Source organism: Lagopus muta, chromosome 3 (assembly GCF_023343835.1).
Source record: "Lagopus muta isolate bLagMut1 chromosome 3, bLagMut1 primary, whole genome shotgun sequence".
NCBI classification, from domain to species: domain Eukaryota; kingdom Metazoa; phylum Chordata; class Aves; order Galliformes; family Phasianidae; genus Lagopus; species Lagopus muta.
The window spans coordinates 34,325,651-34,469,829 of NC_064435.1; the positions used below are offsets into that span (position 1 = coordinate 34,325,651).

General features: G+C 39.7%; 3 protein-coding genes across 11 annotated transcripts; 2 read left to right on the forward strand and 1 right to left on the reverse strand.

The window, feature by feature from the left end:
• Window positions 1-1,367: 1,367 nt before the first annotated feature.
• On the forward strand, window positions 1,368-75,173 carry PDE7A (phosphodiesterase 7A). Of its 7 annotated transcripts, none has more exons than XM_048938760.1 (13): window positions 1,368-1,580; window positions 39,898-39,958; window positions 46,679-46,762; window positions 60,920-61,071; window positions 62,783-62,846; window positions 65,126-65,221; window positions 68,193-68,293; window positions 69,468-69,599; window positions 69,887-69,978; window positions 70,590-70,734; window positions 71,538-71,634; window positions 72,536-72,616; window positions 74,209-75,173. In XM_048938760.1, exons 1-13 carry the CDS (start codon window positions 1,443-1,445, stop codon window positions 74,418-74,420), a joined length of 1,455 nt encoding a protein of 484 aa, XP_048794717.1. In that variant the 5' UTR covers window positions 1,368-1,442; the 3' UTR covers window positions 74,421-75,173. The 7 variants fall into 7 exon arrangements, with proteins under 7 accessions (XP_048794717.1, XP_048794720.1, XP_048794719.1 ...); XM_048938759.1 differs by lacking the exon at window positions 1,368-1,580 and adding an exon at window positions 33,363-33,438; XM_048938765.1 differs by lacking the exon at window positions 1,368-1,580 and adding an exon at window positions 39,337-39,694.
• A 2,880-nt stretch (window positions 75,174-78,053) lies between these two features.
• Window positions 78,054-100,084, reverse strand: MTFR1 (mitochondrial fission regulator 1). 3 transcript variants are annotated; one of them, XM_048938771.1, is made up of 8 exons: window positions 99,932-100,084; window positions 95,226-95,368; window positions 91,795-91,893; window positions 85,999-86,117; window positions 83,405-83,640; window positions 81,465-81,717; window positions 81,123-81,291; window positions 78,054-79,637 (listed from the first exon to the last, which is right to left on the reverse strand). In XM_048938771.1, exons 2-8 carry the CDS (start codon window positions 95,289-95,291, stop codon window positions 79,578-79,580), a joined length of 1,002 nt encoding a protein of 333 aa, XP_048794728.1. In that variant the 5' UTR covers window positions 95,292-95,368; window positions 99,932-100,084; the 3' UTR covers window positions 78,054-79,577. The 3 variants fall into 3 exon arrangements, with proteins under 3 accessions (XP_048794728.1, XP_048794727.1, XP_048794729.1); XM_048938770.1 differs by having other exon boundaries at window positions 99,883-100,084; XM_048938772.1 differs by having other exon boundaries at window positions 100,051-100,070.
• Window positions 100,085-100,837: 753 nt separating this feature from the next.
• On the forward strand, window positions 100,838-132,471 carry ARMC1 (armadillo repeat containing 1). The gene is made up of 7 exons (XM_048938776.1): window positions 100,838-100,995; window positions 103,121-103,322; window positions 107,304-107,395; window positions 126,122-126,311; window positions 129,461-129,577; window positions 129,666-129,740; window positions 130,327-132,471. The coding sequence occupies exons 2-7, from the start codon at window positions 103,149-103,151 to the stop codon at window positions 130,516-130,518; spliced, it is 840 nt and encodes a 279-aa protein (XP_048794733.1). The 5' UTR covers window positions 100,838-100,995; window positions 103,121-103,148; the 3' UTR covers window positions 130,519-132,471.
• The last annotated feature ends 11,708 nt before the right edge of the window (window positions 132,472-144,179 follow it).

Consider the following 144,179-nt stretch of genomic DNA (forward strand, 5'->3'; position numbering starts at 1 on the left):
AGCACAGAAGAGCTCCCTTAGCTATCACACTATATATAGGATTATTTTTTTTTTTTTGACAGAAAAATAAAGGGATGAAAGGATGAAAAGAAGCAATCACGGAGAGAAACAAAGGGAGAATTCTTCCTAAAAATGGAACAAAATAGTTCTGTCCCACTGAGCGTGATGCACATCACTGTGGTCCATACGACCTCTTGCGTTATTCCATCTCCAATTCCCGGGCTGACGTGATTTGCCAATAACCTGTTTTTTTTCTCAGAAATTATGTCATCCCAGCCCTCACCTGTACGCCTAGAAGCTGCATGCAAGCGTTCAGACGCAAATACAAACTCCTCCGTCAACTGCTTTTTATAGGGAATTAATTTCAAATGGAGCTGCCTCCCCCGCTTCTTTTCGAGGCGCCCAGGTCAGGGCTAACAGCCGCCCCTCAGCGCCACCCCGCCACTCCTCGTCCCGCCGCTCTCTGGGCCCGGCCCCTCACGCCTCGCTCAGCACAGGCCGGCCCGGCACGTGCTCCAGGAGCGCGGGCCCGCCTCCTTCTGCCGCCGGGGCGCGGGGAGCGCCGCGAGGCGGGGCGGGGCAAACCGGCACGGTCCCATGGCGCCCGCCTCGGCATCGCCGCCGGCTCCGTCCACCGAAGGCGCGAAACGGGGCGCGCATGCGCCGAAGCGCTGTGCGCGGGGCCCGTTGGCGCCGCCGAGCCACCCTGTGCCGCTGCTGCTGTTGCCGCGCACGGGCGGGCGGGAGTGGGGCGCGCGGGGAGGGACGTGATGACGCGCTGCGTGTCGCCAGCCGTGCGACCCACGCAGCGTCCGCCGGGCGCGTGCCTCCTCCCGGGCCAGCGCGTTCGGGGCTGCTCCGGGCGGGGGCGGGCGGGGCGAAGGCTCAGTCCTCCTCCCTCCTTCTTCTCCTCCTCCTCCTCCATCTCCCTCTCCTCCTCCTCCTCGGGTCCCCTCGCCGAGGGCCCGGCCCCTTCCCTCCGCGGAGCGGGGCCGTGCGGCGGCGCCTCCTCCCGCTGCCGGCCGCGCCGGACAATAGGGGCGAGCGCGGCGCCCGTCTTCCCCGGCCTCGCTTACATGCGCGGCGCCGGGCGCCGGGGCTGACAGCGGTACCCACCGAGGCCGAAGGAGCGGCCGCCGGCCCCGGGCCGGGACTCGCCACCTCGGGCGCCGCAGCGCCGTCCCGCTCTTCCGCCCCCCCCTCCTGCCCCCCCCTCGCTGCCGGCGGCTGCTCCTGCCGGGCTTTGGCGGCGGCGGACAAAGGCGCGGGGCCCGGCGCGGCCCGGCCCGGCCCCCCGGGGGGTGCGCGGGCGGTGAGGAGGCGCCGGGCCCCCGCGGGCGCTCTCCCTCCCGCCGCCCCGCTGCGGCGAGCCCCGCGCGGGCAGGTGCGGCGGCGGGCGAGGCCGCTGCCCTGCGGCGGGTCGGCGTCCCGAGACCTCTTCAATGGAAGTATGCTGCCAGCTGCCGGTGCTGCCCCTCGACAGGCCGGTGCCGCAGCACGTCCTCAGCCGCCGAGGGGCCATCAGCTTCAGCTCCAGCTCCGCGCTCTTCGGCTGCCCAAACCCCCGGCAGCTCTCGCAGGTAGGTGCTGGGTGCCGGGACGGAGGGCCGGGGGCTGCGGGCGGGATGGGCTCCCATGGGGCCCGGGCTACTCGCGGCCCCGCCGGCGGAGAATGCGACATTTTGCGTGTGCCCGCCGAGCCGGCCTCGCGGCGTCGGCTGCGGTGCGGGCGGTGACCTGCCGGGGTTATCCCCGGCGGCGATCGGTCGTCTGCTTCGCCTTCGGCTCCTAAGCCGGGGCTGCTTCCTAGCGTCCGGCTCGGGCCCTTCAAAGACGGGCCGAGTTTTCGATGGTGCGGCCAAAAGCTGAAGTGACTTTACTGAAATAACAAACGTGCACTGCGGCGTTCTGTTTGGGATGCTGAGCTGTGCCTCCATCCAACTACGAGGACTTGGCAATCCGTCTCGAAGGAGACAAAGCTCCATGGCTTCGCATTGCCATGGTGTTGTTCCCTGCCCACATTACATCAGTCGCAAGATGAACTCCGTGGTATCTTGTTTCATCCGATCGTGATGGGAACGTTACAGAAACGTGCATGTGGGGACAACAGGGAGGTTTTCCTTGAGGGTACTGTCCTGAATTTTTGGGATGTGTGCTGGTGTGGCTGTGGCCTCCCAGCAAACGGTAACAGGGTTACATTCTGGTATAAGCCTCTGGAGAACGTGTGGAATTGCAGAGGAAAGCGTGTGTGTTGATGGAAGGCTGCTTTTGGCTCCTAAGGGTTTCTTGGAAGGTCTCTTCTGGGACTCTACGATGTCCTTACAGAAGATGCAGTCTTTGCTCTTCGTGCTTGTAATGGTCATTTCTTTCTCTTCACGTTTGTTGGTGTTTTGTTTAGGTATCGTCCTGTTTCGTGACTTACTGTGCTACACATGCATAAGTAGAGCATAGAGAGCTGTTGGGCTTGACATTGTTCCTCCTTGGGCAGCAGTGAAGCTCTTTGTGTTAGCATCAGGGGTGTGAGCGTTTGGGAAGGAAGAATGAGCAAGTATCATATTAATTATCAGGAATTTGAATATATAGTAACACCTTATTAGTAAGGAGATGAAGATAAACATTCATTGACCATCCCTCCACCAAGTATGAGTGTAATACTTAACTGATGAAAACTGTTTTTATGACAAATCAGTTTTCACGTGGCAACTGGGTTAGAATATTTTCCGTTTGCAGTCCTTCACCAGAGTTTTATTCGATGGTGGTGAGTTTCCTATCTGCGCAAATCTTCCTGAAGGTCGGATCTAACCAAGCACGTGTCCTGTGCTAGTGAGAGAAGGGTCTCTTAGAAGAATTGGTGGTCCTCTGGAAGTCCCAATGGGCAAAGTGGTCAAAATGACACATTGTATTTGTTCCTTTTCTGTTCAGTCTCCAGTGCATGTGAGGGATCAATTATGTGCAAGCCTAACTAATCAAATGGGATAGTGGCATTAAGGTGTATTTTTTTCCCATCTTTTGAGCTTCTTGATGTATTCCTTTCTTCTTGACCAATGTGCTGCAGGTATAATTGGGTGAGTTACAGGGAGGGGTGGTTGTGTAACATGTCAAAAAGTGAAAACCATGCGTATGCTTGACCAAGTAGTATTTTCTTTGGGTAAGTCAGGTAAATAAGTCTATGCATACATAAAAGGGAGCTAGGGTATTTAAGGGAGGAACTCTCTGCAAATACTATCTGGCTGATTATAGAACAACTATTTTTTGTTGTCTTTGGACTACCCTTTTCTCCCACTTTGGACTCGTTTACAGATAATAGGATATGAATCTCTGTCAAACCTGCTATTGTTGAAGGCAGGCATAAATGATGGGCCAGAGTGTTAATGGTTCTGTGCAACTTCTGAACTTCACCTTGCAAGTCTCCTGGAAGACTCCTGGTATTCCAGTTCCATTTTGTTTCAAGAAGTGTGAATCTGGTCTGTTGCTTTCATTCTTCTGTTCGGGCTGGACTTGAGCAATAGGAGTACAAGTGAAGATGTGTACTAGCGTGCTTAAGAGATAGAATCGTATGGGTTGGAAACGACCTCTGATGATGATCTGGTCTAACTCCCCTGCTAGAGGAGGCTCCCTACAGTAGGTTACACAGAAAACCAGTGTGTGCAACCAGACCATTATCTTATGGTTTAATATGCATTTGTTAGGTTTTTGTCAAAAAGTCAGGTCTTGAGAAGTGAATTCTTCCTTAAAATGTGAAATTGCGTAGGCTTAAGACATTATAGGCTTAGCTTTTTGACAAGGAAGCATTCATATGGGAAATGGTGGTAAGACAAATGCATATAATGTTAGGTGTAGATTTTAATCATGACAATGTGAAGCCTGCAAATATTTATCTCATTTAATTTAAGTTCGATTTAATATTTTAAGTTTCACTGAGTGCGTTCCAATAGGGCTGTGCATGTTGGGTTGTTGTTGTTTTTTTTGTTTAGTTTTTTTTTTTTACAGTGTGGATAAAGCACTGCTGCAGATGACCTCAGGAGTTGTGGTCTACTCTCATCAGCTCCAGGAAAGATGAATTGTACTCAGAGTATTATTAGTAGATGTTTGTCTAATCTGTTTGTCTAATGTTTTTTAAGATAGAGTCTTACGAGATGTGGTGAGCTGACATAACTCATTACGACTGAAGGTTGAAGTCCTGACATTGGGCACATATTATTACTGCTTCCTTTATGCCATCTCTGATGCTTGTCAGGTGATCCTGATTCAGTTCACCGAAGGAACAGGCAGCCTGGTCAGAAAGGCTGGGTGGTGACCTGCCATCTCCAGGAATACCATAGGCTTAGTCATGATCGTCACAACTGATTTAAAGAAAAAGGATGGTACCATGAGGCTTTTGAAACCGTATCCATAAAAGCCTCAAATAATAGGAATTATGCAATTTTACCAGACAATTTAACTGTTGTTAACAGTGCTTAACTGTTCTGTCATTTAAGAGGTCTTTCGTAATACTGAGTTTAGATCTTCCTTGTGGCAATTTAAACCCGTTTCTGTCCCAAGTAAATGTAGGAAAAAAAACTTATTTCACTTAGCAGTTTTCTTTAGTGAATGAATTATTTCATTGTACTCTTCTTTTCTCTAAGTTCAAAGTACTAATAATGAAAAGAGTAAAAGTGGCATCTATTACCTGGAGGTTATTTGTGATAATTGCTGTTCCAGTCCAGTCAAATGAAGAACTGCTCTTGTGTGGTTTTATACAGCCTTTTTTTTTTTTTTTTCCAAAGTTTTAAATGCTGGTGTCATAAGCTGGTTTTAAGGGCACCTGAATTGGTGATTATTGAAATGATGAGGTATTTCACACTGGTGAGATTAAATTGGGGTTCACTGCAAGGTCAGGTGGATGTTAAGTAGTACCTTGGATCACGCCTCAGGGGTGTTTGTTCCCACTGTTACAAAAGGATGTTTTTAAAATTAAAGGTGAGCTTTCAGACGGTAATTTTGGATTTTTTACCTCATGTCATTTTTAACTTCTGTTATTAATATTAGTTAAAAAGTTGCTAAAAACCGTGGCAGTGCTTATTTAGCGTGAAATGTTTGTCTGATTTTTGTTCTTTAATGAATGAGGGTTTATAATGAAAACCACTTTAGAAACACAGCTGTGAGCACTTTTTGATGACATGCCCAGCATTGCACTCCACACGCACACAAAAAGCGAACCAACAAAAAAACTTGAATTGAGAGGTCAGCACATGTTTGCATGGCATAAAAAGCAGTCTCAGAAACATGTCATAAGTGAGTAAGAGAAAACTTTGGCCTAGCCTGTCATTCTTGCCTCCTTTTTATCCTTCTGCCTTGTTACTGGTTCCATGCTGGCTTCAGTGCCTCCAAAAATCACATCAGTGGAGGTTGTTAGTGGAGTCTGAATAGAAGTAATGATCCAGTTTTTGCCTTTCTGCCCATAAGGGTTGGAACAAAAGAGATGTAAGGATGAAATTCCATTAAGAGGGAAAGGGGCAAGTAGTAAAAGATTCCAATGGAATGTCAGAAATGTAGGCAGTAAGCTGTTACCTGAAGTGTTGGGTATTGTTGTTCACCGGGTCATTCGTAACTTACTGTCTGCTCTCTAATAACCATCTCATTATTGCATCTTAATTTCATGCATTTAAGCAGCATAGCATTGTGCTCTGTGTCTCTGCATGCTACATGCATCTGAATAATAGACTGCAGGTCATGCATGTGGGATCCTAAGTTTGATTTAAAGAGGACACAGCTGGAAAGAAAGGCAGAAAGAGCAGCTGGAGGTGCCTGGCCCTGGGCGGCTCTTCAGTGAGAGGTCCATGTTTCCTCTGAGAAATGTGCTTCCCAGCAGCAACCAAATGCCTTGGACAGCTTTTGCTAACATTGCTGATGTTTGTCCATTACACCAGATGTGAAATCCAACTACGTTTCCTGCTGCATATAGCATTAGAAAACATGGGTGTGTTTTTACGGTCTGGACATAGGCATTGGTTGGTCTTCAATCCCACGGTCACACCTTTCTGTGTTGAGAAGTGTTGGCGTGACCTATTTTTCCCTCGGAGCTGCTCGTTTCTGCATTTTCCCTTTGGTCGTGTCAACTTCTTTTTTTTGATCAGGTTATTTTTCAGCCCTTGCTGATTCATAGTGTAGCTTCACAAATGATCGTTCGTGCCTGTTAGTAATGAGGAAGCAGTATGTCACAGTGCTAGACCAGGAGTAATGAGCAGTGGGGAGACAGAAGGAATGCCTTATGTTGGGCCTGCTATTGAATGTGGAACTTACCCCAAGCTCCTTTCTTTACGCGTTCTCTGTTTTTCATAACTTTTCTTTTATTTGGTTCCAATCCTCCTCATCAGTGTTTTGCAGCCTCTTGCTCTTTTATTAGCTTTCCCCTACCATTTCCTGTATCTCTGCTGCATGAATAATTAACAAGTGAAAATAATGAAATAATTTTCATGGTGTGATTCCTAGCCTCTGGAATTAATTCTGTGTGTTGTTGCAATGCTTGCCATTCCCTTCATCTTGTATTTATTGTGTCTGGTTGCTGAGATTGCATCTATTCATATGAGAGGCAGAGACTGACTCCGGCTCTGCACAGCATGGACAAGTTCAGATTGGGGGTTTTGTGCACAGAAGTAATTTTATGTGGCAGTTCATTTTTAAAATGCTTTCTGAGTTTTATGACCAATTAATTTTTTCATACATTGGAATGTAAAGCAGCCTTGGTACCTTCATTCTGCAAAAGGTCATGGCAGCTTATTTCATAGCCCTTAATTGCCATGGAAGATCTAAGCAGAGTAATAGTTTTAAATCCTCATTAATTAGTTTGTCTTGGATTGCCACAAGTCAATTCTGTGTTACTTCTTTGTCTAGGTTGTGTAACATATACACAAAGTATACTTTGTGCATTGTATCAGTGTCAACTTTCTGGTGCTGTTTTTGAAAGGGAACTGGTTTGAAAAGAAAACCAGCCTGTGGTTAAAATTCATTTTTTGAAAACTTAAAACAATTTTGCAAGGGTTTAGCTTTACCTTGATTATTCATATACCAAATTATAAGGTAATGAGGTAGCAATGTAGTGCAAATATGGGTTGTTAGTCTTAAAAGTGCTTTGTTTGGGATGTTTGTTTCAGCAGCATTTCTTAAAAACCTGCATTTGCTAAGTCAGTCTCCTTCAGGTTACTGCAGAAAAGTTCCATCTTGGATTAATTTTGACTCAGCATGCTAATATACTCAATGGTGAGGTAAAATAAAACTTAAAAAATAAAATGAACGCAATTTTAAGACACTTGTGTTTTACTACAAGTGCTGTGGCATGTGGAAGGTGATGTTGGGGACATCTGGGATGGAATCCTTGTTTGTTCAGTTCATCTACTGTCTGCAAAGCCTGCGGGGGTGGAAGGGAACCCTGGTGGTAGTAAGAATGTGCTTTGTTGGAGCAGTACCCCATCATGCTGATGACCATTGGCTTATTGCTTGCTTGCGTTTCACTCATCACTCTGTATCTGCAAATTTCCACTTGTTTTCTGCTGAATTGTAGGTTTCCAAGTGTGCTTGGTCACTTTCTAGCATGGAGAATCTCTGATTCGTGACCATTTCTAGGTACTGTGAGGTTGTGGCTCCCATTTAAGAAACGCCTTCTGACTGGACTAAGTGTGTTGTATTTTCTTAAAAATTTACTGAATTTGCATGCAGATTGGTTTCACATTTCTGGAAAAAAAAAAAGATCTGAAGTCATTTAGTTCTCATTTGCTGTACAAATCTTTGTTAACACAGATCAATACTTTCTGCATGTGAATTTGGTTGTCTAAGATAAATTCATATGTACTGTGATATTACTTAAAGCATGTGGTTTGTTCTGTTCTTTAGATTTATCCTTTCCTTGTAAACGCAGGGTTCAGGATGGACCCAGTAAAAAAAAAAAAAAAAGTTTAATGGTAATTTTGAAAGTGATGCTAAGTAGTGCTTTTAGCATGAATAGTCCTTTGTGTGCACTCAAAACTAAATAAAACATTCAATTCTGTATTAATGGCTTCCACTGTTGAAAAAACAGTTGCGTACGAGCAAGCACAGGTGCTTTGTGTGTGTGCACATGCGTGTAGGGCCTTACATGTGTGTGTGTCTGGGACCTGGGGCTGAACCTAGACCTCTCTAATTCCTGTTAAATATGATGCACAAAATTCCTCAGTGGAACTTGGAAGTGGTTGAGTTTCATTAGATGTGAAGTTTTCCTTGATTTGCTCTGATTATGTCATTAACAAGTAACTGCTGTGTGAATAAGCAGCCAGTGTAATCCAGTGGGGCAGCCTGCCAAAGTATTTTATTATAAAAATGCAGTTCTAGAAACTTGGATTTAAAAGCTAGTTGGGGAATTGCTTATTTGTATGTTTATATCCTAGGTGTACTGTAAGAAATCTGTAGCCAAATGTTTTGTTTTCTTTCTGGTCTAGAATAACTTTTGTGGCTGTTATCTCACCTCTCCTGCCCTCCTCCCACCCACACTGAGATTTTTTTATTTCTGTTGCAGCAGCCTAACTCCTGTTTTCTTCCTGCTTTCCCCCTGCTTTGTACACCTGTGATCCAGCAATCTGATTTATTATCTTCCTAACCACACTCCCGCAATAATTATAATTAAACAGATTCCCAGAGTCAGCTTTTCATCGCAAGGCAGAGGGCAAATTCCTCTCTCTGCTTCTAACTGGAAATATGAGGTAGCCAAAATCTGCAGTAGGCCTGCCTGAACATCAAGAAGAGCGTGCTGGAATGAGAGTAATGAGAATAGCTCTGTGTCAGCACAAGAGTTGACTGTTTCTCCTGCTCCTTGCTGCCAGATGAGATACGTGGAGAGAAAGCAACTGTTTCCTCTAGGAGCAGTCTGTCTTCTTCCCCCTCATCTTCCCATAGCAAGCACAGCTGGAGGCTAATGACTAGTCAAATGGGGCATTTATTGCTTGTGAAAGACAAGTGCTGCCCATCAATTCTATCCCAAGGGTAGAAGAAACACAGGAAAAGATACAGGAGCTTATTTCAAGACTGTGAGGGGAAGAAATTATGATGGCTGGTGGCTTGGGACTTGGGTAGGTGGATCAGCCTTGGTATGGGGATGTTTTAAACATAGTTGCATGCAGTTTCCTTTGCATGTGGTTGTCTTCAGTTGTTTTGGAAACTGAGATGTTGTGTTGGGGTGCTGACGAGCAAGTGACTTCCTGACAGACACGCTCATAAATCTAGATCAGAGTAACAGAACATTCTTACAGAATGTAGTGTTTTAGTATTATAGTCCTATAGTAGAGTTTCTCTCCAGGGCCCACGTCTGTCATGGCAGGAGTAACAGTGGTCTGAGTTCATTCTTGCTTTATTTGTAGCTAATACGTTGATGTTGCAGTTGAAAGTGCACTGAGAAGCTTTCATGTTTAGTCACTCATAAATTAGTACTTCCGTTAAAAAAAAAAAGCCACCAGAAAAACCCACAACCCCAAGGACTTTTCAGCAGTGTAGCTAAGTTCTTGTGCCTTTTAATATGGAGGGGAAAGGAGTCCTGTTAGTAGTGCCCTGTCTTAGCTTCTCTTTTGAAGTAATAAAAGCATGCACCTAACTCTCAAAAAATCTGGAGTACTTATGTTTCCTTTGTTGTTACCTGTAGACTATTAGGCTGTAGATTCAGCAGCTGAATTAACTGAGCTCTTCCTTCTATTGGGGGGAGAAAAAATCATCCATCGTTTCTTTTGCAGCTGCAAACATGGTGTGAAACTGCTAAACAGAATATGTCATGGAAGCACATGTGGGGAGTTTCCTTTAGCATTCTTGCTTATAATGAAGATCTGTAGAAGGGCTTTATGGGGTTTCTTTTATTTCTCTTGTTTTGAAGTCAGACCTGTTTTCTTCAGTATGGTGATGGTAGGAACTTTATGTTTTTTCGCTGGACTTCAAATAATTAATCACCTTGTCATTTAAAGCAACGATGATGCAGTAGGCTGGTTAAAACATACAGTACTTAGCCTACAGATCTGTCAGAGGAAATGATCTAATTTTATCTATTGCCTGAATTAAAGGAAAAGGTAAGCTTGAGCTTTTTACCTTGAGAGTTGCATATCTAAAATACTTGCAAAAAACTGTCCCCCATTCATTTTGTCCCCCTTTCAAGGAGGGTCTTGTTATTCTCCTGAGTGTAGTCATCCTATTTATATCCTTGCCACAGAAAGTGAGATAATTTAACAAACCTACCATAAAAGAAGACAAAAGTAAACGTAGCATGTTGCAGGTACTAAATTCCTTAGGTTTTTCTTGCAGGGAATGTGTTGAAATTGTACTCAGCAATCTTGAGCTCTTTTAAAGAGGGGAAAAAAGGCTTCATCTCCTGAGGGGGGGCTGAATGGTCGAAGCTGTGGTTACCTTGGTGTTTTTCTTGTTCCTGTAATATTCTGGCATTGTTTTTGCCAGTGCCCTCCAGCTTAGGCTGAGGCGTGAAGGAATGTTGTGTGTCTGTCAACAGTTTACGGGCTGGTTCGGCCCGGTTCCATGACCAGTGGGGCGGAGGGATTAAGCAAAATCCACGTCTCCAAAAAAAAAGAGCAGGGGACCCCAAAATAACTAAAAACAGCAGCAGTGGTCTGAGGAGAAACAAACTAACTTACTAAATATAGTATTGGGATGCAAGATAACACACTGTAATACAATATAATCAGAATTGAAGCTAATAAATCAAATATAATGAGAGAGAATGTCCGAAAGGTGGATAGGCCTCACCACAACACTGAGGTGAGATGCGCAGTGCAGTTGAGCAGCAGGGAGATGAGAGGAGAGCCGATGAGGAGCCAATGAGAAAGAGCGCCTCAGGTGACCTTGCCAGGAGTTCTGTTTCCTCTCCGTGACCGCAAAGTCCCCTGGGGAACGCAGTTCTTCTTCTCTTCAGGGCAGGTACCCAGGACTTGAGCATTAACAATTAAACTCCCAGTGCCCCACATGATGTTATGATGTGGAAAACCAAAAATCATAAAACCATGACAGCGTCTTAATAAGAGGCCCTTGGTTGAAGTCTTCACCTACTGCTTTTCGATACAGTAGAATTCAAGTTAAATAATCCATGCACTACAATGCTAATCCATTTTCATGAGCTTTTTAGGAAGGATGATCCGAGAGAATTAGACAAAAAGTTATTATTCATGATTGGTTGAATAAGTAGGGAAGGCTATTATGACTAATGAAGTTTAAGACTTCTTTTCCTTTCTCTTGGATACTGTTGTATTAATAACAGCGTAGGAAAGAGGGCATGTTTTAAAGTAAGATACAACAAAAAACAGATTTTATTTAAACCAATTTGGGAGACAGGAGGTCAGTTTTTTCTCTTATCATGAACGTGGCAGAGGACCTGAGTGGGTGGGGGAGGGAGGAGATGGTGAGAAGTTAAAGAATACATCTTATGTGCATTTTTTCTTTAATGAAGTGAAGATGTTACGGAAAAAAATTTGTTTCTGATGCTCCTCAAGATAAGATATTAGAAGCCGAGTGTAGTAATTATTTATTTAATGCATTGTATAAAATGGAAGCAATTTCTTTAAGTCTGTGCTGTTTGATGCTCTCCAGTGCTGAGCATAGTGTTTGGTGATGAATGTTGATTAGAGCCATGGATATTTTTTTAACTGGTATTACTTTAAACAGATTCTCTCCATTTTCAGAAGATAGATTTATTTTATGTATTCAGTCTTAATTTCAGGGCTCTTTTTGTTGTTAATTTAAGCAGTATGGGTTGTAGTGTTGCTTCTAACTGCATATCCTTACTCCTTCTCTTGTGCTGACTCTTGCACTCCTCTGACCCTGCAGAGTAGTGGCTCACACAGCTAAAGCAGCAAAAACCCTTCCTTTTTTTTCTGTCTCTTTTGCTCTTTCTGCAGGATGTGAGGGAAGGAATGGAAACTGCAGTCAGAGGCAGCACTGACCCGAGTTGTCTGCACAGCACTGGAGGAATGTCCAGAGCAGCTGACACTGCGTGATTGTTTCAGTTTCTCCCCAAAGGAGTGGGTTGAATAAACGCCCTATTGTTATCCAAATCAACTAGTGCACTGTGTTGTGCTGTTTAGTGTTTTTGAAAAGACATCCTGCACCCTGTGGCTCTTATACATTAGTATTTGCATAACTTCCACATCTGTAATTTTATCTTTATAAGATGAGGCCACGTTTCTGTGCTTTTTGGGTATTGGATAGACTTGACTTGGTAATGAGAATGTTTTAAGAGGTAGGCTATCATTAACCTTTGAACAAATGCTTGACAGACTACATTAAGTCTAAAGAATGCATATTTTTTTCTTCTTTTTAACAGTAAAACACCCAATTTGGAAATTTGGATGATAGACTTGGCAAAATGGAGAAAAAAAAAAAGGGGGGGGGGGGTTCTTTTATGTATGAACACTGCATTTAGAAAAAATGTACAAATGAAGGGTTATTTTCTCATGAAACTGAAAGCTGCTTTCCTTTCTGCACCTTGCGCTGAAAAGTGGCTGTGGTTGTTACAGCTTATAAATGAAATGTGTCAGAACAGGAGAATCATTCTTTTGTCTTTGGAGAAGTGCTGAGAATACTTAAAAGGTTTGTGAGTGTCTGTCTGAATATATGTACATAAAAATGTGATAAGTAGATGATGGTATGGTGGGTGCTGCATAGATTCAGGAAGCGTAGAAAGCAGCACTCAGCCTGCCATTTGCTAAGTTGCCATCTTGCATCTGACAGGTCACAGGACAAAACTATATTGTAAAAATACCAATTTCTGGAAGATCTATTGCTTTCACTTTGCATTTCTGAACAATAAGCTTATTCTTACGAGATTGCTGGCCTTTATCATTTACAGTGAGGTTTTAGAAGTACTTGGTTGGAATGAAAAACAGATAAAGGCAAATTGATTTTATGCCATTTTAAGTTAATGCTTCAGGATGATGTCAGGTGTCTGTTTCATTTATCCTCTTTATTCTTTTTTGTTCCCCACCTTCTGCATTTGTGGCTGTTGTATATCTCTTTTAGAGTCTGCAGAGGTTGCCCTGCAGTGTGTCTTCGGCCAAGCACAGTCATACCATAACAGCTATTCCCCGTGTTACTGAGTTGCTAACCCGAACAAATTTGGGTTGACTCATTCCATGTGTGCACAGTTGTCCAGCCTTTGGTTTTTGCTGAATTTAGTGGAGTGTTCAGCATGCTGATGATGTTGATTGGCAGAATTATTTCAAATCCCAACCTGCAGTGAGTCAATCTGTTCGATGGAGGTATTTGTGAGTAGGTTGTTAGGGTCCCATCTTGCCCTAGGGGCAGTGCCTTCAGGGATGGCCTGTGCTGGCCTACCATGCACAGCACTAGGGGAATGTAGGTGTACAGGGGAATTTGGGAGCTGTCCATGCGCAGGAAATAAGTGCATTGTGGTAGAAGATGACGGAAGAAAAGGAGCTGCAGCAATCAACGTATTGAATCCATTGGAAGTGTTGCTGGCTGCAGGAGATTCCATGTGAGGGTCTTCCCTGAAGTTCCCTTTCTGATCTGTGAGATCAAAAGACTAGGGAAAGCTAAGGGCTGTATCCAGACTTGTGCCACCAGCCCTTTCTGGGGTTTGTCCTGCTTGTGAAAAGAAGGCAAGATAATTGATGTGAAGTGCTTGATGGCAGAACATAACATTGTTTTGAAAGCAGTACATTTTTGTTTAATGCACACATCGATCTCCATCTGTTTCATCTGTTGCATTTCCTACGTGCATTGCCTCTTTTGTGGCCTTGCTCTCATAATATCCCTCAGATGATGGCTCAGATACAGTCCCTCAGACCTTTTGTGAGGACTCGATTTCCTTTCACTCTGAAGGTGCTAATGGTAAATATTATGCTATGTTATTATTAAATATTATGTTATTATGTTATGGTAAATAAAGAAAATGGATGTATGGGAGGAATATGGAATGTTTATGATATTAATATGCAATAAAGTTTTGAGCAGATCTCTGCTCTCTGAATTCCACTGATTTCATTGCTTTAAGGAAAAAGGAGGAAGCAGCAACTCAAGGAGAGGAGAAGTTGTGGACTTAGAGGATTTCCCTGGACACCTGTACTACTTGTGTATGGTGTCCCCCAGTGGTGTATGCTTTCATCTGAGCTTCTTATGAGGAAGTGCTTTTTGCTGTGCCTGATTCTCTGCAGGGAAGTGTGTTGCAGGGCGTATGGCAGTGTGGACGCAACGCAAAGAGGTCTCCAGTGAAGGTGGGAGAAAAGGCACGGGTTAGCATTGAGACTCCTGCTTGGCTGCCTCATAAAAACCGTATAATGGCCCGCTGTGCTGCAGGACAGTTAGGCAGATCTTACTCTTCAATTGCAGTGCTCTTAGGTTCTGACAGTGCCATTTTAGGCCTCTCTTGGGGCCTCTGCTTTGGCTTTGAACTGTTTCATGTCCATTTGCTTAAAAGTGCTGTCTCACTGACCATATTTTAGGTGCTCCCAGTTTAGAGCTCAGATGCTGCTGCTTTGCCTCAGCTCCACTGGATCCCAGGGGAGCGCTGCTTGCATGCAAACAGGGGCTATAGGGGCTGTGTGTAAGTGGGCTGGGCATGTGTTCACCAGCAGGTTCAGAAGCCCTGTCCCTTGATTGCAGCCTGACTTGAGGTGGGCTCAGTTTACGTAACAACGTGTAAAGAGTTTATGCTCTGATCGTAAAAGGATTTTTTTAATCAAGGCTGCTAAGTTGCTTAGTAACTGAGGAAACGAGTTAATGGTCAGAGTTGAACTAATAAAGTTGAAGTAGAGTACTGGTGTTCTCCAGAGCTGGGGCTGTATGAGATGAAAGGAATAATAAATACATTCATAGGGTATGATGATTCATGCTGGGGGCCAGGGCCAAAAATACAAACTTACTGCTGCAGATAATACAATGGGTATTAGTGCTTAGAATTTTTGGTGTTGCTTCCACTTCTCATTCAATAGTACTAGTACTGCTGTACTAGCATGTGTATTTTAACTAAACTATTCATGCATTTATATGTGAGAAGTTGTGCTGTGAGATAAAGACTTCATTCATACAGTAACTTATTTATGCTACTCCTATTTCTCCAGCACCTAGTTAAGACTCCAAGAGTAGTCATGGAATATTTTGTTTACTAGGCATGTTTTTTATGGCAGAAAGCAACATGATGACATCCATCTCTTTGTACTGGAAAAAGAATCTGTGGTTGACAGACTTTTAAATGAAAAGCTTTCTTAGTATTCCATGGACATGAAAATGTTGTTGACCTGCTAGGTGAATTGCATTTATTGTTCCTTAAGATTCACCTACATTAATATGTTTCAAGTATTGGGTGATTCAGTTTGATTGCTTTTGATAGGTTTTCTGCTAAGAGGAGACTTTGGAACTGCCAAGCCTACTTGCTTTTAAATTTCACAAGCAGTGTTTAAATGAAGCTATGTAGTGAACAAAGCTGTCCCCAGCTGGGGACTGTGGTTTGTAGCTCATTCCAGAGTGCAAAGCCCAATAATCAGCTTACAGAGTGGAATTGATAGAAGTTTGCATCTCCTACTGTCTTATTTAAGAAGTGCTTTTTTTCCCATTCCCCTCACAAGTTTAATAACTGGAATTAACTTTCTCCTATTAAGCAACTACGAATTGTTTGGAAGCATGATCCGTGCTTTTTGATGTCAAATACGTGTGTAAAATCCTACAATAGGGTAAAGGAGGACAAAACTTCTTGAGTTTCTGAAACAAATGGGAAAGATAGTTAAAATGTATAGCAGTGCCTGTAATAAACAAAAACACCAAAACAAAAAACACAGAACAGATAGTGTGTGCATGTGGGATTTAATTGTGTGCATCTTTTCCATATATTTAAGGTAGGAGTTCCTTTGTAGAGGTCTTCAAAGAGACGCACACTTTAGTCTTGTCCCTTGACTATTTGTGAGGTACAAAGGGTGTCCCAAGTGCAAACTCCTGCTGCTTTCTGATGCCAAACTAGTCATTCTTTCTCTCTTTCACATGCATTTCTTGTTTAAGCATGAGCATGCATGCTTTAAAAGATATATCATGCATGGATGAACAAGGTTCAGAATTCTGAGGTTTTTTAGTTGACTACTTTAAATTGTCTTGCAGTCATCACAGATCAAATTATAGCAGAACTATGCCTTCCTGAAGATGATAAAGGAGTTTTAAGTGTGCTAAGAGCCACTCTTGAGGCCATGGGGGTGCAAATTAGTTCTAATTAGCCTATGATGGAATGTGTCATTGAGGTTTTTAAAACTTACTGTTCTATAAGGTAGGTATCCCAGCATGTTTCTCAAGATGTCTTACTGTGTTGAAATCCTCATGACACCACCTGGAGGGTTCTACTTTAAATTGCTTTGGCTTCATGATGTGTATCTCCAAAGCCAGCTGACAACTGAAAGTGTTAGAACATCTGCAGGAACCACATTACATAAACGTGCTGGCAACAATGCCAAGTCTTCCCACACATTCAGATAAAACTGGTACGGCTGTTCTATCTTCTTCATCAGCTTTGTCCAGCCATCAAGGTGATTTGTCTCTGGAAATGATGTCAGTTAGTAAAGAATGTGTGGTACCTCACATATTGGCAGGGAAATTGCCATTGTAAGAAGCTGAGAAGGAAGAGTGGAGGAGGTTGGTGCTGAGGTTCCCTTTTGGAAGATGGAGCCTACAGAATGTCGTCAGCATTGTGGCTCTTAATGCTAACTGGTTTCAAGGTATGAAAATTAAGTGCAAAATACAATGCTGTTCCTGTCTGAACTTCAAGGCTTTTTTCTTTTCTTTCTGCAAGTAAATGATGAGATGGGTAACAATAACTGCTTCAGTGTTGCCTAGGATATTGCCAGGGCTGTGCATTGAAAGCTTACAAAGCAGCGTTCCAGAAGTTTTATCTGTACTGACAAACGTAACCAACTCCACTTGCAACCTGAATATATTTTTGTTACTTGTTAAGTTCACATGAGCTCATTAAGATCTTTCCTTAAAAGTCAATTGTTATATAAGTATGCTGAATTTATTATATTTTTGCTGATAGTATTGACTTAGATAATTTGATTAAAAACGCTTTGTGCGTCACTGCATATGAAAATTATTTTTCGTTCAAGTACAGTAGGTGAAACATCGCAGTTACAGCTCCTGGAATTCATGTGCTTTTTTGTTCCCTGGTTTTTATTCATACTAGTGGAGGGCATTAAAGTTAAGACAAATTCTTTTTCGTTATTTTTATTAAGCTCCTCTGTTTTCATCTTTCATTTAAAGAGAACACGTTTTCAGTAACTCTTAAGGATCAAGGCCGAGTTCTTAGTATCTCTGTAACAGTTAACTTTGTCTGATGTTCTCCTGTTGATGGGGAAAAGGGAACTGAAACTTGTAGGTCTTTAAGATGTCATGAAATGGAGGGTGAGTATTAGATGTTCAACTTCTGTATGTTTTACAAAGTAAGTTTTTATCTTAGCCGTTAAGTTGTAGCATTTTGGCACGGGTTACTTCTGTACCTGAAAGGAATCCCTTGATAGAGGTTTCTAAGAGTCTTTGAGTATCTGCTTTTTCAGTGACAGCAGGGGAAGGAAAGGTCTTTGCTGTTAATGTCTTAGTCTGGTTATATATCTGCTCTACAGGATTGCGTTTCTTCTACAATAAACTTACTGTGTAGATTGCCCAGAGAGGTTGTGGATGCCCCGTCCTTGGAGATGTTCAAGGCCAAGTTGGATGGAGCCCTGAGCAGCCTGGTTTAGCATTAAATGTGGAGATTGGTGGCCCTGCATGTGACAGGGGGGTTGGAGATTCATGATCCTTGAGGTCCCTTCCAACCCTGGCCATCCTGTGATTCTGTGATTAATGATCGTGGCTCCATCGACTGCCATCGCAGTCTCTGCCATCTTTTGCCAGCACAGTACAGAGCCCAGTGTGTAGCCTTGATCCACAGTCATCACACAAATCCACTGTCTGGTGTTCTGATACCTTACAGAGACCTTTATTAGGGTATACAAATTAAGTTGCAGGATGTTGATGTTTTGGAGATATCAATTCTACAGAATCCATATGCCACTTAGGTGTATTAAAATTCTTGGCTGTTTGGAAGGTTTGAGGTATGAGTCCGTGTATTGTTTGACATCATACAGTGTTTCTAGTTAATCACTTTTCGCTTCTGATCTGATGATGCTTTTAGTGCTGGATCCTTCTTGATAGCTCACCTGTCAATCTTGACCATAGGCACAACAACCTTGTTTTTCTTACTAGAAGGCCAGATTCCAACCCTCCTCTGTGCCAATTTTTTCAGGAGAGTGCATCAAGATCAGGGATGGTAAGGGTTTATTAGTAGGATCTTTTTCAGTTCAAATGATACTACTGGTATGATGTTGATTTGATCTGATGGGATTTGACAACACCTGCAGTTTAAAAAAAGAAGTCTCTTACCTACTGATGATGCATGTACACACTGAGGAAATGAGTCATCTAGCATATATTTTCCTTGGTTTTCATTGGGGAAAGTGGATAGGAATCTGAGGAGCCTTCTGCACGTGTGTAGCAGGCTTTGACACGCACAGATTTAGTGCATGTGTGTAGGCTGTTCCCATATTCATAAGCTCCCTGAGTTTGTAACAGACTTTATCATAGAAAATGAGCTCAGTGCCCAGAACGTGCTGATTTTCTGTACGTGATACCAAGTTGCTCTCTGAAGGATTTCCAGATCTCTGGCAGCCCAGATTGATGAGTGTATGGAAATTGGATAGGTTAATTTTAAGAACTTTGTCCAAACTGGTGAAGTTAGCAGATGTGCTATTGCATATCCATGCCAAAATGGAAACAGGATGGGGAAAAATAGTCTGCCTGCTGCTTGTTGAGGGAAGCAAGAACATGCCTGCTTTCTCCTTTGGTTCCCTGTTAGCGTGAGCTGTGGAGCCTGGGTCTCTTCTGAATTAATCTGGTGTGGTGATGAGTGTCAGGGGCTTAGCTCCTCTCTGCAGTGAGTTAATGGTGGTGGCTGGGATTAGTAAAAAGCCAGTGGATGTCGTCTGCTGTTAGAGTTCATGGGCTGCATAAGCTTACAGCTTCGTGAACTCACTCCTTTGCTTTCGGATCCTGCAAATAATTTACTTTTCTGACTTGAGGAAGCTTGCTCATTTCATTTCAGGAGAAGCTCTTATGTCTTGCTCCAAGCCTGAGGCCGGTTTCCCCAGCCTCCCCATTTCACGTGCTTGGGTAATACACTATCTTACTGACAGATCTTCTGGGTAGTTTAGTGACCTGGATTTAAAAAAAAAAAAAAAAAAAAAAAAAGTTTCTCCACAGCATGAAAGCTAAAAGAGGAGAGAAGCTGAGCAGTGCTGCTGAATGGATCTTTGTGGTGCTTCAGCAATGCTTGTGTATATTTTTCAGAAATTTATAGGTTGGTTGTACATCTTCTAATGCAAGAAAAAAACCACGCAGTGAAACTTGTGAAAGGTGAACCTGAGCAAACTTAGTAACTGGAGGAAAAAAGGTGCAGTTCCTTGAGAATTGTCTCAATTTGTTCACTGAACCCCCTAAATCTTTCTATCTAAATTAAGAACAAATAAAAGTAAGTAGTTCTGATGTTTGTGGAATAGCGGAGTATCCTAAGTTGGAAGGGACCCACAAAGGTCTTGGAGTGAAACTCTTGGCTCCAAGTCATTTTTAGTGTTATTTGAAGTGCAGTGGAGGTGGTTTCAGTCCAGCTGTCCACTGGGTTCCTTACATTCCATCCTTTTACTTACTTTAAATGTTGTCAGCTCTACAAATTGCTACTCTTCCAATTCTAAAGAATTTCAGTGTTGCAGAAGAACAAACTATTAGACATTGGATGGAGGAAGATGTAAGAAGCCCATCAGGTAAACTTGTCAGAATATATTTTATACAAATATAGTAAAATGTCTAGGGGGAAAAAATAAGTATGTTGTATTATTTGGTTAGAGGAGAGGAGTGATGGAAGGCTGAGAGGTTTTGCAGCTGGATGGAGGTGAGGGAGACAGCTTGTGGCGAGGGGGCCTAGAACCACAAGAGTTGAGCTTTTTTGTAGTATTTCTTCCTCTTCCTCCAAGGTTTGTGTTATACTGAACCCTGTTTTGCAAAAGCAGGGAATAAAAGGGGGACGTAATAACGTGGATGTATTTGGGCACACTCCAGCCCTGTGTGTGGTACCCAGTGTGCATGTACCATATCAGATGGCACAGCAGCCTCAGTTAAGGTATTCTGAAATACTTAGGATAGTACTCCTCTACCAGTGACAAAGGCCATTACCTGATGATTTGAGTTTGTCAAATAAACTGCTCTATACCTGTGCATTTTAAACCAATTATTTTTATTAAACAAGGAAACTTAATTATAGTGATGTTTAGTCTCATTGTAATAATTACAAAGGTTCTTAGAGGGATCTCAAGAGCTGTGCTGTGCTCTTGTGGCTAACCTGTTCAAAGCTTTGCTCGATGTTACATTTTTTAGGGTCAAAGGCATTTCAGATCGAACTGTGCACTTGAAAACTTGCTCTCATCACTAAGGGCAGATTGCTTTACAGTTAACTCCCTGTCCGCGCCCAGCTCCTCTTACTGTATGCTGGGACTTAGGAAGCATCGGATGTTGAACTGGCCTGCCTTGAGGAAGCAACTTTGGACAATTTCTAAGCCTGAAAATTTTAAAGACTTTTGTTTATCTTTTGGGTTTATAGATAGTAGAAGCAGAAAATCCTCTGTTGTCTAGGGAAAAGTGTAAGTAGCTCAGGACAAGGGGGATAAGAACAAATTACTGTATGCAACTAATTTTGTTTGCGTGATACTGCTTTCTGTAAACAGCTGGTACTCACTGGTTTAAGCATGATTGCTTTCATTTGTGAATCTGTTTCCAAATACAATTAATGCAGAGTCTATCTCTAAACATTTATTGCTCATGAAACATTTTTGAATTGTTAATTTTGAGAGTGGATTTCGGTTTTGTGTTATTAGAATGTGATGATTGATGCATTTAGTTTGTTGAGGAAGTGTGGGATAGATGAGTGGACAGTAGGTGGGTTGAGAACTGGCTGACTGGCAGAGCACAGAGGGCCGTCGTTGGTTGTGCAGAGTCTGGCTGAAGACCTCTAACTAGCGGTACTGGGTCCGGTCTTGTTCAACATCTTCATCAGTGACCTTGATGAGGGGATGGTGGCCACCCTCAGCAAGTTTGCTGATGATACGAAGTTGGGAGGATTGGCTGACACGCCTGAAGGCTGTGCTGCCATTCAGCGAGACCTGGACAGGCTGGAGAGCTGGGCAGAAAGAAACCGGATGAGGTTCAACAAAAGCAAGTGTAGAGTCTTGCATCTGAGGAGGAATAATTGCATGCACCAGTACAGGCTGGGGGGTGACCTGCTGGAGAGGAGCTCTGCAGAGAGGGACCTGGGTGTCCTGGTGGACGACAGGTTGGCCATGAGCCAGCAGTGTGCCCTTGTGGCCAAAAAGGCCAATGGCTTACTGGGGTGCATTAAAAAGAGCGTGGCCAGCAGGTCGAGGGAGGTGATCCTCCCCTTCTACTGTGCCCTGGTGAGGCCTCATCTGGAGTACTGCATCCAGTTCTGGGCTCCCCAGTACAAAAAAGACAGGGATCTCTTGGAAAGAGTCCAGCGGAGGGCCACAAAGATGGTGAAGGGCCTGGAGCATCTCTCCTATGAAGAAAGGCTGAGTGAACTGGGTCTGTTCAGCCTTGAGAAAAGATGACTAAGAGGGGACCTGATCCAGGTCTATAAATATCTCAGGTGTTGGGGGGCAGAGTGGAGAGGCCAGACTGTTTTCAGTGGTGAGTGGAGACAGGACAAGGGGAAACGGCTGGAAACTGCAGGATAGGAAGTTCCGCACAAACATGCGCAAGAACTTCTTTACAGTGAGGTGACGGAGCACTGGAACAGGCTGCCCAGGGGGGTTGTGGAGTCTCCTCTGGAGATGTTCAAGACCTGCCTGGATGCCTACCTGTGCGACCTGCTGTAGGGAACCTGCTTTGGCAGGGGGTTGGACTCGATGATCTCAGGAGGTCCCTTCCAACCCCTACAAGTCTGTGATTCTGTATTTTAGAGCAGCTGACATGGCCTTTGAGATGAATCTAGTGTGCAACTTTGGTGGATCATGTGGGTAAGGGATGTTCTGACCTAATGAAATTTCCATAGTACTTTTTTCTAAAAACCGAAAAACACCCTGTGATTGAATGTTTTACTTCCCTTATTGATGTAATTTTGAAAAGAAGCGTTACATTTAGGGAATATGCATTTGGATTATTTTTGCAGTCTGTATAAACGTCCTTACATTGATGCATTGAGGAGTTTAAATTTTAACAGGATTAGGTTATAGGAAGAGTTGTGCTTCTAGGAGGGACGTAACGATTTACAAACTGGAGGAATACAATCCTAACAATCTTAAATAGGGTGCACAGAAGGTTTGAGGTCTGGACTGTGACCTTTGTGTTGGGATGGGGTTTTGAAATGAATACTTGTGAAATACTCTGATAATTTTGATGAGTGCTTTAGAGATGCCACTGAAAAAATTATAGTTCTGCCTTCACAGTGTGAGCACTTGGCAACAGTCTTCACATATTGCCATTTCAGACCTTTCACTTTTCTTTTTAAATAAATAATTATGACTTAATTATGGGAGCACTAACCTATGTGCTTATATTGACTTGAGGGCTCTGGGAAAAGCAGCATGTAATTTTACTCTTGGTCTATTTAAAAAAAAAAATGTATGTTGTAAGAGTTAAGCTACATCAGCATTCTCTTTTTTGGGAGGAGGAGACATAAAATTAACAATATCGTAACTGTGGGTTATAAACAGTTGACTGTGTTGGCTAATAATTTACTGCTATGAAAACTTTTCAGCGTGGGATATTTTTCAAAATACGTTTCACTTGTCTGGAAGATCACGTCTGACATTTTCTTGAAGAATAGGAATAATTTGCTAGAAATACTCATTTCTCTCAAAGTAGACTAAAAATTCAGTGTTGAAAAATAATTGATTTGTAGTTTTCAGGATATGGAAATTTTTTTGCAATTCACAATTTGGGAAGTGAGTGAAGGGCCAGGAACTGGGCTTTTCACTGGGGCTTTCCAGAAGTTCTCTGGCATGGGGTGCAGCAGGACATGAACCAGGCTGGTGAGTCAGCCACAGTGTGTGCACAGTACCTTTACTTTCTTGTTCTCCTACAGTATTATTTGATGGAATATGATGCAAAAAAGGGGTCAGTAGGATGAGAGTGAGTCACTTGATTGCGCATTTAAAATGTTTGTTAGAGGCATGAGGAAAAACTTGTAGCTTTGTTGAGGGAATAGGAAGGAAGATGCTGGGGGTAATTGTGATGGTGGTATACTGATTTACAGCATGAGAAACAAGGCTCTGCATAAAGCCAACAAAAGTGTGAAAGGACCACTCCGGGATCTTCAGCTAGGGGCTGGGTTTTTTCTGTTTTTTGTAGGTAAGCCTTTATGGGTAGGCTCAGAGCTCCTCGTCCTGTTCTCTTCAGGAGCAGTGACATACATACTCAGGAACTGTTTTAAAGAAAAGAATGGCTTTAGTGTTTCCTATTGTTCTCTTCTTCTGATATTTAATTCTATGTGCTCATCTGTATTTCCATAAGCCTTAAAATTTCCTCAGGAGGTGAGAAAGACGTGACTCTCAGTATAATTAAAGCCTGTCTTCCATCATCTGCAGAGCAGTAACTGACAGCAGATCCTCCTTTCTCTGGGAGAACAGTGCAAACACTTCTGTACGCCTCTTGATGAGCATCTCCCAGCTCTGACAGTGCTGAGCTGATGCTTCTCTCTGAGTTTGCAGTTAGGCAGCAGTCATGCGAGTTACTCCTCTCCTTTTCCCTCATTTTCCAAATGCTTTGTTTAATGTAGCTTATTTGTCTTGGCATTTTGCTTCTTTCCTTAGTCCTTCTATAATATTAGAGCAATACATTCATAAGGAAATCATGGTGATCCAATATACTACATTTTCCTCTTGCTGCTTAAGTCATGTAATATTTATAAAATTAATTGCGTCTTAGTTTGTGACACACAGCACAGGTTTCATACTGGAGATAATGCCATGGCAAGATGAGATGGCTTCTCACCCAAAATGGGATTGACTAATGAAACTGAGTCTGAAGACCAAAGCTGGGATCTGCCAATAAACTTACAAGCAATTTCTATACACCAGAAATTTTAGGAGCTTTCAAACGTGCTGAATTAATTAATTGTTGGCCAGAGTTCTTGGTTAAAATGACAGATTTTAACACTAGTTTCTGTGCAAAGAATGCTATAAGTGAACTAAACCCAAGATGTTAAATAGGGAAGTACCTAACCGTTGCCGTAATTAGGTGTCACTTCAAAGCCTGTACTAAGATTTTCCACTACAGCTTTTCAGCACTTCCACAAGTTCAGCGTGCCCTGTACAGATGCTTAATTTGTATGCTGGGCCCTGTGATAAGCTATTTCTGTCGATGAGATTCCAAAATTATAGGCACTGATGTCAATGCAGATGAGGTTAACCTAATTTGGTCAAGAGAGGGCTATGCCATGCAAAAATCTTCTCTACATGGGCGCATAAAGGCCGCTGCCAAGACTGACAGGTGTCCAGTGGGTGGCAAGGAGCTTCACAGATAAATATTCTTGTTAGTGCTGCTACAATTCTTGTTTCTGTAGGAAACAATGTCAGAATTGTACTGCTTTTATTTCCTTCCACTCCACTATCTTTCCAGAATTAACTACCTAGGTTGTGCCGAAAGTAATGCCTCCTATTTATTTCCATGGAAACTACAACAGATATAAAAAACAAAATAACGCTGTTTGATACAACAAATTCTCAGCTACAAAATGTGATTCTTTTCAGTGTAGTCACCACCGTCAGCTATGCATTTTCACTAGTGATGAACAAGAGCCTGTATGCTGCACTCTTAAAAATCTGTATCAGCAGAGGTGACCTGCTGTTACCACTGCTAAAACACACCACCCACTGACGCTGTGCTCACATCCACTGTTTGGTTTCCATCACCACTCAGCAAGAGTTGATATATGTCAGTGCCATTTTTCCTGTATGGAGGAATTCAGTTCCACACCTTTGCTCCATACGCATTTCCATGTCAGGCGCCATTTTGTCACACTTCTCTCTGCTGCCATCTGTCACACAGCAACAGAATGGAACAGAATATTGGTGAGAAGGTTCAGCCTCTACTGCCGTATCACCAACATCTGCTTCTGATATTGTGGGCCAACACAGTCAAGTAGGAGGCATTACTTTTGGAACAGCCTTTGTAACTGGAACTGAATTTTTGGAATGATACTCTTTTAAATCTTACTCTCTGATCTTTTATATACTGGATTCTTAAATTCAGCTTCCATTTCATATCGATGCCTGACAATGAACATATCTTTTTACCTTCAAAAATGGAGTATTAAAATCAGAATTGAAATCCCAGGAAAAAGATTATTTAATCTTTGCTATTTTTTAATAATGAGTGATCTTGGAATCTTATAAATATGATAAAATGTACATCCAGGTAGAATAAGAATTCTGTACAAGTATATCATATTTTAGAGAAGGCTGTACATGTATTAACTGTACTCCACAAACCTTTATCCAAGCTTTTTGCCTTTTTCCTGTCAGTGTACCAGCTGTGAAGTGCATCAAAATTTCATTACTATATTTATAGAGCACATTATAGAGCACTTTTCTTTGCGTGTCTGTTTCCATACCTCCTTAAGTTAATCTGGGATTGCATTCATGTGGCTTCTTTGGGCTAGTTTAGCTCTGAGCTTGTAATTCTGCTGTTACTTTGTCAGCTCTTTCTTTAATGATGTTTTTAAAACAAACAAAAAAATTCTCCGTATCCAAGAGAGAGCATTTTATGCTGACCTCTCTGTAAGAAAAGGCTGAAACTTTTCAGTGCCTCCAATCCAGTCTAAGACTGGCAGACCTAAGGCAAGGCACTGGTGAGAAGCTCTCTGTCAATGGTTCCTCTGTAGTGAGTGAGATGCTGAAATAAGCAGAGTAGAGTTTTGATGGAAAATCTTTGGATACATGTGTTGTTGGCACCCTCATACCAACAGAATATTATTTTAGTGCAGAGACTACTTGAAGAATGCGTAAATGCGTATAAAATGTGCCAATTGTATGAAAATTCCATTATTGAACTTTATTTAATGCATTTACTATGAGACATTTGTAACCTGTACGGGTCAGAGAAGGAGAATTTGAGAGTAGGTAAGATAGAGAAGTACAGATAGCTCAATAAAAGGTGGTCAGCTGGCAGTAGTGCAGCGTAGCCCAGAGAGTGAGGTGAGGTGTTGCAATGGCTGGTGTTGACCTGGCTTGGGGAAGGTTAGGGGTTTCAGCACCCAGTCTCATTAGAGCTGTTCTGAGTTTAACCAGTTCAGCTGCAATGGGTCTGCTTAACCAGTTCAGTTGAAATTGGTCAGCTTAGCCTGGGTGGCTGTAGGTTTAATTAGTTCTTGGGAAAACTCATGGAAAACTACAAGCATTTTGGATATGGTGCATCAGCAAGTTCCAAAATAAGTGTTTAGTGGGAAGAGTCTCCAGAAGAATTTTCTCCATAAGTAATTGTAGCACACCCTAACTGTATTTTTTCACAAGCTTAAAAAGTTACATTTTTGAAGTGAAAGAAGTTGAATGTAGTTGCCTAATGTAACTTTTATCTTTTTTTTTCTGTATTTCAGATAGCATCTGTCACTTCTTAGTTAAATGATTTGCTTTTTTAATGAAATGCTTGAGCATGGCCAGCGTGATCTCGCTTTGAATCTCTTTCATCTTTATAAATTCTGTGGTGACTATTTCAGTTAATTATTTTTTTTCATTCGTAATGCCATTATATTATTAAAATACTGTACTGATTTGTGGATTTGACAGCACACAGTAATAACTAGTTTCAGTGTTTGACCTGGGTAGTCGTTTTGGTATTTTAATGGAAATGATCAAAAACAAGGCTGGGCTAGTTTTACTGTGAAATAAATCATCTGAATATTTTGTTGCCAGCTCTCCTTAATGTATTAATCTGAAACTTTCAGCTTTCCCCCTTTAAACTTGATCTTTTTTGACAACATAATGTTTCTATATTTCTGTATCATTGCTAACAGGGCACCAGAAATGTTGATCTTATTTTATTTTTTTACCTTTTACATGTTTAGCATATTTTTGGGTCTTTACTGAATGTGTATATGCCTAAAGAAATGCTGAATTTTTATTTATTTATTTTTTTTTTTCCTGTTGGAACCTTATTTTTTTTTTTTTTTTTTTTTTTTAACAAATAGAATCTGAAAATGTTGCCTGAAATCCTTGAATAAGCATCTGGTTATGATAAATGGAAACTGGTACGTCTCAATAGATGCCAGTATTTTAATTTTCTGTTAACTTGTAATACTCACCATTAAGTGAAGCATGGATGGGGGCTGTTAGGAGCATTTCCTTTAGCACTGCTGGAAAAACAAATACTTGATGATAAGTACAAGGCAGGGGGATGCTTATAATGTTGAGGGAGGTGAGCCCACATAGTTACAGGAGCCTACCCACCAATTGGGATCCACATAGCAGCTATCTGGTATGGGAGACTACCCTTTGGTTGGGATCCACATACATGCTACGTGGCTTTCTTATTCAGTCTGTTCGTTTCTGAAAGAGGGAGAAGCCAGGAAGCAAGTCAAAGAGCAGAGTGCAGTGACTCACAGTGCTCTGCCCCCTTGGCTTTCTGCATCCACTTGTGGCACTGCTTGGCTCTGCTCCTTGCGTTCATGGCTCCACAAATGTGCTGTGGGGGCCCTGACTGCTTCCTGTGCTTCCTTGTTCCACAGCTTAAGTACTCAACTTAAATGGCAGACTTCTATGCTTTGTGTCTTCTGTAGATATTTTATGAAGGGTTATGGTAAGATGCAACTACTATGGTTGTGTTTTGTTTTTTTTTTCTTTCCTTATGTTCCTTTTCTAGTGTTGTGGTATGTTGACATTTTTTTGATGTTGTCCTTCTGTGAGATTACAACCTCAGTATCTTGAATTTAGGTTTCTAGTTAAATGTAAGACAGGCAGTACTACAGTCTTTCACCATTCGAAGGATGTGCTTTAGAAACAGAATGTAGCAGTTTTGTTACAGTATCTAAAACAGTTAGCTTTTTTGTCACGTGTTACTGTTCATCTGTTTTCACATACATAGCCAGGTTACTTGCACAACGTGAAGCATGTTAAAATTGAAATAACTCTGTTTGCTTCCCAGCAAGCACTCAATCTGTGTGAAGATGCATTTAATAGCGTACGTCAGTAACTCAGAGCAGCTAAAACTTGGCCTTTGGATGCCTTACCTTCAGAACGCAGTCTGTCTTCAGTGACTGGGTTGCAAGCTGAAGGCCCTGACAGCACTTGTCTTTTAATAACTGTTCTGTTTTTTTTTTTTTTTTCTTCACCTACATTATGGACAAAAGCATTCATCTTGTATTCTGAAAACAGCCTAATTTCTTGCTGTGCCATAGACCTTTTGTGAGTCAGCAGATGCCAGTGTCCACGAACGGGTGCAGGCAGATGCAAACGGATGTAGACCAGCCCTAGTTGAGTACAACTGTTCTAAGGTGTTTGTGTCCAAGGTAATAAGCCTGAGTTCTGCAGACAGTTGAAAAATATGTTTTTCTCAAATAGAACATGGAAAATGCTTAGGCGTAGACTGTCATCTTAATAACTTCTTAATTAACTTTTTTGTTGTTGTTCCTTTCAAGAGCACTTTGTAGAAGTGCGGTAGAACTTCTTGCCATCATCTCTTCTCTGGAGAGAAGCAGAAGCCTAAGTTTGGTGGATTTAAACAAAGCCCTTGCTTCCTTTGTGCAGCCCTCATGAAGGTTGTAGGAAGGAAGCAAGGCTTGGGAAAGCAAAAAACGGGGAAGTGCCCTAAATGAATCTTGAAACACAGCACGATTCTTCACTTGGCTGAGGATTTGATTCAACAGGAGTGGGAATTCAGAGTGGAAGTTTTGTGCATGAGGACTGAGCAATGCTAACACAGATGTGCAGTGCTTGCTGACATTTCTGCAGTAAATGAACTTCATTACTTAAACCATTGGAAATTTTTTTTGAGAGAGAATACACTGAGGTAGAGCATTTCATACCTAATAACACACTATGTATATTTTTCAAACTATTATTTAAACATACATTTAAATGTACATTAACCTGCTTTTTTGTTGTTGTTGTGGTGGCTGTGTGCCCTTTCGTATCTATCTTCTGACCCAAACCATCCCAAATCAAAGAGAAAAATCTGCTAAAGAATTTATACTCACAAAATCTTATAAGCAATTGAAGTTCTTTATGCTACATCATGTAAGTAGAGGTCACTGAAGCTTCAGTCAGACTTCAGACATACGCTTCTTTCTGCAGAGAATCTTCTGAAGTATCTTCTGTCATGAATGCTACATTAAAACAATCCTTTCCTTCCACCAAAACAAACAAAAACTCAGGTTATTCTAGTAATAGAGGTTACTTATTCAAAAAGGCAAATCTTCATCTTTATTTTGGGAAATGAAGGCTGGAATAGTTTGGAAAATCAGTTCCAACACTCTTCCCTTCTTTGCTTACACTTAAGTGCTGCTTTTTCTACTTTATTTTTTTATTTGAATGTCCCTTAAAATGCAATTGGAAGTAAGTAGCCTCAGAAAATTGGAGCCAGATTGAATGAGAATACCGTGCTATAGCATTTATGTTCCTTGGCTAAATATGTGTTTTTATAAGAATGAGGGTTGTATGATACAAAGTGGCCCAGAGACAGATGAACCAGTTTAGCTGCTTTGAATTTCCAATAGTACATTCTTCGTATTTCTAGAAATGGAAATGCACTACATTGGAGAAACAACTGAAAGAGTAATCACAGTTTGTGATATGAAAGAATAAGCTCTTAGTTTAAACCCTAACTTGTATTTCAGAAGAAGCATTTTAGGAATAACTTATTTCTAGATGTTTAGAAATTAAAAATGCATTCACTGATAAACTGAGATGCATGCAGCTTTGTCAAATCATTTTTCCATGTTACTCAGGGCCATCTTTGTTAACCTGTGCAAATGTGATGGTGAGCAAAAAAGATCAAAAACTAAAAACAGCCATCAAAAAAATGCAACATTGAACAGCCTGCTTACTTCAGCAAAGCTTTGTGTTTCCCTACCAAAATATATAATATCTGATACCCTTTTTGGAAATAATGTCTGAAGTGCACATAGAGTGATCCTGATAATATGTTAAGGTAGCTGATGAATGAGGAAATAAGAAGTTGGTGGATTCTGTTCATTCTCTGAGATTGGATCCTTTCTCTTCTTTCTCTTGCTCTTGCTGAAGTCTGTAGTGGAAGATGTCTGAAACTTAAAAACATTTGTAAAGAAAATTCAACCTTCTGGATCAATGGCTGCTGTTGGCTTTTGGAAGGCCAAGTTCTGGAGTTGTAAGCCTTGCTTTAAGATCAGCCAGCCTCTTGAGTTTGATTGCAGTGACTTGGGTACTAATGGCTGTTTATGTGTGGTAACAGGGGTGAATTTTGCTACTTTAATTTCTTGTGCTTGCTTACTGCTCACTAGCTGATAAGTGGCATTAATAATAAAAATATTTGGGATCATGTGCCTTCCTTTCAGCATTGCAAATTTATTAATTAAGAAGTTGAAATTAAGAACCTTAGGTCACATTTTAAGACATAAGCAGAAGTAGCATTTATAAAAATTGGCCATTGTCTGTGTATTACAAAATTCTCAAAGTCTTATTCTTAGTGTTCATAAAAATAACGGGATATTTTCCACCTATTTTCCTTGAGTGTGGTATTCAGTATTTAGCTTGGGCTGCAGCAGTAGCGACCTTTGTTGTAGGACTGCTTTTTCTTGGACTACCATCTTATACCATCTTACTGAAGGGTGCTAGAGAGAGACAGATCACAAATGTTAGATGGTGAGGTGAGGAGAAAAGTGAAGAAGAGATGGAGGCTACTTTAGACCTTGCATTATGTCTGATGACTTGATGAATGATAAGTATATTCTTTGCTGTTATTTACATGTTGTTAATGTTTTTGTGGTTAAGTTCCTTGACCAGTCCAGAACAAGTAATGGATCAGACAGGACTGTATGCTAGAAATCCAAGTGCAACAAGTCAATCTTCTGTACTTGTTTGCAAAGATGACTTTTGAAGGGCAGAGACCCCCACAGAGATTTAATTTCTGGGCCAGCTTACAAGTATGTGCTTGTGAAATCAGGTCAGTCTGGAAAGTAGGAGTGATTTGTGTCAGGCTTCAAAATTCTGCATTAAAAAATACGTGGAGGTGGAGATATGTGAAACCTTGCTGCATTTAGACAGGAGTATCATATCAGATCCAATAATGAAATCCTGTGAAATAATGAATAATGAACCCTATTCATTTATTGGGTTCATTTATTTCAACTGTGAGTTTCTTGTAGGTGTTGCTGGATTTATTTTATTTTGCTGAAAAGCATTTAAAGAAGCATCTGTAGATGTAGTAGTTACAGAGGTTTGGAAGATAATGAGTTATTCTTAATTCATTAAAAATAATGGGACAAATGAGTACTTACAAACATACAATTAAAATTGTGATCCTGTACTTTAGTTCTCGGGATAAAAGAGCCTTGGAGATTCCCAGATATGGAAGAAATAGGATCTTGGCAAATCATGATGGCCTATCAGTCGAGAGCTAGAAGCTTGTGGTAGAAGCTTGTCCTATATTACAGCTATTTCAGAATGAAACCAAACTGACAACTTGGGCAAATTCTGTAGTGGAATCTTTGTAACAACTGTTCTGAGACCCTCTTTCAGCTATATTGATAATGAAATCTTGTGTGTGGTGTTTGTGTTTTTTTTGTTTTTTGTTTTTTTTTTTTATAAAAATTACATGAGAAGAGGAAAGCAAAGGAAAGGATACACTCAGCAAAGGAAAAAGTGCTAGTAGAACACTTAGTAGTAGAATAGTAGAATATGCTTTTGCTTAGGTGGATTCACAGTGTCTTGTATCGTTAATTTTAAATTGTCATTGGGATATTTGTTTGAAGACTGTAGGCAATACTGTCTGCATTTCTGCATTTGAACTGATGGTAAGGGATGAACTAGATGCTGGCTTGTATGCAGTATTTGTTATACAGTGGAAATTTTTCCTCGTGAAGCATTTAAATTTTGACAACTTTTAGCCTCCTGTGGTAGGATCCAATTCAGGAAATTTGGCTGGATGTGGCCTTAGGGTATACACGTGTATTTCCTGAGCTTCATGTAGTATGGATGTAAAGTTGCCCATAGCCACTGTGTTATCATCTGCTCTAGTTGTGTCAAACTGATAATGCAGATAGAGCCTAATGCCATTTATTGATTTTATTTATTCTTTTAGCTAACACCAGATTGGTGACTACTAATCGTCAGCGTGTCTTCAATTAGGTGAAGTGTTTGGAGATGGTAATGCTTGTAAATCTACAACCATGACAGATTATGTTTTGGGTGGATATGAACCTTTTATTTAAGGTCTGTATGTATCAGGCAGGGTACCAAATGGTGCATTTTGATGGAATGGTCATGCCTATGGTTTTGGTTTGACTGGTATTCAGAAGCAAGCAGAGGGGAAAAAGCAAAAGATGTGCAATCGGAGCTCTTGGAGGAAATGATTCTTCTTGCTTGGAAACCCTGGCTGAGTGGGAGAGGACATGAGGGGTGAGTTCATCTATTTCAATGTTAAGCTGAAAAAATGTATTAGTTCATAGTTCAGGCATGAGCACGGATAGCTGTGAAGGTACTGTAAAGGATGACTCAGTATTAGGTGAACATGAGAGATCAGAGAACCACAACTGTTTTTAACGACTGCATGTATTAAGTGCATTAACTTTTTTTCCCATCACTTTATTTATAGTAACTTGCTACAAAAGGGTCCTTGAAATACGTTTTGAAGTTCAGTTCATTTTAGTTATCTGGGTGGCAGAGGCAAAGGGGGCCTTCTGAGTATCAGCTGGGGTGAAATCTGTTGGAAACGGGATCTTCATAAAATAAGCCCAGTGCTTGGCGAACTGCTATTTTGTAATAGGCTGATCCCGAGTCTAGCAACCTTTGTTGCCTTAAAATACATATAATAAGTGTAATTGTGGTTTTTAATCTCCTTTACTAAATCCTGTGGATGTTATAAGGCTTTAATGTTGCCTGTGTCCTCTGGTTGTCATGCCTTCTTGTCCAGAGCTCTTGGCAGGAGGCGTGGGGCAGTGCTTCCATGTTGCTGGGCTGTCAGGTGACAGTGCTCCTGCAGCTGCTGGTTTGCAGCGCAGCCTCGCTTCCTCCTGTCCTGCTGCATGCGGTCCTGCAGGCTCAGAGACATTCAGCCTGTGGCACTGTGAGGGTCAGGGAGGGGATTACGCTTTCGGGCGATGCAATGGGAATTGCATCAGTCTGGTGTTTAACTCTGATCCTTATCAAATGGATTACTTCTAAGGTAGGTCATTTTATTGTTACGGTTTGACTAAATGGTTTTATAAGTAGTAGCCTGGGAGAAAACAACTCATTAAGAACTTCATAAGTTCTTATTTTACTTCTTTTTTTTTTTTTTAAACTCTAATCTGTTTTGGAAATACATCATTCATAACTTCAGATTGCATTTCTTAAGTGTTCAAACATGATTTTATGGCTCTTGACTTCTTCCTTGCTTCAAGCGGGAAGGGTATGTTTGCAGCAGTGCCAATTAGGAAACTGCAAAAGGATCTGAAATGCCTTCCAAAGGGCAGGGTTTGGTTTGCTGGTCTTCAATCTTACAGAACTTTAAAGAGTTTGTGAAAATAAGGAAAAACAATTTTAAACATAGTGAGAATAATTCAGATTAGTGTTTTGCTTCCTGGACAGGATATCCTTTTTGTGTTGTTGATTTCAGGGCTGGGGGAGTGGAAATACCAGTTTTGTTTGCTTAGGTGAAATACCGGCTACTTCTCTCACTTTGTAGACTTTCAGCTGCAGATGCTTGTGTTAAGAAAAATGTGGGCTAGCGTTCGACAAACTTAGGAGTTTCTACTCTATTGTTCTGGGGAAAATAAGTATCCACATAATGTATATGATGGTAATAAGTGAGGGTGGAATTGGTGTCTGAAATGGAGATCAGACTCTTCACAACACAGCTCACTGCCTAGCTTGAAATTAATTCCAAAAGGAGTTTCAAGTTTCATGTTGTGAAGGAGGGCTGGAATCAGTGCAGAGAATGAGGGAAGTGGAAAGAAATCAGAGTTCCTTCATCTTTACATAGATGGATATTTTTATTAATACTCGAATTGTTTTGTAGAATCAGCAGGAGAATCTGACAAATATGAATTAGAATTTGTCAAGCCAAGCTTTGTCAAATCTCCTTGCCTTGAGCCGTCGGTCACTACCAGCAAGGCATTTCCAAATTTAAGGCAAAAGTGGCCAGGCTTAGTTGCTAGCAAAAGATCACAGTACACTAATAGATGTTCGTTTATGATGAAGGCAGATTCTGGTTTCCAAAGTTTTACAACTGGTATGCTAGTTGAGTATGTCATATCTGTTGTACTGGCATAGTGGTTTTTATTTGCTTGTTTGTGTTTGTTTTGCTTAATTTGGAATTTTGTCCTTGTTCAGTTTGGTCAAAGATTCTATTAAAGGGAGATTAAGAGTACTTCCAGATAGCTGATAGTACAATTACAAACTCATAGTTATGTTCTTGATCACTTAAGTGGTCGTTTCTTTTAAATATGTTTTGGTGCGTTAATCCAATCACCTCACTTTGCTTTTGTTATCCCAGTTTAATTTATTAAGTTTTCTTTCTTCACTTTGGTAAGTCATGTGCTTCTTTTGAATATGCTTTCTTTTCTGATACTTTTTTTTTGTATCTTTCTGTTAAAATCTTAAGCTTTTAAACTAACGAAACTTTAGGGAAATATTATTCCAGTTTCTGTACTTCTAAGGTGGATGAGAGGAAAAGGATGAGAGGAAAGACAGCAGTCAATTACTGTTTGTCTTGGTTTGATATTTATATGAAGTAGCCACATTCAAATGTTTGATATATACATGCATAAAGTTAATCGGATTGCTTATTAACATTGCCTTCCTGAAATTAAATACATTTTCATATCTCTGGTCTGATAAACTTTTAAAATGACTGCTTTGAACTTCAATGAACAATTTACAAAATCGTAGTAGGACTGTCTTGCAGTGGCTTGCCTTTGGTTAATGACAACTCTTTCGTTGGTTTTAAGGAGCATTTTCCAGTAGTTTACTGAGTGAAACTCTGGTGGTATCTTGTGGAACACTCAGGAATTTTTAATTACCAAAATCATTATAGGAATTGCATTAAATGACAGTCTTGCTTTTGAAATCCAATAATAGTGAAAGAAATCCAGTCTAATTAGTTTGTCATTCTAGGTGCTTCTAGTTGAAAAACCGTCTTAGAATGTTAAACTGTTTCCAAGGGTGTACACAGGCACAGCATGATCAGCAAATTGCAGTTACCATAATACAGTAACTTCTCTGAACTTGTTCTCAATTTCTCTTGCTGAGAACAGTCTCTCTTTATTGTTGGGCAAATATCTTTGGCAGAAAAGCCAAGTAGGTAAAAAATATCTGACTGGCTGCGTTGCCGTCCTCTAGCTTTCTTTTCCAGTGTCTGAGTAAACAACTGAGTTGCAAAATAAAAGTTGTGCACCCCATCAGAAAGTATAGATTGTTTCATTTGGGTAGGAGATACTGATGTTTGAAAACCTACTGCTCTTTCAATTTCTTCTTGCCATTATGGAACGAGACCAGCAGTTGTTTCAGTTGGCAGCCTGAAGTCTGGCTAGTGAACATTCGCCAACATTAAGTGCCTGACATTAATAATTGTGCTTTGCTCTGCACTGGGTGAGGGAATTGCAGTGATAAAACTGATCCTTGGAAACTTCTCTGGCTTGAACAGAGCAATCATGGAATTACAGAGGTTGGAAGGGACCTCAGGAGATCATTGAGTTCAACCCCCGTGCTAAAGCAGGTACCCTACAATAGGTTACACAGGTGGGTGTCCAGCTGGGTCTTGAATATCTCCGTAGAAGGAGACTGTGCAACCTCTCTGGGCAACCTGTTCCAGTGATCCATCACTCTTACCATAAAGAAGTTCTGCATGTTAGTACAGAACGTTCTGTGTTCAGGTTTTAGACCATTACTCCTTAACACATGTCTGAGAAGAGCCTGGCCTCATCCCTTTGCCTCCCATTTCCCTTTAGATATTTATAAACATTTATCAGATCCCCTCTCAGTTGTCTTTTCCCCAGGCTGAACAGACCCAGGTTAGCTTTTTGTGTCAGCTTTTCCTCATGTGGGTGATGCTCCAGGCCTTCTAGGAGACCTCTGTTTTTCTTGAGTTGAGGAGCCCAGAACTGGACACAGTAATCTACCTGTGGCCTCACCAGGGCAGAGTAGGTGGGGAGAATCACCTCCCTTGACCTGCTGTTCACGTCCAAGATCCCACTGTCCTTCTTGGCCACAAGGGCATCCTGCTGGCCCATGGCTAATCTGTTGTCCACCAGGACACCTAAGTCTGCAGAAATCCTTTCTAGCAGGTCATCCCCTAACCTGTACTGATGGATGCAGTTATTCCTCCCCACGTGCAAAACTACACTTGCTCTTGTTAAACCTCATCAGGTTCCTCCCTGCCCAACTCTCCAGTCTGTCCAGGTCTCGTTAAATGGTAGCACAGCCTTCAGATGTGTCAGCCGATCGTTCCGGTATCATCAGCACAACTTGGTGAAGGTGGGCTCTATCCCTTCAACTTCTTCCAAAAAGAGCAGTGCTCTTTTCCCAAGTTATTAAATGTTTATGCTGTGTAGCATCAGTAGCATGACTCTTAATAATTTTCTGTTCACTTGTGGAAAGACTTTCAGGAAGAAAATCTGTTGATAGATATTCCCTTTACCCATTTTTCTGGCATTTTTGTATCATTGCAGGAATAGTGGTCTTCCACTTGAATTTGAACTTTTTCCACACAGATGTGAAAAAAAGATAGGAAGAATTACTACTTTTCTGCGTTGTCCTTTGGAAAAAGAGATAACACTCTAATGGGAAAGTCAAATTTAAGGTGAAGTTTTCAAAGTGGATGTGTGTTGTAAATAATCCTCCAACTTCCCAATTGTCTTTTTGATATGTCTTTACTGTTGAAGCAGAACAGCCCACCCAAGTTAGCGTGTTGTTCTCATGTATGGAAAGGAGTGGAGAGTAACTTGGCCTAATTATTTGATGAATATGTTGAATCGTTTGGAGCCCAGCAGGTATTCTCACAGGACCAAGTTCTATCCTTGTGCTTGAGAAGAACTACCTAAACGCATTCGGATTGTCTTCAGTTTCAGCACAGGCAATTCAGTCTGCCTGTTGGAATGGTGCTTATCTGCTTGAGAAATGCACAGAGGGTCAAGGAGTTCAGTGTGTTCTCTTTAGTTAATAGATACAAAGCTTCAGGCAGACCAAAGAAGTGTGGCAGAGCTCCAGAAATAGTTTTACAGAGTTCATGTTATTTACAAAATTGAGCAAGATCAGGAAAAAGAAAAAGTAATTTTGATAGAATAATTTGACAGTACCCTTGGACTTGAGTTATTGTTTACTATAAACATGGGTACTGTTAACTTCCCTTCTGTCTGACTGTATACCACAGTTCTCCTGGCTCTGTCCCTCCCCAGCCACATGCTTAAAGGTGTGAGGTCTGTCTGCCAGCACCCGTTGGTGCCTTTCCCTTAGCAGAACCTGCTAATAAGTGATTTCTTCTTACCTATTTTATTTAACAAATTTCAGTGAATGAAACATCAGTAGGATCTCTACCCTTGTAATAACATTAGTTGAGATTGTTGAAACTATCCTACTACTTTTGAAGTCTTAGTAATGAGGTTTACAATGTGATGCTTCTTTTTCATTAGGAAACCAAACTTTGAAAGGTGATTCTAAAAGGTTTGGTTGCATAAAGATTCTGTGAATACCTGTCCCTGCAGAATTAACTCACCTGTTTAAGCTAGTGGGTTATGTTCTTAAGAAGTGCTCATGTGTTTGATCTGCTATTTTAGCCAGCAGATATTATTTTAGATTTGTTAGCAAATAATGCTATAAAATTATTTCTATTTTGATCAATTTCTTTGCATTGTTTTCTGTCTCAGAGATGAAGGCTCCTGTTAATTATGGTTCTTCTAGCTCCATTTGTGCTGACCTTCCTCCTGTGTTTAGTTACAGGGTTGTACTGGACACGTCCAAGAATCAATGTGATAGGCAAGTGCAAACTGCAGATTTGCATTGAATTCCATCACTGATTGTGCTTAATTGATGATATGAAATGCTTCAGGCTACTGAAAATACGTCCAGCTGAGATTTGCTGAAATCCTAAGGTCATAGGAAGAAATTTGAACACGTTAGTGGGAAATCAGTGTTGTTTTCTGACTGATGAGCTGTATTGCTAACTTCTCTGTCAGGACAGGCACATTGCTGTGTGAATTGCTGTACAAACATATTTCAAGGGAAGGATGATTTGCATTGTTTATGATCTTCCAAGGAAACATGGAACAAAAGCTAAGACAGTATAAAAGTGCTGTACAGAGAGTTCTTCCTTGTAGTTTTTATATAATAGCTAGTATAATTGGGCCCGATTTAGAGGCAGGTCTTTGGTCATTTCTGTAATTAAATATTAAGCTTACCTTTGGGAAAAAACTTCTCTGATTTCAAGTGCAAAGTTTCGTGGCTTTTTTTTTTCCCTTCCTTCTTTTAGCATAGAAGTTACTTCATTGTTTTAATATTTTCTGGGTTTGGAGTCGTAACGCATCAGTTACAGAAATCATGCTGATAGAGGTTATTAAGCTCTAGGCTTTCTTTAAGTACATTCAGTTTGCACTGTAGATAGATTCTTGTAAGCAGTTTTGCCTTTCTTTACTTCCCAATAGTTTCTTTATTTATTGTAGTTCTTCTCAACAGTCAAGTTCTATTTTTCTTGCTTCTTCACACTTTCTGGACTTGAATGTTTTTGGACCTGTGGCCCTGGTGTAGTGTTTTCTTACTAGGGAAGGAATAAATAGGTTCCTGCATTCACCTACAGGTTGGCTTATATCTGAACTTCTCCAAGGGATATGATACGTCCCTTTGGGACACCCAGGACTGCACTGTTCAGAATGTAATTAAGCGTGCTGGGCAAGAAAAAAAAGCAACCTAACAAAACCTCCTAAAACCCTCTTGTGTAACTGATGAAATTGAACTGTGACTGTGAAGGCAATCCTCTGTCTCTAGGGTCAAGATAGCTTTGATTTTGGCCCTGTGTTGGCAAATGGGAGAAGACAGTGGAAATACACTAAGGAAAGACATGAGTCTGATGCTAGCTTGTGCCAAGTTCTAAAGGCTACATGATGCTGCTGTTGTGTAACTACATGAACATTTCCCCTAGTTTTTAGCTATTGCAAGTCCAGTTCATCACATTCTTAGTGATTCCTGAACTATAACTGTTACCACATCAGCTTACTGTTTCTGGAGCTCTGAAGCCAATTTTGTGTAGGTTAAGAATTGCATCCTTGTTGGAAGCCTCTGTGTGTTGTGTATGGACAGCTTGGTGACTCTTTTAGACATTTCTTCAGAATACCTTAAATGGGTACCTTGCTTGGCCTACAGAAAGTGCTGTGGAAGGTGGAAGGAAGGAAACGTGCCGTTCACATACTGCCCTGCAGAAAATAGGTGTAATCCCTGGGATTACAGTAACGGTATCGTTCAAGTTCTTCTACTTCTGAAACTATTGTAGCTTTACAAACTGAGTTAACCCATGGGTAAGTAAATAAGCAAGGAACTGCCAGTATTTGAAGTAGAAGGCTATGAGAAATGTGTATGTGTAATTAATATTTCATTTTTAAATTGAAAGAGCAGTAATTTCATTCTAACATGAATAAAATATCCTTTTTTTTTGTAGAGACGTGGAGCCATTTCCTATGACAGCTCCGATCAGACTGCGCTGTACATTCGTATGCTAGGTAAGTGTACCAGTTTTTGTACTGCAGAGATTTTACCATTGTTATTGCTTAGAAAACTATAAAAAGTTTATATTTGAGCATTGTACTTTTAAGCTTAATAATTCCCTTTTTCCTGGGAAATATTCTGGTTAAATTCTTTAGAAAAACCATTTAGTGTTGATTTGAGGTTTTTGGTTGTTTAGCTTTTAAAATTTTTTTAATTTTTGAGTTAACTATTATGTTGAATACTTTGTTCATGCATTTAAATAAAAACAAATTATGGTTCTTATTAGTGTAAAGCATTTGGTAGAAGTTTAGCTTTACAAATAACTCCAATTTATTTGTGATGGATCTTTCATTCTTGTTATGGAATTTCACCTCTGCGTGGTATCCTGGTTAAAACTGTAGCTTAGAGAATATTTATGTGTGGAAATTACCATAAACTTCAGAAAATTTCAGTACTGAGGCTGTGAAGTGCTCAAGGTGCTCTTCAAATAATGGTACGGTTTTTAAAAATACTTCTCTTATTAATTCTAGAAAATGACTTGAAAAGGGAAAGGACGCGTGACAGGGCTGGTAGCTTAGTCAGCTTTCTGAAGAATGTTTCCAGAGTAACAACTAGATAAAGCCAAATTAAAAAGAAAGGGCAGTACTGGGAGGAGCAAGCATCAGGGGACACCTTCCGTGTTACTGAGTGCACTGAGGACTGAACAGAGGCTAATAGTTGAGAGGAGCAAGCTGCAAAGCTCCTGTAGATGATCTGAGGGACTCTATATGCTCTGAAGTCTGTTTCACTGCAAAATTACAGTGCTTAATTTAAGCCAACTTCAGCTATGATTTTGTGTTGAAGTGGACTATGAATGCTTACATGTCTTCTGCAGCTCAATGAGACAAGCAGCTAGTGATGATACATTCTTAACCTGTTTCGACTAGATCAGCCAGAACATCTTTTTTTATGCTCTGAGTTGTTTCAGTTCAGTTGCAATTTGTACTTACCCCAGTCACCAGAAATTCAAGACCACATTCTCTATGAATTCATAGTCATAAGCTACATATGTAGACAAATACGTATGTGCATGTAAAATGCAGCTTGGACTTAGTGCCTTTTTATTTTTCAGTCACTTTGTTCTTGATTTTTTTTTTCATTCTAAGTTTTTAAAGCTATTAATACTATAGCGCTGTCTAGTAAAGAATTTTTAATAGCAGATTGTAATTTAGAGAATTGTTTAAAAAAAAAAAGTAGGAGGACAGATGATGCTGGTTTCTAAGTGCTAATTTAAAAAGTAGCTTTTTTTGAGGGGATAGAATTAGGTTTATTTCATATTAAAAAGTCAAATGGCTGATTTTCAATCATCCTACTTGTGAGACAAACGCTAGAATTGTTCAAAATGGGATTTATTTATTTTTTTTAACTCATCTGCTAATGGTGGAAGTTCAGCTTGTAAAAAAATAGTTCTTGATTTCTGGGGAGAATAATCTTCAGCTGCTTTAGAAGCTTAGCTTAACTGTGGCACCTAGTATTAGGCCTAGAATTCTGCAGAAGAGTTTGATCGCAAAACTCAACTGAAACAAGAAGAAAGCATGATTTTCTGTGGTTCTGGTGTGTGCACATGGCTGAACTGAGGGCAGATTCTAATATGATTTGAAATCTTTATTCACTGTGCTAGTAGGCAGAACTGGGATATATTCAGAATGTGTGCAAATGTGTTGAGTAAATTGAATTTCACTTGTTCTCTAATTTGAATTAATTTATTAGGTTATGTGATAATGCTATTCGTGACGAGCTCCTGACTCTTGCAGACATTATTGTTTAATAGTGGCAGCTACTCAGAAGCAGTATGTCTTTTAAAGGAGTAGACCTCCTCTAACTCCTGCTGGGGGATGGTATCAATAAGCAAACGAAAGATTGCTCATTAGATGTTTGAATCAGGCTGTTACGCTCTTACTATTTACTTGTTACCGATCACTTTGTTTCTCTGAATATGAAGTACACTGTCCTGCACAAAATAGCAGTTGTTTACCAGAGTATTGTTGTATTCGTAAAGGGTTTATAAAAAAAGACCAGCCTGAAAGCTGAACAGTTGGATGCATCAGTATTTAGAAACATTCTTATCAGAACAGATTGAAAGATGATTATATTTAACTAGACTTTTTATAAGAAACAGGATTGGATTCCCTGTACAGTACTGTGAGGATTTTCTTTTTAAATTTTACTCCTGTTAGCAGAGGACCTGTAAGAAATCCTCAGCTGTAACTTTATGGGAAGTTACACAGTTGTAAGAGGTATTGCCTTTTACTTCGTTGGTTGCTATTACAAACAGACCACATCCACTGCACCTGAATAAGGTGTCCATTGTAGCAGACCAAAGTAGACAAGTGTATCTAGGACACTTTCTTCTGCATCTGTTTAGATGAATTGGCTGTAGAGTTGGTTCCTTTAATGTCCTCTGGCTGTTCTGACTGGAATCTGATGGAAATTCATTTGCGCCAAGCGGGTAGAAATTGCTGTAGTATGACAGAGTTTCCAAGTTCAACTAAAAAGATCAAATTTTAGGGGCAAGATGAAATAAACTAACAAGTCCCACAAGTGTCAATATAGACAAACAGCATTGATGTTAATGACTCATCTGTCATACTCTGTTCCCAAAATATATGCTAAGCCATTCCTGAGTGGCTGACTTGCTATTTTAAAATATAGATACAGATGCAGCATTGTAGAATTTTTCTTTTAAGACCTTGAATAGGCTAATATATGTACATCACCTCAGTCAGCTATTTCTCTCAAAAGCTATGAGAAATCCCACTGTTTCCTATAACTGCTTCCATGTAACTTGGTACTTTTTTTTTTTTTTCTTCTTTTCCTCTGCTTTTGTTTTCTATTCTTCCTGTAGTTGTTTTGTACTGCCTGAAGGTTTTGATAGTGTGCATGGCCTGGAAAGAGTGGGGCATTGGTTGCTTGTACTGGTGAACACGCATCTCAACTAAAGCTGGAACAGTATGCCCTGTTTTAAAAAATCTTGATTGCTTTAACTTGAAATCACTGAAAGCAAGAAATGAGTAATTCAGGGCATGTTCTTCTATGGTAGCAATTGCTGTGTTGTATTGCTTTTGCTTTAATTCCAGCGTATTCAGCTGACCTGTCATCTGTTTCTTCAGCACGTTTAATAGCAGCTTGGATCTATGAAGCTAGTAATTCTTTCTGGAAATCCTGTGCTGCACATCTTCATGCCTTTAACTTGAGTGTGAGTGGTTTACCTTGAGGTGGCTTCTGCTCCCAGCTGTCCTCCGTGATCTGAGATTTCCTCCCCTTCTCCAGAAGCCCTGGGCAACCTGAGCAGCTACTGCATGGTTACTGGTTCAGACTGCAAGATTAGGGTAGCATGAAATACATGTTGTGTAACCTTAACATGCAGGGATATAAACTATGGTGTATCAGCAGCCTTGTAAGTTTCAAAGCTGTCCTTGCAATGCGAGCAAGGGTCTGAAAGAGGGGTTAGAAGCTAAACAAGCTGTCTCCAGGTAAGTTTTGCTAAAGACCTGATTCTTTTTCAGCTGTATCTGTCAACTTTCCTCTTCCGCATTCTTTCTTCCATTATTTATTCAGCCTTCAAATCAGTTTTTCACTCTGTGGCTTATGTCTTTTGAAGGAAGGAAAAAAAACCTCTGCATAGAACCATTCTGGAAAAAAAAATTTAGTTGGATACTCAGGCAGCAGACAGTGTGTCAGGTCTGCCTGCAAAATCAAGCTTTGAGCGGAAAGCTGAGAAACATATTAAGAAAAGTCTTTCTCCTGATTCTTTGAATTCATTGATACTTGCAAAGAAGAAAAAAAAAATTGTTCCTGGAAGTCCATTAACATTATAATGCTGGACTTGAATGCATTCCCTAAGAAAACAGAGGAGTTACTTCAGAGTGGCAGAAATAACTGTTGAAGAGACACATAACAGGAGAGCTGTTATCTCTACCACTTCTGCCCCACTAAGGAAATGTACCTGTCAGCATTGTGATCTGTTGGTATCAAAGCATTTCATAACCACTTTGATATTTTTTTAAAAGGCCTAATAAATAGCAACTTCATAAATTATCTTGGTTTATGTACTGAATTTAATTATCTTTTATCTGCTGTAATAATAACCAGCGTTTATGTTGGACTTCTGTTGCTGTTTGAAAGAATTACGTAAGTGTCCTTGTATCTGGTAAAAGGCATCTTCAATCTGAAATGTTTTACACCTATTTTTTTTTAAAGTTACCTGTTGATGACAATCATGTTTTTCTTAAATTTATTTCCAAGTCATAGGGTTACAAAATCTTTACAGAATTTCTCTACCAAATCAGTGTGAATGTGTTATGCTCTGAGCAAGCACAAAGTGGGTACATTTGGCATCCATTGATCTCAGCAGGTCAGGTCAGTTGAACCGTGAATACATAATGATGGTCAGGTACTTCTGGATGTTTGGGACTAATTACATATATGCAGTTGAGATTAGTATCGTTGTGCTCTTCTGCTTTTGTTTTGACCCAGTAGGAATTTCTGTTTGGTGCACTGTGATAAATTCCAGTCCTGGAGAACTGATAATTATTCCAGAATGCCAGAATAAAAACAAGTACGTTCTGAATATAACTCCTGGTAAAAGCAATAGTCTTACTCTGCTTTTATTTTTTTCTTTCCTACTCAAAGTCCACAACCTTGTGAGCTTTTCAGAAGAAATGGGGCTACTATTATTCTAGCTGAATTGTTAGGTGAGGCACTAGCTAATAAAACAAGTAGAAAAAAGCACAGAGAATTTTTCTGGGTATTATTTGTCAGCTGAACTTATTTGTTTTGTAGTTTGCCGAGCTCTGTGTTAGTCTCCATGTGTTTTTCTGTGAACCTTTCCTGTTCTCAACTCTTCTAACAAGTAAATTATTCACAAAACCCTTTGTATGCTGCCCAAAACTATATGCTAGTTAATGTGCAGGCTGGTAAAATTTCAAAGGTTAAGAATGCTTTGAAAAATAAGTGCCATTCACAAAAGCTGTATCATATTTTGTTAAAAATCAGCTCAACTGCTCAGTGCAGCTGGTGTGCTGAAAGGTCACGCAGCCATAGCTGTGACTGATTTGTCAGATAAATAGATGTGATGGGTAAGGAAAATTGCGTTTTCCTTTGTATAAACCGATATTTTCTTACACAACTATTAACGCACTCACCTCTCCTTTTCCTAAGCTTCCTGTCTTTTCCTTTTTATTCGCTCATTTCTCAAACAACATTCACCAGCTGTCTTTGAAGAGTTCTACAATTTGCTGCCTCTGTATTGTCTGGAAAAAGACGAGCCTCTTCATCTCTGACCAGATGAATGCTTGAAATCTTTATAGTTCATTATATTGTCAGTGGTCTAAATGATGGTTTTTACAGTTAGTAATAGACCTTGCAGCTTATTTTACCTTGCAGCTCTGTGAAGTTTTTAAGTTTCAAGGAGGAAAAAAAAAAAAAGGCAACAAAGCAGACTTGTATGGTATGTTTTTACTGAAACAAAGACTCTAGACTCCTTACCAGGGAGCCTGCTGCTTATCTTTTGTGCTGCTTCCAGCATGCCTCAGAAGATAACATTCATGTGAAATGTGTCACTATAGATACGTCTGTGTTTATAGATACTTATCTCTGGAAATATATTTGTTAAGTGTGAAAAGCATGTCACTAACGTTTTGGTCAGTATCTTTGTGTATCTTCTGATTTAGACTCTTATAAGTTAGCAAGTTGCAAGGAAAAGAAAAAAGCACAATAGCAGCGGTTGCTGAAAATTAAGTAGCTATTTTTTATTCTTTTTAAAACCAATCCATTTCTTGCATTAAATACTTCTGATTGATAAGAAAATCACTGTGTTTGAGGAGAGGAACATGATACCCTTGTAGGATTTTCATAATTAGAAACCAGAATACTGACAAACAATCTGAAATTTCATTCTATTTTTTATTAGGATCTTAGAGAGAAATACTGTTGTTTGATCCTCAGGTTGCCCAAATTTGTCATTGCTGAAGGTTTTAAAGTGAAAGTTTTTCATTAAGCGAATTACTTCCGCTAATGTATGTAACTACGTTGTGAAAGAATACTGATCAGCTTTCAGTTGGTTAAAATGCCTAAATAGAAATCAGCGAGCATGCTAAAAGATTCAGGTTAAGTCTAAACTGCAGTGCAAAATAGTTTTATAAAATTTTAATACTGAGTTTTGGTATTTTAATAGGCTCATGTGTAATATTCAAACAGCTGAGCACAAGTAAGTAAATGCTAGTGGGAAAGCATTCTATTATGTAATATAAAACCATATTATTATTAGCTTCTTTGCTAAAAGCTACCATTTCTAGAAGCTGAATCTTGTACTATACAAAATGTTTTTGTTTCGTGTGTGTTACTGAGGAACAAATAAACTTTAATGTTGTTTCCTGTCATATCAAGGTGCATTTTTACCATACTGGTGTAGCAAGCTGTTCCTAATTTCATCTGAATGCTTATCACATGCTTCTGGCAACGTATGCATAGGCAGGAGAGATTTTGACAAGGAAGCATGCAGTTGCATGTTTAAAAAGTCTTCAAACTTTGTTTTGAATTTCACCTTAAAACGAAAAGCATTGAAATAGGCCTATTGTTTGAATAACCCTATTCCATTAAGTACATGAATCTTTACCCCTCCAGGCTATGTTCATTTGCATTTTTATCTCTGCCACTCTTCCACACTTTTATTTCACTCTTGACCCTGTTTCTAGGAGATGTGCGAGTAAGAAGTCGGGCAGGATTTGAAACAGAGAGAAGAGGTTCTCATCCATACATTGATTTCCGTATTTTTCACTGTAAGTATTTAAAAGCAGATGAATGACAAATAAACAAAGGCTTCCATTAATTTTAACTTCTGAGCCTATACAAATAAAGATAGCACCTTATATAGCAAGACCATTCCTTTCACTGCTTACACTAGGAAAATCTTTCATTCTACTTCCAAAATAGAATAAGAAAATCTTACTGCTAAATTACCGTTTCTAAAAACATAGTTTAAACTCGTATTTATTGAGTTTAGGTCTGAATCCCTATGGAAAAGAAGACTTGCATACCATTACTGTTTTGTATGCAAACTACGGAAGACCCAGTTGTTTGAGAAGAATGCTTTCCTGCTCTTATCAGACATAAGAAGGACCTGGTGTAGGATGGTGATTGAGAAGAATTCCAGTAGATTTCAATATTCTCGACCTAATCATAATCAATCAGTGTTTCATTTTCTCAAACATATAGATGAATCTTAGTTTCTCATAGGAAGACAACTCCAAAGATTAAAATGTTGTAAGAAAACATCTAAATTTTCTTGATTATGGGTTATAGGAAACTTTTTCCCCTTAGAGAACTGCTACAAGAAGAATATAATTTCACTTTTATTCCTCTATATTGCAATAACCTGATATATCAATACTTGTAATATAAAAGCTGCAGCAATCACCATACCTGAATATGCAGCACAGTGGAAAAAGATTCAAATGTTAAAGTACACAATATTAATGTACTGTAGTAAAGAATCTACACTGACACTGTGTAATCACAATTCTGAATCATCTGAGTGCAGTGGTGGAATTTAGGAAAATTATTTCACAATAATAAGTGTGGTTGTAATTATCTTATTAACGAGTGGCAGAAACTGTGCTAATTTTCTGATCTTTAAGTTGCTCATTTTTAAGTAGATGACTACTTAAATCTAAAACTTTTAAAAGCGTCATTCAAAAGTTAGTTTCATAAAATAGGTGAGAAAACAAAGTTTGAAGAGTATTTGAAGAGGATAAGGATTCAATCAAAGATCTAGATAATTCTACTGAGAAAATAACAAAAAACCTCCATAAAAATAGCATACTGTTTATGAATTCTATATAAAAACACAGTTATGTGACATTTCATGCTGATAAGGGAAGCTAGTAACAGAAATACTAGGAGAAAAGCATGTTAGAAGGCAGTCACGTGTGATATTTTCGCCATTGTCAAATGTGTTTTCTGTGGTGCTCATCACTCTGCTTCCATCCTGACAGTTGTGCATCAGGCAGATAAGGACAAGGATTTTTCACACGCTTTCTTCTTGCTCCTACTTGTTCAGGCACAGGAACTGACTTTTAGCAACATCAACTGTGGTGTCTGATGACAGCAAGGAATGTTGCTAGGAGGCCTAAAAATTCTTTGCCTATAACTTTCCTCTCGTGTCAGCTTCTGTGGCAGCCTTCAAAGTTGCCATATTATAGCCAGATTTTTACTTAAGAATGTGCTTTTAACTTAAGAATTATGGTCTGTTACAGAGTTGATCTGACTCCTGCTACATAGAGTTTTCTTTCCAAGAGAATAAGGAGTTAATCTTATGGTACCACTAAATTATCTACTTAGAGATTTATTTTTAAAAAAGAAACGAACCTTAAGGTGTTTTTTTTTCTCTGAACTGCTAATCCTTATCAGTGTTTCCCTAATAGTTTTAAGCAGAAGACTTGATTGACTTGATTCTTAGCATCCTGCTTATTTTCTCTTGTAACTCCAGAAGGATTTTTTCCCCCACACATGTGGAAGAAAAGCAGTCACCATAGTAGAGGAGCCAGTTTTGCTACCACGCTCTGCTTGGAGCAAAAACTAGGCTGAAGTGGTTCTCTTTTGCAACAAAAGCAGACTAAGGCATCTGAGTGTTGTTTTTTATGTTTTATCTTTATCTGCACAAGAGCTGTATACTGACCATCAGTATTGCATGCATGTTTTCTTCACGGTGTTTGTAAAATTTCACTGTAACTTTCATTACTCTGTGATTCTAAAAATTTTGCAATGATCGTTGCTTGCCTTTTTTACAGATTACGCATTCTGCCCATCATGCACAGTTGTTGAAGCATTGTTGACATTTTACATTTTGCTTACCTCATTTTTGTCCTCGAGCATTGTTTTTGTTTTTTCTCAGTTCTGTCTTGTGAAGGAATTTCAGAGTATTTCAGAAAGTTGAGCTAATGAACCAGTGACCAGTTTTCTTCCAATGTTTCATTAATAGACACTTAGTCCAAAATTTTATTGAGAGGCTGGAAGAGCAGTGAGTTTTAAATGTGTGACTTTATTTTCAGGAAGCTACTGTTGGTTTTTATTCTTTTGTCTTCAGAAAATAATCCACTCTGTTTTGTAATGTTTTTATTTGCAACTAGAACTTATACTGCTAAATAAAATAGTAAAGTTTGTTAGCACTTAGCTCTTAAGGTCGCTCCTGTTTCTTAAGGTTGTAAGCTTAGTGTCTGTGTCTTTATCCCCTCATTTTGTAACTGTTACATAAATATTCAAGTTCATAAGTTGGCTAGAAGTATACTTGTTTATAATTTTGTTTTTTAAAATGATTGCTGGAAAAACAAACAAACAAACTTTTTTGGGATGGTAGCATGAAAGAGATCCATGAAGAATATTAATATGAGATCTGACTGACTGTCAAACTATGTCTTTTGGGTGGCAGCTTTTCTTCTACACCATTCTCTGTTCCAGAAATCGCGTTTTGATAGCTCATTGCAGGAACTTATCAGACAGCATAGCTTAATAAACAGTTGTTTTTGGTTTTGTTTTTTTTTGTTTTTTGTTTTTTGTTTTTTTTTTAAAACAAGACTACATTCTGCTTACAGGGAAAGGCAGGATTGTGTTCCTCATGTTGGTTGGTAATTGGTTAACACTGTGGCATCAATTAGTAGTTTCTGTTACTGTGATCTGTTGATTTATGTTTCTTTGGGACCATGGACGTATCCTCAAGTTAGCAGCTAAAAGCCATGGATGCTGAGAGAAGAGAGCAGCCACGTAACTTTATTCCTCAAAAGTAAATCATGTTTTAAATAGAATGGTCCAATTTTGTTCAGTGGATTCAGTGTTTGGTTTTTTTTTACTGTTGCACAATGAACTGCATACACTTCAATGGTCTTTTACCTTATTGAATATAGAGCACCAGATCTACATTGCACTTCTCAGGTAACAAGTTTGGCAGAGTACTATCCAACAATCCTCATGTACTGCTGGGTTTTTGGAGAAGTTGTTGAAAGAGTGGTTGCAGACCGTTACAAATATGCTGTAGTTAATGTAGTTACTTTTAAAATTGTTTTAAAATTATTAAAGGTATCATAAATAGTAATTCAACCTGTAATGTCCACAGATTGTTGACTAAAACCTGCTGGAATACAAAATCTTTGCTGGAGTAATTGGTGGGTGATAGTGTACAAATATTGAATTTTTTAAAAGTAGCAAACAAAAAATAAAGATTAAGGTTTTGTTTTCCTGTTACTGAGAGGTTGTTAGTAATGTTTATCTTTTTATGTATTCATGTTTGTGTGTATATTTAGACACTTAAGCTTTGTTGCTTGTGTTGTTGAAGCTTCTCTGGCATGCACAAACAAAAGAATCTGTGTGCTTCCATCACTCACTGTTTTGTCTAAAAAAAAAAAACCTGTGCTCAGCAAAGTGTGCAGTGTGTTACAATGGGGGAGCAAAGCCAAAATGATTAAATAAAATAACAGCCAAAATCTTGGGTAGTGTCATACGCAGACACAATTTGAATTAATAGCTCCAAACTTCCTTTTTAGGAAAGGGTTGTTGAATATAGTCTGGAAGAACTGGATAAAAAAGAATGCTTTGGTCTTGTGTAGAGGAAGCATTTTTTCCTTCTTACCTTCAATTTTGCATCTGCACTGGCACAGATGAGATCTTGTCAAAAGGCTTTTGAAATTCTCTCTTGCCACTCTAGTCTGAGCCTGCGTGTGTATGGCGATGGTGATGTTGCCAATGTGTGGCTCTACTTGTATATTCCATAGCTAAGGTAATGTCACATCTATGAGTTAAAGTATCTAGGAATTAAGAAACGGTTCCTGAATAAATCACAATGTTTCTCTAAACATCTATCAGTGACTCGGTCTTAATCAAATTGTGCTTGCTAATACAGGGCTCTGCATTTGGGAAATAAAATGTGATTGGATCTCAGTGGCTCCATGATGTGTAGACAGATGTTTTCTCTCTAGTTGGATATGTAGCCTTTTTATGTAGTGGGAAGGAAAGAAGGGAAGAGCTCAGGTGTCTTTCATCGGTGATGGATGAATCTGACTCTGTTTTTGAGAGTAGCGTAACATGAGATCAAGAAATTATGGAGACTTTTTTGGTATACCATTTTCAGATTGTTAATGTGGACTCTGCAGTTCAGTGAACTTTTTATTTGTTACTCTGACATCTGATGCAAGTATCAGCATCTGCTGTTTGCAGTGGTGTTTTGAACTTGCTCAAAAAGCACTAGAAAAGATATATCTTGGATGATGAACTTAGACTTGCTTTAAAAGAAAGATCAAAAGTAATGTAAGAAATAAGAGTTCAAGTCCAAATTAATTGCCTTTAAGAGTTCTGGCTATCTTTCTATAACAACACTTGATCATGCTTATACCATCTAGAGGTTGAGTTAAAAATGAGCAAAATCCAGACTGAGTTGAATGCCTTCTTTTATTTCATGAAAAAATAGAGGAAAAAATTACCTAGCTGCATCTTTTGAAAAAGAAAGGTGTTACTCTTAAACATTCTGCTGTGAAGAATGACTAATTTCACAACAAATCAAGTCATTCAAGATCATGTGTGGTCAGAGATTGAAAGATGAGGTTCTTTACCTGTGAAGGTAGCAACAGTAAAGACTAAAAAGCATGCCTGCACTCAAGAGGTTTCTCTAGAAGTTGTATTTCTGTGCAAAACACATTCTGAAATTGGCATCCAATTATTCAGTCTGAATTGTTAAAATAATTTTTCTCTTCCAGTTGAGAGTTTTACTTTCATGTAGTACAGCGAATGCAGCCACAAAAGGAAAGTTGCAAAAGCCCAGCCAAATGAAAATCTTCTAAATACAACGTTGGTCAAAAGAAAACAATGAAGTCAAAGTACACATGAGCTTGATTAGGGAACATTTCAGGGTAAAAGCTTCTGGTTGAGAGTACAGGACAGATTTTTGTTGTTGTTTTTGTTTTACTATCCTAAGTGATTATTTTATATACAAATATCCTTACAAGTTTCTGTGGAATAGCATGCGTGCTCTGGAGTCTTGCACTGATAAACACAGTGTTTTATTGCTGAGGTAAGTTTGTCTTCAGAGGAAGATACAATCACATTCTTTTTCATTTCTTTTGAACTTTTTTGGTATGTTTCTTCTCCAAGTAATTTATTTTGAAAGTATTACTTTCTGCCAAACTTGCCATCATAAAAAAAATACGGGCATTCTTTTGTTTGCATCTCTGCTCCCAGTTTGACTTTTCTAAGTACGCACACAGACTTCTAAAGGAAGAATAATCTCCCTTTTTTTTTTTTTTTTTTGTCAATAATAGTGTGCTACTTTTTAACATTTTTTTTCTTTGATTTATTGTGGTAAGAAAGGCCAGAAAGGATTACTTGATCATTCTTTCATTCCAGTGTCATAGAACTGAAGAATTCTAGAGCACAGAGTGATTTTTTTCTTGGAAGACATCAAGAAAAAGATCTGTGCTGGTCTGGAGTACATTATCCTTGTTATGGGAGAAGACTTAAATCACAAATATATTGTGTTCTTGTTTTTTCTCTCTGAGAGCCACAGTGTCTTGATTAACACTGGGGAGGCTTCATCTTAACTCATCTTTTCAATGAATATTAGTGTATTCTGATGATAATTCCTAAGTATTTTGCTTCAGTGAAGCTTAGTTTACACTATAATGTGTGAGCTACAGATTTACCTTGCAAGGGGCTGGAGTCAGGTCAAAGTACATAGCTACATGACTGCTAGGATTATGAGTGAATAAATTAGAAGGGGAAGAATATATCTTACATATACTGTTTCCTAGTTCTCAAATAATTGTCAAATATTTGTGCAGTTCAGTACAAGAGTTCCGTTATTGAGTTTACTTAATGTTGTCTCATTCTTGGAATGTCTGCAAGGAGATTAAGAGGAGCCAAATATCAAAAGAATTTTATGGCTGCAGTCCTTTTGGATGTCTCTTCATAGTATTTTCTTAGTATTTTTGGTGCTGCATTATTTAAAGGTGTGCAGTGCGATAGGAGAACTGGCATTTAATTCTCTCTTTTCTGCACTACTTAGATGAAGTAATATAATCTCTGTACTTTGAGTCATTTATCTCAAATTATCTCTGCTTTGGAGAGAAGTGATGTCTGACAGCTCTTAGGTCCAAACATCTGTCTCTTCTGACCTGAAGTATGCGGATTGTTTACAGATGTACTTAGTTAAGTTGGTGTTTTATTGTGGAAGATCCTTGATCTGAGGGGATGTCTGCTGGGTTTTCTACTAGGTAGGTAGTACTGCCAGAGTTTCACAGGAGTTTAAAAAAAAAGAAAATAAAATTCTGATTCCAGTCAATTGGAAGACACTTGTGAAGCCATATTTCTTTCACTAAACTTTAATTCATAGCTTAATTTTCAGTGATCCTGATTATTTAAAAGAGAAAGTGCGAATAGGGAACAAAAATTAGTATGTAGGAGATGTTAAGACAGTCTGATCTGACTTTGAGGTGGGGTACATTGCCTTCAGATTGGTACATTGCCAACAGGACTTCAGTATAGTCTTCTAAGGAAGACGGGAGCTGTAATAAGGTAATTTAGACACCAGTAATCTTTACGTGAATTTTCAAGTCTTCCCTGAATTCATGTCTTACAAACTGAATCATAGTTCTTGTTAATGATTTTGATACAGGATGTCTTAAGAGTACTTAAAGGCAGATCGTGACAGTGAGAAACTTAAAGAGCAGCTAAATAATAGGACTGAAAGAAAAAGCAGGGATCTAATGCAATGCATTTGCTAATGGTGTGATGAGGAATAGGTGTGACGTTAGAAAGCTTATGGGTCCCTCTAGTGGTGTTAAGGGTTGGATAAAAGCTTTAAATTGTTCATAAACATAAAATGATTTGTATTCTGGAAGGCCTTAGAAATACAGTTACAATTCTTTCAAATGTATGTTGTTACAGGTAGTAGAAATTTATCTCAGGCTTGGTAGTAGTATCTGCCATGTAAATGTATAGCTGGCTTTATTATGGAAGAACTGTGAGAGGTTAATTCCATGAAAAAAGAGAAGAAATTCTATTTAGGTCTTTTTTTTTTTTTTTTTTTTTAGAAGGAATTTCCTCTGATGGACCTGTGGATGTCAAACTTCAGTTTGATATTCAAACCTAAGGGAGATCTATCTTTCAATTTTTAAAAATTTCTTTTTGTTGTTAATGGCAGTTTATAAGTGATATCACTAGTTAAACTTTTTATTTTGGTAATAGTAAACTCAATTTTTATCATGGCTAACTTATTTATATTTTGGGCTCTAGCACAGAAAACATGAAGGTAAAGTTCATATGTTTGATGGTTTTATTTTGACCAGGGCCATGAATCTTTATTTTTTGCATTTAAATCAAGCTGAGGTGTTTCTCTAGGATTTAGTTTCTATAAATAAAAATCATACTAAAGGACCATGAAGTTGTCATTTGTCCTCTTGCTGTTCTTCCTTACTATACAAAGGATACAAACATGCAGGAAATAAATACTGGTCTGTAGGTAGTCCTGACTTTTTCATATTAATTTTGTAATCCCCCCATTGTGAGGGGGAGGAAAAATACTGAGTATCCCCGTGAAATGTAATAGTTATTTGCTTTAACTTCTCGTGAAGTACAGCACACTTAAAAGATTGGAAGTGAGAAGATTAAAATAAGCGTCTTGGAATGCAGATGAAATCTGTTGCAAGGAGGCAACTTGCATTACTTTATTTTCTTAGTGTGTATGCATGTATAAGCTAAAATAACTGATGTTATTAAACAGGAGAGTTCATTTTTTCCTGTATTTTGGAGCACTTTGTCATTTTTTATTATATCAGTTCTGTAGGATTCCTAGAAACAAGAATATGGCTATTGTAATAATAATGAAAAAATAATTGGGGGAAAAAAAATTGATTTTCTAACTTGAGGTGAGAAAATGAAGATTTAAGAAAGAATGTCGTAGAGTTACTGTTGGCTAGACAGACAGTCTTCTGTCTTGTAGCCAAGCCACTTCTGAATGCTGAAACTTCCTTCTTAACAGTTCCCACATCCTGACTTTGCTTTCATGTCATATATGCTTATTTATTTTCTCATTCTAATTTGCCCTCAAACTGTCCTTATCTCTTAAAAACAACTGGTCAGTATTAGACTTTAGGAAGACACACTGAAGGCTGCAAATGAAATGTAGTATTCTTGGGTTAAGAGGGGGAATGTTTTTGTAGTATGTTTTGTCTTGAGCAAATGTGATACGTTTTTGACTCAGCTTCTTTCCACTGTGAATACTTTGATCTCTGTTTTTTTTGTAGGTTCTCTAATTGCTAATGATAGAAGAGGGCAGGCTGACATTCTCTTACTAATTGCATACACAAATGGAAAATTAGTTTTCTTTTTTTTTTTTTTTTCCTGTGCCAGGAGTTTAAAGTTTCAGTTGCACCATTGTATAATTCCTGCTTTACAGACTCCCGTGAACTTATTTTTGCCGATCTGCCTGAACTCAGAGAGATCAGTTTCTTTCTAATGAAAAAGAAACTGCAAGCATGGGTACTGTCAGTGTTCCTGTGGCTTAAAAAACATTTTCTTCCTTCTATGAAAGCTAGCAATTTTCTTTTATAGTCTGCTTTTTAAATTACCTGTCAAACCTCCACATGTGACTCACGTATCCCAGAATGTCCTGTAGCAAATGTTTAATTGTCATAAAATAATTCACTTGGGTTGGTGTATAGTCCTCTTGAGTAAGATATTCTGGAAGGGCTCAGAATCTCTCATTTGGAAATTATTCCCATCATTTAGATCTGCAGTGATTAGACATTTGGTCGAGTTGCACATCCGAAGTTCAACTGAAGGTTGACATGTGGAATAAGTAGTAGTTCAGAGGGAAATACAAGTCCTCCATGTGGGGAAGGACAGCTCCAGGTACCAGTTGCCCAGCTGGCAATTAGCCTGATCAAGAAGGCCTCGGGTGTCCTAATGAGCACCAAGTTGAGTACAAACCAGCAGTGCTTCCTTGCCGCTAAGAAGGTTAATAATATCCTGGACTGCATTAGGCGCAGTATTGCTAGCAGCTCAAGGCATATGACCCTTCCCCTGTATTAGCACCAGTAAAGTGACACCTGGAGCTGTATTTTCAGTTCTGGGTTCTCCAGTACAAGAGACAGCTGGACATAATGGAAAGAGTCCAGTGAGTAGCACCTGAGATGGTAAAGGGAATGGAGCACCTCTCCTGTGAAGGAAACACCTTTCCTGTGAGAGAGCTTGGAAGCTTTCACCCTGCAGGAGAGGATTGGAGGGGGGCAGACATCACCAGTCTTTACAGTGGTGTCCAGTGATGGGAAAGTAGGCAAAGGACACAAACTGGAAGTTTCCCACAGAAATTCCTTCTTGCCGTCAGGGAAGTGCTTTGTTGCTGAGTTGGGTGATGGAGCACTGGCACAGGTTACCAAGAGGCTGTGGAGTCTCCTCCTTGGAGATAATCTGAAGCTATGTGGCTGTGGTCCTCAGCAGGATGCTCTGGTGTCCTTGTTTGAGCAGGGGTTGGGCCAGATGGACCCAGGAGCCCCTTTCAATCTTGGCTATTTCTGCTCAGAAAGCTCAAATGAAGTTGGATTTGTTGTAGCTTGCTTGAATTACATCAGCTGAAGCTGTGCTTTACAGAACCATAAGATGGTTGGAAGCTGAAATCTTCTCCCTCTTATTTAGGGAAAGGAAGAAAAAAGTAGGATTAATGTGTAAGGGTAGTTGTGTATGAGCTATGCAAATGTGATAATTCAGAGAGGTGATTATTTTTAAGTTTAATCTTAATAGCATATTCTAAAAAGTCATGAATGTTCAGCTTCACAGGAAACTGCATTTCCTTTGAAAAATTTGCCTCTGGACTCACGTTACGAGGAAAAACATTAAAAGAAATGTGTGCAAAACTCCTCAAATGACTTGAAAGTAGGTGGAATCTAGGCAAGCACAGTTGAATGATCATGCTTTGTTTTATTTCTGCTACCTACTGTGTGCTGTTCTACCAAAGACTAATAAGTGGCATCTATGACAGTTATTTGTAGCATGACATCAAAAGTAGCTTTTTGTTAACTCCAGAACTGTAAAGGACTACTTAGGATCAAGAAAACTACTTCCTCTGAAGAGCACCGATTTCCATTATTGGCGATGCTTTGTTTTACTCAGATTTAGTTAAGTTCCTTGACTTTGTACATATGGATTTGTGGACATTTTAGATATGTTTATGACCTAAGGATAATTATTTCCTATTATTTTATTTCAAGCCTGATGACCTCAGGTCTGAAATTTGGGTTTTGAGTCAATCAAGATTGAAAGAGATGATCTTACTCTCTGTAAGCAGGAGCTTCTGTATTCTGCAGGACTGACAGTGTCTCAGACTGTACCATGACATTAACAAGCTGTCTTATAAATACTGATAATACAGTATACATTTATCTGCTTGCTGTATGTAAGAATGTTGTTTTATAAGAAACTTTTCTTGTATGTAGTACATCTGCTTACATAATCAAGATATACATGTATCAGCCTCTTTGGAGGAAATGTCCTTGACCTTAATTGTGATGACTTGGAGGAAAATATTTCATGTGAAGCTGTCTGCTTTAGCTCCTTGAAAGTGATGGGAATTTTGGTATCCTGATGCTTTTCAGGGAGGTCTGGAAGACTCTACCAATTTTGTTCTTTCAATTGCTGTTAATGAGGATTGCTGATGCAAAATGCTACTGTACTTTAGGCACTGTTAGTGTGCTGTTAGTCTAATTGTTCCCATGTTTTGTTATTGTAGACTAGAAGTAAATATATTAATGAGTAAAGGTAGGGCACAAAAGACATTATAGCTACTGCAGAGAACCATTATTATGAGTAAAGCTTTATTTTGCATAGAATCAAACTATTCTCGCTAGACGTCACTGAGACTTTTAATTTAGATTGTTAATAAGTCTGTGCCTTTGCCTGTAGCATATTTTAGTCTGGCTTTTAGAACAAATATTGCAGCTGTTTATTTTACTGATGTCTAGTGTGTCTCCTTTGTGGAATGGCAAGGCGCCTGTGCTATGCATGTTTGGCTCATGGTTTTCAGAGTCTGTACTTTTGGAAAAGAGTTTTTGCTTTTACTTTGTCTTAGTATGTTTTTTCTTTCTTTTTAATCTTTTTGGGCAAAGTGAAAGAGTGTCAACATTGTTGACTCTGTTGATTGTGTGAAACTGTTGTAATGCTGAACTGTAATGCTGAAAAGAAAGTGAAGGAAAGTGAAGTTGGCCTTTAGTGCTTCAGGCTGAAGATATCTGGAGTGTTGGAAAGAAACTAGCTGTGTGTACTTTAGTCTTCAGGTTTCTGAAACAAACAGATGGACCCTTTGGATCAGGAAAGCCAAGGCGCAGGCGGAAGTGAACTTGGCGAGGAATGTGAAAAACAATAGGAAGACTTTCTACAGGTACATTGGCCATACTTTCTACAGCACAGGCCAAAGCAAGTGTACCTCCTTTGGTAAATGTAAAAGGAGAACTTGCTTCAATGGTTGAAGAGAAGGCTGAGGTACTAAATGAGTTCTTTGCCTCTGTCTTCACTGGTAGCCAGGATTCCAGTACTTCTCACATCCCTGAGCCCTGCATCCCTATACCTCTAGGTGGAAACTGGGTGGTGAATCCCCCTGTGCTGTGAGGACAGAGCAGGTCCAAGACCGCCTCATGGGACTCAATGTGTACAAGTCTGTGGGGCTGGATAGCGTGCATCCCAGGGTTCTGAAGGAGCTGGCTGAGGTGGTTGCCGAGCTGCTCTTCCTCATATTTGAAAAGTTGTGGCTGTCAAGTGAGTCCTGGATGACTGGAGGAAGGATCACGTCACTGCCATTTACAAGAAAAAGCAAAGAGGACCTGGGGAACTACAGGCTGGTGAGTCTCACCTCTGTGCCTGGGAAGATCATGGAACAGATGGAACATGCTTGATCACATGAGGAATGAGCGTGTGATCTGAGACAGCCAGCATGGCTTCACCAGGGGAAGGTCATGCTTGACCAATTTGGTGGCCTTCTATGATGGAGTGGACAAGGGAAAAGCAACTGGTCATTTACCTGGACTTAAGCAAGGCCTTTGACATGGTCCCCCACCACATCCTTATCTCCAAATTGGAGGAACATGAATTTGATGAGTGGGCCACTCAGTGGATAAGAAACTGGTTGAAAGGCCACAGACAGAGGGTTGTCATCAATGGCTCTAAGACCAGGTGGAGGCCAGTAATGAGCGGTGTCCCCCAGGGATCTGTGTTGGGACTGGTGCTCTTTAACATCTTTATCAATGACATCGAGAATGGAATCGAGTGCACTCTCAGTGAGTTTGCTGATGACACCAAGCTGAGTGGTGCGGTTGGCATGGTGGAAGGAAGGGATGCCATTCAGAGAGACCTCAAGAGGCTAGAAAAGTGGGCCCGGGTGAACCTGATGAAGTTAAACGCGGCAAAGTGCAGAGTTTTGTACTTGGGCTGGAGGAATCCCACGCATCCATACAGACTGGAAGGAGCGGTCCTTGAGAGCAGCCCTGCGGAGAAGGACCTGGGGGTCTTGATAGATAAAAAACTTAACATGAGCCAGTAGTGCCCCTGTAGCTCAGAAGGCAAATGATATCCTGGGCTCCATCAGAAGTGGGGTGGCCAGCAGGGAGAGGAAGGTGATTGTCCCCCTATACTCTGCTCTTGTGAAGCCCTGTCTGGAATAATACGTCCAAGTGTGGAGCCCCCAATACAAAAAAGACAGGGAGCTGTTGGAGGGGGTCCAGAGGAGAGCCACGAAGATGATCAGGGGACTGGAGCACCTCCCCTATGAGGACAGGCTGAGGGAGCTGGGCTTGTTCAGCCTGGAGAAAAGAAGGCTGTAGGGTGACCTCATTGCAGCCTTTCAGTACCTGAAGGGAGCCTACAAACAGGAGGGGAATCAACTCTTTGAAAGGGTTGTTAACTGCAGGATAAGGGGAAATGGTTTTAAGTTGAGGGAGGGGAGATTTAGGTTGGATATCAGGGGGAAGTTCTTTACAGAGAGAGTGGTGAGGTGCTGGAACAGGCTGCCCAGAGAGGTTGTGGATGCTCCGTCCCCAGAGGTGTTCAAGGCCAGGTTGGATGGGGCCCTGAGCAGCTTGGTCTGGTATTGAATGTGGAGGTTGGTGGCCCTGTGTGTGGCAGGGGGGTTGGAGCTTCATGATCCTTGAGGTTCCTTCCAACCCCGTGATTCTAAGAGTCTGTGAGTGAAATTGAGTACAAGCTAACATAAGTCCTCTGGATAGCTAAACTGGTTAGCATAATAAGAGTTAAACAAATCGTGTGGATTGTGCTTTGAAAATAAGCTACAAACATACGTATTCTATAGTGATATTGCTGAGAAAGCATGCAGTAAAAATAAATGTGATAGTTCTACTGGCAGAAGAGAGACTGAGTAAAATTACCTGCATCATTCAACTGTTTTTTAAAACTCTATCAGAAAAGCTAAGAAAACCTCTGGGAGCTTTAACATGTGTGTACAGTTATTTGTAATGCTCTTTTTAAATACTTTATCAGTACACTGATATTCCCTTGCTGGTGTGTGTATCTTACTTGTGTGTAATTTGCTACGGACAGGAACTGGATATACGTATATGTGGCAAAAGTTTCCCAAAAGGAATTACTTGCAATACTGTTTGTGTCTTTACCCAATTTCCATAACATTTCTGTCCTAGCTGTAGCAGTGTTCCTTAGGAAGATGCATCTTGACAATGATTTAAGTATTTGTTTTCCTTCACAGGGTGTTTAAATAGAAAACTTCCTTTTCCAAGCCATGTTTCTGCACTCACTCTTCATGGTGATCTTTAATTGTGGCTGAAACATTTGCTATGCCAACAAAAGAAACAGTGCAGTCGTACCAACCTTCCTCGAGCAGTCTCCTTTTAGTAAAGGTTTTTCAGAGACAGTATTTATTCTCTTGTCTTTTCTTATAGCAAATTCTGAAATTGAGGTGTCTGTGTCTGCGAGAAATGTGAGAAGGTTGCTTAGTTTCCAGCGCTACCTGAGATCTTCCCGTTTTTTCCGTGGTATCACTGTTCCAAATTCTTCAAACATTTTAGATGATGATTATAATGGACAAGCAAAGGTTGGTTGCTTAATTTAATTTTTATCTCCGTTTTATTAAGTATGCTTCTTTATGTTTACTCACATATAAATATATTTTGTTAAGAGGCAGTGCAAGTAAATATGAGTTTTAAGCATGTATTTTCATATGTGTATGTATGTGTGCATTTATCTGAGTATAGCTTTATAAAATGTGGCTTCTGACAAACCTCTTCCAAGCTTAGTGGGATAATTTTTATAGCTTATACACTTTTGTGGCTTGCAGTTTTTTGAATGGCAAATAAAGGCTACGCTGTGATAGTTAAAGAAAAAGTGAAGAAAAGAAATGGTAACTGTATTTAGCAAATGGGGTAGAGCAATTTGGACTACCTCTTACCCTCCCTCTCCTTTTCCTTTTAATCTAATTTCATTAGTGAACATCTGGAGGAGTGACTAGCTACTACTGAAAGCTCAACAGAACGTATTAATTTGTCAGAAGATTATGCCAAAATGATATTTCTATATGCAATTCTTCTAGAAAAGTGTGATAGCTGTAACATACTTGAGCTACACTAGAGCAAACTGTTAAGACAGGCGATAGTAAATTGTTAGCTGGATGAAGGGCTAGTGAATTTGGAAACAGGAGAGATGTAGTGCTGACAGGGGAGGAGTAGGAAAAGTTTATAGGTTGTTAAGAGCCCAAAGGCTGTGTCTTGCTACTGATTGTATATAATGCTTTTTGTTAATAACTTTTATGCACAAAAGGAATATCCTTGTAATACAGTGCGCTGATACTGAATGGGGTCAGGCTACAGTATAGGAATAATCTGATAACTTTAAGGATGGATTTGAAGAATACACATGTAATTCGACAGCAGAAAGATCTTGTTAATGTTGTGTATTTCTTCTGGTAACTCAGTTTGAGTGGTTGGTAGAGAAAACCTAGCATGTAGTACCAGGAGTACAACTACACATTTAATGAGAGTCTGAGAAAGCAAGCATGCTGGGCAGGTAATTCTAATGGAGGTAGGGGTAGAAAAGGTGGTGACCTAAACTGAGGCCTTGAAAGTGCCGGGTTATTGTCCATCTGTGTTCATGAAAGCATGTATAGCAGCTGTGAAGTGGTAGTCCAGTGTAAAGTGAGAAGATGGTTTCTAATGGAGAAATTATAAGCTTTTCTTACTTTCTTACGAAAACATCTAGGTAGTATTTTCCCCATTTATACAAAAAGGGAAAGTGAGAAATTAAAGGACGACTTACAGATTATTACTTTGTCACAAAAATTGAAGTGGAAGATCTGGAAGAGATCTTGTGACAGAAGGTTGGAAGTCATCTGACAGAGTTTTGTGATCAATACATCTGTTAAGATGATTGCATGAAATGTCAAGCGTGGGCCTCTTAAGGTGTCTCAATTTTATTTTCTAAGTTTGAACAGTTATTTTGTCATGCTGCTTCTGCTTCTAACCTAATTGTCTTAAATTGTCATACTACTTTTATGAAAATGATGAGAGGATGAAGGGGAAGTCTCAAATTTTACTGTTGAGATGCTTCTCAAATTTCAGTCTTTTAATTTGTAGCGTATATTTTGAAGTTTCCCAATTTTCAGACAAATTGAATATTTACAGTACTGTTTTTGTGTGTAGAAATTCAGAGACCGATGCAAGTCCTTAAAAGCTTAAATACTCCTCTGGCCTATAGGAAGATAGGCACACACTGAGGGGAAAAAGAATTAAAACTATTGTGTTTTCTTTCAGTGTATGTTGGAGAAGGTTGGGAACTGGAATTTTGATATCTTTCTTTTTGATAGACTGACAAATGGTGAGTTTGCTTTTCTCTTGTGTTTTTATCTCCTAGTATAACTTAGCTGTTGCTCCTACATTGTGGTATTTGGTAGCTGGTTCACTAAAAAGCATTCATCAGGGAGTACTTTCTGCTTTAACAGTCTTCAATATAAATTCTGATTTGCCATGCCACTCTGTTAAAATGCCATTAATGTCAGTACTGATAATAATCACTGATTTATAGAAGATGCCCTTGTACTTCATAGGTGGTATTCTTTCTCTTTTTTTTTTTTTTTTTTTTTTTTACTGTAAGTAGTATTTAATATAAATTGACCATCTTGCTCATTTAATCTATTTTTTAATTATGGAATGGTGTTAATTTAAAGATCTGTGTGCAAAAGGTCGGTTGCAGTGAATGACTACTTTTCTGGATAAATTGAATTTTGGGTAGAACAGTTGTGTTAGTATTACTTTACAGCACAATAAAAAGGCAAAATAGTATGAACACATTGTAGTTATGACATCTGGTAGAATACCTAGAGAATTAGGAGGTGAGCAGACATAAACTGCTGTATATATGTTTACACAAAATACAAAAGGAGAACAGATTATGGTTTTGCTATACCCATTACAAGTGGCAGTAGGAAAGAGTTGGTTAAAAACTAAATCAAATGAAGTGTTGTGAAGCTACAGATAGTCAGTTGGGAAAGAGATCTGTAAATATGCTGGAAAGGAGGTGGACTGCTGTAGTGGACAGAGAGAACGTTTGTATTGTAATATGGAGCAATGGAAAGAAGAAATAGATGGGTGAGTCCAAGGAAACTGGTGCTTGTGCCAGTGGAAAGCTCCTGGAGCCTGGACTGTGAGCAGGGAGCAGCTGGTACCTTTTTTCTGTCAGTCAGAAGGAGTTGTTAGCAGAGATACAGTTAGTTTGTTTGCAGTTTGGCAGGAAGGCATGGAAACTAAGTTCAGAAAGCAAAATAGAGCACCACGTTGCTATTTTGTTAAAAGCATGCTTGACTTACCTAGAGTAAAAGTAGTATCCTCACATTTTGATGTAAAGCGAAACATGAATATAGAAGTGGAAACAGTGGGGATTCTTACAAAGATAGGGCTTGTATGGATGATCATAAACTCTAACTCAAAAAGCAGTTTGTACAAAGTAACTTGTTTGTAGTAGTGATTAAAGATTAGTGCAGCAGAAGGGGAGTGATCTAAAGTCCTCCTTTTGATACCGAGCCTTTTTTGTCGAAAGTATGCATTTTGTTCAGATATATTTCCAGTACACTGTGCAGCTTCTATTGTGGAAGCCTTTCTTGAACCATCCTCTTTGCATCCTAATTTTGTTGTTTTAAGAGCATGTTGGGAACAGTGACGTTCTTAAGGGTAGAACATTCAACATTGCTGTACATGCAGCTTCACCCAGTGAGCTGCCCTGGGCAAACTTGTAAAAAAAAAAAAAAAGAGTTGCTCAGTAAATGCTGTTTAAATAAATGTGTATCTTACAGAGAGGAAGTGGCAGGCACCCTTAAATACTTCAAGCAGATGATAAGTTAGATTTATCAGAATTGTTTGTCCTTTTGTATCTCAGTTTCTGCCTGGGCTAGATTATCTGATTCCTGCTAAATGAGATTGTCAGAGTAAATGTACCAACCCTGAGTAATTCTTCACTACGTACTGTTTGCAGAGTAAATAATTTGCAAGCTATTTCAGGTAAACAGTAAACATGCAGCTATTTCCCTGGCTTTTACAGCTTTGTCTGTTTTATCACTGTACGTGGTTGCAATATTATCGCTGTGAGCAGGTGAAATGTATTACAAGCTTTTAATGTACATTTCCTAGAGAAATGTAGAACTTTTTATTAGATTTCTGGCTGAAATAAGGAATAGTTTCCTACACACAAAAAAGATGAAAATGCATGACAGCATACGTGCAATGTGCATGATTGAGATGATTGAGCTTTTTGTTTTTCTGATGGTTTCTGTATTCCTTTTTGAGCTGTGTGTCCATCTATAAAAATAATGATGCAACATACCACTAAGTTGAATACTGTTGTAATGGATTTGAACGTTTAAACTTCTTGCTTTTTTAATGTTGGTAACATTTTCCTCCTGTCATTTGGCAGTGAACAATATTGGCAGTCACTAGAGGAGTCAGCTAATGGAATCTTGTCATGCAAGAAGATTTAAGTATTTATCATGGTGTAGAAAAATTTGCTTATGTAATTTTTGTGTCCAATTTGTTTGAAATACGTTTCTTGTGAAAGTCACTGATTTCATGACTTCCAATGAATTAGTATTTTCATCTTATTTTTAGGAAACAGTCTAGTCAGCTTAACCTTTCATCTGTTTAATCTTCATGGACTAATTGAACACTTCCAGTTAGATACGATGAAACTCCGTAGATTTTTGGGTAAATACAGCTTTTTATTATGATGAATATTGCTGTTTATCCGAATTTTCATGCCTTAACTGAAGTGCTGGTTGTAGTTCAGCAATAAGGTTTGAAGAGTGCCAACCCTGTCCAGATCGTACAGTAATTTTAACTGTATCAGTTGAGAGAAAATCTCTCAAGTTTCTGTGAGTATAGATGTTTCCATGTTAAAACCAAGCAAGTATGTTTATGGCAGATGCTATATTGTTTTTATTGAATCTAAATTTCAGGAATGAATGTGAATTCATTCATGTGACAATTCTATTGAGAAAGACAGACTGCTCCTTTATTTGGTGCAATTTTCATCTCTTTTAGCTTTTGTTTTTGAAATTCTCCATATAATTTCATAACTATACTGATCAGACCACGTTGGCCAATTTGATGCTATGTCTTGCTGAAGCCCTCATACAAATACTCACTGTGCTGTAGGTGTACTGTCTCCATAAACAGGGCATGAGCTTGTTGCTGGGCTGTGTGTGCCTGTGGCACTGGAAGGCTTCAATGGAAAGAACTGTAAATACAACATTGAGCATTCAAGCATTCAAACTTCCACTTGTCAGCTGAAGGAGCTGCATCCCTGTGCCACAGACAGACCCCGGTGTGAGGCTTCCATCATTCATTCATTTCTTCTGTGATGGCACCTTTTATTTAATTCTGTGGAATGGGATGCTGATTTCTAATGGAGCAGGAGGAAGAGGTTTCTGATCCCTCTTAGCAGAGTTTCTCAGTTTCAGAGAAAACAGTGTTGTGGTTCTGAAGCTTATCATTTAACAGGGAAGACAACCATGTTCAGTTGGCTTTTCTCCACTTTCAAATAATGGAATGTTTTTGTTTTCATCGTTTCTTTCTTGAGGATTTTTAATTGTTCTGTCGTGAGTTTAATCTTTAAAAAGGAGCTCAACTCCTTCCGGCATTAAAAAGACACAGAAGCTGACCTTGAGGACTGGTATTCGGATAGATGTGTGCAGAAAGCAGTTAAGAGAAATCTGATTTTGAGCTGTTGAAGTTGTAACTGAGTGTGTTTGGTTCTCAGCTTGCTTATCCTCTGGCTTGTGGAGATTTATCAAAGGAGTATTTAACTTGAAGTGAAACTCCAGATAGGAATAACTGGATTAGTTGATCAGAATTCAAAACTGTAAGCCACTAAAATGGTGTGAGACTGTGGGAGAAGGCAACATTTTATTCTAAAACTGAAATCAATCATCACTTTCTTTTTGTTACTGCCTTCTACTTAACAGCAGTAACAAAACATTTCTTAGCTCTGCCCCAGCCCATCTGTTGAATCAAGGAGCTTTTCTGCAAGTAATGCTTCTTGGCATTAAATCATTCTTTTCTTTTGTTGCCCTTTACACCCTAGGTCATAGTAATCTGAAGGGAAAATTTCAGATGGCTGATACTTCATGTACTCCCCAGTGCCCCACAAAATCCATCTTGTTTGAGAACTTACTAGAATCTTTTTTTTAAGAAGAGAAATCTGGTTTTAGTCCTTAGTGGAACCTTAATATTTTATTTTGTGTATGTGTGTATATGTACATATATGTATGCATACATTAACACACACATATATATATATATATTTGCTTATATGCACACACAGTCTTTCTGTGATTTCAAAAGGTTATCTGGAGATTGACCAGTTCCTCTTGTATGCTTTCAATTTCTTATTCCACATTCAAAGAGAGAGAAAATACAAGGCAAATACTGTCCTTGTTCTACTTTATTAAAATAAGTTAGAAGTATTCCAGACTTTGAGTATCTGGACCATCTTATGAAACCTTAAAAACAGAGGATTAAATGATGGGCATCTTCACTCATTTGGTAGACATAAGGAATATGTGAAAGTGAGGTCTACCTCAGGTTAACAGAGCCCAGAGATGCTTATTTTCTTTATTATTGTCCATATGAGGTTTCAGCAGTGTGCCAAATGCCAGCTAAATTACAAGTGGTTACAGTTTTTTGGCTTTTCATAAGCCACGAATCTTCACAAATACGATGCACTGCTCTAACATTACAGTCACAATCACATGGAGAGTGCTGGCATGTAAACTGGGTAGGAAAAGATGTTTGGATGGGAATGACAGAGTGTAGTCAGCCAGGAAAGTGTTCTTCTGAGGTTGGCTTGGATGAACTAATGTGTCATCAGGCAAGACTTTGCAATTTAAAGTATAGTTTGATTGCTGCTCTTCAGATCTTCTCTCTATCCTTTTAAATGTTACAGTTCTTTTACGCTTTGTATTCAAGCTTATGTGGATATTCTTTAAAATGTTGTACATATGTTCAAAGACAGTCAGGAAGATAGAGGAGAAAAACAAGGAAGAAGATAAGGAGGAAATATTAATCTTAGACGATGACCTGACTTGCCACTCCTAATGGCACTGACTTGACACCTAATGAGATTCCTTTCTAAATTGTATATAGGCTTAAAATTCCCTAAGTACACGAGCAGTAGAAAACGCCCGTACTGCATAGAGGTGGCTTCTCATGACCACTGTAGGAAGAGGAAAGAAAAGCACTCCCTATGACAGTAAAACACTGCCTACTTCCTCTGATTTGTCTGTTTTCAAGGCATGATGTTTAGTCATCCCAGTGCTTTGGTTCATAGTATCATCTTCATTTTTATGCTTGGTTGCCTCAACATTCAAGCAGGCTAGGTTTTCAAAGGGAGACTTCCTTGGAAGTCAAAGCATCTCAGATAATATATTGATTTCAAGTTGTATAATACTTTCTCTGAGATGGCTTTACATGTAGCTCATTTCTTGCGGAAAAGTTCCCTCACATAAAAATCTTTTATGCTTGGTTTTGGTTCAACTGACAATTCACTGACTTTGACACTTTCATGCGTGTGTAACTTGTGATGTTGCATATTTCTGTGCCTAACAAGGAGATGTAAAACGATACATGAAAAAATTGCTGTTTTATTTAAATTTAGATATTTGTTATTTTCCTGCAGTTATGGTTCAAGAAGATTATCACAGTCAGAACCCTTATCATAATGCAGTTCATGCTGCTGATGTGACTCAGGCCATGCACTGTTACTTAAAAGAGCCTAAGGTAAGGAAGCATTCTCAGTTATACATATGGAAATACATGCGTTGAATCATAGAATCATAGAATTGCCCAGGTTGGCAGAGACCCTAAAGGTCATCAAGTCCAACCACAACCTAACCATACTAGCTAACTCTAACAGCCCTCTGCTAAATCATGTCCCTGAGCACCACATCCAAGCAGTTTTCAAATGCATCCAGGGATGGTGACTCAGCCACCTCCCTGAGGAGCCTATTCCAGTGTTGAACAACCCTTTCTGTAAAGAAGTTTTTCCTGATATCCAACCTAAACTTACCCTGGTGCATCTTAAGGCCATTTCCCCTCGTCCTGTCACCAGTGAGAAGAGACCAACCCCACTCTCACTGTAAGCACCTTTCAGATATTGGAAGAGAGCAGTAAAGTCTCCCCTCAGTCTCCTTTTCCCCAGACTGAACAGCCCCAGTTCCTTCAGTCTCTCCTCATAGGCCAATTTCTCCAAGCTCTTCACCAGCCTTGTTGCCCTTCTTTGGACCTGCTCCAGCACCTCAATGTCCTTTCTGTATTGAGATATTAAGGTGCCCAAAACTGAACACAGTGTATCGTGTACACATACAGTTTTTACTATAAAAGCAAAAAAAAAAAAAAAAAAAAAAAAAAGCCCCCCCAAAAAACAAAGCAAACAGCCTCCTTTCCCCAAACTCACCTTTTTATCACAACAACAAGCAGGGCTGGTACCCAGTGTGCCTTTAAGGCACACGGTTTGGTAGCTCTGAGCATTTTTTAGTGTAATACTGTTGATGAATGCTTTGTAATGCTTCAGATAGAAGTATGGGATTGGTATCATTAGTAACATCTACAGTTACTGGTTCTGCTGCACCACCATGATAAAGATGGGGTGTAGTAGATGGTAAATGCAAAAGGGCATATAACATCCTGTCCTTGCAGGGAGTTGCAGCTTTTCACTTTTGTACATGCAATACTGTCCTCTGTTTTAGTGCAAATTAGGCTTTCCTCCTGTGTTTAGGACTTAAACAACAACAAAAAACGGAGACTGAGTAGAATATTGATTTCACATTATTTAACTATTCATTGAATTCCTGTTGGCTTTTAACTACTAAAAAAGAAACCATAAATGTGACGCTGGTGCAGGTATGGCCACGCTTGTATTGCTGACAGGATTCTGTCTGTTATTACCTTACAGCTGTCCGAATCCTTAACTCCGTGGGATGTTCTGCTCAGTTTAATTGCAGCTGCCACACACGATTTGGATCACCCAGGCGTTAACCAACCTTTCCTAATTAAAACAAACCATTACTTAGCAACTTTGTATAAGGTAAGAAGAAAATTCGTTGCTTTGAAATCGGGTTTGGAGAATTTCGGAGGAGAACAGAAGAGGAATATAAATTGTGGTGTCTTTAGCTTCTTGTAGGTGTGAATTGAAAGAGTGTTTCCATGCCCCTGGGATAAAACTGTGAGCTGATGAAGTATTCAGGATGTGAGAGACTTGGTTCTCTTATAAACAAACAAAGAAACAAGCCCTCTGTGTGGTGCAGCTGTTAATGTAAGGCATTCAATTACAAAAAAGTCACTGATACCTGTGATATCTACTGTCATTTGCAGAATACCTCAGTATTGGAGAACCATCACTGGAGATCAGCAGTGGGGTTGCTGAGAGAGTCTGGTTTATTTGCACATATGTCATTAGAAAACAGGTATGTTGATACAAAGTAATTTGTCTTAGTTTAAGGTGCAAGTAAGCTGTATCTGAATAAAGAGAACATTAGAAAACAAACAAAGTTATTGCATGGCAGTTCATTACCTAAATTTGGTATCTGGACCTTTTTAATAATCCCTTGCTGCTGGGGTAGAGCAGTGCAATGCAGAACTTGGAACACAACATTCAGTGTGAGCACACTGAAGAGGTGTATAACTATAACTGTATTGACTATAAGTCAAGCACCTGGTTATGTTAAAGCTTTTCTCGTTCTGTCACTGCAATTGTAGTTTAGCACAGAACCTTCTTAGCTGTGTTAACAATCAGTACACTTTGAACAATTAATTTGTGTGTATTTGGGGGAAAAACAAACAAAAATCCAAATCTGTTGTTCTGAAAGCTGCCAATGAAATGTCCCAATATTTGTTTGGAAGTGGCAGGAAAAACAAAAGAAGAAACTGCTGTGAAAATGCTGATCAGTAAGCTTGTGACTTGCACCTGCATAATAATGAATATGACTAAAACAATCCCACACACAACCAGTGTGAATCTAGTGATAGCTATTGTTCTTTGTTACCCTCTCTGAATACTTGGTGCCACTGATTTCAGGCAGCTGATGGAAAGCCAGATAGGTGATCTCATTCTTGCCACAGACATCAGTCAGCAGAATGAGTATCTGTCCATGTTCCGATCCCACCTGGATAGAGGAGATCTATGTTTAGAGGATGCGAACCACCGTCACTTCATTTTACAGGTGATTTTTTTTTTGTTATGTTTTTTAAAAACATGATTTTAATTTCAAAAATAATTAACATGATAAATACTACTACTTCTAGGCTATGTTAAATGAAATAAATACCTTCAGTTGTTTTGTTTCACTACAAAAAGGTTGTTCCCTCCACTTAGGTCTCCTCCCTTCCTCCTAGCATGTAGCCCCAGAGATATCACATGCTGGTAATCTGGAATCTTAGAGCTGTTAAGATAAGGAGAGATGCACTTCTAAGAACTAGATTTTGCATTCTGATGACTCCAGCACAGTCTCAGAACTGTGAAATGCTTTGTTAGAACACGTTTCAGCAAAGAAGAAAAAAAAAGTACAACTAATTGAATCAGCTTCATACCTTCAGCTTCATAGGTGTATGTATCATTAGATCTGTTCTGTGGACTGCAAAAGAAATCGGACAAACAGATGAGAAGTTCTGTCCTTTGCAAACCATTACAGAAGATGTAAACTTAAGAGGTAGAAACACAAAATACTGTTTGCTTACACTGACGCTTCTGAGTTTGTTGCTGCCTCCTTCATTAGTACATATACTAAATGTAATGCCCTTGAAATGCTTTGACTTGCCTTAATTTTGGTATTGCTCAGAGATGAACACAAGATCTAATTGTTTCCCATGTGTTTAAGTGTGATTATAGAATGCAACCAGAGGGAAGCACAAATGTCAGGTAGGTTTGTTGTTTGCAAAATGTCTGCTGCCAGAAATAGGGAACTGGAGATATTGTTGGAAGGAAAGGGGCAGTGGGGTGGCCTAACGCTGTGTATTAACTTCCTAGATGGCTTTGAAGTGTGCAGATATTTGTAATCCGTGTCGGACTTGGGAGCTGAGTAAGCAGTGGAGTGAAAAAGTAACAGAGGAGTTCTTCCATCAAGGCAAGTGAGAGTATGGGTAGCTGATGATGTATTTATGGTGTGGAGAAAGCAATCATGAGTCATAGCTGCATGCAAATAAATAGTGACTTACATTTATGACTAATACAGATCTACAGTACAGTGTGGGATTTTTTTCCTGTACTGGTTGTGTTTCTTGGAAAAGGCTGGTGCTACTGACACCTGGTGAAAACCACTGAAGAGTTCTGAATGCAGAATGGCAGGTTCAATAGATCCTCCATCCTGAAAGGTGCATCAGATGAATAATCATGTTCAGTTTACGTGTTCCTGCTGCTTTCAGTAAGTTAGGAAATATATTCTTGCCAGATCTTGTATATTAAAAATTTCCCTGGCAATGAGGGCCTGTTGGTGAGCAGGAAGAAGCTAGGAAAGAGATTCTGATAAAGCAGTAGCTATAACTAGATGGACAACATTTGATGAAGCTTTTAATTGACAGATGGAAGACATGAATTTTGTCCACTGTTACTGAGTTCTTTTAATAATAAAGAACCTGTGCTTCTCCTTTTTCAAGGGTGGTTTATCTTGATTTGAGAAATGCTAATGTGCACAGCTATGAAAAATGGAGAGCTGAGTTCTTGAGCGCTGAGATGTGGAACTTACTGTCAGAGGAAGATATGTGGAAATGTAACAGCAAATTGCCCTTAGTGAGAAATTCCTGAAGGCCAAACTGTTGTCTTCTGTGTAGCAAAGTGGGATGAGGGGGTCTTAATTTGTCATTTCAACTGCAGCCCAGGAGTTTTTGCAAGGAAGTATGTTCAGGAATCCAGTGATTTGTTGCTTTTCATTCATTACTGCTTGTGTGATTAAAAAAAACCCAAAAAACAAAAAACCTGTTATTGGACCTGTTGACTTAACCTGTTGTATTATACTTCTGCTTCTTTAGGAGATATTGAAAAAAAATATCACTTGGGTGTGAGTCCACTTTGTGACCGACAGACGGAGACCATTGCCAACATCCAGATTGGTAACTGCAGTTCTGTGTATTTCAGTAGATCCCATTCAGAATGTGCATTGGAGAAAATACCAGATCCGTATGTTTGCTGCAAGCTTTGCCTGGTCTGTCTGTGTGCACTTCACAGGAGGATTCCAGCTCTCTGATTTAGCTTTCTGGAATGCTAGCAGTCAGTTTAAATACAGCCTTAGTAAGGGCAGTCGATACTGAACTGATAGAGAACCACAGAGACATGAAATTACTGCTAACTCCAGTTGGATTTAAAATAGCAGGAGGGCTGACTTGCTTATTAAGTAGTTTATGTAGATTGAATAGGAATCTTTTCAAACCTTGCAAAGAATAATATATTTAACCATAACTGTACTATGAGTTGTGTTTGAAATTGGAGATTGAGAAGATCTCATCTGTTCAATCAGCTGCAAGTCTAATTTAGAATGTTGGAAAAATCATGCTTTTGTAATTTACAGACAGAACCAAGCACAACTTCAGCAGTCTTACATTTGTTTGTGTGAACAGGTACTGCAAATAGGTGCAGCAAAAATAGAAATCATGCAATGGTTTATGGTCAGATTGGCTTAGAATGAATTAAATGTATGTTGTTGTTCTGTATCCTTTTCAGGTAAAAATTTTTTTCTGATTGTGCTTTTCAGTATTTTTAATCAGGTTTATATTGTGATAAGAATCAGCTTTTCTTATTCTTCCCACCCATGTTTAGATCATTTATGAGGTAATTTGTTAGAAAAACTATATTTCTAAAAGAGATTTATTGTGTAGTTTATGTGACTTAGTTATTGATTAGATAACTAAGATTTAGATTCACTCTCCCTGTTCTCTAATATTTTCCTTTATTTGCTCACTGTTCTGGAAAAAAAAATAATCTTGTAATCTAGTATTAGTTGGTCCAGTGGAGGGCCACAAGGATGTCTTATGGAGACAGGCTGAGGGAGCTGTAGGGGTTGCAACTAGATGAGGGGCCTTCCAACCTCTCTGGACAGCCTGTTTCTGTGCTCTGTCACCCTTACCATAAAGAAGTTCTTCTACATGCTGTGTTTGAGTTTTAGGCCATTACTCCTTGTCTTATTGCTATGCACCACTAAGAGCCTGGCCTCATCCATTTGCCTCCCTCCTCCTCCCTTTAGATATTTACAAACATTTATCAGATCCCTTCTCAGTCGTCTTTTCCCCAGGCCCATGTTACCATGAGACCCATGTTACTCAGCCTTTCTCCCTATAGGAGGTGCTTCAGGCCTTTATTCACCTTTGTGGCCCTCCACTGGACTCCTCCTAGGAGATCCCTGTCTTTTTTGAGGTGAGGAGCCCAGAACTGGACACAGTAGTCTAAATGTGGCCTCACCAGGGCAGAGTAGAGGAGAAGGATCACCTCCCTTGGCCTTCTTGGCCACAAGAGCACACTGCTGGCTCATCACCAACCTGTTGTCCACCAGGACAACAGAGCTTCTCCACAGAGCTCCTCTCCAGCAGGTCATCCCCCAACCTGTACTGAATGCAATACTCGGCATGGTTTAGCTTATTGTTATATCTTGAACTATGTAGTTTCTGTCCCTGCTTTTCTCACGTGGCTGTGTGTGTTTGCTGTTTTGAAGGCTTCATGACCTACCTGGTGGAGCCACTGTTTGCAGAGTGGGCCCGCTTCTCCAACACGCGGCTGTCGCAGACGATGCTTGGCCACCTGGGACTGAACAAGGCGAGCTGGAAGGGGGTGCAGAGAGAACAGTCCGGCGGCGGGGAGGATGCTGACCCTGCCTTTGAGGAGATGGACTCAGACATATTACCTCAGGAACCTCGATTGTCCTGACCTCAGCCCTCATGACAAAACTGCCTCTTCTCTCGGTGTCTGCACAGCTGGATTAAAGGAGATATTTGCTCGCCCGAGGTCTTGGTAAAATGATGCCAGCATTATTTATTATTTCCAAGTTTTCCTTCGACACAGACATTTGAACCTGATTTTTTTTTAACTGCGAGATCTGAACATAGAGCAATATGCATATGCCTCGGTTGGTTTTCGTTCGGAACCTTGAATATGCAAAGCACAGCGGTGACCGAGCCTTGGAGGAACAGTACGAAGGCTTCATTGTGCCACACCTTTGTTTCTTCTTTAGTGAAATCTGAAACACGGTCTTCAGACCTAAGACTTGAGATGGATCGTTCCACTTCCTCGGAGTTTAGCGAGACTTGCATGAATGTGTTGGGAGCATACCTTCCACTCAGTCCCTGTTTTAATACGGAAATGTGAAGTGCCCATCCTCTGCTGCCTCTGGCAAGACTTGATGTTTACAAACGTACTCTGAAACTATGGGTTCTAGACTTAACCTTTGCGCATGGCTGTGAAGGAACCACTAACCTGGGTTTTTTGCTTTTTTAAAAGAAAAAAGATCAAATCCGAGACTGCAGCTCTTGTTTTTTGGATGCCGGAAAAGCCTCCCATTTGCCATAATTTTGTTTGTGCACTGGGAACTGAGCATTCATCATAGAGCACAGCCAAGCTTTACTCCAGTGCTGTATGGGAATGCAGTTTTTTAAAAGCGGAAAACACGTCAGAATTCGGGAAGGGGAGGGGGGGGGTGGGGGGGGGGTTGGGGGGCATCTGAACTGCATTGCGATTCTGCAGTGGAAACATTGCATGTTGTTTTCACTATTGTACACTTGAACTGCACATGCAAGAAAAAAAAACAAACAAAGGTGGAATGTCTCAACACCATCATCAGCTCAGGGTATTTGCCAATCTGAAATAAAGCGGGATGGGAAGCGTGTCCTTCAGAACAAGGGTACAAATGCCCCTTTGCTGCAGTGTGTGTATGTGTGGGTGCGTGAGTCTGTGTGGGGGGTGGGGGGGAGTGGGGTGGGAGGGTCTGGGCAGGGTTTGAAAGGCAGCATTTTATTTTATTTTTTTTTTTTAATTTATTCTTTTAGAATGTGACAATTTCATGAAACAGCCACATCGGGGAGGAAACTGTAACAGATTGCTACAGATGCCTTAAACTATGCACAAAGCTAAGTGACCAAATTTGTTTGTGATTTGAAGGAAAAAAGAAAAAATAAAAAAAAAAAGAAAAATTACAAAAAAAAAAACCCCACAACCAAGTGCATTGTTTACCTGTTCCTCCCTCTGCTGAAACATCGCCCGTTGGTGGGGTTTGGATGGGAAAAGGAGAAAATGTTTTTCTAGGACAAAATTAAAGGACTAATTTTAAACTTAACAACATTCCATTTTTGTAATTTGTTTGACATCGTTTTCAGTACAGTAAGCACAACTGTAAGCTGATTTGAGAAACTGGTGCTTTCTTTTAGTTCACTTGTATTTCCCTGTTATTCTTGTAAAAGACTGTTTATCGATTCTGTTTACAGTTTGTCGCAACAGCCATTTTTGGGAGAGAGCTTCAGCGTAAAGCCGTTGGCAAGGCTTTACTGCAGTCGTTTTAATATGTGCCTGTTGCTGTTAACTTCTAATTGGTAAAAGAGATGGTTTTGCATTCTGCTCCCATACATTTAAGTTACAGCCGAGTCCAGCAGTACAGAAAGGCGGCGAAGGCTGCAGTCGGCTTCCACTGTACACTGAGCCCAGCTTTGGATTTGGAAATTGTCCTCAGATTCTGGAATTTATTGGCTTGGCCTCTTACTGTATGGAAAACAACTTCTGACTTACCTGTTCGTTTCCCCTCTAAAATTAAGTTGTTGGTTATTCTTTCATGTTCCCTGAAGTAATACTGTAATTCTTGAGGTGGCCATGTTTAAAGAAATAAATTTGTAATGAAACCACTCGTTCTGAGCCTGCGTCAGCTTCCTTCCTTTGTTATCTGAGTCTGGGCAGAAGGATCAAAGGCAATGTGAGTGTGGGTGGCTGCTGAGATGGCTATGAGTGGCCTCTCCTCAGCAGGCTCCTTGGCAAAGGGCCATCCTGGGTGGCCTTGTTAAGGACAGGGCCTCGCTGGCTGTATCAACTTTGCTACTTGTTGCCTTGTTGCAGGCTTTTAGATATGTGTCAGTATTTCTAATGGAAAGGAAGTGAATTTACAAATATCTATATAGCACTACTTAAATGTAATATTGATAAAGAACCTGTGCCATTTGTTGTTAAGCAGGTCGCTCCAGTTGGATAAGAACCAATGCAGTGGGTCCCAGTGCTGAGTGCCAGGGTTCTGATCCCACTTATGAGTGTATGTGGGAGCTTCTAACATTGGACTGAAGTAAAAATCAAAATCCCTTTTCTTCAAAGCACTGCCTGGAAATTCCTTTTAAAAACCTATGCTGAATATCAGCATTAATTGTTTCATGTGCTGCTGAGAGCATCGATGTGCTGCGAGCATCTGTAATGCATTACAGCTGCTGAGAGTCACTCAGCCCATCTGGATCCTGGAGTGCATTATGGGATGGATGTCAGGTTCCCATTGTAACTGCTTTAATCTGCAGATCTGCTGCTGGGCCACCCCATGTGCTGATGGAGAGTCAGGCACAGGCCTTGGGCTCTGCTGCAGGTGTCTGTCCGGTGTGTGTGTCCCCACTTTGAGCACTGCTGCCTGGGAGGCTTTCTGCTGGCACTGGCACACGGAATGGAAAGATTTAAAGCAGAAAGATGCGTAATAAGGTGTATGAAAGTATGAAGTGAATTAATTGACGGCAGCTTTGTGCTGCGTTTTCCATACAGAGGATGTTTCTGTTACCACAGCTTTATGTCATTAATAAGGCTTTGCCACATTCTTGTATTTCTGGGGTACCGAACGCCTGCACCTCACATCAACATTTCAAACCAGAGAGGTTTTTCTCATGTTTCAGACAAATTTAAGAGGTCGGTCGATATCCTGAACTTTACAATTAATGACATAACTGAACTGAGTTATGTTATCACAAATTACGGAGTTGAAGTATTACTTTTCAGAAAGGGTGGTCAGGCACTGGAATGGACTGCCCAGGGAGGTGGTGGAATCACCGAGCCTGGGGGTGTTCAAGGAAAGGCTGGATGTTGTGTTGAGGGACATGGTTTAGTGGGAGCTATTGGGAATAGGTGAACGGTTGGACTGGGTGATCTTTTAGGTCTTTTCCAACCTTAGTGATTCTATGATTCTATGATTGGCTGAAATGTTTTCACAACTTCAGTAGAGTTTTCTGGGCCAGCTGTTGTGAAGCTGTGGCCTCTGGGGAGAGGAGTGAGTGCCACAGAAGTGCACGCAGTGACTGACCAGAACCCCTATGTGGGTGCCAGGAATGTATGAGAAGCTTCAGGGTAAGCCTGGGGGAGGCATAACGTCCTCCCTCCCCCTGAATTACCAGCAGTGTGCTACTCTAGGACTAATTGTGCTGCACAGCAAGGTAAGTAGTCCTGTCCTGTTCTGAAACATGCAGGCTGCCAGTGCATTTCTAGTCACTGTCATAGAACGCAGACTATACTTGATTGTGGCTGACATCATTTGTAGAGCACCACAAACTGCATACCCAGTATTTATTTTAAATGCTTTTAATTTTATATAATGGCAGTAGAGCATTAAATACAAAACACCCAAAATTAACTTTTCAAAAAGTGTTGTAAAGGCGTTTAAAAGAAACATGAGGATTCAACGGCCTATCAGTAAAACTGATGGCAGAGCATTCTGAAAAGAATTTATATTGTGTACATATTAACATCATTTCAAGTTTCACACCAGAAAACATCCTCCTTGATCATACAATCTACATCCCAGTTACAAGCAGCAGCAAAGCCTCAGTCATCATCAGTAACCTCCCAGGACCATTCACTTGTTTTTACTGCAAATGTGCTCTGTTTCTCTTTTCCTAGAAAACAGCAGCTCTAAAAGGCACTTGTACTTGTTTGAGTAGCAGGCAGGCTACGGAACAGCCACACGTGGCTCCGAGCCCAGCTGCAGTCAGAGCAAACCCTGGCTTCCCTTAGGAGTGCAGCAGTTACAGCTGGTTGCACAACAGCTTTTCTCAAGCTGAGCTCTGGATCTAGCTTCAGCCCTGCACGTTTGTAGACAGAGGCAAGAGGGTTGGTCAGCAAACCAGCTCTGTGCAGGTCTGGCAGCAAAGAACCTCTGTGGGAAATCTGCAAAGGACTTCCCCTGAAAACAACATTATGTGTGACAACTTCAATCGTGGCTTCCTGCAAAGAGGACCACGAGGGCTTGTGCAGTCCCCAGCAGCTCAAAGCCTACCCAGCTGGGAATAAAAGGTGTCAGCACAGCTGAGATGAGCGATATATTTTTGGCAACTTCCACCCCCTGGTATTTTCTGCCTTTTTACCTACACTGCTGCTGCTCTGGCTAACACGTGCTCTGACAGTAATCCTTTCACTCTGCTGCTACCTCCTGTTTAGTTCAGGTTTGCTGCAATACCAGCATTGAGGGCCCCACAGCACAGCACTCTGGCCACAAGATGGTAAGTATTGCTATCTTACCACTGCAACTCTGTGCTGCTACTAAAATTCTCACACCAGGTGACTTCTGCAGCAGATGTCAGTTTTTTCTCGATTCAGAATGAAGCAGCTGCACTCATTTTTTTGAGGGAAGAGGGCTAAAAATTTGCTAAAATGAAGTTTAAAAGAAACACCGACATGGAAAAAGTCAGTATCAAAGTAAACACTGTAGTGCAAGTTACCATTAGAGCTCAAATGAGTGATTAACGTAAGGGTTTATCGCCGTCATTATTAACATGTACACAATGTTTTAAGGCAGTCAGTCATACACAAGGAACGTCATAGAGATAACATAGTGTTACTGAACAAAAACCATCATGTAAGTCTACACAGAAAGCCAGGCTTGAATACAAAATTAATACCTGAGTATAAGGTTGAATTTATTCCTTGTGGTAAATCACATGCAAACATGCACCTCAAACTTTGTGTTTAGTTCCACATCAGTTTTCTTCAGCTCTGCACAAGACCACTTGGTACTAATGCTATTTGCAACACAGGAGACTTCAGACATAGCAGCTTGACGGTCTTTCACACAGCGATCTCAGAACATTAAGATTTTTCAATTAAGGTCTTCATTTTTCCTGTAGACTTCAGCATGTGTGGTCCAAACTGAGAAGAAAACCAGAGGCACTGATTGCTTTCAGCAGAGACCCAGCTGAACTATTACCATCCAAGGTGTACGTAAAACCAGAACCCGGGCGGTGGGAACTTCCTTTGTCTACTTGTTCCCATGCAAATGTTGCCAACTCAGCCTTTTATCTTAAAGCCTCTGATGCTAGAAATAAGGGATTGATGTGGGGGAAACATAGCCCTGAAATTGTAAAGAACAGCTTGAAAGTTGCTAGGGCTGTTCAGTGTAGGGAAAAGGAGGCTGAGGGGAGACCTTACTGCTCTCTTCCAATATCTGAAAGGTGCTTACAGTGAGAGCGGGGTTGGTTTCTTCTCAGAGGTGACAGGAGGAGGGGAAATGGCCTCAAGTTGCACAAAGGGAGGTTTACGTTGGATATCAGGAAACACTTATTTACAGAAAGGGTTGTTAAGCACTGGAATAGGCTTCCCAGTTGAGTCACCATCCCTGGATGTGTTTAAAAACCTTTTGGATGTGGTGCTCAGGGACATGATTTAGTAGAGGGCTGTTACAGTTAGGGCACTGTGGTTAGGTTGTGGTTGGACTTGATGATCTTTAAGGTCTTTTCCAACCTGAGCAATTCTATGATTCTATACTGACCTGAAAGGCCTAAGTCAGAAGGCAAGTCAGTCAGTCAGCATTAATAAGCTGAACTAGTTGCAAGTCCTGAGACTTATGGCACAGAAGTCTTACTTTTCTCAAGTAATTCAGAGTACAGTTAACTCTTTTGGTTAAGCTGCTTTAGATTTTGGAGTTTTACACTTTTCTGTTCTGATTCTATAGCACAAGGCGTTGAGGGCTGTTTGCTAACATCACCGATCTACATTACCTTGTTTTGTATCCACTGCTCAAAAAAACCCCATGAATTTCAAATCAATCTGAAATACACTAGGAGACACTGAATTGTACTAAGAATAATCCCATTTTAATGCCCCCATGTTGGGAAAAAAAACCAAAGAAAACCACACTAAAAACTGTTAACTGACTTACACTACTAGATACTGCTCCCTACAATGTGATTCAGCAGGCGTTCTCAAGAATTTGCTTTCTACATTCGTATGACTGGTAGCTCCAGGACCTTGCTTTGAAATGGCCCATGCACTACAAGCCTGGTTAAGGTTGGTAGTAACAGGCAAACACAGTTCAGATTTGTTTCAGGTATGAGCCCACAGGAATCAAGTTTTTACAGTACCACGTTTTCACTGCAACATGAGATCCTTGTTTAAAGAAAACTTGAGAAGGGATTTTTAAATCTCGAGCCAAACCAGTGCACAATCTTGAGAGCTGATACTAGAAACAAAGCTTTTCTGCCACAACTCCTAATGTATCAGCAATACTTCATAGAGTTTTGTGGACAGGTTTGTTAATTCCTTGTTATTTCTGTGCGCTGGCAGAAAGATTTGTTGGGTTTACTGGGCAATTATCAAACACTCCTTTGTCCAAGCAATCAGAAGCACAATACTCACCAGCACCGCTTCAGTCTTTGTCTTAGTTTCAGACTTGGGAATGACTTTTTCAGTTTCACTTTGGCTATCCCTGCGGTATCGGTAAGCAAACTTCTTCTTGAGTGCTTCTGCTATTAAGGCTGCAGGATCTGTGGGGTCAGCTGCTTTTGGTTTTGTATCTCCCGGCGATCTAGAAAGGTAAATGAAAAACCTCAGCATAGTCCAAAGATTTAGAAGTCACAAATTCGTTTCTACTCTTGTTTGTCAAATGTTCCACTGTCATCTCCCCCAAGCTAAAACAGTTCTTAGTCACAAAAGCAAACTGTTAGTGCAAAAGTTAGTAAACATAAATAAACATCTTACTTCTTCACCGAGCGTAGTTTCACACTGTTCATATCTTTGAGGATTTCTAGCATGTTTGGTATCTCAGGCTTCTTCGGCCCATTTTCAGTCGGAATCTGGCCGGAGTTTGTTTTTCTGTGTTTCCGTTCTCTGATGAGCTCAATGGCAGAAATGCTTTGCTGCAGAGCTGGGGGAGGGAGCGGTGGAGGGGGAGGAGGCGGCGGTGGTGGCGGCACACCAGGGACAGCAGCTGAGGCAACAGGGGTCAGCCCAGCTGCAAGCAAAACATGTGCCACGTCAGTTTCCTTCTACGTACTCTTTATGCCTCACAAACGCTCTGATGAGAATATGATTAAAAGAGCTTCAGTTGTCTCCTCTCTGCCTTCTTCAGAGAGTCGCACAACTTCTTAATATTGCTGAAAAACCACATCAAAATCCTTCCTTGAGTTCCCAGTTCAAACTGCACTGGGATGGATGTCACCATGTCTTTCAAATCAAATCCTGCTTTCAACATTATCACTTTCGTCTGAGAGGTGGGCCCTGAGCTGGACATTACAGAATTGTTTGAGTTGGAAGGGACCTTTAATGGTCATCTGGTCCAGCTCCCTCGCAGTCTGCTATGTGAGTGATGATACTTTCAGCTTATCACCAGAAACTACCATATGAGACTTTAAAATGCATAAATAGTGCTTAAATTCAAGCTTAAATTCCAGCTCTTTGAGGTTAGAGGTCATTTTAGAACAGCCAATCATGTCTGATCTATCTTGACTTGGTCTTCCCTCTCTCTTCAGATTAAAAAAAGTTACAATAGTAGAAATCACCAACATGTGAAGAAACCTCTGTTCAAATGCACCTTTAAGAAACTGCTGAAATCAGGCTAAGTCAAAGTTTTGAGGCCTAGAGTATTTAGTATAAATATGCAGACAATATAGGAGTCTATGCTGCGTCAATGTACTCATACACAAGTGTTACCACATTCTACCAGAAGAGGGAGGTAAAGATGATAAAGTCACGTCAAAATTTAAGTTTCCTCATACATAAAGGAAAAGGGAAAATAAGGAAAACTAAGTTCCTGTGGGACTTTCTCAAATAACTAATTAAAATTCAAGAATGAAAGCAAGTGATCTTTACAACTGTTTCGCCATTTTGTATTTGGCTTAAGTTAAGGAAGAATCAGTTGCAGGCAAAAACTAAACAACACCATGAGCACAGGCAAAACAAAGTACTTGGTAGGAATCAGTGAAAACCAAATGGCTATTATCTGCAATTGGTAATGGCTCTCTCTTCCACTAACCCTTGCAGACTGGAGACTCAGAATTGGATGGATAGCAGTGGTTAGTTGTGAGGGAATGAAAGAAAAGTTGTTATGGTGCCTGCTACAGGAAACAACTTCTGGTTCTGCATGCATAATCTCCTCTTCTGCTACTTATTTAATAAGCTTGAGAGATAAACTACATCTTCCAGAAGCATAATCAGTCTCTTACATGACTACATCATTATATGAGATGGTCTATTTCTGGGTAGGTGTTAGTAATTATTAAACAGCTGGGATTTAACCAAGTTAATCATTAGCTTTGCTCTGAAAGCTGCTAATACTTCTCTCATCTGCAGACTGGAATTCTGATGAGCTTTCACAGAAATGCCCCATCCCTGGAGGCATCCAAGGCCAGGCTGGATGTGGCTCTGGGCAGCCTGGTCTGCTGGTTGGTGACCCCGCACACAGCAGGGGGGTTGAAACTGGATGATCGTTGTGGTCCTTTTCAACCCAGGCCATTCTATGATTCCATGAAATACTCTCCATCTCTCCACTAAGATGCTATGTCCATCTACTAACCTAACTAAAGCAGTATGCAGAAGTGTTCAATGCTGCAGTATCTTGCAAAAATGACTTAATGCTGTACTGAACATAAAGAGGAGAATTAGCTGAGTAACTTGTGCTAAGAGTACACTAGGTCTAATACCTGCTGTTAGATTCTGTTGTTCTTGCAAGAGAACAATTTTGGCTATTTGTGCTCTTAAAGTGGCTAGTTCATTTTCCAGAGCACTGATCTTCTGCAGAGCTTCTTCATTTGCGATTACTGTGCTTCTGGGTGCTGGTTCTTCGTGTAACACATTTGGTATGGAGTCTGGTCTGCCCAGGGAATTTCCATGTAGTTCACCTGAAAGGGGCTGGGCTGTTTTTGACCACACTTCTGACCTGTAACAAAAAACACCAGAAAGTTCTTCTTTAAAAGGCTTTCCAATCAGTAAAAACTAAAGCAATCCAAGAACAGAAGGTGAAGGATTGACAAAAATTGTCTTCACACCTTCCACCACACACTTCCACCAAAACATTATATAGCTTAAAGTAAGAGCCTTGCATCCCTTCTATTTGTATTACTGGTGTTTCTTCTCTTTCTAGCCAGCTTTGTAAGGAGTACTGAATATCCAGAGGAAAAAGGAATTAATTCCCTCCTGCCCCAACTCTACTCCTCTGCCTCATGCCTTTTTTTTGTTGTTGTTGTTGAAATTAAGATTTAAATTTGTTTTGGTCCAAATGCTTCCATATTTCTTTCCATAAGCTGCAAATAGTCATTTGTAGTTGATTCCTTTGAAGGAGGAAGAGTTTGTTAGTTCCATGGCACATTTTTATATTGTTTCTGAACTTCTGTTCCTTTTCTGCCCTCCACTTTACCAGTGGTGGGAGAATGGAGCATATGGAACTTGATGCTGCTTATCAATAAATAGGAAGGGATCTCACATCAAGGTTTCTAAGCATAAACACAACCATAGAGAAATAAAGCTTCATACAATTTAAGAGAGCTTGTGAGCTTCCCTTCTTCTCACAAAGAACAAGAACATTCAAATCTGCTGCCTTCACACATGAAGGCAGAAGCTATGTTAAACACCGATTATTGAACATCTGCAGTCACCAACAGTTTATTTTAATTGGTGGCAACAACATTTTAAAACAGGCTGAGTAGAGCTGATACAGATTAATGATAATGGGTTATCACAAATCAGATCAGCTCACTGTAGCATTAGATGATCGACAATTGAGTCTTTCACAACGCTGACAGAAAATATCAGACATTATCCAGAGGAGCTGTGGATGCTCCTTCCATGGAGGTGATTAAGGCCAGGTTGGATGAGGCTTTTGGGCAACCTGATCTAGAATAACAGAGTCATCAGAGTTGGAAAAGACCTAAGATTATCTAGTCCAACTGCTAGCCCCTCACCACCATGCCACTAACCCACTAATCTCTCCAGCCTGTTCCAATGCTTGACCACCCTTCCTGAGAAGAAATTTTTTCTAACATCCAACCTGAATCTCCCAGGGTGCAACTTGAGGTCATCACCTCTCATCCTATCACTGTCACGTGGGAGAAGAGGCTGACCCCCGCCTCATCACAACCTCCTTTCAGGCAGTTGTAGAGAGCTGGAAGGTCTCCCTTGAGTCTTCTCCAGACTGAACAAACCCAGTTCCCTCAAGTGCTCCCCATAACACTTGTGCTACAGACCTTTCCCCAGCTTTGCTGCCCTAGTGGGTGGCAAACCTGCCCACAGCAGCAGGGTTGGAACTTGGAAAAGTTGGAGAACAAAAATACCAAATGCACGCTGCACTACACAGCATCATGCACAGGTGTAATAAGTTTCATGTTTAAGTTTCATAATGTTCATGTTTACTAAATAATTGACCTGCAGTGCTTCATTAGAAGCGTACATTGCCTTAAGGTCACTATTTACCTAGAGGATTCTTTCAGTCTGATCTCATATCTACCTGTCCCACCCCACCCTTCCTTTGCATGCAGGCACTTCAGAGGTACATCACTCCTACAGTTTCTGGAAGGTCAGTCTGAACTAAAGCTTTCTCTGCACTGCAGAACTGTACCTCTGTTTCAGGCTGGTGTGAACAGTAGTTTGGGTACGTTAGAAAATGGAACTTCATCACCCAGGCCAACCTGTTTCATGCAGTTACAGTGCTATGCAGTGCTCCATGTCCAACACAGAAGTATCTATGCTATCATTCTGGACACAGGTACTCACACGTTTCCCTGCCAGTCCTCATTATAAAGATGAAGACAAAATAGAAGTTGTAATTTTAAAATTATCTGCTATAGAATGCAAAGCCCTGACCAGAAGGATGAAAAATGATGTGAGAATTATCAGATTGTCAGAATGATCACTGCTGTTAGTCAGGAAGCCTTACGATACCTTGCCCCAAACTAATGAAAGCTCTGGAGAACTAGAGAAGAATCAGTGCAAGCGACTGTGCCACACCACAGTAGATGTTGTTGTGGAAGCAAGGTTGTGTGAAGCTTATCTCTGAAATATGTAAAGCTTATCTCTGAAATAAATAAGTTAATAAAGCCAAAGTAGTCTCTTTTCATGTTCTCAAACCAACCTTTCATTCATGTTACTGTAATCTCTACTTATTCTTTCCCAGTTCCTACCTTTTCTATCTCCCAGCCCAGAACTGCTCTGCATTAATTGTAATGCACAGTGTATTCTCATCGGGGAGAACCAAGCTCTTTTGCTCAGCTTATAATTTCAAAGAGAAAATCCAAGTGCATACCTGAGCCTTGTAGAGACTTCACCTTCCTCTTGTGCAACCCATCCCACATCTGCAAAAGAAGCCACTGTATCTTCTCTAAATTGATGAGGATGATTTCCTTCTGTGGCTTGAGAAGTAAGCTAGATTGAAAAGACAAGATTGAAAGAAACTTTTAGTTAGGCTGCACGTAACAATTGACACATACATGCACAAAACACATCAACAGACTCAGTACACTTGTTACTGTCCTGAGCTTGGTGTAAAATCTAACACACTATTCAATCTAGTCTCCTCAATGTTTGACAGAAATTATATTGGTTTTTGAGATTCACAACTAGCTACTGTACTTTTGTGCAACACTCAACACTGGAAGTCCAAAGCAAACTGTTACCTTAATAACAAACAAACATCAACACTCTGAAGCACTTTGCTGTAATAACTCAAATAATGCTTTAATGATATTCACAACTAGTAGTGAAAAAAGAAAATAATTACCACTTCAACCTATTAATCTTTTACACCAACTTAGCACTACTGTGACAGAGAAATTGCTGTAGTGTGTTTCCCTTTCTCTACAATGTCCAAAATTTCTGTATGAGACTTCAGCCGTGTCTGTTACATGGGGAAAAAAAAGTCCTTCTACCAATTCCATCATCATGAGGACTTTCAATGACAACTATGGCAGAGCTATAATGGAATGAATAAACTATTTACTCAAAAAAAAATCTCATTTACAGCATGCCAAATAGACAGACTGTTTTGTAGCACAGTTTTGCTGCTAGTTCTACAGCTTTCTGAAGCTAAAGGTGAACAAGGCTCAAGAGACTGCAACATTTCTTCCATTTACAGTTAAGTGACTCAAATGGAAATCTGACAAATTGTCTGGGCCATCCATATATGCTCCATAACCACAACTATACAAAATGGTTTCAAATCTACTTTGAAATATCAGCTGCTTCCCCAGGCTATACAAGAGCATGTGTATTCAGTCCAATGACTGAGTACAGCCTGGTCTCCGTACTTAAGCAAATAAAAGCTACTGAAATATCTTTCAGTAATTCCTCCTGCTCTGTTTGCTGCCTTTAGTTATGTATTTCCAGTGTGGCTGTGCCACCTCTACTGCATATGTTGCATACAATCCACATGCCAAATGTGCACGTGAAGTGCTGTAGGTGTTTAAGTGCCAGCAGTGGTAGAGAAGCTACTAACCTTGACAAAGATGGTGGTATCACTTAATAGTCTCTGAAGTACTGCCCTGATTCACCCTGCCAGCTCTTAAAGGCAACTCATGCCTCTACAAAGAAACTATATGTAGCAGCAACCACGAAATGCTAGCGCTATCCTGAATTTGTAGCTGACCCAGCACAGTAGGACTGTAATCTTGTTTAGGTAAAAGCATTTATGAAGAACATGCGCACATATTTTAGTTGCAGCCTTTGATACACAAGTTCCAGAAATATAAAAGTTCTGTTTTTGTTGTTATTTTTTTTTTCCTCCCCAAGGAGTTGTCACAAACAGCTTTGGAAATAGAGATTATGAGGTGAAGATGACTACTCTTGCAACTTGTGTGTGAGCCTTTATCACAGCTCCCAGGAGTATATATTGGCATTACTCGATCATTTGGAAACAACAGGGTTTTCTCCAGGTAGCATCAGCACAGATGGCAGTATGTTATCACGTTAACAGTTGTGCCTAATACCATCACAGTCTGCCTCTCTTCAGAACAGCCTGGAGCATACTATATTGCACGTTAGGACTGTCATTGTTTGAGGTTTCCTTGAATTCTTTTTTCTTCTTTTTTAAAATGAAATTATCATGACCACTGCAGACGAATTTAAGCTCACGGTAATTAAAAACCACCTCATCTGTAACACAGCAGCTGCTCCTTGCAGGCCATACAAATTTTCCAAATGGTAACGGCCACGTGAGGAACTATTACCACAAAAAGGCTGCAGGTGCATTTAAATAAAGGTATTACATGTACTTGCATCAGAAATCATTTAGAAAGCAACAGTAAGGAATGCATTTACCACAGCCAGGTTTCTTGCATCATGAGATAAGCAATTTCTAATCCAACATCTAGTAGCAAGCCTTATGTTACACTGTGATGCAAGTTTCTTCTTACTTTTTAATTCATATTTCTGTGTAAACAGAATCTGCTTGTTCCATATGCAGATGTTTCTTTTCTCTATCCCTATAAATGACAAGGCCTTCCACAGAAGTGGGTTCTGAATTTCAAGTTGAGGCAAGATTTTTAACTGAACTGGGAAGTTAAAAGCCAGCACTCATCTCTTGAAACATTTGCTTGCCTACAGAACACAGATATTTGAAGAACCCTGGTGAATGCCCTCCAGCCCATCTTGGCTGAGGAACATTTGGACAACTGCTCTGCCAACATCTGAAATGGAGAAATGACAGCAGAAAACAGAGGCCCAATTCTATTAAACACTGAATTGCAGGAATTGGATGAAGGAGTGGAATTAGCTCTGCTTTTCTTTCTCTGGATAATATATAGCTGTTTCCCTAACTTTTTCCTTAACAGATTTTTTTTTTACTATTTTAGTGTGTGTGCGCTTCACATATACATGTGTGCATGCAGACAAAGAATGAAAAACAAAAACATACTGAACTGTTTTTAGATGGTGTCAAAATAGGGTCCTACCTCCTGTTGGCTCCAAGAAGTGGAAAGTAGAACAAATATTTTTACACATTTAAGGAAGAACAAAAACCTCCAGTTTCAAATTACTAACAGACCTGTGCATTAAGCATTTGGAAATACTTCTTTAGGACAAACTTACTATGATTTTTCAGATTGGCATTGATGTTTGCTACATTCACATCAACTCCTTAGGAGGCATGTGTTCAATTATAAGGTGTATATCAGATAAACAGAAGCATGGGACTACAACAGAGACGTTGTATATCGAAGATACTGGATTGGTAACACTGGAGGAGGAAGGCTCCCATCTTCTGTGTATTAGTTTGTTTCAATCTACCTCAGCTATATTGATGCTCAACTTTTTTCCTCCTAAAGACAACAGGTAAATGTAAAACATGACATATAAAATCAGCTTTACGAACCACTTCCATTTGTTCATGCCATATACTGTCAAGTTCTGTCACTGCTTACTGAATGCATGAGCTGCACTTAGCAATAAATACTGATGAGGACAAAACCCACGGAGACAAGTACTACAACAGTCACACACCTCAAGCATGCGAGGAGAAAAGAATGAACGTAAACAGAGATGCTCTTTCCATACCCCTTACCCATTTATCACAAGAAAATGAAAGCCTGTAGAATGTTTATTGACCTCAGATAAAGTTAGAAACACTGGTGGTATGCATGCACCCCCAGATGAGGCAAGCATGGTTTGCTTTGGTTTCTGGATAAAGCGACTTACAGCAAAGTTCAGTGCATGGTCCTTTCATGATATAGTTAAAGCTGGCAAGAAAGAAAAAGGAGGAGACAGCGATAGGAAAGCCTCAGCTGCAACAGCATAAACGTGATCAAGACTGGTACTGAACTTCACTACAGAACCTTAATGCTGAGATAAAGACAAAGTTAGATGTTAGCATCACACCTCTACACGTTCAGCAGTTTATAAACTGAAACAGTTATAATTATGCTCAAAAGCTCGCATTAACCATATAAACTTTAATATACATAAAGGCCCCACGTTGTAATATTTCAAATTCAATCAAACTATGACAATGGTAAGGAAAGGCTCCTAAAAGCAGTTCATCTTATAGAAGATTAATGTTTATACTGTGTGGATAAAATCAAAGCAAAGCTCACTGTCTTGGCATTTCAACACTAAGGGATTTTGAAAAAAACTCCCCAGATGTATCCTCCCAGCTCTCTGCAAGTACAAAAACCAGAACGTCTTCTTCTAAGTATTGTTTTGAGAGAAGGCAATATTTGGCTATTTTTTTTTACAAATAAGCATTATCTTCCCTTGCATTGCTTTCACAGCAGGGTGGATCAGACACAATGCAGGAGGACTGCACTTTCAAATGTGAGGCACGCACAGCTGTACTGCTGGCATAATCACTATTAATTATATACCTAAACATTTAAATTCAGCAGGCCATTTTGTTGTCCTTCCCACTCGCACAATCCCCCCTCTAGCAATGTATATGTTTATTATTTCAAGTTTCATGAAGACACCCATGGTGGGAGATACTTGGCCCCCAATTCTCTAAGAGAGCAAAAATGTTAGCATGGCTTTTACTATCACCACAAAGAAGCTTCTATGGTAATCTGAACTATTTGATTGAGGCTTATTTTAAATTCAAATACAATTCATACATTTCATCTAGGACACAGAGAGTAATGTAAGAGTGAAAAAATTAGCTATACAAGAATTACCTTGCCTTAGCATGGCTGATGGTTTCCACCATTCATCTTTGTGTTCTCCTCCCTTGTTCAACCCAAGAAACATTCCTCTCTCAGCAAGAGTTTCAAGCACTAAATACCTGCAATTCTATACCCACCCCCTATGTGCAGCATTCTCAGAGTTGAAAAGATTGTATGTAACAGCTTCCATTTTCCCTTCTGTTCCCGAACAACTTGCTATAAAAAACAAGAGTTTCTCCTCCTCAAGCTCTTGCCCTTCCTCTTTAACATTCCACTAGGAGCAGACAAAGTTACAACAAATGAGAAAGCTGCACAGCACTGATGTACCCCTTTCACCTATAATGTGCTAGCCTTCTGCAAAAACAAAAAAAAACAAGGGTACTCATAATTTCTTACTTTCTTACAAAGTTGATTATTTTCCCCCATATTTTTACATAACTGCCCAACTTTGCATTTGCACAGTCTTCAGTACTGTTTTTTAGAAGTAAGTTTTAAATGTTTCTCTCTTAAAAATTGATATTTTTTTTCCTAGAAATGACTTTTTAAAACTGTATATTCTGGGCCGCATTAAAAAAGGGGTGGCCAGCAGGGACAGGGAGGTGATTGTCCCTCTCTACACTGATCTTCTGAGGCCCCATCTGCAGTACTGCATCCAGGCTGAGGTCCCCAGCACAGGAAGGACATGGAGCTCTGGGAGTCAGTCCAGAGGAGGCCACTAAGATGATCAGAGGACTGGAGCACCTCTCCTATGAGGAAAAGTTGAGGGAACTGGGCTTGTTTAGCTTGGAAAAGAAAAGGCTCTGGGGAGACCTCATTGCGGCCTTCCAGTTCTTGAAGGGAGCATATGAACAGGAGGGGGGATGGCTGTTTACGAGGGTGGATAGCGATAGGACAAGGGGGAATGGTTTTAAAACTGAGACGGGAGGTTTAGGTTAGATATTAGGAGGAAGTTTCTCACACAGAGGGTGGTGACGCACTGGAACAGGTTGCCCAAGGAGGCTGTGGATGCCCCATCCCTGGAGGCATTCAAGGCCAGGCTGGATGTGGCTCTGGGCAGCCTGGGCTGGTGGCTGGCGACCCTGCACACAGCAGGGGTTGAAACTGGATGATCATTGTGCTCCTTTTCAACCCAGGCCATTCTATGATTCTATGATTTTAGAAGTTTTATTTTCTTTAGGAAAACAATTCAAGTTTTGCTATGTGTGTTACAGCAACACTGGTCAGCATTTTAGGCAGTACTGAAAAGAATCCATTAGTAGCTAAAAATCTGAATTGGAAGTGGGAAGAACTGAAGTAAAGTATTCTCCTATGTGGCAGGTTTATCTAATTCTGCTTTCATGAACTCTCAAGTCAATTTATTTAAATGAGCCATAGAATTCCCTAAAATCTTTTGATGCAAGAGTAAACTCTTCATCTGTACAGTGAAACTTGTGTTTTAAACTGTTGAGACTGCCTACCTGAAACTGAACTCTTGGACACTGTATTAGAGAGAGGTTAGTACCAATTTTTCTCACAATACTCCGAGATGAACCATAAGGCTTGCTTGACCAAAGTACCTATTGGGAAGAAAAAAAAAAAGTCAAATGTTAGATTAAAAAATTCATCACCATATTGGAACAGTTTTCCTTTATCCTTCTGTGCTGTGCTTGTGCTAAACATACATATGATTTAGAATTTATTCTTTTCTTGCTAGGAATACAATATACAACTGTTGAGAGACAGCCTTTACATTAAGTTTAAATTCAAAGCAATAAATCTAGTAATGCAGTAGGATTCAAAAGATGTGATCTTCAAAAGCATCATTTGCCCCCTTTTAATGCAATAGAGGAATCTGCACTGAGTCACACACTGCTTTTTAAGGCGTTTCATGAAAACCCATTCAATCATGAAAAATCCAGAACCACAGAATGGCCCGGGCTGGAAGAGACCTCAAGGACCACGAATCTGCAATCCCCTACCACAGGCAGGGCCACCAGCCTCCACCTCTAATACTAGACCAGGCTGCCCAGGGCCCCATCCAACCTGGCCTCAAACACCTCCAGGCTGTTATGTAATTCCACATTCCCCAAATCGTGTTGTGCTTTTTTAAATTAACAGCTCTTCTAACACAGGAACAGTGTCTACTGGTCTTAACAGAAACAGACTATAAGCCTGTACAAAGTAGAATGTGCAACTGTGGAATTAAGGAGAAAAGTGGAAAAAAGAAATATTTGAAAATTTAAATGCCCTAACATACAGATGCAGTAAAGGAAACTGCAAATAGAACCCCAATTCATCTCTAGCTGCTGATTCTAAACTGTTCCTACTGAAATTCACATTTCTTCTAGGTCTTTTCATTGGGGATTTATTTTTTATCTTTTGTTTTAGTTAATGACAAGAATGCTTGCTCTCCTATTTTACTGAAGTTGTATGGAATGAGACTTTAACCCTAGAAGAATTCCACAAAAAGAGCCAGAACAGAAGAATAAAGAGAAGTGGGAATGATTTCAGCAGAGAGAATGACAACAGAAGCAAATAGAAAAGGTAGAAGGATTGAGGGGGAGGCTGTAGTGAAGATGATGTGGTTAATAAACAATTAGAACAGTCTGGTAATTAAAAATACTTGGACAGTATTTACTTCTGACTGTAGATACAAATTTACTATTCAGATCTTAGTTATTAGAGGCTTATGAGTTTAAGCAAACTCAACACCCTGTTAGAAGGTTGGCACAAACAGAAATCTTAGTATGAACTGCACGGATTGGATCTGTTGAAACAACTCTGATATGGCATGGCTGTATTGCTTGTGTGATCTGCGTGGTGAAGCTGTGGGAGTTTCACACCACTCCACTGAATAACACTTCGATACGCTACACAAAAATCACTACTCTTAAAATCCAGAGGGTTCTATTAAGAACAAAATACCGTGCCTCCCAGGATTTATCCCCAGATTATATTATTTCAAAAACTTTGCAAAAACATTTTGCTTAGTTCTATACGAAAGCATCTTTCTTTCCTCTGACTTTAGTAGAACGTATACATTTTGACTATGTAAACGCACATACGCACGGCACATATGCTATGCTAGATTTCCACATCAGATTCTCATTGCTGCCAACGATCCCCTCAGCCTCAATTTTTCATTACAGGAAATACAACTTCACTCCGCACGCAGTTAAGTTTGAATACAATTTTTTTTCAACCTACAGAGTCCTCTCTGGGAACTGCACTTTAGATGCCATAAAGAACAACCTCTCATTTGTGATGACCACATTATTGTCATCTATACAGCTGAACAAAAAGTAAGTAGATGCAGCCCTCAAGAATAAGCAGTACTGCAGTAATAGAGTCTCACTATTTGCAGTCGATTCTGCTGCTAAAAGCAGAATGGTTGACAACAGCCTCAAAGTGACGTTGCATTGGAAAAAAATACCAGTCAAGGGAATGATTGATTAATTATGGAAGTACTTCCACAAGAGCAAAGAGCTTGGACTACGTGCTGTATTGCCAACCGAAGCGCAGTACATTTCAAACAAGTGGTAGAACTCGTTTAGAGATTGCTCAGACTACAGACAAAAGGTTGACTAGGACCCATATCCTCCATCATATTTGGTGCCTAAATACATTTCAGGTTTTTAATGACTCAGTTTGGGTGATTCAAGATATGCCTAGACAGTATTTTCAGAAAACTGCACACAAGTTGTGCCTCAAGGTATGTCAATAAAGTCAGCACTGCCCAGCTGAGCTAATAAGTCTCAGCATTGCTCTAGCTCTGTTCACACAGCTTCTTGTTGACTTGAAGCACTGGCAGAGCAAGTCTGCAGACTATTACTTAGCAATACCCTCTTATTGCATCAGTGTTTTACTGTTCTGCAGGCTAACATTTGGAAATGTAACCACATTATCCCAGGCTTGAGACAAACAGAGAATAGGGGGAAATAGAGATTAAAAACTTGTTTCCCCCCTATTCAGACTAAAGATGTTGCTAACAATGGCCATGCCGGCACCCAGAGTAGTAAGCACATTTTTGTGCTCCAAATTTTCATTGTTATACTCCATGAAATCTCAGATTTAAGTTCTAATAAAATCCTAAAATACCGATTCTTATGGGTAACCTACAATATATATCAGTTCTACTCCCTGTAAGTTCCTCAGTGGCCTATCACAATACCAAAGTAAGAACCATTTTAAATGAGTACTGCACATAGTTGGTAAGGAATTCCATCTTATTAAAATGTATTTATAACTTAAAGACATTACTGTATTGGAGACAGCAGTTCTACACAAAATAGCTTCCTAAAGATCCCAATGAAACAGCAGATAATATGTAGCAAATCTCTCTGCTAAGCATTGACAGAAAACTCCCCATATTCTTTCATTCAGGAGAAAACCTGTGCAGGCACATTCCTGTTTCCCAAATGAAGCATACAGCCATGCTGCTCTCCTATACAGTAACATTTTCAGGAGGAGAGGAGAGGCAGATACAACACAATAATCATCTTATCAGTTTCATGGGGCTTTTTATACCTCTAAGATAAGAGCAAAGAAAGAAGGACATTTAAGAATGAATTCAGTTGTCAACTCAGTTGAAAACTTTCCTTCAGCTTCAAAATACACCTAAAAGAGGAAAATGGAAAGCATCATCTACACTGTAAACAGTTTATTATTAGAGCTAGAAGGATCTACATGGTATTTTTAATGCATACGTTACTCAGTACTTCAGTGTCTTGAGAAGGGAACTGTACAGGTGTGCAGCTCAGCAATGTAGAATCATACAGATACTGAGTACATGTAAAGTGCTCTGCTGGAATGGACAAGGGCAAACTAAAATATATGAAATGCTTTCAATACCTGATTTTCTGAAAGAAAAAAAAAAGAAAAAAAAAAGAACCTAGTTTGAAACACTTACTGATTCCATGTTAAGTCCAACTTGTTCAAAAATCATCCTCATTAAGCTCTTAAACCAGCGAATCATCTGGACCAGAAAGGGTTCTTCCAAATCTGGATTTAAGCCTTCCAAATCTACAGGGCTGCAGAGGTTCCATAGTCCTTCTGAAAAAGGAAACATGAAACAACCATTTTAGAAGCTTCAACTTGAATGGAATGCCTGCAACCAAGGACCAACGCTAAGATTCAACGGCTGCATTCCCAGCTGAAACTCTTCCCTATGCAAAAACAAACTCCAGAAAGCAGACTCCTTCTCCTCGCTTACTTCGCTGACAGCTTTGTTGTTTCCCACAACAGAAACATGGAAATATGACTAATAGAAGAAAAAGACAGGAAACAGTGTCAATGTGGGACCTGAAAATACTCGAGTGGCTTATAAAGTTGGCCAGATTTCAAACTGTGTCTATTTATACATACTACCATTCACTAAAGATGTTTTTATTGCATATCTTTCCCTTAAACATGTTCTACGCCAGTCACAATTTGGATGCTACTGAGAATTGTGTGCCATTAAATAATAAAAAAAAAAAGCAAAAAAAAAACAAAAAAACAACCTATAGCTTTAGGTTTACATTTGTTTTGTGTATCAGGCTAGAAACAACACTTTGTTGAAGCACCCCAAACAAAATATTTGTAGTATGAACAACTGTGTTGCTAAAGCCATTACAGACAGAAGGATGACTAAGGAAGCGTGGCAGTTAGTGAGGAAGTTACAGAGTCAGGAGATGGAAAAGCTATGCAGTTTGAAAGTGCCCACAAGCATCACAGTTAAATCATCACTGTTTCCATTACAAACGTTTTTGGTTTTGTTTTGTTTTGTTTTTTTCTTTTTCTCTTCTCAACAGTCCCTTAGTGAGAATCTACTCCTTGTGGAAACTTGGCAAGAGCCATGCAGCCTTACAGGCTTTTTGCTTTTTTTCCAGACAGGCTTAAATACAACAACAAAAATTGATATTAGTTTCTCATCACCACAGAAAGAATAACACATTTCCTAACAGGACTTCCTTTTATTGATGTGTAACCCAGGAAAAAGCACTATTTTACCAGCTAGCAGAGGACTAACACAGGTTTTTTTATTAGCAAAAGAACACCAAAATGAACCAATCATTAAGAAATTGAATGGAAAAGCAACAAGAAAGAATAACGGGTTGCCTATGAGCTGCAATCCCTGACAGAACCCCTCTCTCCATCCTTCCTGCAGGCTCACTTTAGGTACTGCATGAAGTCTCCTCATAGCCACCTTCTTTCCAGACCAAACAAGCCCAGCTCCTTCCCCAAACAAGCCTTTATTTGTAGGAGAGGCTCTCCAGTGCTCTGAGCAACCTTGCTTGCCCTTCTTTAGACCCAGTCCAACAGCTCTGCACCCTCCTGGTGCTGGGAGCCCCACATCTGGATGCAGTATTGCAGGCGGGGCCTCACAAGGGCAGAGATGACTCCCTCTACCCTGATATATTGCTCTTTCAAAAGACAGCCAGGTCGTGACAAAATGCTAAGATGTAGTCAGTCGAGTTTTATTAAGAAAACAAAGAAAAGGCAATGATAATTTTGGTTCTGATCAACTGAGAAGACAGAATCTTTAATAACAGAGATAAGTGGATGCAAGTGACTTAGTAAGATGATTACTTTTGGTTCCCATTATAAATCACCGTTTCTTCTACAGCCTGAATGTTTAAAATGGCCAACATTCTGAACTTGCCTATGACCTGCTCTCTGCTTTTGCTGGAAGAAGTGACAGAAGTCACTCAGTGAGAGTGCAAAGTACTCCTGGATATCAGCACAGCACTGACGACAACTGTGTTTTAATAACCTCCAGATCATTACTCATCTAAAAAGAAATCTAAAAGGGAAATGCTTCTAAATACATCCCTTTGATATTTTTATGAAATCTATTAGTTTTCCAGATTTACCCCCAGACAAACTTCACACTCATTTCTTCCAGGCTACCCTGCACACTATTTTTCGTCACAAATCTCAACTATTTCACAATTATTCTGTGTGCCAAGAACAGAAAGGGTGATTTCACATGAAATGTGGGACAGCGAGAATGAAAGTATTAGTAAATACCCTGTACACGTGCCAATCTCAAGAGTTAAACATTCACTGCTTTTAGCAACCTAGAACAACAGCTCTTTTAAAATACTGTTTGCTTTATCTATTCTCTGACTTCTTTATTGCCCTCTATCTACCTGGTGCTCGTTAAATTTAAAATAATAGTAGTTTAATTCCACTGAAGCCTCCACAACTCAAATGCTGCAATAAAATGCCCCAAAGTGACAGTAATAGTGCTACAAAACAGGATACTTCTGTATGCTTAAACAAAATGATTACAATGTAAGGAGTAGTCACAGGCAACGTTCCCAGAAGAGGTCAGAGAGAAATAACACAAAGAATGCCATCTCAATGCATAAAGCAGGCAGGATGGGAATGCCACCTGTTGCTCGCTTATACATCTCTATGTACTCAAAAAGTAACAGTGCTCAAGAGCTTTTTTTCTGATAAGGAAACCTGCAGAAATTCCCTGTTCAGAAAGGAGCAGGGCTGTGCTCCTGTGTGCTGGGGGTCTCACTTCAGCCACGCTGAACTTTCCTTTGCCCCCACCTTTCCCAATCACTTATGGAGTTTTCACTCAATATTTTCCTATCAGATATCAGTCGACAAGGCTGACAGATAACACCACTTCATAAAACATTAATGAGATAAATGCAAAGGCTCTGAAAGCTATGCACAGAAACATACCAGTCAGCAAATAGGAAATGGAAATGAAACCCTTTGCCAGGTTCTCAAATTGAAATATTTCTACGTGGATAAATACAACACTGGAAAATACGAGTTCCTTCCAAACTGTGAGTTCTCTCTCTTAAAAAGAAATATATTTGTATTTGTCTTACTAAGAAGTTTCTCTTAAGTAAAATCCATGCAAAAATAAAAGAGAATGCTTTAATGCTCTTGGTGCAGCAGATCAGCCATATATGAAGAGAAAACAAGACCATAAAATATGAAAGGTCTAGTCTCTACATTGAAAGGGCACTCATAACATAAATAAGTACATTTATTTCAAAGAAGTATGGTTCAAAGAAGCACCAAGCACATAAAAAAAGTTACATTAAAGAAAAAAAGCAGGTTCCTCCTTATTTCAGTAGGAAACTAGGCCATGCATATCTTCAAAGTCTTTATGATGTGACCCATGCTCATCTAATGAAGTTTTATCCAAATCATCTCCATAAGGAAGCATATTAAAGAATTTCAAAAAAAGGCAAAAAAACAAATGAAAAAAGTAATGACAGGACGCCAAGTGGGGGGCAGAATCTTCTCATAAAGCAGCAGGCCCTCACCCAAATCACAGCACACCACTTATGAGCAATGGAGGTATTTAGCAGAGGTCACAGGCAACTGCAGAAGTCTGATTTTTGGCTTGGTAGAAGCCAAGAGAATGAAGTGCCCACTATTTTGTGAAGCACTTGTTTGGAAAGATATGCCTAGGGGCAGATATAAGTCACTGGATACTACAGAGATGGCTGAGGGATAGGTACACAGAATCACCAAGGTTGGAAAAGACCTTCAAGATCATCCAGTCCAACCATCCACCCATCACCAATAGTTCTCACTAAACCATGGCCCTCAACACAACAACCAAATGTTCCTTGAACACCTCCAGGATTGGTGACTCCACCACCTCCCTGGGCAGCCCATTCCACTGCCTGACCACTCCTTCAGAGAAGTAGTATTTCCTAGTGTCCGGACTAAATCTCCCCTGGTGCAGCTTGAAGCCATTCCCTGTAATTCTATCACTAGTTACAGAAGAGAAGAGGCCGATCCCCAGCTCACTACAACCTCCAATCAGGTAGTTATGTAGAGCAATAAGGTCTCCCCTGAGCTGCTTCTTCTCCAGACTGAACAATCTCAGCTCCTTCAAGTGCGTCATTAGTATCATCATCAAGTCTACAGCAAGAAATGAAAACAATACATACACTGAGAGAAGCGAAATGGATGCCCTGTCTCTAGAGGTGTTCAAGGCCAGGTTGGATGGGGCCCTGTGCAGCCTGGTCTAGTACTAAATGGGGAGGTTGGTGGCCCTGCATGTGGCAGGGAGGTTGGAGATTCATGATCCTTGAAGTCCCTCCCAACCCGGGCCATTCTGTGAAATGCTCCCCCATCTCTAAGCCAAGCAGTAAGACGTTATTCAAACAGAACCATACACCCACGCTCTGCTGCCAGACTTACACAGCTCCCCAGTGTCTGCTGTCAGTGCCACTCCTGCTACAGCTCTGAGAAACAAGAAAACGCAGCCTCTATTACCAGAGTGGTGCCACTGCCTGGAAAAGCATTCAGAACGTTCCATGCTTTTTTCCGCCATAACGTCTCTTAGTAACAACTTCAGGCTCCCACACAACGCATCCGGAGCGCAGCTTTAAATCCTCCGCACTGTTTTCCTTTCTAGAACTCGCTGCGAGCTGCCACCACCACACAAGAAGGTTGCATTTTCAGACAGGTTCAATCCGCACACAGCTGAGTCAGCCCCGCCGGACAGCCGGAGGAGCGCCGAACCGGCTGCCCGCCCCGCACCTGCCCGCCACCGCCCCTCGGGGCCTCCCCGCAGCCTGCACCCCCCTTCACCTCACCTGACCCCACTTCCCACCGCCAGGGTTCACCGCTCTGAAGGCGACGTACACCGGCGAAGCTCCCGCTGCCGCTCCCCCTCACACGCCGCTCCCGCCCCGACGGGCCGCGGGCAGCCCGACAGGCTCAGCAGCCACCGTCACCACCGCCACGCTCAGCCGCGCTCTCACCCGCTTCTCCCACTGCGCTCGCGACCTCACCAACAACCAATCCGCGGCCACGCCGGCACCCTCCCAACCAATAGCCAGCCGGCCTGAGGGGAGGCGGGACCTCAGCCGCCCTTCGGCAGGCTGTCGAGCGACCTTACCCGGCAGACACCGCGCCCGACCGTGTCCGCCGGACACGTGACCGGCCTCCGCCAATAAGAGGCGGCCCTGGAGAAATTGCCGTTGGCTGCTGCTTTGCAGTGGGTGCTGGGTGATTTGGGGAGCGGTGCCCTGACCCGCTTATTGGTAACCCAATGGCGCCTCTGCAGCGTCGAAGATGCTGCTGTGGGGAGCACTCAGGGTCTGGCTAGGGCGCGCGTCTTATTTCTGAGCTGAAAGATTTCTGCTGCTGAAAGCTTTGCTAAAGTTTTACTACTTACTACTGCACGCGGGATGCGTAAGGCGAGCACCTGAGAGCTCAAAGCTCACGTGTGGTGAGTTGGACAGCAGAATCTCAAAGCAAAACAAAAGCTCCAAAATTCCGGAGGAAAAAAAAGTCTGCCAGTAAATGAGATTAAAATCTGCTCATTTTAAAATAAATTTACGTGACTACAAATTTACCTGTCTAATTCTTTTGGAGGAGGGATTGACTGCTTTGGGCTTAGCAAGGTGTTGAAGGCATCTTGCCCACGCTCCGAAAGCCTGCCGGACTGCAGTCCCCGGCATGCCTTGCGGCGCAGCCACCGGCCAATCCCGCCTCACCGACAACAAGACGCGCTGTGATTGGCGGAGAGGCGCGGGCGGCGCCGCACCAATCGCGTTGCGGCGCGGAGGGATGTGTGCGGCCGGAGCGGGCCCGGTGGCGGAGCGGGAGAGTTGCGGGTTGTGTCCCCGTTCCGTCCTGTGCCCTCCGCGGGCGATGGGGGCCTGAGGCTGGGTCGTGTCGGTCTGGAGACGTCTTGTTCAGCGGTACGAGGCCGGGAAGAGTGCAGGCCGCTCTGGGGTGTGGGAGTGAGAGCGGGAGAAGCTGGGGAGGGAGAGGCGGGCTGGTCGGGAAGGAGGTGCGGTCAAGGAGCCCCTGTCTTTTGTCAGCGGCCACGGGGCGTGAGTCAGCCAGGGCTCCCTGGTGTCATTATGTTGTTGTAGGTGGTGGAGAATCTGGGAGCTTCGGTTTTTGTCCTCGGTTGCGACCGAGGAGACAGAAAGGTGTGGGAAGAAAAGAGTGTGACCTGATGGGGTAGGGTAAAACGTAGCTTCGTGTGTATTCAGGAGATCAGAAGAAAAAGCGATAAGGGCTGATAGGGATGAAGAGAGGTGTAGAAGGGGTCTGGTGCTCAGGACACGACTGGAAGTCAGAGTCTTTTGTTAACGTTAACTCCACAATTAATTTCATTTCTAGGCTTTGAGTAAGCTTTGTTGATGAACTAAGGAATGGACTGAATAATACTGAACTTCACAGAGACTTTTTACCAATTTAGAGCAATCTATTTTGAGAATATGAAGTATTAATTATGGATCTCCTATGGATCTCTTTAGGACTTAAGACAGTCAAAGGAAAGAATATGGAGGGTAATCATTGATTTCTCACATTAGCATTTCCTTTCCTGAAGGATGTGGAGGTTGGTGGCCCTGCCTCTGGGGGTTGAAGATTCATGAGCCTTGAGGTCCCTTCCAACCCGGACCATTCTGTGATTCTGTGTGAAGAACCAGTGACAGAGAAATTAGCAGTTTAGTTTATTTTAAATGTGAAAATGTCAGAAACTATTGGATGTTTCTGCACGTGCATCCACCATCAGTAAGAGAACAATATAATGTTTGGATGATATTATTTGTTTGGAAAATAATGGTAAAAGAATGTTACAAGTTACATGTTTAAATTTATTATGCAGGGGGAAAAAGAACACAAAATAACAATGTGTCACTATTCATGCTTTTGTGCCTTAAAAAAAAGTTACTTACATGAGTTTCTATTGGCAGCACCAGGACCACAGCATTCAGTAGTTTTGGAAGCATACAGTCAGCTTCTGGAGCGATCATAGAATGGTTTGGATTGGAAGGGATATTACAGATCACCCAGTTGCAACCCCTTTGCCCCCAGCAAGGCTGCCACCCAGCAGCTGAGGCTGGCCAGGGCCCCATCCAACCTGGCCTTGAACACTTCCAGGGATGAGGCATCCACAACCACTCTGGGCAGCCTGTACCAGTGTCTCACTGCCCTCTGAGGGAAGAATTTCTTTCTGACATTTAACCTGAATCTCTGCTCTTTTAGTTTAAAGCCATTCCCCCTCATTCTGTCACTATCATGATGCAGACTTTTAACTAAGCTTTAACTAAGCTTTTGCCTCTGTGGCCTGTTAAGTAGTTACTCCTCATTGAAACAACTCTGGAATCAGATACTAAAACTGAAACACATCTCATCTGAAATAGATATGTTGAAGCAAGGTGTGATCTGTTTTGTTTTCTTTATTGAAAGCAAACTAGTCAGAAGTTACAAAAAAATCACAACACCTCTAAACATTTTTTAGCTTTGAATGGATATGGCGTTACACTACTTGTTTGGGGAATAGATAAAATCAAAACATGTTATTCATTGTGCTTGATGCTGAGTTAATCCTTTGCTGGTTTATTTGGTTCATTTTTTTCATTTTTTCAAAAATAAAAAATTTGATTATTGCTAAAGGCACTGAAAATTCAGGTTTTGATTTTACATGTTTATACAAAAGGATGTTTTTAGACTTGCAGTCTGCAAACTGGGTATGAGAAAACTGGAGTTTCTGATCATCTTTATCAGTGCTGTAAAGATACTTAGGTACAGTTGTACATGTCCATACATATACTGCTGTAAAGGCTGACTACTGTAAAATTATTTGAAGGAAATGAGAAAATGTTATTAACCAAACCCTATCTGCTTTCCACGGAGGAAATTTAAGTTTCCAGCTCAATAGTTCTGAGATCCATATCCTTACGAATTTTGTTTCTTGAGGTTTTTTTTTTGTACTCTTATGCCTGTAACAAATCAGTGCATTTGTGTTCTTGCCTTCTCTCTGCTTTAATTGACAGCAAACATTAATACCGCTTTTTTTTTTTCCAACAGGTATTTTCTATGTGTGGTGTAGGAAAAAATGAATTCCACTATGAGTGAGGAGCCTGATGCACTATCTGTAGTTAATCAACTCCGAGATCTAGCAGCTGATCCTTTGAATAGGAGAGCCATTGTTCAGGATCAAGGATGTCTGCCAGGTCTGATTCTGTTTTTGGACCATCCCAGCCCTCCAGTTGTTCATTCAGCTTTATTAGTAAGTATTCCAGAGATAAGTTTGTATGTCACTGGGACTCTTTGTTCCTTTGTTTCTGTGTCTTTAAACAAGTAATGTAAAAGATAAAGCCTGTTTTTATGTTAAATCACAATTCATTTTCACTCTTTTAAAAGAAGCACGCAATTCAAAAATTGTTTAGCATTGTAGCATTATTCCAGGGGAATTCACAGTTATTGGAAGAGATTAATTTGCTTTGCGTTTTTTCCCTAATACAGCCATTTCACTTTCATTGTGGAAGGAGGTAAGCATGCTTAGATCTTTTTTTTTTTTTATGAAGCCCTGGAGCTTGGTAAATATACACAATGATTTGAAATTCACGTAAGAAAAGGATCATATATCATAGGGCAGTTTTGGTTAGAGATGATTTCCCAAGGCCATGTAGTCTAAACCCATGGTCAAACTGAGACAAATTAGAACACAGTGCAGGATTGTATTTGTTTAGATGCCCCGCAGCATCTCAGGCACCCTGTTCCAGCATTTGCCCACCCTCGTGTGATTTTTAAAGCAAAAAAAAAATCAAAATCTGTTGATGTCTAATCCAACTTTTTCCATTTTCTCTTCATTTCTTCTTGTCGAAGCCATAAAAACCAAAGTCCCGATTTCTCATCCTAAATCCAATTTTTAAGAAGTGCATCTCTTTCACAAAAACAGGACAAACTAAAATCAAGATTTCCTTAGAACCCTAATTCAATTCTCCTAATAAGATTTTTAAGTTATTAAAAACTGTCATACACTCGTTTCATATTGTTTCTTTTTTTTTTTTTTAATGTCATTGAATTATAAACAGAGCTCTGACTTTTACATTAAATTTTACATGATTTTCTGTACCATTAATATTTAGTCTGCACCACAGTTCTATATATTTTTTTCATTTGTTTTACTTCCACAAGGAATATTTGTGAATTTCTTGGAATGATTCCAGTATTCTTTGGGGCACAAGGAGCAGCGTCCCATAAGCCAGGAGATGTGTATCCTGCTAATTGGCTTTCAGAATAGCTTTGCCACAGCATTTGCCAGACAAAATGTTCTTCGCTGGATGACTTTTGAGTTGAGATTACCATTCTTGGGAATATGTTGCACTGTTTTTCATTCTAGTATAGGTTCCTTAGGTCACAGAGGGTTTTGTTTGGATATCTCTCTCCCTGTTCCTTCCTTTGCATTTTTGGGCTGCGTATTCTCAAAGCCTGCATGAAACTTAGTAATCATTCTGTGATCACATTGCAAAAATTAACCCTACATTAAAAGAACTGAATTTACCAGATCAATGAAGGGTAATCCAGTATGCTGTATGATTCCACAAACCCAGATATTACTGCAGTTTTGTGGTAAAGGCATCTTGTTGGGTGAGAGACAGCTATGTTGTTTTATTTAGTGGCAGCCTACAGGTAGAGTGAATTAAGGGGCAGGATTAAGAGGAGACCCCGACTGTAGTCAGAAATGCAGCACTTTGCTACGAAGCCAAATTTTTGTCTGCTACCCAAACTGTTTGTGTTTGTGACTTCCTGAATCTCATAGGTACTGTAGCTTTTAATATCTTTGCTGACAGATTTTTAGTCATCCTTTTTGATGTTTTACCATTCTGAAATGTTTGCTCATTTTGTTTTTGTTTTTCCAGCCATCCGTTCTAAAAAAGTTCTTCTATTCAAGCCAAAATCATTAAGTGTAATAATTTTCCATTAAGTTTATGCCCAGTAAAAAAAAGTATGGCACTGACTTTAATGAAACGTATTGTTTCATATTTATATATATACACACATATATATATAGAAATATATTTATAATATATTCATATTTATTGTTTCATATTGATTCCCATAGCTGAAATTATGACTCCAACAGATTGTTTATAATAATTTCCTATCTAACATTTTGATATGTTATAGGATCCATCAAGGAGAAATGTTTTTCTCCCCATATCCAGTTTCAGCTCAGTGCTTTCTTCTATCTGATCAAGAAGTGGAAATTTTTTTTTCTCCAGTTTAAATCCAGGGTTTTCTTTGTATGGTACATTTGTAATGATATATGATTTTGAATGTTTTCAGTAATAAAAAAAATTGAAGCAAAGAAGGTAAAACCATTTTTTTTTCTTAAATTTGGACTAAAATTTTCAGAAATTGGACTCTGAAGTTAAGGAACTGCCTTAATATTTCAATTGTAATGATGAAAAGCAAGTATGGACTTACTAATTAATATGATGGAATCACTTGTGAGCTTTAAGCTAACATATGAGTATTTTACTGAACAGAGGCTCCAACCAAAGTCCATGAGAATAATATTACACTTCAGTAGATTGCAGTTTGTAAATATAAATGATCTGACTTCTTTGAAGGTGCAGATCTTTGCATCTCCAATGGAGTTGGAAAGCAAGTAAAAATTTCTTATGCTGAACAGCCAGGTCATTACAGTCACTCTGACAACCTTATCCCTTGCTCTGTTTTAGTGTAAGCTATATTTTTGTGTAAAGAATATGTACATAAAGGGAAAAGAAGCTGCCTACGTTTTGGCCCTTAATTATCTGCTTAGAGAAGGAGGGTATCATTGTCCAAAAGCATTACATCCTTGCTGACTTGCCTAAACAGACTACAAATACAGGAAACATTTTCTGCAGTTAAGGATTCTTTTAATGTGCTCGTTAGTAGTTTAGAACTATCATACAGGTGTTTTCTTAAATACTTCCAACTAAGGATGAATATACAGCATTTACAGGCTAGAATCATGATGTTGAACCACATCAGGAAACAACAGATATCTCATTTGAAGTTTGTAACATGTCAGACAATAGTCAGACTTCCCCAAAAGGTAGTTCTACCTATTATATGCTGAAGACAATTTAGAAAGAAAGAGAAGGGACTAATTATCTGTCTCTGAAGGGAGTAAGGAACATGTTATTTTTAAATCAGCTAGTGAGCAGCGTAGTTATTATATGACTTTATTTAAAGAGTTAGTGCACTTCTAAATCTTGTTATCGCAACTAATTTTATAGCCCATTGCATTTGTGAATGGCAAGATTTTCTGTGTGTGGTTCTTGTACTTCCATGACTAAAACAGATTAAAGCAAATGCAAAATACACTTTTAGAGGTTCCTCCTAAGAAGAGTTTGACAGCACTGAGAATTGAGAGATGAGTTAGGAAAAGGACTTGAAATTTCAACTGCAAGGGTACTGTGTTAAGGGTAACCACATAGTTGCCCTTGTTGGCTGGAGTCAGCAATGTGAAGTTTTGCAGAGAGTTTACCTTGAAGGGCAAAAAGCCTTGGGCAACATGCAGCTGATAGTTCCCAGCTGAGGTAAAGGCAACCTAAGCAGCTGATGGCTGCTGCTATATCCTTATTCTTGTACTTACGTGGAGTGATTAATTACTCCAATGTTATAGGTATTTTAAACTTTATAAACCCTTTTTGCTCTTACTGTTTCCAGTATTGCAATTAATCTTTAGAAGCTTAGAAATGTAGCAGACCTCTATTTCTGTGGGCGGTAGAAACTTGGTGGTGGTGAATCCATAGAACTACTAGAAACACAGCATATAAAGAATTACATTAGATCTTGGAACATAGTAGTGTTGGCTGGAAGGAACTTCTGGATGACATTTACTTCAACTTCCTGAACTGCTTTTGTAGTGGGAAAAAGAGTTTTCATAATGTCTAACCTGAACTTCTCTAATGACAGTTTTCCTTCTCCTTGTTATGTTGTCTACTGCTTTAGAGGAAGGTCATCTTTGTAAAGGCTCTGTGGGTTAGTTGTAGACACTCTCTTAGTATAAGCAAATCTAGTCTCTCAGCCTTCTCATAGATTGGGTAGTCTTGCTTTCTGTGTGCTTGAGAACAAAACAATTTATTTAATATTTACAGCACGTGATAATACTTCTACTAGAAGTGGTATTGTGAATCTTCTGCAGATTTACAGTGATAAAAATAAATGATTATGTACTGGAAATGTTGCTGATTTGTCCTTTCTATTTTAGGCTCTCCGTTATTTGGCAGAGTGCCGTGCCAACAGAGAAAAGATGAAAGGTGAATTGGGTATGATGCTCAGCTTACAGAATGTGATACAAAAGTAAGTTTATGTTGAGTTGTTGTATCCAAAGACAGCAAAAACATAACATGCTGTTGCAAAGTAAAATTTCAACTATCATTTTGTGTAGGGAATTTTTATTATTGCATTCTTCCTTGTCGAAGTTGAGGTTGCAAGCAATGAATGCTCTTTGTTTTGTAGTCCCACAAAGCAATTGGAACATAGAACAGAATAAATAATACTTTGGAAGTCATTTGCCAAACAATGGATTTCTGGCCCTTATTAAAATCAGTAATTTTGTCTCATCCTTTTAGGTTGTTTTGTAACTCTTCTCATTGTTTTATAAAGGTTTCTTGCTCTAGTGCATTTAATGGAAATTACTGCTATCTGTCATGTTTTTCTTTTATTCGTACTTTTAGGAGAGGAAAGGGTATATGTAGTGCGTTTGTCTTGATATGTTTTAGAAAGCTTGTATCTACATATTTGTGTTCAGGAAATGTCTTGCTGATGGAGAAGAAGTTAATGAGGTTTAAATGACAGGTTTTTGTATGGGTGTATAAAAATAATCAAATTAAGTCTTACAGTATTGGCATTTTTAAAGGACAAGATTAATTAAGTTAAAATATACAGAAGTCTCTACTTGCTACTTTATAGTAACAGTAAAATTGGAATGTGTAGGTAGTATTAGAAGCATTTTTTGCAGACCAGTTAGCCTTTAGTGTAGATTAGTTGTCTATTTAAAGAAGTTTCTTAGCATCTTATGTAATCCACAAGAAGATGGTGAAAGGGGAATAGTATTTGTTATCAGCTTCTGTAGCTTACATAATAGTACTGAGGAAACAGTCTTAATTAAAAATTTTGTTTAAATAATGTTATGGAAATTTCTTAGGCATCATTTTTTCTGTGTTTCAACTTGAAGCCTACAGAGGTTGGAAGCAAAGACAGGTAGCTCAGGAGCAATACCGAAGAATTATCTGAGCAACCAGGGACTGGACTAGGAAAGCTAAGGTCCTGATAGAGTTAAATCTGGCCAGGACATCAGGGCCAACTGTAAGTACAGGGCTTCTGTACGTATGCTAGTGATAAAAGAAAAACTAGGAATAATATGGTTTCTCTGATCAGAAACGGGAGAGTTAATTATCTGGGATATGGAAAAGACTGAGATTCTCAATGGCTTTTTTGCCTCATTCTTAACCAGGAAGTGCTCTCTAGCCATGCTGCACAAGCTGCAGAATGCAAAGGCAGGGTGTGGGAGAATTAAGAGCTACCCACTGTAGAAGGTTCTGTGGTGATGTGAGGTGCACAAATCCCCCAGAACCTGGTGGGATGCATCTGCAGGTCCTGAGTGAAGCTGCTTACCCTACTATCCATCGTATTTGAGAAGTAGTAACAGACTGTTGAAGTTCCTACTGACTGAAAAGGGGAAAAATAACTTGTTTTTGTAAAAGGAGAAAAGGAAGATTTGGGGAACCATAGACTACTCAAGATGATGGAGCAGTGAACTGTGTAACTGTGGTACATGGAAAACAAAGGGGTAATTAATGACAGCCGACATGGCTTCACAAATGATAAATGGAGACTGACAAATCTGGTATACTTTTACAATGGTGGTACAGCATTGGGTGATAAGGGTAAAGCAACTAGTATCTTTTACCCAGACTAGTGCAAAGTATTCTGACACTGTCTCACATGGAATCCTTGTTTCCAAATTAGGGAGACATGGATTTGATGAATTGACCACTTGGTGGATAAGGAATTGGCTGGTTAGTCACACTCAGAGAGTTCCAGTCAGTGGCTCAGTGTCCAGGTGGAAACCAGTGGCATTCCTCAGGGGTTGGATCCAGGACCTGTATTATTTAACACCTTTGTCGGTGACATGGACAGTGGGATTGAGTGCACACTCAGCAAATTTACCAACAATGCCACGGTGTGTGGTATGGTCGACGTGCTGGAGGGAAGGGGTGCTGTCCAGAGGGAGCTGGACAGGCTCAAGAAGTGGGCCTGTGTGAGCAACGTGGGGTTCAAGAGGGCCAGGAACAAGGTGCTACAACCCCAAGCACAGACATAGGATGGGTGGAGAAAGTATTGAGCCCTGCAGACAAGGATTTGGGATTGTTGGTGGATGAGAAGCTCAACTTGAAGAAGCAGTTTGTGCCTGCAGCCCCAAAAGTAAACCATGTCCTGAGCCACATCAAAAGAAACGTGACTAGCAGGGCAGGGGAGGTGATTCTCCCTCTTTGCTTCACAGTTGTGAGACCCCGCTAGCAGTACTGCATTCGGCTCTGGGACCCCAAGCAGAAGAGGGACATGAACCTGTTGGAATGAGTCCAGAGGAGATCATGAGGGCGACCAGATTGCTGAAACACCTCTCCTACGAAGACAGGCTAAGAGAGGCAGGCTTCTTCCACCTGGAGATGAGGTATCTGGGGAGAGTTTGTGTCAGCCTTCCAGTACCAAAAAGAGGAAAGGTGGGGAGAGACTGTCAGGGAGTGTGGTCCCAGAACATGGGGTAGGGACTTTAATCTGAGTGAGGGTAGATTCAGATTAAATATAAGGAAGTAATAATTTACTGTGAATGTGTTGAGGCTCTGGAACAGGCTGCCCAGAGAAGCTGTGTTCAGGGCCATGTTGGATGGGACTTTGTGCAACCTGATCTAGTGGGAGGTTCCCATGCTCATGGCAGAGTTTCCAACCACAGAGTTGGAGCTAGATGATCTGTAAGATCCATTTCAATCCAAACCGTTCTACGATTCAGCGATGAAAAGGGCATAAAGTTCAGAAACATGAAGAGGAGAGAAAAGTCAGTTAAAAACTGGGTATTTTGTAGATTCATTTTTTTCTAGAAAGCTCTTTGGCAAGAGTAAGAACATACATTTGATTTATGTGCTTGTAACATTTGGAATGTGTGATATGATGAAAATTTAAATATGTAGCATCTTCAGACACAAGACTTTGTCGTGTGCTTGTCAGGATTTTAGGTTGTAATGCTGACAAGAAATGCTGAAGCTAAGTTTTGTTTTGCCCGGAGAAATATGGAGAAAGATAGTAAAAACTGCTGAGAAGCTAGATGAAAAATTGTGTCACACAAAAAAAAAAAAAAGTCTGTTTTTTTTTCTCTGTTAGAAAGTCAGTAGGGGAGACAGCAAGGTCTTCTTCAGTTTTGCTGTACAAAATGGAGAATTTCTCAGAAAATGTTGTTGTTCTTTGAACTGAAACTAAATATTAATAAATGCAGTAATAAATGCTTTGGTCTTAGTGACTTCATTCTATTCATTCCATTGTGCTTTCTGGAATCTGAATATCTAACTCATCACTCTAATCCATAACTTAATTGGGATTTTTGAGGATTTTTTCTGTTGTCTTCCAGAGCTCATTTATCTTGACAGGTGAAATGCATCCTGTGATGTGAATTGTGCCTTTTTATCAAGGATTTTATAACTGTCACCATTCACTTTCATTGATTTCTCTCTTATGTGAACAATATTCATGGGCTTTCCGTGTTCAGTGCTGAACTGTTACGAACTGTATTCCATCACTGATGGTATTACTGCTTCCTGAGCAGTGAAGGGTAGCCCACGTGCACAAAGAGTCAGGTTGACAACTATGCAGTTTGCATCCCTTAGACTTCATGCAGTTCAGCACTGAACTAACAAACACTACGCTTTGAATGTCAAGAGTTTTAGAATTCTAGTTCTCTTCCACTATGCTCATCTTGAAATTTGAGAGCTTCTTTCATCATTTAAGTGACTCTTGATAAGCCTTGAAACTCTTTAGTGAGATTTTAGGTTTAGGAGTGGAATTTCTTGACAACTGTGTGTATCTCACCTACACCAAACTGATCTAACAGATCTGAAAATTTTGAATGGTTGATGCCATCAACTAGAAAATAGCTGGCTTGCTAATTAAGTTTGTTCTAACAGTACAGCAGAACTTCAGTAACAGCCCACAAACCTTTTGTTGAGAGTGAGATACAACCAATGGAAGAAAAATGTAGCGCTTATTTGAACTCTTTATCCTGTATGTAAAGTACTGTTTCCTTCAGAAGACAGTTTATGATGAAAATTGGAGCTGTCTGCCACCTTTTTGTCTGAGAAGTGCTCTCTGTAGTGCATCACAGAAAATGGACAGGAAGTAGTTACATGAGAGACATCCAGGTTTAACTGTAACTCTTTGAGGTACCAGCAGTTCTCATTTCACTGGCTTAGCAGTCCCCTAGTATTCTTAGATGAGCTTTGTGATACTCATTTACAGCAAGGTTACAGGTTAGCTGTGAACATGCTGCTGTTTCTTAAAACGATCAGTCAGCTCATTCCATTTCACATAAGGAATAAAGGATAAGTTTTAGGTTCACAGTCAATGACAATGATTTTTCAAAATGTAAGAATACCAGTTTTTGTGAACAGAAGAATAACAGATTTTAGGTTTAGAGACTGAAGCTTACAGGCTGTAGAGCAGCAATATGAAATGTCAGCTCTGAGGATTACAGAATAAAAATTTGAAAGGAGTGATATATATTTGGGATGCTTTTTCAAACTAAACCTGATGTGCAACTTGTATGACTCTGAGATACTTCATATAAAAGGTTTTATAAGCTTCTGTGTTATTTAGGACATATGAGAAGCTGTTCAAGTTTCGTAGAATGCTTCAGGACAAACTCTGAGTACTAAAAAATCCCTTCCATACTTGCTGTATTTTTTTATCAGGGAAGGTTTTGTTTTTGTGCATCCAGATCTGCTTAGTTTTAGGTGAGGTTTGATGCATCTTTCCTTTGAGTTTTGCAGTTTAGAATAAGAATTGTGTGGGGAGAAATCTGACCTTTAAAATCCTTACACAGAGGATTCCAAATGTCTTTTTTAAATTGTTTTGTTATTATAAAAAATGCTTCTGTTGAATTTGTTTGAGAACTTGTGTGCGTACAAGCACGTGTATAAATAAATAAAAAGACAAGAGGTGGAAGTTCATTGAAGAGCTGTACTTCATTGCATTCTAGTAGTCATAGCAATTATTTAATATTGAAAACTAGTTTGGTTGCTGGCTTTATGAATTGTATGGAGTACTTAATGTGTCCGTATGGACTTTATAAAATGTTATTAGCAGCTTCTAGAATTAAAATTAATTAGGATTTATAGCCTACAAGGAAATATACTAATTTGTGTTCGGAGTGAAAATGACTTTTCGTGGACAGTAAAGGTCAAAGTTTATAATTTTTGTTGATCTTTATGAGGAGCATAATGAAACATAAATATAACTAACGTGTATTTAAAAAAAAAAAAAACACAAAAAACAATGAGTCAATATACTGAATAGCTCTTATTATGGAATAGGAAATTATTGAGGGTAAAATTCCAATTACTTAGCTAAAAGAGCTTTTCAAGATAGTCTTCCTTTGCCAGGGTGTCAGATTTAACAAGCTGAACTAAATCCAGTGCATTAATCAGCTCTTTCAATTTATTACTTGCCTAAGAAGATTAGGGCAATTAATATGTGCTTAATTAGAGTCCCTTGCAGATATGGTAAAATACATGCAGTCTATAATTGCTGACTTCTTACTCAATTTTAATTTTTGGTTGTCTTAATTACCTATACTTTTTGAAAATTTAATTATTCGTTGAAACCAGCCAAGTTTAAATTTATGATGTCTGACAAAATAATAAAAAAAACCACAACCACAGCAGAGCAGAGTAGTATTTGCTGAAATAAAAGCAGCAGGAATGTAGTATCACAACAGGTTTACCATCATAGTTGTATGACATACTTCTTTGTCTCCTTTGTGAGAAAGGAAGAATGGCATGGGCAAAAACCATGTATTAATTAACAAGAAAGCAAATTGCATCTTTAAAGGCATATAGGGTAGTGGAAAAGATGTTAACCATATCATCACTGGCCACAGGATAATATTTGGGATGAAAATGTAGCTAAAAAATTCTGACAACTTTCCATGTTTACTATATTTAAGAATGTATGCTATTGATTGGAGTATTCTAATGTAAAAAAGAGAAAGAGAGAGCTCTTTATAGAGGTTTTAATTTTCTGTACATTAATTGGTAATTTTATCATTCTTGGTCATTATTGTGTGGGTTTTTTTGTTTGTTTAACATCAAAATGGAGAGATGACTGAGGCAATGGGTAATGGGAAGCTTGGTTCCGTTGCATGATTGTTTTTGAATTGTACCATACTTCTGATTCTGAGAAATTGATTTCTCTTGGAAAATCACTGTTATCACGTGTCTTAAATATTCCTTGAGCAGAAGGTTACAAAAATGTTGTTTCCAGAATTTAATTTACATTGCATCACTTAGATGTGTTCATCTTTTCCATACTTCAATTCCTGGCCTGGAAGATGCTCTATTCCCTGTTCTCTTTCCTGTTCTTTCCTTCCTGTTATCTTTCCAAGCATACTTGCTTTACCTGCTCTGTTTTATTTTGCCTATTGGAAGTTAAGTGCTTCTAGAAAATTACATCCTTGGTTGTTGGTGCATCTCTTTGGGCTGTGGGGTTCCAGTCTGTTCAGTGCTGCAACAACGTGCTTGTTAATAATAGATGGTCACAGTAGGAGGATGCCTGCAGGCTGCTTCATTCAGGATTGTGAAGCAAAGTGGTCAAATATCCCGCTCCTCTGTGTCTAAGTTTCCTTAAGGAATGACTTTTTACCTATTTTGTTAATCTTAAATTCAGAAGTGGTTTATTTTTTATTTTTGGAAAAGCATCTTGTGTCAAAAAAAAACCTCAGTCCCACAAACAGTGCAGTATTGGGAATTACAAGCAAAATCAATATGTCCTCTCTAAATATAACATTGTGTTTGTTCTAAGTGGCTGAATACTACTTTTGTCTGCTAAACAACTTCCTGGTATTTGCAGATTATATATAGGAGGGATTGGAGGAATCAGGGAGCAGATGGGTTCAATGTCACAGGCAGCCTACCTCACTAAGGCATGTGTATATATATATATATATATATATACACATATATGTATATATATATGTATGTCAAGGTTTTTGCTCTTTTAGTTTATAAGAGTCATGGCAAACTATAATTGTAATTATTTATTGTAATTGTATATAGTAATAGTATAGTGTATATAGTAATTGTTTTTAAAATGTTGTTTAAAATATTTTTGTATTCTTGTAATAGACTTAGTGTTACGAAAGCATAGGGAGCTATGAACTCAACACAGATTCAGGCACAGATGCAAATGATAACAAAACACAAAAAGCGTTTTTAGGTGGTAATAAAATGATGTGGCATCCAAAAAATTGGACTTCAGCTGTGGAATAATGGACTTTCTGGGAGAATGTTAATTATTTTTGTAGGATTAACCAAATACAGTGTAAAAGCTCAATAGATGAGTGTCATTTGTAAGAACAGTCCAAGACTTGATGGCCAATGGTTTGGATAAAAATAGTCATTTAAATATTGAAGTATTACTGTGGACTTTTATTTTTCAGGGTTTAATGGAAGTTGGCAGTTAAAAACCTGTTCTCAACCATTATTCTGAGTGGTGCAGTTTGGGGGACGGTGTGTCACACTGATATTTTCTTTTGGTGTGTGTGCAGAGTTGGTTGCAGAAGAATCTGAATGTGTGACCAAATGGAAGGATCTGTACTCTGTGCACTATAACATGCAATGGACTTGTTTACTTTCAACATTATTCCTTTCATCTTGGGACTTTTCTGTAGTCAAAGTGGTATTAGTCAAGTCATCATCCTGGGCTCCATCAGAAGAGGGGTGGCCAGCAGGGACAGGGAGGTGATTGTCCCCCTCTACTCCACTCTTGTGAGGTCCCATCTGGAGTACTGTGTCCAGGTCTGGAGCCCCCGGTACAAGAAAGACAGGGAGCTGTTGGAGAGAGTCCAGAGGAGAGCCACGAAGATGATCAGGGGACTGGAGCACCTCCCCTATGAAGACAGGCTGAGGGAGCTGGGCTTGTTCAGCTTGGAGAAAAGAAGGCTGTGGGGTGACCTAATGGCAGCCTTTCAGTACCTAAAGGGAGCCTACGAACAGAAGGGGAATCAACTCTTTGAAAGGGTTGATAACTGCAGGACAAGGGGAAATGGTTTTAAGTTGAGGGAGGGGAGATTTAGGTTGGATGTCAGGGGGAAATTCTTTACAGAGAGAGTGGTGAGGTGCTGGAACAGGCTGCCAGAGAGGTTGTGGATGCTCCATCCCTGGAGGTGTTCAAGGCCAGGTTGGATGGGGCCCTGGGCAGCCTGGTCTGGTATTAAATGGAGAGGTTGGTGGCCCTGCATGTGGCAGGGGGTTGGAGATTCGTGATCCTTGAGGTCCCTTCCAACCTGGGCCATTCTGTGATCATTTATTCTACTCAACCTGTTTGCTTACTGTGCTCTTCACAATCAGTACTGTGTCTTCTCTAGCCATTGAAGTGGTTGTTAACCCTGAAATTAGGCTTTTTGTGCATTTGTATTTTCATTCATGCATTACTTTTCTGTAATTTCTATTAGATATTCCTCTCTCAGTTTGCTTTTACTTCCTGCTGTCCAAACTGCTACTTCTACGATATGACCTTCCACTTGATGTCTGCCATGTGCGTCGTGGCTGTTGGTTGTGTGGCTTTTCATTGTTTGGTCTCTGTCTCAGCAACCATGGTTCAGTATTTATTTTTTGTGAAGAGTGGGCAACAATCATAATTGCTTTCAGTGCTTTTTACTCAGAAGTGAAGAAATGAGTTGGGAATTTTGAAAATGATCTAGTAGTTTTTCACTATAGGCAAGAAATATCGTGAAGAATATTGCAGAATAAAGAGGAGAACTTGGAAACTGCAAAAAATATCTGAAGTATAAAATACTGATAAGGATTTAAATATATTTGTGTTCAATGTCTCAGCCAATTTCTTCCTTACTTAGAAACTTTCCGGAGCATAAAGGTAACTGTTTGACAAAGTAGTGTGAGCTTAAGGTGTTTTTTAATTCCTATTTTTTTCTGCAGACCTTTTGTTTAAACGAATAATGGTCTCTTGAAGCACTGTGGTTTTGAATGTTAAAAAATGAAGTTATTTGCAGTCCTGCAAGAGTCCTGATGTACTAAACAATATAATCTGAATTTATATTTCAAAATCATGTACTATATGGCAATAAAAAAAATTACTATTGTGCTGAATTAAGTGCATCAAAACTTGTTTGATGTTACAATGCCATAAGGAAAATGTTTTTGTAGTGGGATGCAGTACTGAGGTGGGAGGGAAAAGATTTTATGTGGATTGGCAGAAGAGACAGGAATAGTGGCAACTCAGGGTGCCTTTAACACTCAATAAACCTTGTAGTCAGCTGATGTCGAAGTATTTTAGAAATAGTGACCTTCACTGGTTACTATTGAGTTTACAAGAAAAAGTGCTGAGGTAGGTTCTTCAATGATATGCTGACTTTTCCTGACAGCTCACTAAAATAAAGAGCAAAGGAAGCTTAAGGTGCTTTGAAATGAAAATAATAGATGTTATTGTCAAGTATTTAATACTGCAGGTGTGGGTTGACAGTATTGTAGTCTAGAGCCATTTATCTGTGAGAAGGGAAGAGGTAGATACTTACCTCTGTGAGGTTTCTCATCTTTCCTTGCCAGTATCAAATGTCTGCTTTTGGATTAAAGTATGCAGATGATGCTTGTCCCTAGCTTTTGACCTTCATGCAAAGTGTCTGTACAACAAAAAAACAGAAACATGCTGTCCTTTTGGATAGCATTGAAGCTCCTGGTAATACTGGTTTGCTTCATAAAACAAACATAACAATAACCTCACAGTATGTACACTGTACTATCATTGTGTATTATTATGTGACGAATTTAATGGCATTAGAATAGATGATAACACAGCAAGTGGCATTTGGCTTCCTTCACGTTCCTAAAATCTTATGGACAGAGCCTAAATTCAGTACTACCAATATTCCTACCTGATTGCTACAGCATTGTTATTGGTAAGGATTACCTTTCTAATTCCAGCATTTGATATCTTGCACTGGAAAGGACTGAAGAGCAGTGTTACCCTTAAGATTTTAATGCCAATGCAATTTGCTGAAGCCATGTAATGAACATGATTTGTCATATAAGGCCATTAAATAATTACTGTTCATTAGCAGGCAAGATGTTAAAACTAGCTACTGTGAAATTTGAAGTGGAGTTTGTGTTTGTTATGCACACTCTTGTCTAGCAAATGCTATTCTGAAGCCTTTTGAGTTTAGTTGAGTAACAGGCCTTGATTTTTTTCCCTTTTTTTTTTTTTTTTTTTTTTTTTTTTGTGATGGAGAACGTGTCCATATGGTAGAAAACAAGCTGTGGAAGATCAAAAGTTGATCTCCATTTAGCATATAAATAGCAAGAGTTAAACAAAATTGGATGAATAGATGGGTTAAGCATATGGCATATGTACAATGCTGTTATCCCATTCTTGTAAGTTTGTTCTCTTCTTGTGATCAGAGGACAATAGAATAAGTCAAGGGAACAGTCTAAGCATTAGGTAATTATTCTGTTTGCTAGATGTTTAAGATTATATTGTGGTTGCTGACTTCACTGTAGCTAATGAATTGTACTGTGATTTTACTCAGATTTGCAACTTGTGCTAATAATACAGTGTAGGTTTGATTTTTGACTTATTTTTTTTAAACAGTCTTGAGACCATCAATCACAATATTTACATGATATTTCTCTGATTTTCTGAGATCAGATTTAAGTTGAGCTGGAAGTGGCACTAGGAAATGCGATCTTCATTCCTAATGTTGGTGAAGTATTTCTTGTTTTTAGTACAAAATCCACCTAAGGACATTTGGTTTCCTTTTTCTTTTCCAATCTTTTCCCAGCTTAGTATCTCGTGGTCAAGTACACAAGTAGTGCAAGTAGAGACTGGAAGCCTAGCATCTTGCAGGTCTGGAAAGCTCTCTAGGAAAGTCTGTCTGTCCCTGCCTAGTTTACATTGTGTGCCAGCCTTGGAGTAAATAAAGGTGACGTATAGCTAGCACTTGGCTGATACCATTAGGGTGCTGTCACACGCACAACTGCACTCAGACATCGAGCAGTCCAGCTGCTTGATTTCTGGATTTAGAGGCTTGTGGTGCTGCAGCTCTGAGTGTCACTTCAGACTTCCCACTCCTATAGGCTCTTTTGTTTTCCTTATGAAATGATTTCTGATTGTTAACCCACTGCTATGCTGATATGCCTTTGGATAGGCAAGCATCCTGCTTTCTACATACTTGAGAATTCTGACTTATTTTAAAGAAAAGGGATGGTAAATCCTTCTCGACAACTGCTTTACAATGTTATCTGGCCTTTACTATCTGTTTTAGGGCTCAATGAAACTGAACAAGTGGTGTACTGGAATGGGTAGCGTGGTGATAGCACCTTCCTGGGACTGTGTGAAAGTGTACGCTGAAGTAGTACTCCCTTTTGAGTTGCTTTCAAATGCCTTCCCTGTTGCCTGGAATGAGTCAGGAGAGCAGCCATATGCTTGTGAGACCAGCGTATCATGGGATACACAAAAAGCACACAAGAAAGAGCAACATTCTTGGAGATAAGAAAAAATCTTGCCCTGGCACTGGAGCAGAACAGCCCATAAAACCCGCCAGATCAGATAACTGTCTTGAAACAGATTGCTTTTTCTCTAATACCATGCTCTTTCTTTAGGCTTGTCATTCATGCTCAAAGTTTTCATCAAAACCGTGTCAATCACTGTGTTTCACTTCTAGAATCAAGGATTAGTGTTGTGTTTTTTTTTCTCTCTCACAGAATATAGCAATTCTTTGCAATTTACTACTCCTTTAGGTAGCAGCAGTTTCTATCTTTGAATATAGGGAGAATGAACTCTGAAAGAAATTGGTCACCCGGAAATAAAATGTATCAATGGCCTTAAGGACATAAAACAGTTGCATTTGCCCAATAAATTTGGAAAGGATTCATGTCAATCCATTAAGTTTTGTCTTGTGCTTTTTTTTTTTTTTTTCCATATAGGATACCACATTATATTTATTATAGAAATAAAATCTTGGAGTTGTTTTCACTTTCAGTTCACTTTCAGTTCATGTTAGATGTCTATGAGTAGGCAATTTAGTATGGCATTCAGTTGAACTTTCTAAAGGTTTTCACAGAATCATTGGAACAGCTGAAGCTGGCAAGACCTTTAGGTCCATCTGGTATGAATCCTCCTTAAGCAGAGACACCCAGAGCAGGGTGCCTAGGCTCATGTCCAGGCAGCTTTTGGAGAAGGGTGAGATTCTGTATCCTCTCTAGGCAACCTATGCCAGTGCTCAGGCACCATCGCAGAGAAAAAAAATATTTCCTGATGTTCCAACATACACTCCTGTATTTCTGATTGTGCCCATTGATTCTTGTTCTTTCACTGGGCACTGCTAAAGAGAGCCAAGCTCCATCTTCATTGCATAAAATCACCCCTAGCCTTTCCTTCTTCAGGTTGAACAGTCCCAGTTTTGAGCCACTTGGACACAGCACTCCAGGTGTGGCCTCACCAGAGCTGAGTAGAGGGGAAGAATTACATCCCATGACCTGACAAGACTTTGCTTAACACAACACAGGATACCATTAGCTTTCTTTTTGTCAAGGGTATGCTGCTGGCTCATGTTCAAATTGGTCCACCAGCACATTTTGCACCAAGCTGCTTTCCAGTTGGGTGGCCACAGCATGTACTTAGGTCAGGGGCTGATCCTTTGCAGGTGCACGACTATGCACTTCTTGTTGAACATCATCAAGTTCTTGTCCGCCCATTTCTCCAGCCTGTCAAGGTCCCTCTGGATGGCAGCACAATCCTCTGGTGAGTCAGACGCTGTCCACCCAGTTTTGTGTCATCTGCAAACTTTCTGAGGGTTCACTCTGTCATCCAGACCATTAATGAAGGTGTTGAACAGAGCTGGACCTGTTATTAACTGCTGGGTTATGCGGCCTGCAATCAGACTTTGTGCTGATCATTGCACTCTGGGCCAAGTAAGACTTATCTTTGGTATATCAGTGTTGACTGCTCCTGATCATATTCTCCTTTACGTTCCTGGAAATCAATTAGGATTGATTAGGGTGTTCCACCACTTTCCCAGGGATTGACCACCTTGTAATTCTGTGGGTCCTCCTTCTTGCCTCTGTTGAAGATAAGTGTTAATAAGAGTTGCTTTCCTCTAGTTCCCAGGCACCTGTCCCAGCTGCAGTGATGGTTCAAAGATTTTCAAGAGCCTTGAATTCTCATCACAAATTGATTAAATACAACCAAAAGCACTGTCATTGCATAAGTGTGTCTGGGCTTTAAGTATGGAATTAAATGACACAAGTCTTTTTGATACTATTTGAGATGTTACTAAATCTTTGGCAAACCCTCTTTAATTTGAAAATCTCCCGTGTCTGGGTTATAAGCTCAGTAGATCATTCTAATGAAATTCCATTCTAGTATTTCTGTTACCAGTTTAGCTAATATTCGTTTAAAGCATAATGTATGCCATTAAGGAAACGAATATGGTGGTTTCTGTGCATTTTCGCAGGGTCTGCTGTACTTCGAGCAGGGTTGTGGTTGCATCTGTTCCTCCTGATTCTGGGGTGCATATGTGCATATGTTTATATTAAATAAATATATATATATATGCAAAATTATAGAAAGGATAGAGTAGGTTCTCTATACATGCACACGCATATATAAAAATACATAAAATACATATATAAAAATATATAAAAACAAATATTTGTGTTTTCCCATTTTGGAGAAAGACTCTTTCATTAGTCTTTCTCAACCTTTATCCTTCCAAAGGAGGAAACAACTGTTTACATTTACATCAGATATGACTGTACTGGGAGGACTATTGGGCACATTCTGTTATCATTTATGATGCTGTATGTAGATCACATGCTGATGATACAACCATAGTGCTATGTGCTACGTACCCATTCTGTCCAAGCATACATACTTTACACACATCAAATAACCTTTGGAGTTGTGGCCATTAGTGTTCTTGTTAAGTTCTGTATTAAAATATTAAGTCCTGATTTTAAAAATATCTTATGTTAAAAACATCTGCAGCATTTGGACCGTGTTTGTAGACTTATTTTTAATTTCAAAGAAAATGAGAAATGTTTCTTCTATCCTCTTCTCACAGATACAGCACATGTCACTTGGATTCTGTGTCCATCATACTTACACAGCCAGTTTTGAGTGAGCATAATGGAAGGACAGGCAGCAATCTAGGATGACAGGAATTCAAGAAGACAGTTAAAATTAAAGGTTTGGGTTTCTGACAGGCATCTTCTAAATCTTGCTGAAGTAATGTAAGATGTTATCGCCAACTCTTTCTCTCACTTTACTGCAGCCAGAGATGATCGTTTCCCCAGCAGCAGAAGACTAGGTACTACATAGTGACTCAGTAATAGTTTCCTACACCTTCTGTGGTGATGAAGTACCATTCAGGAGGAATGGCAGAAAAATAAGCAGAAATTTGCTTCTGCTGCTGTGGCAGTGCTGGATTAGATGGCGATGAATACGGGCGTCAAAAATCACTAAAACACAATTGATGAGAGGGCTTGTGATGGTGTCTTTGGTACTCTCTTCTTTTAAGGTTTCATTATTTTCTCATTCCAGGCAACAAAACTACAGCCCATATGTCAAGTTTATTTTTGATGCTTTTGTTAGTTTAATATTTTTCAATTTTACATGTAATTTCATTGTTTTTTGTCTTGTTACATATATAACATATACATACGTATATATGTGCATAAAAGCACATATTTGAGCATTTGGTTTTACACTAGAGAGGGTTTTTTATACTTGTTTTATTTACAGATCGATGTTTATCTAAGGGAAATCAAGGTTTCTTTTGTTTTCATAGCTGTTGTGTATATTGCTTTAATGAATGTGTAACTGACTGATGCAAAACTTCTCTTAACTCATTTTTCCAGTACATTTGATTATAGAAGGCTTTGTGGGAGATTTTGTTGTTTTTTGTTGTAACTGAATTGCTGAAAGTATGTGCATTAGTGCAAAATGAAACTGTGTGTGTTATTTTATTGTTATTTTTGAGATTGTCTTGCAATCTGACATTCTTACGTCACGTATTCTTATGTCATTTGCAGTGTGTGAACTTCAGGCTCTTTTCATTACACAGTCGCTCATTTAGCTCAACAGATTCTACTCTTAAAAGTAAAATCTTGTGTTAGGGACATTTTTAAATGTAGAAAGGATAATTTGTGTTATCATTTGTAACGTAGTGATAGGTGGTATTAGTCTTTCATGTAAAAATAAAGAAAATTATTTGAGTGTTTTGTGTGTGTATACATATCTACCTGCATAGACTTGTTTTGGGGGTAACTTAGAGTGCTTGTATCAAATAAGAGCAGCAGGCTGGAGAGTTGGGTGGGAAAGAACATGAGGGAGTTCACCAGGGGGCGTGCAGAGCTCTGTATCTGGGGGGGAGTAACTGCACGCCTCAGTAGAGCTTATGGGCTGACATCACAGAATCACAGAATTGTAGGGGTTGGAAGGGACCTCCTGAGATCATCGAGTCCAACCCCCCTGCCAAAGCAGGTTCCCTACAGTAGGTCGCACAGGTAGGCATCCAGGCAGGTCTTGAACATCTCCAGAGAAGGAGACTCCACCACCTCCCTGGGCAGCCTGTTCCAGTGCTCCGTCACCTCACTGTAAAGAAGCTCTTGCGCATGTTTGTGCAGAACTTCCTATGCTGCAGTTTCCAGCCATTTCCCCTTGTCCTGTCTCCACTCACCACTGAAAAGAGTCCGGCCTCGCCATTCTGCCCCCCACACCTTAGATATTTATAGACCTGGATCAGGTCCCCTCTCAGTCTCCTTTTCTCAAGGCTGAACAGACCCAGTTCACTCAGCCTTTCCTCATAGGGGAGATGCTCCAGGCCCTTCACCATCTTCGTGGCCCTCCGCTGGACTTTTCCAAGAGATCCCTGTCTTTTTTGTACTGGGGAGCCCAGAACTGGACGCAGTACTCCAGATGAGGTCTTACCAGGGCAGAGTAGAGGGGGAGGATCACCTCCTTTGACCTGCTGGCCACTCTCTTTTTAATGCACCCCAGTAAGCCATTGGCCTTTTTGGCCACAAGGGCACACTGCTGGCTCATGGCCAACCTGTCATCCACCAGGACACCCAGGTCCCTTTCCGCAGAGCTCCTCTCCAGCAGGTCATCCCCCATAATACATAGACATACTAGAAATAGTACATACATACATAGACATACATAGACATACATAGACATACTAGAAAGGAGTTCTGCAAAGAAGGACCTCGGGGTCCTGTTGGACAACAGGTTGGCAATGAGCCAGCAGTGTGCCCTTGTGGCCAAGAGTGCCAATGGAATCCTGGAGTACTTTAAAAAGAGCAGCCAGCAGGTTGAGGGAGGTGATCCTGCCCCTCTGCTCTGCCCTGGTGAGGCCACATCTGGAGTACTGTGTCCAGGTCTGGGCTTCTCAGTACAAGGACAGGGAGGTTCTAGAGAGAGTTCAGCAAAGGCTACAGAGGTGTTGTGGGGCCTGGAGCATCTCCTGAGGTAGGGCTGAGAGAGCTGGGACTGTTGAGCTGGAGAAAACTGAGGGGAGGATCTTATCAGTGCTTATAAATATCTAAAGGGTGGGAGTCAGGTGGATGGGTGCCCAGTGAAAAAAGGGACAGTGGGCACAGGCTGGAACACAGGACGTTCCATACAAACATGAGGAAAAACTTTACTGTGAGGGTGACAGAGCACTGGAACAGGCTGCCCAGAGGGATCATGGAATCTTCTTAAGAGATACTCATAACTCACCTGGATGCTTTTTTGTGCAACCTAGTGATAGGGAATCTGCTTTAGCAGGGGAGTTGTATTTGATGATCTTCAGAGGTTCCTTCCTACCTCTATGATTCTGTGATTCTCTTTAACTCACTTGATAGGTACATATGTATATATATATTATATATATGTATATACATATACATATTATTATACATATTATATACATATGTATATATATATACATATATGTATATATATATTATTTTTTTTTGATTGCAGGAATTTGTAAAAACTAATGTCTGAGTGAATTTCTTAGTGTCTTGATAAGGTGTCACTTCTACACAAGCTAGTTTATTACTATCTCAAGACATCAGCTTGCATGGCTTTGCTGTTAAACTTTATCACCTGTTACTTTATCTTGTGAATTATGGAAGGATCAAGTTGAAGTCTTTGTGAGTTTTCAGCACTTGTTTCTGTTGAATTGATTTAAGCATTTTATTTCCTTGGTTGAAAAGCAGAATGTAAGCATGTATTTAAAAATTGCACATGTGCTAAATTAGGTTTAGGCAATGACTCCATCTATTTTTCCTTGAATTCTAATGCTTACTAATGTTCTGAGTGACCACAAGAACTCAGGTGTACTTCTCTGAAGTGGTGCTGCCTAATCAGTGTGCACAGAAGGAAAAGGAAAGAAGGCTAACTGGTAGCCCTGCAGGTTGTGAATTCAGAGTATCACTAAGGTTGGAAGAGGCTGCTATGATCATGTACTCCAGTGGACAACCCATCCCTACCATGCCCACTAAGCCACGTTCCTCGTGCCATATCTACATGGCTCTTGAACATTTCCAGAGATGATGACTCTCTTGCTTCCCTGTGCAGCTGGAATGCATTACCACTCACTGAGAAGAAATTTTTCCTAATCTCCAACCAGCTCCTAACGTGCTTGCTTCACTGTTCTTTCTTGGCCATGTGTTAGGATGGAGAAGATGTTTAACGTATGGTAGTTAAGAAAGTAAAATAGGAAACAAGAAAAACAATTCCAAATGTACTTGTTAATTATTTGGTCTTTGCTAAACAAAACAGTGAATCACAGATTCACTGTTTTAAGATTAATTGCATGCTCATGCTATAATAATTTTGTTTCTGCACGTGGATTTAAATCAGTGTAGTAGTGTAATTAAAACAAGAATGAGTTTGGACAGTGGATTCATATTCTTTATTAAAATTAATTTTCATTAATCATGAGAAATTATTGTATGTTCATTTTTCTATTTGAAAAGTGCATATCCTTTAGATTTTTAATATAATCTGGGATTCTACTTTGCTGTTGTTGCTCGGCAACTTTTGAGAAGAAGACATTTGCGAAGGTTACAGTTCCATGGAGAAATAATTTTTGTTATGTAATGATGAAAGTGGGAAAAAAAAGTATCTTAAAACGATTGAGGCTTTTTATTTAAAAACAAACAAACCTCCATGTGACTGAAGTAACGTTAGTGTGCCGAGAATCTACTGCTGCTTTTTGTTTCTGGTTGTCCAGCTAATGTAAACTGTATTCATGTAGTTTAAGAACCATGATTTGTTTATGATTATGTAAGAATTAAAGCAGCTTTAAAATCTGGAGAGTGTGTAATAAGGAAATAGATTTCTGTAATTCCAAGCCCCGGTAAAGTTTTAGTCATAGTTTTTGGTCTTTCATTTGTATGATGCCTTGGAAGAAGTTAAAACAAGCATGACCGAGTTCTGTTCAGTTGAGAGTGCTAAAATGTGAGTGGAACAGGAGCTCATGAGTACAAAAGTGGCCTAAACACTCATTTTCAACTAGATTCAAATGACAGAAAGTGGTTGAATATGCCATTCACTGACTGAATTACTGTTGGATTTTTTTTCTTGTTGTTTCCTTTTTAGAAGTCCATTTTAACATTTTTGCTGTGTATTGACTGTGTAATTGCATTTCTCTAGCATGTGGAATATAGTATTTCAGTTGCTAGGACATAAGTGATAGCTGGAAAACTAATGTAAAAATAAATCTTCACACACCTTAATCCCTTTTTCTTTAAGGACCACTACACCTGGAGAGACTAAACTCCTGGCTTCTGAAGTCTATGACATCCTTCAGTCTTCCAACATGTCAGATATGGACAATGTGAATGAAATGAATTATCGTCGACGGAAAGCCCAGTTTTTCCTTGGCAGCACAAATAAACGTGCTAAGACAGTGGTTTTACATATCGATGGCCTTGATGATTCGGTAAGGAGACCCTCAGCACTGGTGTAAATAAGGCATACTGTACTGAGATGTGTTCTGCACACACAAGTGATGTGATTCAGCTAGTTGTGTGTGTGATATCATCAGCAGTTTCTTTGAATTATGTTTCATACCACAGGATTGATACAAAATCTTGCATAAAGTGAGCATACTCAGAATGTCTAAGGACATTTGTAAGGCAAGTTTCCTTTTTTAACTACTATAAAAACCATTTTCTTCCTGCTTTTCCTTTCTTTTCTTCTTCAAGAGAGAATAGAATAAACAAGGTACCTTCAGCAGTTTCACTCAATGTCTTGTGCTTGTAGCAATCTTAAAAAAAGTTTATTTACGTGTAAGAGATCTAAACAGCTATTTCTTTATTTGCCTTAATTTGGAAACACTGGCGTTTTCTTTGAGTTGGTTTTGCTACATCTTTTCACTGACTGTGAGATCTTTTCTACTGTAGTGACCAGAATGGCATTTGAGTTAATGAGGTCTCACTGAGTCTTTATATAATGTCAGAATTACTTCTACGGATTTATCTACCATACCCCTGTAGATAACACCCCAGGGCCATGTTTGCCTTTTTACGGCTGCCAAACAGCATGTAGACTGTTTAAGCATGTTATCCACAAGTGCCCTCCGGACTCTGTATCTTTGGTTTTGTACCCATTTTAAATGATCAGACCTGATCCTTTGCTTTGTTGCTTTACATTTTGCCAAGTAAGCGTGTCCACAAGCCCAGTTCATCAACAACATGCCCGTCGTACTGCTTTCGTAAGACCATAGTTAATTGCTTTAGAAATAACATGCTGTTGTAGCTCACTTTATGCAAAATAAATATTTTTTGCAGTTTTGTCTGTCCACTGCTTGCTCTGCTTAGAAAGGCAGAGAAAGAAAGAAAGAAATTTCCAAGAAAGAAATTTCATCCACTTTGCTGTGAGTTTAGATGTGCGAATTGTAGTTCGATTCTATCTTAAAATCATCTTTATGTGTACTTTGACAAATGGAACCTAGGCAGATATGTGGAGTTTTATGTTTCAGGTGTTGAGACAAAGGTATTCGCTTTTCGTCTTAAAAAGTGCAAGAAATTTTGATATTCAGATCCAGAGAGCAAAACTGCAGGGTTCTGTTGTTGCCTGGAGCACACCAGCATGCTTTCTTAGCTCATTGTTGAAGAAAAGAACAATCTGACTGTGTGCTAGCTGGAGATATGCAGTGTAAATAGCTCTGTATTTCATCAGTTGATTAAAGAAATGCTAGTGATACTCCAGATTCCCATCCAATGGTTAAACATCCCTATAGTGCTGTTAAAAATGTCGGACTAAGTTGGGGACTTGGAAAATGATGAAAGATGTGAACAATAAAAGCAGCTTAGTTTCATTCAACACTTCATACCCACCTTAACCAGCAAAGAGAGTTAGCTGAGTGTCAGGCAGCATAGCAAATAAATGCAGGGCAGTAAACACTGTGTTCTCAATTTACCTCTGGGTTTTTTCAGTCATTTGGATTAGAGACAAAAAGCTGCTGTTAGGAAAGATGACAACTCCTAACGTTTCTGTGTATTTCAAAACCTCAAATAGCAAGTATTGATTACTTCAGCAGGAGAGGGGAAAGGTCAGTTGTTATTTACTGTGCAGCAGGATGTTTTTGTTCGAAGGTCTAATTACCAAAATAGATTATAAGCTTGAAAATTAAAAGAAAAGAATAATGAAGCAGTAGTTCAGGAATTATATTTTGATGGATTTTGTGCCTCATTTGCCAAAGTTAGACATACTTTTCAAAAGACATTTGTTCAGCAAAGCTGGAAGATTCCAAACTACCAGCTTGTTGAGGGTTCTGAATAGATGTTGGTAAGTGTTATCCTTAAGAAGCGTCTTCAAGAAGATGAATTACCTGATCACTGAAAACCTTGTTGTGAATTAAACTGAGGTGCCTAAGGCAACTTAACTTGGGATCTCAGTCAAGTTCTATTACAGCATTGCCATACAACTGTTATTTATTTAGGCCAAGAAGCTACAAATGAGTTGCTTCTTGTGTCTAAAAGTAGTTTAGACATTCACTCGTGGAAGGCAAACTGTGATCTTTGCATCAGATACTTCTTTTGTATAATAAATGCAGCCTATCTGACAATGTTAATTTTTGTTGTCAAAAATGTTAATTGTTTCAGTACATAAACTTATACAAATGGATTGTTTCATTGTGTAGGTTGAACTACTGACAACAAACTGATTCAATCAGTTGTTGGAGAGATTAAAATAAGTTTGTTGACTTGTTGTGCATGAAACTGTACCCGGTACTGACCAGTAGGTATTTGGGAACTAACATTAATAAGCTTTGAAATAACTCAGCATTTAAAACGTCACCAAAGCTTGGACTAAAAGTTAAACACATCATTATTTTGAACCTTGTAATACTGTCAGTTCATTTCTGATATAGTGCATCTTTCCATTTTTTCCCTTGTGTGCTAGCAGTCTCTCCAAATATATTTTGCTCCCTTCTGTTACAGCTGTCTTGTCATGCAAATACTAAGAGGAAAGAAAAATAGAACATTCAAAGATAATATAGAACAGATGCAACTAGTACAGATCAATGTAATGCTACAGCACAGTAGGCGATGTCACTTGCTTTAAACATAACATTCTAAGGGTCATCAACCAAATATTTTCCCTTTTGAAATAATGCTGTGTAGTGATGTCCATGAGCTGCCACAGTCGAAGCAACTGCAAGATAGAACAGCTGCTCTGATGCTTTCAGTCAGTATGGATGCAAGGTGTCTGATAAATAGCAACTTAAACACTAACTACTCATCAATGAGCACTTCAGTCAATCAGAACTTAACCAGAGGGGACTGTGTTGCTGATCATACGGAGAAAAACATTCTTTGCTTTTCAGCATTTTTCTCTAATTATTTACAGTTGATTCCATCCTTCTTTGATTTCTAAAGTGTAAGCAGTTTCTTTCTTTTTTTTTTTGTGACAGAAGAATCTAATATTTGTGTGCATAAATATGTGTCTTAGTTTTTCTGTTTTACAAAATTGCTGTTGAATAGCTACCTGCCTTCAGATGTACAGGAATTCCTTAGTGATTGTTAGCTTTTACGTACTGTATTGTGTAAATACTTCATATGTGGGGCCTTTTTTTTTTCCTAGTCTCGAAGAAATCTTTGTGAAGAAGCTTTGCTGAAAATTAAAGGTGTTATTAGTTTTACATTTCAAATGGCTGTTCAGAGATGTGTGGTCCGAATTCGCTCAGACTTAAAAGCAGAGGTAAGTGCTCAGTAATTCTCCAGCTCCTGGCATTATTGTATTTTTGTTATGTTAAGTTCTTGATTATTTTTCTTTGCACTTGTTCTAGGCTTTGGCAACAGCAATAGCATCAACCAAAGTTATGAAGGCACAGCAAGTTGTAAAAAGTGAAAGTGGTGAGGAGGTAGGATATGTCTCTTTCTAAATAGAAATTTCTTGACTCTTGAAATTTCTTGACTTTGCTTCACTCTGTTTCTAATATAAGCACCACTGTGTCCATAACACTTGATGCTGGGTAACTGGATCTAATAACCCACACCCATACACCTAATACCCACCTAAGGAGAACAAAGAGTATTATATGTCAGGACATGTGTACATAGAACACTTTTGTAGAACTTATCATTGAACTATTTAGAAAAAGGACAAAAATACTGGAACCTTTTCTCTCCTTAATTATGTTTTCTTGATATGAAAAGAATCAGATTAAAAAACTTTTTTTTGTAGCATCAATTCCTGACATGTTTTAATTTCATAACTATAGTAGAAGACTTACAGCTGTTGGAGTTGTATCTTTCTTCCATGTTAAGCCAGAGCTTTTTGTGTATACCTTCCAAGCATGGTAGATTCTAGATGTGTCAATTTCTGTACTCACTGTCTGGGCAGGGAGTCTCACAGCATCTATGCCTATAATCCTGAATATAAAGCTTCCATTTTTTTCTTTCAAGTTGCAGCATTTGACATGATTTTAATCCCTTATGTTTCATCAGATGCTAGTTCCGTTCCAAGATACTCCAGTGGAAGTAGAACAGAATACAGATCTACCTGAGTATTTACCAGAAGATGAAAGCCCTAGTAAGGAACAAGATAAAGCAGTGTCTCGTGTTGGGTCACATCCAGAAGGTGCAGCAAGCTGGCTCAGCACAGCAGCAAACTTTCTATCCAGATCTTTCTACTGGTGAACTTGTGTTTGGTGTTAAAAAGACTGTGTGAGCCAACAGGGGGGCCAGTTTTCCATTGGTGTGGTGAACTGCCAAGTGCAATTTGCAATAAATTATCACAAAAATTTTAGATTACGCAAATGTATGCTGCATTTTACATTTTATTGGACATTTGACCTGACAGGACAGGGGTCAAAGGACAGAGGCCTCCAATCAAATTGTTCCTTTATTTGTTTTTCATGTAGATTTTATTGCCTCACTTTTTTTAAAAAATGGGTCCACTATTATATACCAGACATTTATGTGTATAGAGCTTTAGGTTTGACTTCACATAAAACACATGATGGGGAGAATCCATTTAACTTAAGACTCAGGGCCTCTGTGAATGAAAAATCGTAATAACTAAATGTGTATTAAGTAAAATGCCCTTTTTATTTCTGCATCCCTTAGGACTAATTTGATTGAATTTTCTCTATTCTGACTATACAGAAAGAAAATATACAGTCTGCCTCTCTTTTTACGTTCATTTTTTGCCAACCCTTTTCACAGAATGAGCATGATGCTCCCTTTTTGCTATTAAGCTAGCATCACTACATTCTTGAAACTTATAACCATTGTATTTGTATTGCTTTTTTTTTTTCAGTCTGAATTTAACCATTGGAGTGCTTGAGATTATGAAATAAGGGATTGAGTAAACACAAGGATGTGTACATACATTGTACAGTAAATAAACTAGAACATATTTGTAATGATGGTTGTGACTGGCTCATGTATATAAATAATAAATACCACTGACTGCTCTTCAGGCTAGTTGGGAAGACAGTAGCAAAAAAGTGGTCTAAGGTAGTGACAGCCTATTGCAGCTCTGTTTGAAGAGGGATGGAGGCTGTATTTGGCTGAGAAATGGTGTTAGGAAATATTTAATGGTAACTGAAACTTAATGAACTTGAAGAATAAAGCAGAACTGAATGCCTCTTTTGCCACAGTGCCACTCATAAATTTAGACTTTAATAACCCTTTTTATTTTTTTTCACCTAACAGACATGACTTGTAAGTTCTCTCCTCTTAAGTCTTCATGAGTTTCCCGTAGAAGTACATCAACTTGGACAGGCTTAAAAACATGTACAAACAATTGGCTTTACCTTGTTACTTACAGACAGTATAGATCTAAAGATGTCTTAGGAATTTATGTGACCAGAAATGATAATAAAAGCAAAACTTTTGTAGGTGGAGACTAATATAGATCTGAGCTGTTAGTATGCACTGTGTGCCTGAGAGGATTCTATGCACAGTGCTTGAAAACTGCAGTGCCACTGCTTTCTGCACTAGAGAAGTACAGCTGAGAACTTTAAATAATAATATAAACCTCATTATCCAATGCTTTTTTTTTTTTTTTTGGTGTGTGTTAATGTATTTCCTATGTTGTTAACTATTTTTACCACTTTGGAGACTCGGAGAAAAAGTTTAACACATCAAAGTTATTCCCCTGTGCCTGTGCACAAGGAATACAGGAAATTCACATTATGGAAATTCATTCCATAGTACTACAGAAATGCAGAGGGATGATAATGTAAAATAATTACACAGGTCAGAATTCACCCACCCAAGTTATTTGTCATTCTAGGACAAAAAAAAAAAAAGAAAAAGAAAAAGAAATAGTAAAAGAAAAAGAAAAAGAAAGAGAAGCTTGTTGGCAGACTAGGTGTCTCATGTTTTTTAATATAACTAGTTTATTTTTGATTCAGGTTTACACGCACAGATTGAAAATACAGGCTTTTCAGGGCATGTATTGCTTTAAATATGTAATACTACTCATATTGCTGTCTAGAATGTTACAGTACCAAATGTGTTTAAAAAGTCCTCTGTTCTATAGCCATGAATGCAGAGTTTGTTTTTCTGCATTAACATCTGTTTGCATTTGCATTGCTGCACATCTATTTAATAAAAGACTACACCCTTCGGATATTAATGGTTCTATACCAGTAGGTATGAAGTTTGTTTGTGCATTCGGTTTGTAGGTGTGCTTTTATGACAGTATTGCAGCTCTTGTAGAACAGTTCAAGGCATCTGTAAAAGTTTTTGAAATATATTGTAAAATAATAAAGGATAATATAACTAAAAATATGGCTGCTGTTGGCTTTTTAAAGGTTGTGACATTTGAGTTTTTTGTGGTACTACAAGTACATGGTTATCTTATTTAACAGTGCAATACAAGTTAACAGTCTTAATGAGACCTTTGCTGCATGTCACAATGAGGGTTTTTTGTATCTTTACAGCATACTTTCATTTCAAATAAAGCTTTTGTAAAGAATAGGTAAGTAGAAGCTACTTAAGGATATAATCTCTAATTCATTCTTAAGCTTTTTTTTTTAAGAACATCAGTTTTCTTTGACTGATGGTGTCTAGCACATATTTTGTTAGGGAAAATAAGCAAGCTTCACTGTGGTAGTTGGTTTTGAAAAGCTTTTTGTAATCAAAAAACACATAGTTGATGATTTCATACTTATCCTTTTTCAGAGTTCACGTGAAAGGTAATAAGGCTCTTTGACTTAAGGAGATGAAAATTAAATAAATATAAAATAGAGGCTTGCAGAAAGAATTGGAACTGGCAGACAGTTGTGGTCTCACATTGCTCTAGCTATTTCTTGCTTTCCAAGGAATTCACTGCCTTGCATGATGGTTTAAGATCCTGAATTGTCCTAAGGTAATAGCAATGTAAAGCATAATAGAATAATCACTACCATGTTTCTACATAATAAGAGCAAATGCTGATGGGATAGGTAGAGGCAAAATTGAGATTCATAGCTGTGCCTCGGTGAACAGCTGTCAGAGCCCTGTAAGCATTCTGAAGTATTATGAAATACAACATAGTCTTGCTTTCCTGCTCCACAAACACCTATGGCTTATTCTGTACAGAAATAGCTGATGTTGCTGAGCTTTGCCAAAGGCCGTTTAAGCTGGTGGCAAGTGTACTGTGTGGGGCTAATTCAGAAGAAAGCATTGAATACCTAGGCAGATGCAAAGTGGCAGGTGTGAAGTACTCCTATAACTGCATGCAATGTAAAATAAAATGTGGGTGCTCCTTTTTGCCTGTGAACAGCTCCAGCTGTCAGCTAGCGAAGTTTAAAAACATAGGTAATAAAAATTAGCAGCAGCATTCTGTACTGTATTTCTCTTCCAGAAGGCTGTCCTGTTTCTTCTTCTTCTCCATCTATTTTGATTTCCTAAAATCTGAGCAAATCTGTTGGTGAAAATTAAGGATTATGAAAATAAATAAAGATAGGGATGAAAGTATCTTCTCAATCATCTCATGTTCCGTTTGTAATTCTTAGGAAAAGTTAAAAGGCTGTTATTTGGCAGAAGGGGTCAGTGATGGGGTCACTGGAGACTTCTTCAGTCAGGTACAGCAGCTAATTAGCCTCAGGGGTGAGACTTGCTGTTAAAATTCCTGCTCTAAAGCTTTAGTGTACAGCTGTCCTATTTCTTGTTTACATGGAGCGGGCAGCGCACCACCTGTTTTGTCTGCTTTTCATGCAGGATTGAAAAAAAATCTGATTTAAATTGTCACTAATTTGCGTGTATATTGGTTAAAACACAGAGAGCAAGGCAGACCTGCGTCAGTTGATGCATACAGAATTTAAGTATTAAAATTTCTTCATGTTCATTTATGTGAATGTTACACTGGATTTGTTAATGACTGGAAGAGTTAGAGCTGTAGAATAAATTCAAATCCATTGAAGCAGCTTAGAGTTGTTCAGAGATACAGAAGTATCTCAGATAATGCACGCCTTTACCACAGCTTTGTGCCATTTGTTGTGGTCGGGGTTGTTTCTGTTGAGTTAGCACGTAAAAGCTGCTCTGCAGGTCCTTCCCAGTGGCTGGGCTTCAGCCTGCGGGAAGGCTGGGCACAGCCTATTGCTCACAGCACTACTTTGTGTTTGAGGCCTGCTGAGTGCTCACTGCTCAAATCAGGGAACTGCCCAAGCTTTTGCTGACCTGACGAGGTTTCCCGAGGGGCTAACAAAAGCAGAACTAGAGCCACGTTCACCAGATAAGAAGCACTTTCATGCTAGAAGCATACGGCAAAATATGAGTGATGTGGAAAGAGTCTTCTAAGTACTGCATATGAAAAAAAAATTAACACCGCAAAGCCACCATTCTGCAGGAGCATTGCTTTTACTTTTGCTCAGAGCACTAAGCGTGAATCACAGAATTACAGTATCACAGAATGACTTGTGTTGGAAGGGACCCCAAGGATCAGCAAGCTCCAACCCTCCTGCCACAGGCAGGGCCAGTAAACGATGAGGACAGGGGTGTGCAGCTCAGCTGTTTCAGATTATTGTCTTGCTCCTTATAGCCTTTTCCACCTGAGGTGGCTCAGACTGTGGGTGTGCTGGCATGTAGCTATGGTGAGCTGCCACAACAGCTTCTCTTGGGCCCAGCTGTCTGCTCCTTCACAAAAAGAGAAGGCAAGTGAGCAAACAGGTGGACGGTAAGCAGGGAGCAGCTAGCATGCTGCTCCTCTCAAACGTCCTGCCGACAAACGAGTGTCCATAACATGAGCTCTTCACAAGGTGCTTTTATGCTGTCCTCATTTTGCAAACTGTAACTCCTTTTATCTAAAACTTGTTGGGAATCCTGGCAAGTGCAGTACCTTGTGGGCTGACTCTGACTTGTAGTGACGTTACAAAACCAAGCTGAGCTGCCTTCCATGTTAAGAGAAACCTTTGCTTGGTCTGTCCTGGAATAGAAAAGTTAATTGTGATGTAAGCAACTTTCCATGTTGAATTATATATAGGATTGCACCACAAGTCAGGCATGATTGAAAGCTAATTTTCTTCTCAAATAGCTCTTATCAATTTACTGACATCCCACATGAGGAATAACTGTTTGTAATAAATACCTTTTCTAGTTGTTTTTCCCCAAAGAAGAAAATTCTGCTACCTCTGCACATGTTGTGGTATGTTTCCAAAGCTTTGCACAACAATGTTCTTACAGCAGCATTGTGTGCAAAGCACACCCAAGGCCTTTGCTGTCTTCACATATACTAGAACATCAACCTGACAGTGGTGTTTGCTCCCCTTCCCACAATTAATGGGTAGCTGTGTCTGATACCTGAACACTTCTCTAAAGAAGATGCCATCTCCCTTTTAATTTCCTGTATATGCACTTCCAGGTAACTGGTTCAAGCATCTTCATTTTAGTTATTTTCAAGAGCTGTTCTTTCAGCTCCCCTCCTTTGCTCTATCAGGTTGAATATGGTGACACAAAAAGATGTCACAATTGTTTATGAACTTTTGGTGATGTTTCCTTCATTAGGGAAGAATCCAAAGTGTGTTAATTTGTAATGAACTTGAAAGGTCAGGGAGAAGATGCAGGATGGGGAATCCCATTCTCGGGAATTGTGGGAGAGAGGCAGGGGGAATCTGGAAGGAGGCTCCAAGGGGAAACAAGATCTATATTTGGGGAAAGCTGTTCCTTTTTGCCAGAGGAACAGTGCTGATTTAACATTAGATGAAACTCTCTAAGGGTGATGGTTTACCTTGTATTATTGCAAAATGAATAAAAGCTTGAACTACCATAATAGATTTTTTTATTATAAAAACCTGTATTGTTAATGTGAAAGTCTCATGATTAATGCTGACAAAGTCATTCATGTTCATTATCTTGGTATGAAACTGGAAGCTTATACACTGTCCCTTGTTTTCACGGCTTTACCCCTTTACTAAAATATGTGCTGTAATGTTTTAGCAAATAGCCATTATTGTTTATACACTGTAATTCAGAGGGATGTAGTAAATGGTATATTTTAAGGAGTCTATTTCTTTGCATATAAAATAGCTGTAAAGCTTACTGGAGGTGAATAGTGGCTACTACTTAGCTCTCAATTGTTGGCCACATTACTGAAATGATGAAGATATATCACTGGCTATAATAGGAAAATAGCTGCCATTTAACACAGTTGAGCATTAAGGCTGTCATTTACGCTGCTGAAGCAATCTTATTATTACAGTGAATGTAAGCTGCTTTTGTTTCTCCATATGTGTAGATGTTCTGGTGTATAAAATGCGTTGCTGTTTGTAACAGTAAATTACGTGAGCTAGAAGGATACTGTTGCTCTTTAAATGAAGTTTTACCTGGGCCCTTTGTCACAATAAAGTAAAATAATGGCTGGTTTGGGAATGTGTTCCACTGAAGTAATTTCAACAACAGAATCATTTTGTGCCATCTTTACAAATTTTGTTCTAAGAAAAATCAGAGCAGACAAAATCAAGCTCTTATATGTAATCCTTCACAGTGAGAACAGCTTCTAGAAACAGGACTTTCATGGAATCATGGAAAATCTCAAGGTGAAAGAGACCCATAAGGATCACTGAGTCCAACTTTGCATGGCTTATTACCAAAGTAAGAGATGCACAATACCCATTTCAAGGTGAGTGCCCTGCAAACCTTGTCCGTCTGCAGTGTCTCAAGAGTCATGATTTCTTTGGTGTTATGCCTGCAGTCTGGATTTGTGTGCCTAAGGAGACGAATTGAGAACTCAGCTGTTTTTCTTTCTTCTATTTTCAGTGTGTATTCATACACACTGTACTGATGATAAAGAACCCTGGCTCAGGTTTCACTAGTGCTATAGCTAAATAGGCACAATTCAATCAGGGCTGTGTAAATTTGGAAAGGGAAATTATAATTAATGGGGAAAACCACCAAAAATAGTTCTAGGACTTTAAATGTTGCAATATATCTAAATTTAAAATAAATGCTTTATGATACACTGTTCATAATGTACAAGATAGCACGTTACAGAAGCATGACACTGACTTCTCTGTAGAGTGGATTGACATCTGGGAAAATACTCCAAGAGCTAGACTTGATTATTACTTGTGAAGAAAAGACCTTTAATGTGTAAAAGTAATCTGCATTATTTACAATAATTAGAATGGGAAGAAGAGAGGACAAAAGCTAATGCCACAAAATAAAAGCTAGAATGCAGCACAGCCCCATCACTTATTTGTCTCTTGTTCTATCCCCATTGCCATCAGACTGCAGCAAGGCCTGTGAACAGAGGTGAGATGCTGCTGGATGACTGGGGTAGGAATGTACCTTCTACTCATGCAAGACTGTCATTAAGAGAAAAAAACTGTAGGTTCTGCAGATGTTATTTCCATTGTTATTCCATTATTCCTACTGCTATTACTGCTTCAATATTCCTGTATTGGTATCTCACAGAGAGCCAAATCCTGAAAATGGATTTTTGTCTTTAGGAAGTTCCTTATGATCAGCCAAAGTACTAGAGCTCCAAGAGCTGCATCTCTCATTCAAGATCAGTGCCATACTCTTCTGGCTAAGCAGTGCTAAGGTTGTAGAGTTATAGAATTCATAGAATCATTAAGGTTGCAAAAGACTTCTAAGATCATCTAGTCCTACCCAACACATCATCACCATGCCCACTAACTGTGTCACTCAGTGCCAGCTTTTCTGATCACCTGCAGGGACGGTGACTCACCACCTTCCTGGGCAGCCTGTTCCAGTTCCAACCACTCTTTCTGTGAAGAAATTTTCCCTAATATCCAATATCCCCAATCCAAACTTCTCTTGGTACAACCTGAGGCCATTATCTCTTGTCTGAAGATATTTGTTTGGGCTGTGGGAAGGTCAGCCAGCACAAGGGGGCACAAGGGGAGGATAGACAGGGGAGTCTTGAAACAAATTCTCCATTTGCAAAGCTCTGGGAAAATTCAAGTACTGATTTCACCTATGTGCTGCATGCTGAGTTCTAAACAGTTTTGTGCTTAAATTCTGTCAATGAATATTTTGCATTTTTCAGGATGGGAGCACCAAACCTCAAGGTGTCCTGCTGAATCCTGAGCCCCAAGCTGAGTGGTGCAGGGATCCCTGAGAGCCTTGCTTGGAGAGCAGCTGCACGAGCAAACCTTCTGGCTTAGCCAAGTGGACAGCAGTGAAACTGCAACTAAGCATTACTGGGGCTTACAGCAGCTGCTGAGTCTGAGATGAATGAAGTGCATGGTAACTACCCAGCTAACTTCCGATTATCTGATCCTGGTGACTGCAGCCCATCTTGAGTAGCCACCTACTCTTAGGCTTAAATGGCAGCTGGCATCAGCTACTCAACCAATCCCATTTACTTTCAATCACACCATTACTACAACCTCCCTCCTCCATCTGTGTAAACATATGTCTTTGTTAAACACCACCATTTGTACAGGATAAAAATTGTCAATGCTGACAAAAGTGCCCCCCACATAATGCTGTTGTGATTGCTGTGCTCTCCCTAAGCTGATTCTAAAGAAGTCTGTGAGCTGTTCAACGTCTTGTATTGATGAGAAACTTTCTTCCATGGAAATAAGTTAATTTCAACTAGTGAAAATGATACATATATTTTGTCCGTAGGTAATGGTTTTCTTTTTCTAAGACTCATCTCTTCTAAGCCATATCTTAATTGTTAGTAGCATTCTGCAGTGCCTCAGAAATGCCCCTTAGCAATCATTGTTCCATGTGCAATCCTTTCTGCTATTTCTGTGTTATCTTGGCAAGGACATACTTCCCTCACACCTTCCTTGGACTGGCCTTTAAATCTGGCAAGGGAAGGAACTACATTTCTAAAGAAAACATCTGTTATTAAGTGGGTGTACCACGCTTTCTTCAGAAATGACCATGACTTGCTCCTATAGAGGAGTTTTTCCATTTTCTTTTCCTTGTAGTAAGCTAGAACAACACTACAAGACAACTAGACCCCAACATAGCTAGTTGTGAATCTGAGTGGCTTGCTGTCTGGGGTTTTAACTACAGAGGCTGGTATAGAAAGCAGGGAAACTTGGAAAACTACTGTAAACAGCAGTAAAACTCACAATCCCCTCCACAGAGCAAAACAAACTCAAGAGAATGTATCTGATCCTCTCATCTTACTCCAGCATCTCTCAGCACAGACCACTGTGAAATTCCTACCAAGTAAATAGGTGTTTTCTTCCGAGTATACTTTGTTCTGTTTTGCTCATTTCTTTTTACTGTTATTATTACACTACTTTTTTTTATACTTCTTCACTCATTCCTGGTGTTGCTAAATATGAAGCTGTAGTTAACTCTGAATAGGCTGAGGATTTTCTTTCATTTTCTCCCTTATTCATTTTCTTCAGCCATATGGGGATGTTGGTGTGCAATTCCAAGATTTTTCTCTCATCATATCCACAGCTGTGTGGATTAGGGATGGTTTTGTTTTATTGTTTGTTTGGTTTTGTTTTAATGAAAATTGAGTCAGTCAAATCAAATTGCTTCCCTTAGAAATTGGGGCTTCGCAAAAGCAAGCACCTGAAAACCAAAACAAAACCAAAAACCTCTTACAGTAAGACCGTAACAGCTTTCCATCTTTCTTGTTCCACTGTTAATCCACTCAGTTCTTCAGTGATGTGAAGGTGATGGAGAGAGGCTGTGCTGCCTCTTGGAAGATGCATGCTATTCACCTCTTTGACCTGTACTACGGAAATAAACTGCACTTTTACTGCACACCAGGTCTTCACTATCCCTCGGCTGCTCCGGTCCAGGCTCATTCCCCTCGCTGCCATTTGTTTGCCTGGCGCTATAGCTAACGCAGAAAGCATTACCTCGGCCGTACTGCTGGACATCTCCATTCCCTCCCAGCCCTCAGCTCCCAGTCCGCTCAGAGAAGACATCTCCCCACGCTGCAGAGAACCGCTCCTCGAGAGCAGCGGGAATGGCGGGCAGGGCGGCGGGCGGGCGCTAGATGGCAGCATGGCAGTGCCGCTGTGAGCGGGCCCGCCGCGCTCCTCCCGGGAAGCGCTGCTCGTCGCTTCCTGCGCGCGTCTGCTGAGTTTCAGGCAGCTGGGAGAGAGCGGGTGTTGCGTTTTGCCTCTGTCACCCGGATCTCGCCGTACTGTTATTTATTTGTTTGCTTTTGAAACGAAAGTTTCCTGTGGAGGTGAGGTTTTGTCTCTAGCTAAAGGGAGCTGTTTGCTCTCACGGTTCATTTATTCGTAACTGATAAGGCAGTCTTAAGTACGCTTGAAACTCGATGGTGGTGTGTAAAACTGTGTGTATTTGTGTTCCAGGTAGCACCTGCCTGAGTGACAGAAGTCCTAAGGTGACCTAGCTGGCAGCATTGCAAGCACAGGCTGATTTTATCTCCATGTTATTCCGTAAACAGACAATCTTGGTATAATTGAAATCAGAATTTAGCCCAGGCTCTTTGTAAGTACATGGAATCATTGAGGTTGAAGAAGACTTTCAAGAGCATCAAGTCTGACCATCACTTAACACTACTAACTCCACCACTAATCCATGTCACTTAGTGCCACAGCCAGATGGTTCCAATGCCTCATCACCTTTTCCAAGAAGAAACTCTTCTTCACATCCAATCTAAAACTCCATCAGTGCAACTTGAGGCCGTTTCCTCCGTCCTGCCACTTGTCACCTGAGAAAAAAAAAGAGGCTGGCACCCTTCTTGCTGCTGCTTTCAGGTCACTGTAGAGAGCAATGAGATCTCCCTTAGCCTCCTCTTCCCCACACTGAACAACCAGTTGCCTCAACTGTTCCTCATATGTTTTGTTTCCTAAAACAAGACACCCTCTTGTTTTTCTCATGCCACCTTCTAAGTCATGCTTTGGTTACAAAGAAGGGATGTGCCTTATGTTCCAATCTTGAGAGAAGTATTTGTGCAGTTGCCCAGACATATGTGGATTGGGTATCTTAACAGCAACAGAGGCTGGTGATCTGCTTGCAGGTCTGCACAGCACAGCACTGGGCCCTGTGCAATGGCTCTTCGCCCAGTGAGCCCCTTGCTGTGAGTTAGAATCACAAAATGTTTGGGGTTGGAAGGGACCCACACAGATCAGTGAATCCAACCCCTGGCTCCACACAGGAACACCCAAAATTCAAACTCTGTTTGAAAATTTTGTCCAAAACTCTGGCAACTTGGGACTGTGACCGCTGCCCTGGGGAACCTGTTCTTTGCCCTCCACTCTCTGATGTTTCTTCCCCCAGCTGTCCCTCCTGTGTCACAGCTCCATGCTTTTTCCTCAGGTCCTGTCACTGTCACCAGGGAACAGAGCTCAGCACTTCCCCTCCTCTCCCTGTGAGGACCTATAGTCTGCTGTGAGGCCTCCTCTCAGTTTCCTCTAGTTGCCTTCTAAATACATGAATGTGAATAATGCCCCTCTTCTTCATTTTTTCCAGTGTTTCTGTTGGCAATAGATACTTGAGAGGCATCTACATAAATGAAGAATTAATGAGAGGCACAAAAAAGTGGTCACAGTTCTGTTTGTGTTTGGTCTAATTTTGGATGGTAGTTAATGTCCCTGGTTAACATAGGCAAAATCTGAGATCCAAGTTACACTTCGTATATTACATTATATTATCCTTATATTATTTTAATATATCCCTATATTATTATAGTGTATTATTCTTCAGAAAGTTCTGCCCTCTTGCAGCTTGGAGCTTAGCTTCCAAAAAATAGAGGAACTAAAATAACCTAAATGTTATTTAAACATACAATGTAGTAAGGATACAAACTGTATTTTAATTTGGAATACAGAAAAGATTCAATGATGAAACAACACTGTTTTTCCATAAAGCCTTGGAACAATTTTATTCTAAAAGAGACCAAGCAGAAACAAATACACTTTTTCCTCCTGTAGGTCCCACTTAAAATATGTTACTGAAAAATCAGTTAACTTGGTCACATGCATGTGGATATATGTGCACAATGGAGTGCTGTGGGTATTAGCTCAAAGAAGTCTTGTTACCTGGACTTTCCCTTATAGAAATCAATCTGTTTATAGATTTCAGCCCTCCAGTGCTTATTCAACAACCATGTTCTATGCAATATATTAAAATGTTATAAGTTATCCCATTGTTACAACAGTAAATGTTTTTAGCATTTTAGCAGGATGATTATACATGTGACACATGACTGCGTTTAGCCTTGTTTCCATCATGGGACTTTTCCAACAGAAGTCAGCTTGGTGGGTGGGCAAAGCCACTGACCAAGAAGATCGACCATGCAGTAATTTTTGGAATGCCTTTGTGTTGTGGCCCCACCTGGCCTTGCATTAGACTCACTGACCTTGCTTGTCAGTGAAACTGAAGATGTTGGTGTAATGTCAATTATGTAGAGTTAAATACCCTTCTGAGGTATCTAGATATTTTCCTGAGGATTGGACACATACTACCAGAATGAACTGCTCAAAACCAGGGATCTCATTGGTAAAATAAAAAGAATATGGTTATAACTATACCATATAGATGAAGATACCAATATTCCATAAGAGAGAAACAATAAATGAAGTTGTGGGTGTTACTGGCTATGCTATCAAATATTTTGATACCAATTAAAGCATAGTGCCACTAGAGATGTTTTCTTTGCAACATGAGACAGAAGTACAAATACTGACTCAGAAAATTACAGTGGGAATATAAGCTAGTGCCACAACAGATGTATAACAGCAGAGAGGCACGTATAGCAGAGTGATTCAGGAAAAACAACAACAACAACAACAAAAACAGACATAGGATTGTGTGTTAAGGAGATGACAGAAACTGAGTTTTCTCATGTGAGGACAGAGGAGATTTTCTCCCATCAGTCAGGCAGAGAAGGGAATTCAGACACAACTTTATCAAAAGTCCCAAGTGGGAAGGACTCATGGTAAAACTAGATGGTTGCAAACCGTTGGCTTATGGTGAGTTTCATTGTTCAGTTCCATTTTTTTTTGTTGGTTTTTTTCATGATTAGCCAGTATGTGAAACACAGAATTTGTATGAAGACTTCCAAGATACCTTGATAAAAGAAATAAATTCTCAAGATTTTACTCAAAGTGAGATTTTTAGTCTGGAGTTCATGACTCAGAAAATCTCCTTTGACCTTTATCTGTCTTGTATGGACAACATCAAAAGGAAATTGAAGTTACCTTAATTCAGTTTGTCTTCAAATGAACAGACTTCCAGAGAGCACTGGTAGATATCAGCCTTTATGTTGTCCTGTTCACAGTACTTATCTAATACTTCAATACACAAACACTGCCAGTTCTTCTTTTATGTCTAATATATGCTATTGCTATCTGATGTAGTAAGACTGAGAAGCCACAGAGGGAACTGAAAACAGGAACAAACCATTGAACACAGGCATTCAGTGAATCCAGAAGCAAAATGAGCGTTTTTCATTAATATTTCAGCAAAACTGGATTCTTTCCCCAAATAAAACAATGCTATAAAATAACACAGATTCAACATCTGCTGGATCTTCATTAGTTTAAGTGTTATGGTTTGATTTCATGAAATTTTACCAGCAACATTTAAAAATGAAGTAAAGAGAGTGTTTTTCCTACAAATACCAAGGCATTTGTGCAATAGGAGCCTATGCTTATATGCTGTTGGTTTTTGTGGTGCCAGTTTAGCATTAATTCTTACTGTTTCTTCATTCTCTCAGTAGAAAAGCCAGTTGGTATCAAATAGCAGCAATTTTTGGTTGTTGATCCCAGAGCTCTGTTCTCTGCTGTTCTCATCTGACTTGGGGAAGTCATCAAACCTTTCATGCTTCAGTTGGGCAAGAGAGGGCGTTGTTGTGTTTTCCTTCGGAATGTGGACATTAATGGCATTTCTCAGATGAAATGGGAGTGGATGGTTTGGTGGATCTTCTGCCGTGTGAGCTGATGTAC

What these genes read in the sequence shown, in the direction of transcription:
- PDE7A (XM_048938760.1), top strand. Translation starts at nt 1,443, where the DNA reads ATGGAAGTATGCTGCCAGCTGCCGGTGCTGCCCCTCGACAGGCCGGTG. An exon ending in TGATTTCCGTATTTTTCACT is followed by an intron (nt 46,763 to 60,919) that starts GTAAGTATTTAA and finishes CTTTTCTTATAG; the next exon opens with CAAATTCTGAAATTGAGGTG. An exon ending in GAAACTCCGTAGATTTTTGG is followed by an intron (nt 65,222 to 68,192) that starts GTAAATACAGCT and finishes ATTTTCCTGCAG; the next exon opens with TTATGGTTCAAGAAGATTAT.
- MTFR1 (XM_048938771.1), bottom strand. Translation starts at nt 95,291, where the DNA reads ATGATTCGCTGGTTTAAGAGCTTAATGAGGATGATTTTTGAACAAGTT. An exon ending in TTGGACTTAACATGGAATCA is followed by an intron (nt 91,894 to 95,225) that starts GTAAGTGTTTCA and finishes TCTTCCCAATAG; the next exon opens with GTACTTTGGTCAAGCAAGCC. An exon ending in GAAGTCTCTACAAGGCTCAG is followed by an intron (nt 83,641 to 85,998) that starts GTATGCACTTGG and finishes TTTTTGTTACAG; the next exon opens with GTCAGAAGTGTGGTCAAAAA.
- ARMC1 (XM_048938776.1), top strand. Translation starts at nt 103,149, where the DNA reads ATGAATTCCACTATGAGTGAGGAGCCTGATGCACTATCTGTAGTTAAT. An exon ending in TTGTTCATTCAGCTTTATTA is followed by an intron (nt 103,323 to 107,303) that starts GTAAGTATTCCA and finishes TTTCTATTTTAG; the next exon opens with GCTCTCCGTTATTTGGCAGA. An exon ending in AAAGTGAAAGTGGTGAGGAG is followed by an intron (nt 129,741 to 130,326) that starts GTAGGATATGTC and finishes ATGTTTCATCAG; the next exon opens with ATGCTAGTTCCGTTCCAAGA.